This window comes from Sminthopsis crassicaudata, chromosome 3 (assembly GCF_048593235.1).
Source record: "Sminthopsis crassicaudata isolate SCR6 chromosome 3, ASM4859323v1, whole genome shotgun sequence".
NCBI lineage: Eukaryota > Metazoa > Chordata > Mammalia > Dasyuromorphia > Dasyuridae > Sminthopsis > Sminthopsis crassicaudata.
In genome coordinates, this window is record NC_133619.1 from 59012907 (window position 1) to 59157085 (window position 144179).

At 35.7% G+C, this 144179-nt stretch overlaps 2 protein-coding genes across 3 annotated transcripts in view; one reads left to right on the plus strand and one right to left on the minus strand.

The window, feature by feature from the left end:
* Positions 1 to 65308: 65308 nt before the first annotated feature.
* MOGAT1 (monoacylglycerol O-acyltransferase 1) lies at positions 65309 to 109528 on the minus strand. 2 transcript variants are annotated; one of them, XM_074298621.1, is made up of 6 exons: positions 109277 to 109528; positions 89898 to 90076; positions 88170 to 88374; positions 85184 to 85358; positions 83769 to 83968; positions 65309 to 70373 (listed from the first exon to the last, which is right to left on the minus strand). In XM_074298621.1, the coding sequence occupies exons 1-6, from the start codon at positions 109368 to 109370 to the stop codon at positions 70219 to 70221; spliced, it is 1008 nt and encodes a 335-aa protein (XP_074154722.1). In that variant the 5' UTR covers positions 109371 to 109528; the 3' UTR covers positions 65309 to 70218. The 2 variants fall into 2 exon arrangements, with proteins under 2 accessions (XP_074154722.1, XP_074154720.1); XM_074298619.1 differs by lacking the exon at positions 109277 to 109528 and adding an exon at positions 108337 to 108451.
* Positions 109529 to 121027: 11499 nt separating this feature from the next.
* FARSB (phenylalanyl-tRNA synthetase subunit beta) overlaps positions 121028 to 144179 on the plus strand; it is a 67009-nt gene continuing 43857 nt past the window's right edge. The window contains exons 1-8 of the mRNA XM_074298622.1: positions 121028 to 121175; positions 122193 to 122248; positions 122840 to 122994; positions 125170 to 125242; positions 125819 to 125934; positions 130106 to 130256; positions 133018 to 133126; positions 143776 to 143846. Coding sequence (XP_074154723.1) covers positions 121118 to 121175; positions 122193 to 122248; positions 122840 to 122994; positions 125170 to 125242; positions 125819 to 125934; positions 130106 to 130256; positions 133018 to 133126; positions 143776 to 143846 — 789 coding nt within the window. The 5' untranslated portion in view covers positions 121028 to 121117. The remainder of the gene's footprint in view (positions 121176 to 122192; positions 122249 to 122839; positions 122995 to 125169; positions 125243 to 125818; positions 125935 to 130105; positions 130257 to 133017; positions 133127 to 143775; positions 143847 to 144179) is intronic.

Here is a 144179-nt window from a genome sequence, read left to right on the forward strand (position 1 = left end):
AATCACATACATGCAATCAATATCTGCTGAGGAAAAAACTATTATTATTTTCATAACTATCAAGATAACATATATATAATGAATATACTGATAATTTAGATTTCTCAGAGTTGCCTTTTCCGGCTTAGGAGTCAGTCTGACAATGAAGCTTGAAATAATCAATCAGTTCTTAACAACACTCTCCTGTGTATGTTAGCTAAGTGAGTCAAAGATTGTAGAACCTGTTGACATCACAGAACTCTGGTCCTGCCCACCCCTATCCCCCAAGTAACAGTCCCGTGATTTGAAACAATCACTTACAAACTGTTCCCACAGGACTGGGAAACACCCATATTGTCCTCCTTTGTGGGCTTGTCATGGGAAACTTCTCAGGCCCTGAAAATGATTGTAAGCCATCTTCCCCCTTCCTCCCCATTTATGATTTGTGTATAAAATCTCTACCTTTCCTGCAACAGGAAGGAGAACTTCCAGTTTGTAAAATATATTATTCACTCTGAAAGTGATTAATTCAACTGCTACTTGATCTCTAAAACTTGTCTCTAGGCCTGCTTTGTGCAACTCCAGGTATTCACAGTTTAGAGACCAAGACTATAAAACTTGATGATTTTATATATATATGTATATATATACATATATATATATATATATATATTATATTATATGATAACATATATAATATTATAAAGATAATATTATATATTATACATATATATAGCTATATTAATAACCAAGATCTTTCCCTGTTATTAAGACTAGGGGATATCTAGGGGATGCTTATTTCCCTTCTCCTGTGGAATCTGGATTAGTATTTCACACTTAAATCCTAGGGGGAATAAGGGGAAAAAAATCAGAGCTTCTATAAGACCTTTAATTTTCACTTGAGAAAATGACCCCAAACCAATAATATTTGCCAGATAATCATATCCTGAAAGTGTTGATTGTTGCTTGCTTTTATCCCTAAAACCAGTCTTTTTCCAAGAAGAAATTTCCATCTGAGTCCAGTTAGCTCTTTAACCCTTAGAATCATACCTTCCATATTTTCTTTTGGTAAACTGGAAAAGTCTACTCTTATATTGTTCCCCCCTCCCTCAACTAATTACTGCATTCAAAAGATTCCAAAGTGAAGGTCTGGAAACGGGAAATCTAGAAGACCTTTCTCCTTGCCAATTACTATTCTAGAATCCCAGAAAAGGAGGGAGAATCTAAAAAGGGTCTTTTCCTATATAGAAAGAAACAGCAAGGGAGCCATCTTTAGTATTATCATTCAACCCCACTTTGGGGAATTATCCCAGTTGGTAGCAGACCCACATCCTCCCACTCCCATGACCATATAGCTCGAAAGAATATGTATTAATACAACTCTTTTGGGCATGTAAGTTTTATGTATAAATTTCCTATACCTTTCCTTAGCGAGGACACTGGATTATTACATATTTATCTATATGCAGAGACAGTGGGTGACCCTAATTTGTCTTATATTGTCTTAAATCTGTTTATTTACAACTTCACACTTGGGCTCTAGTTCTTCCAAAGAGCCCCATCCTTTTGTCTTCTTTTTCTCCAGGGTCAATATTTCCCATAGTTCTTTCAACTGTTACCCATGTGGAATGAGAATAGCAAAGGCTACACAATCTTGGTTTTTCTCTTCTGGATGATCTCTAGTTTGTTGACATCCTTCCTAAAATATGGTGCCCAGAATTAAATAAGACCTGCAGATATGAATTGGCTAGAGTGGAGTTCAAAGGAATTATCATCTCACTAGACTTGGATATTAAGTCTTTTTAGATATGACCCAAAACAGCATTAGCTTGTTTGGCCACGATGCTAATTCATGATGAGCCTTCTTCTTGCTATTGTTTGTGGTTATTTTTCTGAGCCTATTTATAAGATTTTACACAGGTCTCTATTCAATTTTAGATTCTATCCATTAATATAATCATTTGAAAATAATTTTTAGATGATGAGAATCAACATAGCAGAGTAGACAGAATACTAGTGCAGAAGTCAGTAGTATTTGGGTTCATAATCTGTCTGTGTGACTCTAGGCAAGTCATTGAACCTCTCAGTTGTCTAAGACAGTAGTGTCAAACTCAGATAGAACCAGGGAACCCTAAACCATACATATTAATCTCTGAGGTCTGCATACTGACTTAGTTTAACAATGTCATGTTATCTATCTTTAATTGTATTTTTATTTGATTTATTGAATATTTCCCAGTTATATCTAATTCAGGCTAATGGAGTGTTGCAGGACAGGTTTAACACTTCTGCTCTAGGCAAGTCTCTAAGATTATAAGATGCTAGCCTATAATGTTAAAGGAAGTGTCCTCATCCGGCAAATCATTTTATATCAATGAAATCATGTCCAGTCCCAATTTCTATTACTTCTAAATGTTTGAATAATTATATTTCTTTAACTTTAGTAAAGTAAGACCTGGAATCAGTTTAATGACCAATGTCTGTAGGATACAGTTAACTGTGTAGGTACTTTCTTGAGCAATCTAGAAGTAATATGCTTTTATTGTTATTCTTCTATATATTTTTCTATATAATTGCATATGTCACTGAAGCTTTCTATTGAACCATAAGCCTAATCCTTTTTCAATTTTTATTTTTTCCAATAAATAGTATTTTATTCTTTTCCAATTACATGTAAAGATAATTTTCAACATTCATTTTTGTAATATTTTAAGTTCTATTTTTTCCTTCATTTCTTACCTTCTTCCTGCACAAGCAATCTCATATAGGTTATACATATCCAATCATTTTAAAGATATTCTATATTAGTCATGTTGTGAAAAAAAAATCAGAACAAAAAGAAAAAACACATGAGAAAGAAAAAACAAACAACCATAACAAAAAAGTGAAAAAAGTATTCTTCAATCCACATTCACTTTCCATAGTTCTTTCCCTGAATGAGGATGGCATTTTCCATCCCCAGTCCATTGAAATTGTCTTGGATCATTGTAGTTCTGAGACAATTAAGTCTATCATGATTGATGATGCCTAATCCTTAACCCCTTAATAGTCTCTAGATATCTTTTGAACTAATTTATAATAACCATTTTAATAGTACATACTATAAATAAAAAGTAATGACAATTTGATTTACTTTTTATTTTTATTCACTTCTGCTATTGGTTGAGCTAAGGAACTCCACATAAGCAAATTCCTTCTACCAATGCATATTATAGTCAATGTTCTGCTCCTTATGATCTCAATGACTTGGACCGGCTGGCTATATAAGAAATCATTTGCAGATTTGACTGCAGCTGATATGACCTGAAAGCGAGGTAGAACAACCTCCCACTGCTTGAGCTCTATAAATTAATAATTTTGTACGGCCATTGAATGATGTTAAAAATATCCAAGTGGTCCTCAGCAGAAAAAGAGCTTCCCTACCCCTCATTTGGAGCAAGCATAGAAATGAAAATTATCCAAAAAGCAATGCCTCTTAAAAGAGTAATATTTTGCTGTAAAGTGAATCTCTTAAGTGAGTAACATTTTCCCACTGATTCAAAATTAAATTAGAGGTGTGTTCCCATTGAAATTACACTCTGTTTCCAAATGGTAAGAGAAGGGAGAAACCATTCTTTCTAAGTAAAAATTAATAGAAAACAGCATGCTGTTAAACTTAAACTTGGGCTTTACTCTTGGCTTTTTCATTAACTGCTTGTATCACCTTGAACAACTTGTTTAATCTTTATAGACCTCTAAGTTGTTTTATTTATAAAATGATTGGTATATGTCAGCTGTGAAATATACTTCTCTTTAAAAGCATGGTCCTGTGGAAGATCTATGTTTTCTTTAACAGCATGACTCATGGAAAAAAAGCCCCTTTCTGTACTTTTCCTTCAGTTTAAGACACAAATATCAAAACAAAGCTCTAAGATCTGGCTTCTCAAGTGAGGCATCTCTTTTTGTAACTGAAGACAAAAATAAAACGGCTTTCTTCCTAATCTGCGGGTGCCCTAACCACTGGAGGCAGAGTGTAACAAAGCACACAAAAGAAGTGGGCTTGGCTAATAGGCCCTTTGTCCCACATTTCCCGGGATTCTCTTTCAGAATCATAAACCTGGAGACAGAAAGAGGAAGCTGCTTTTCCAAAGGCCAAGAGGTGCTAAATTGTTTATCTCCTTTAATGAATAATGATTATCTCAGCTGATGTTGTTGGGTATCTCCCAGAACACCCAGATGTGTATAGAATAGACAGTTCTATAGACATAGCGTAGGGTCCATGTAAAATTATGGAAGTGTAATCTTCCTACCAACATTCCCATGATTACCTACTCTCATCCCAACCAATTCACAAATCATTCATTCATTCGGGGTTTTGGTTGTGTTGTTTATTTTCAATTCATAAATTCTTAGTTCAGTCTTTGATGTTAGCTAGATGGCTATGTTTCATAGGGAAATCACCTCACCCTAGGCCATTTTAGAGCAATACCTAAGTGCTGTAATTTATTAAATGACTGGAGGTGAGAGGGAGGACAGTCCCTGTTATCAAATTCACAGAAGCAAAGCCAATGATTGGAATGTCCTTGTGATTGTAGGGACCTTTTAGGAATGTCCCTTGTTATCAGGAACATTCCAAATCTTATTCTACCTTAGGAACCTCTAGAGCTGTGGAAATGGAGGTTGCCTTCACCTTTGTGAGAGTGTGTGCTTTTTTAAAAAAAGCAAGGAAGGAAGGGAGGAAAAAAGAAAAAAAGGGAGGAAGGAAAGAAGGAAGGAAGGAAGGAAGGAAGGAAGGAAGGAAGGAAGGAAGGAAGGAAGGAAGGAAGGAAGGAAGGAAGGAAGGAAGGAAGGAAGAAAAGAAGAAAGGAAGGAAGGAAGGAAGGAAGGAAGGAAGGAAGGAAGGAAGGAAGGAAGGAAGGAAGGAAGGAAGGAAGGAAAAGAGGAAGGAAGGAAGGAAGGAAAGGAGGAAGGAAGGAACAAAGGGAGTGGGAGGAGGGAAGGAAGAAAAAAAGGAGAGGCATCTTTTAAAGGAAGCCCAGAAAGAAGCACAAACAGGATAGCTTTGAAAGCTGCAGGTTAAATTTATTATGCATTTAAAAAGAAACACAAGCTCTACATTTATAGATTAAACATCTAGATAATGGATTAAGTACTTACTATGTGACACATATTGTATCATATAATAGAGATCTGCAGTTTCATGTACAATCCTTTTCTGTTCAAATTTTTATATGTTCATTTTATCTGGTGTTTGTTAAGTTCAGAATTTTTTTTTTTAAATTTTAATCAGTGTGCTTTTATCAGCCTTCAGAAGAACACTTTACATTCACCCAGTTTTCCCAGTTTCCTTTCTGTGCAGAAGCAAAAGAGTTTTCATTCCTTTGGAGATAGTTCAGAGCTAAAGAAAATATTCATAGATGGAATGACGGTAACCAGTAGAATAAACACAGTTGCCCCATGTTTAAACTGTACAAAGATGCTCAAAATGTGTCACAAGAAATTCCTCCTTCCAAAGCCCTTTTTCACAGTAGAGAATTTCTTGAGCATTCCAGCTAACTTAACTGGAAGTTGATATTAATTCTACAAACTCAGATTAGATGATTTTGAAATCACAGACTAATTATTATAAAGGGAGTCCTGGTTATTTCCAAATCAGCACCCTCAAGCTAGTCAGAAAATCTAGCTCTTGATTTATTTTGTCTTTTAAAAATATGGGGAGCAACTATATGGCATAGTGGATAGAGCACCGGCCCTGAAGTCAAAAGGACCTGAGTTCAAATGTGACCTCAGACACTTAATATTTCCTAGCTGTGTGACCCTGGGCAACTGTGCCAACGACCTTTCTCTGCTTTTGAGAGTACCAGTACAAGCGCTGGTTTTCATTCAGATAAGTCAATAAACATTTATTAAACACCAACTGTGTGTCATAAACTGTGCTAAATGTGGAGCATATAAAGAAACAAACAGAAACATACACACACACACACACACACACACACACACACACACACACACACACACACATGGTCCTGTCATTCAAGGAACTCACAATCTAATGGGAAAGAAGTTTTGCAAACTTCATGCAGAAAAGATGTAGGCAATATAAAATGGAGATTATTACAGAAGGAAAGCACTAGAATGAAGGGGAATGGGGAAAGATTTTTTTGTAAAACGTGAATTTTAGCTGGAATTAAAGAAAGTCAAGGAAGCCAGGAAATGGGGAGGAAGAGAGAGAAAATTCCAGATATGGCAGCCAGCCAGTAAAAATAAACAATCAGGAGTTAAAATGTCTTGGAAGAGGAAATAGCAAGGAGGCCAGAGTCACTGGATCATAAGGTACATAAAGGAGAGTAAGATATAAGAAGTAAGAAAGGTAGGAAAGGGACAGATAATAAAGGACTAGTATCTGACTGATCTGCCATGTTTTCTAATCATACAAATCCTTGCTACTATCTTATATGCTGCTTCCCAGGGACAAGTCATCATCACATGCTGGGGTCTACCAAAGTCCACCATACTTTACCTTGCCCTTTCAGTGGTTTACAACTTTGATTCTTCCAAGATTGGGGCATTTCTATTATTTGCAATGATATAGTATCACAGGGAGAAAATTGATGAGAAATTTGGAATTGTGGAAGGTATGATGTAATCTCCTCAAATCCAGCCTACTCTCTTCCTCCTACTCATTTCTGGGCCCAGCTCATTATTTATCTACAGCTCATATCCAAGATACATATGTCAGTTGGCTAACTGCCTGTCCACATAATCCGAGCAATATGTATCCTGCATCCACTGTGTTTTTTTATTGTGGACTATTAAATTGTATTACTTGCATTCCTGTGGGTTTCATTGAAGGGAACTCAGTGTCATTCCATAATTTGGTACAATTCAAACCATGTCATCTATGAAGAGAATACAACAATTGGAAAATGCTTTGTGTATGTTATCTCATTTGAAATTTCTAGATTTGAAAAGCCTCATTATCAGTAAAGAATTTTGGGGGGGGTTTTGGGGGGAGGGGGATTCTGATCAGGCTGTCTTCCAGGTCACTGGACTTACATGACCTTAGAGCTGCAAATGTTTCCCTACAATTTACTTGATGTCAATCAATAATACTCAGAGGGCCCTGATAAAACTTAACTCTATAATCACATCTGGCACAGATGGAGTAGTATCCAAGCATAAATATGGAAGACATCATTTGTTTAAAAAGAACTTTCATTAAAGCCATTTCTAGTCATATGAAAAAAATTCTAAATCACTATTGTTTAGAGGAATGCAAATTAAGACAATTTTGAGGTATCATTCCACACCTCTCAGATTGGCTAAGATGACAGGAAAAGCTAGTGATAAATGTGGAAGGGATGTTGAAAAACTGGAACACTAATACATTGTTGGTGGAGTTGTGAAGTGATCCAATCATTCTGGAAAGTAATTTGGAATGCCCAAAGGGCTATTAAAATATGCATATCCTGCATTACTGGGTCTGTATCCCAAAGAGATCATTAAAAAAAGGGAAAGGCACCCACATGTACAAAAATATTTTTGTGGTGGCAAGGAACTGGAAATTGAGTAAATGTCCCTCAGTTGGGGAATGGCTAAATAAGTTATGATATATGAATGTTTTGGAATATTATTGTTCTATAAGTGTTAAGGACCATGCCTAAGTGAAGAAGCAGGTCAATTCTCCAAAAGCCTCCACAGATGTGAATCATAACACTTGAAGGAGTTGCAAAGCAGCTTTTGCAAATGTTCCTTGTGGATTGGGAATGAAATAAATTGGAAGCAAGAGAGAAAAGGAGAGAGGTCAGAGAACAGCAACTGCCTCTCAGTTTCCTTGTATTATCACCATCCTCTCACATGAGGAGATCCATTCTACAGTCTGAGTTAGACTTTCAGCAGCCACTGGCAGGTGGTTCCCATATGGCAACATATAAGGTTGATTTCAGAAAAGCTTGGAAAAACTTACATGAACTGATAAGTGAATTGAGTAGAACCAAGCAAACATTGTACACAGCAATGAGAAGATTATGTAATGATCAACTGTGATGGACTTGGCTCTTTTCAACAATGAAGTAATTCAAGACAATTCTCATAGACTTGTGATGGAAAGAACCATCTACATTAAGAGAGAGAACCATGGAAACTGAATATGTATCAAAGCATGGTATTTTCACCTTTTTGTTGTTTATTTGTTTTTTTCTTCATGTTTTCCTCCCACCTTTTGATTTAATTTTTCTTGTGTAGCATGACAAATATAGAAATATGTTTAGAAAAATTGTACATATTTAACCTATATTGGATGACTTGCTGTTTATGGAAGAGATATTGAGGAGGGAGGGAAAAACATTTGGAACCAAGGTTTTGCAAAGATGAACACTGAAAACTATCTTTGCATGTATTTGGAAAAATAAAAAAAAACTACTTTTTAAAAAGAAAAGAAGATTACTTTTAACATTTTGATCCACTAAGTCAGATCATTTTTTTAAAAGTTAATAAAAAATAAGGTTCTGATAAAGGCCTCATCTCCAAAATATACAGAGAATTGACTTTAATTTATAAGAAATCAAATCATTCTCCAATTGATAAATGGTCAAAGGATATGAACAGACAATTTTCAGATGATGAAATTAAAACTATTTCCACTCATATAAAAGAGTGTTCCAAATCACTATTGATCAGAGAAATGCAAATTAAGACAACTCTGAGATACCACTACACACCTGTCAGATTGGCTAAGATGACAGGAACAAATAACGATGAATGTTGGAGGGGATGTGGGAAAACTGGGACACTGCTGCATTGTTGGTGGAGTTGTGAAAGAATCCAACCATTCTGGAGAGCAATCTGGAATTATGCCCAAAAAGTTATCAAAATGTGCATACCCTTTGACCCAGCATTGCTACTACTAGGCTTATATCCCAAGGAAATACTAAAGAAGGGAAGGGACCTGTATGTGCCAAAATGTTTGTGGCAGCCCTTTTTTTAGTGGCCAGAAACTGGAAGATGAATGGATGTCCATCAATTGGAGAATGGTTTGGTAAATTATGGTATATGAAGGTTATGGAATATTATTGTTCTGTTAGAAATGACCAACAGGAGGAATACAGAGAGGTTTGGAGAGATTTACATCAACTGATGCTGAGTGAAACGAGCAGAACCAGGAGATCATTATACACATTATAACAATACTGTATGAGGATGTATTCTGATGGAAGTGGATATCTACAACACAGAGAAGATCTAATTCAGTTCCAGTTGATCAATGATGGACAGAATCAGCCAAACCCAGAGAAGGAACACTGGGAAATGAGTGTAAACTGTTAGCATTTTTTGTTTTTCTTCCCAGGTTATTTTTACCTTCCGAATCCAATTCTTCCTTTGCAACAACACCAAAAAAAATTCGGTTCTGCACATATATATTGTATCTAGGATATACTATAACATATTTAATATGTATGGGAATGCCTGCCATCTAGGGGAGGGGTGGAGGGAAGGAGGGGAAAATTTGGAACAGAAGGGAGTACAAGGGATAATGTTGTAAAAAAATTACCTATGCATATGTACTGTCAAAAAATGTTATAATTATAAAATTAATTTAAAAATTAAAAAAAAATAAAAAAGAATTATAGGAACATTTATGAAAAAAATTTAAAAAATAAAAAGTTAATAAAAAATAGACACAGTCAGACTCTCCTTATATTCCCAATGCCTACTTTTCAGTCAATTGTGTGATTGTACAGCTTTAAAAAGTCACTTTCAAAAGGCTATTTATTTCCTCCTTATTTTTTAGAAAATCAAAGTATCCTTGATGTGTGCATAGGCAGCTCATAAATAATAATAGCTAATGTTTGTTCAAGGTTTTATAGTTTACAAAGCGCTTGACATACATCAAGTCACTTAATCCTCATTATAGCTTTGTAAGGTAGATGTTGCAGGCATATTATAGATGAAAAAACTGAGGATTAGAGAAATTAAGTCTAAGATTGAAATTTGGGTTTCTTCTGACTCAATTCATGCTTTTCTACTCTTTCTACAATGCAATATTCTCTAAAAAATTTAGCTTCCTCACTTTTCCTTTATTTATTTATTCATTCATTCAACTAGTTGTTTATTCATTATTCATTCATTCCTCTATTAATTTGCTTTTTTATTAATTTATTTATTCATTCATTTACCCAGTTATTCATTTATTCATTCGCCTATTTATTTATTTGGCATTTTGGGTCTCTTTGATAGTTAATCTGTTAGCCCTATGACAGTTACTCTTTTCAAAATAATGTTTTTAGATTCATAGAATAAAATATAAGATTGCAAAAGTAATAAATTACATTAAAATGAAGTTACCAAAAATTTTAACTTTTTTTCCAGTTACATATAAAAATCATTTTTAACATTCATTTTTAAAATTTTGAGGAAGAACTGATAGATATGTATATAGAATAATTTAAAATACATATGCCTATTAAATACATATGAATACATAGTCATCTCTAGAGTGGGGGCTGGGGGAAAGAAGAAAAATAAATCTACATGATAATTTTGTTGTATATTTGGAAGAAACTACATAATTGAGTTGCAGTTTCATGTTCAATCATCTTTCTTATTGTGTTATATTATGGAAAGGTTTGTTTTATTCCATAAATTAAAAGTTAAATAAAAAAAGAAAAGGGATTATTAATCTAAAAAAAAAAACTTGAATTCCAAATTTTCTTTTTCCCTACCTCTCTTCTCTTCTGATTGAAAAGGCACGCAATTTGATATAGGTTATGTATAATCATACAAAGCTTAATTCCATATTAGTCATGTTGTGAAAGAAAACAGAACCTTCCTCTTCTCCCAAAAAAACAAGAAAAATAAAAATTTTAAAAGTATGCTTTGATCTTTCAAAATATATATTTTTTAAAATTATGGATCCTAAGTTAAGAAACCCTTCTCTGAAACAAAGATTTTAATGGAGATGAGAAAGCAAGAATATTAGAGAACAATTACTTCTCCATTAACTTTACAAACTAACAAACAAAAGTGACTCTGTGATTCCCTTCTCCTTCCCCTTCTTCCCAAACCAATGTGATTCTTAAGGACTCTTCCGTTTGAGAAATCTTGAAAATGTACCCCCATTACCATAAAGATTGTGTTATCTCCAGTACAGATTTTATCTGTGCACATTTCTTTTAGATTCAGTTACTTATCTTCATTTTATTTTCTTAAGTATCATTATCCCTTCTTTAATTAACATTAATTTGGGTACTGAGAGAACATAGTTCAAATATTGAAATTCAACTATTGTCACAGATATATGCAAAACCTATTTTTCTTTCTCTGAAGATTGATAACATCTTCCTTCATAGGTCCTTTTTTGTTGATTTGAGTATTTATGATATTCAAATAGCTTAGTCATTCAGTTTTCCTTCAAACAATATAGCTGTTATTGTATACAAGGTTCTCTTGGTTCTGCTCATTTCACTTTTCACTATTTCATACAAATCTTTCCATGTTTTTTTCCTAAAATCAACCTGTTTATCATTTCTTATAGCACAGTAGTTTTCAATTACAATCCTATGTTACAACTTGTTCAGACATTCAATTAAGTTAATTATTTTGGTTACATTTTAAGTTTCAAGCTCTTTCCCTTCCTCTCTCTTAATCCAATAATAGAAATAGAGAAGGCACAGAAATATAGGTGAAACTGTACAACATATCAGTTCTTTGTTTGGAATGAATACCATCTTCCTTTAAAGGTACTTTGTAGTGGTATATAATTCAGAATAGTTTAGTCATTCCCATTTATTCTTCAGACAATATTGCTATTACTATATACAATGTTCTATTCATTCTGTTCACTTCATTCTTATTATTTCATTCAATTCTTTCCATATATTCCTAACATCAACCAGCTCATTATTTCTTACAGCACAATAGTATTCCATCATAATCATATCCCACAACTTGGTATATGATTGAGCCATTCCTCAATTGATCAGCAGCTCCTCAATTTCCAGGTCCTTGTCACCACAAAGAGAGCTGCTATTAATATTTTAGAAATATGGGTTCTTTTCCTTTTTCCTCTGATCATGTGGGGATGACAGGTGGTATTTCTGGATCAAAGGGTATATACAGTTTTATCAGGCTTTGGGCTAATTGTAGATTGCTTTCCAAAATCCAGTTCATAGCTTCCATCAACAATGTATTAGTGTCTCACTTTTCCTATATCCCCTTCAACATCTGTCATTTTTCTCTTCTAAAATTTTGGTCAATCTGATAAGTATGAGATGACATTTCAAAGTTGTTTTAATTTGCATTTCTAATCAGTAATAATTTAGAATATTTTCCCCATATGACTATATATAGCTTTGATTTCTTCCTCCAAAAACCTGTTCATATCCTTTGAACATTAATCAATTGGGGAATGGCTCATATTCTTTTTTCCCCCTGAGGCAATTGGGGGAAAATTGACTTGCCCAGGGTACATAGCTAGGAAGTATCTGAGGACAGATTTGAACTCAGGTCATCCTGACTTCAGGGCTGGTGCTCTATCTACTAATGTCCTATCTGCCCCTGACTCATATTCTTATAAATTTGACAAAGTTCTCTATATATTTGAGATATGAGGCCTTTATCTAAGAAATTGTCTATTAAACTTTCCTCCCAATTCTCTGCTTTCTTTCTAATTTTGGCCATATTAGTTTTATTTGTATAAAACCTTTAAATTTTAATATAACTAAAATTATCCATTTTACATCTCGCAATGCTCTCTAGATTTTGTTTTTTTCTCTTTCTCTTTTTTTAATTAATTTTATAGTTATAATTTTTTTGACAGTACATAAGCATGGGTATTTTTTTTTTTTTTACAATATTATCCCTTGTACTCACTTCTGTTCTGAATTTTCCCCTCCTTCCTTCCACTTTCTCCCCTAGATGGCAAGTATTCCCATACATGTTAAATATGTTATAGTATATCCTAGATGCAATATATGTGTGCAGAACTGAATTTCTTATTGCACAGGAAGAAGTGGATTCAAAAAGTAAAAATAACCTGGGAAGAAAGACAAAAGTGCAAACAGTTTACACTCATTTCCCAGTGTTCCTTCTCTGGGTTTGGCTGATTCTGTCCATCATTGATCAACTGGAAGTGAATTGGATCTTCTTTATGTTGAAGATATCCACTTCCATCAGAATACATCTTCATACAACATTGAAGTGTACAGAAATCTTCTGGTTCTATTCATTTCACTCAGCATCAGTTGATGTAAGTCTTTCCAAGCCTCTCTGTATTCATCCTGCTGGTCATTTCTTACAGAAAAATAATATTCCATAACCTTCATATACCATAATTTACCCAACCATTCTCAATTGATGAGCATGCATTCATCTTCCAGTTTCTAGCCACTACAAAAAGAGCTGCCACAAACATTTTAGCACATACAGGTCCCTTTCCCCTCTTTAGTATTTCTTTGGGACATAAGCCCAATAGCAGCAATGCTGGATCAAAGGGTATGCATAGTTTGATAACTTTTTGGGCATAGTTCCAGATTGCTCTCCAGAATGGCTGTATTCTTTCACAGCTTCACCAACAATGTATTAGTGTCCCAGTTTTCCCACATCCCCTCCAACATTCATCATTATTTGTTCCTGTCATCTTAGCCAATCTGACAGGTGTGTAGTGATATCTCAGAGTTGTCTTAATTTGCATTTCTCTGATCAATAGTGATTTGGAACACTCTTTCATATGAGTGGAAATAGTTTTAATTTCATCATCTGAAAATTGTCTGTTCATATCCTTTGACCATTTATCAATTGGAGAATGACTTGATTTCTTATAAATTAAAGTCAATTCTCTGTATATTTTGGAGATGAGGCCTTTATCAGAACCTTTACCTATAAAAATGTTTTCCCAATTTGTTACTTCCCTTCTAATCTTGTTTGCATTAGTTTTGTTTGTGCAGAAACTTTTTAATTTGGTGTAATCAAAATTTTCTATTTTGTGATCAATAATGGTCTCTAGTTCTCCTTTGGACACAAATTCCTTCCTCCTCCACAAGTCTGAGAGGTAAACTATTCTATGTTCCTCTAATTTATTTATGATTTCATTCTTTATGCCTAAATCTTGGATCCATTTTGATCTTATCTTAGTATGTGGTGTTAAATGTGGGTCCATGCCTAGTTTCTGCCACAATCAAGTGTTTTTCATAAAGTGTTCTCCTATCTATAAGTCTGATAAATATAACATTATCCATGCTCTTCTAATTTACATATTATATTTTCTGTATCATGTACCACTTTGAACCTGGAAATGGTATAAGATATCTAGTTTCCGAGTCTGTTTTCCAGTTTTCCCAAAACATTTTTTTAACACACCAGTGAATTCTTACCCACTGTATGTTTACTCTGTTGCACTGATTCATCTTTCATTTCTTAGTTCATACCAGAAAGTTTTGATGATTACTGTATTATCATATATTTTAAGATATGTTACTGCTAAACCTACTTTTTTTACTTCCCGCCATTAATTCCTTTGATAATCTTGACCTTTTGTTCTTCCAAATGAAAGACAAGTGAATAATCTTATTTTGTTATTGTTGTTAATTTATTATTATATTTTCTAGGTCAATAAAGTAATTTTTGTTATTCATATTTTCAAAACAGTAATTAGGATCTCAACATTTAGATTTGGCAAGGACTTTGGAGATCTAATCCTACCTCTTAGTTTGAAGATAGGAAAGTGAGGCCCAGAGGGGTTCAGTCAATTACCTAAGATGGCACAGGTAAGAAATAACAAAGCTGTGGTTAAAACTCAAGTCCTATGACTTTAAATCTGTTGGTTCTACTACCCCAAACTGCCTATTTTCTACATGATCTCTCCAGGGTTAATTTGGCATTCTTTATATACCCATGGACATCTCCAAAGCCTGAATCTTAGACTCAGAAATTGAAAATTTAGATTCTGATCATAATAACTGCCAAGCTTTACCTCTACTTTTTCCCCCCAAAATTTGCACTTACTCTAGACTGATACTGCTTTTGGCAGCTATATCTCCTTAGAAAGAAAATTAAATACTTGCTGTTTGAAATTCTTTTGGCTATCTTCTATTTCCCATGGTTAAAACTTCTCTAAGAAATAATTGAAGCAGGTACTGCTAATGCTTTTCCCTTGCCAGAAACTGGAGACCTTAACCAGAAAATAATGCATTTCCTATTTCTCTTCTTCTAGAAACTATTATTCAGTCCTTTCTGTCATGTCCAACTCTTCATGTCCCAATTTGGGGTTTTCTTAGCATAGATATTGATTATTTGCCATTTCCTTTTCTAGCTCATTTTACAGATGAGGAACTGAAGCTAACAGTATTAAGTGACTTCTCCAGAGTCACACAGCTAGAAAATGTATGAGGCAGTATTTGAAGTCAGGAACATGAATCTTTCTGACTCCAATTCATCATTCTATCCATTGTACTCTTGACCTGCTCCCTAGACAATTTGAGGAATCCTTCTGCCTGGGGGAATATGAGGGATAAAGAGTGGGAAAGATTAAAAGCTAATCATTCAAATTCTATAACCCAGTGACAGAGTGCAGACCAGAGCCAATGTCTATGGTATGAGATTTACAATATACATACAAAAGAAGCCTTAAAAATAATAGAGTTGTAGGATCAGTGTAGCTGAAAAACACCATCAAAAGCTTGTCCAAAAATACACCATAAGAAGCTTGTCTGATATGGTCTAAGTCAAAGAGATGGTCTCCTAGGAGAAGATATGAATATCATTTGCAAGAGAATCTCTGAAACCAAAAGATAGCAGGGACAACAGCTTTAGGCAGTTGGATGATGATCACCACTCTGGAGAGGAGCAAAATTGTCAAGCAGTGAAGCAAAATGAGAGTTGAATTGTCGGCAGAAAGCTGTATACCATGAGAGGAATATCACAGTTTGGGAACAGAGGCAAACTACAGTTGCATAGTAAAGACAGGGAGAAAAATAACCAGTGACTTCTAATGAGAGAAGAAGAGAATTTCAGGAAGCAATATATGATTCAGGCAGTGGAGTCATGGAGAAAAGCATCAATTCAGGAGAACAAATCCAAATTGCCCTCATTTGGAGCATTTCTCATATTAGTACTGTCAGTGATTTAAATGTTGAGGTGAAAGTGATAAGGGCTCACCTTCTGAGATTTCAGATGGGAGTCCTATCTGTTTCCATTAATTTATAAATTAAACCTTGTGAGCTCATGTGGTTTTAAGTGGCTCTGGTGACCACCATTGGGAATTCCAGATACTCAAGTTTCTTAGATCATCTTTGTGGAGACAATGACTCTTAAAGTCCTTCATAACCTGGTGAAACCTACATTTCTAGTTTACTTATACCTCACTGCCCTCCATTTACTTTCTGCTCCAGTGACAATGGCCTCTTTGTTGTTGCTTACACAAGATACTCTAGTTCCTGATTTTAAGTATTTTCACTAACCGCTCATGCCTAAAACGCTCTCCTTCATTTCCACCTTGTAGTTTTGTTGGCCACCATCACATCTCAGCTAGAGTCCTACCTTCTTCACGAAGTCTTTTCTGGGCTTCCTTAATTTCAGTGCTCTCCCTCTGAAGTTATCCCCACAATTTATTCTGCTTAAATTTTGTTTATATACAATGGTTTGCACATTATCTCCCTTATTAGACTGTGAGATTCTTGAGTGCTTTCTTTGAATCACCAGCACTTCACACAATACCAGCACATAGTGTTTAATAAATGTTATTGACTGAAGCAAAGAGATGAGAAATATCCAAACCATATTCAGGTGTTGTGTTTCAGGAAGGAGTCTCTGATATAAAGGTTGCATAGTGATAGAGACATTATCTATATTCTTTATTTTCATTTTTTGGAGTCACTTTTCCCAGGTAACAAACAAAAATAGTCCTTAGTGTTTCTGTTTCTGCAGTGATAGAAGCAGATTAATGCAAAAATGAGTGTAGATTACTAAGAATTACTCCATTTAAAAAAAAATCTACAAACATCACATTAAAGACTGACATTCAATATGCAATCTCTGTTCTACAAACAAGTTAATGACACACTAATGGAGGAAGAAGACAATATTCAGATCGACATTATTATAAATAAAATTGGAAGATATTTTAAAAGCTTCAGCTATCATATGAGATATTTCAGTCTATCCTGAGAGAGGCAAATAAAGCAGGTGGAGGAAGAAGTTTTATTGTGAATCGATTCTATGATTCTATAAATCTAAATGATCTACTTTGCCCTTGATGCCAATATTAGCATTGTTCCTTAGACTTTTGCCTTCAATGACTTCTCAGGGCTTGCAGTTTTTAAATATGTCGATTTTGATGCCTGACTGGGATCTAAAAACACACAATACAAAAAGTCAGGTCTAAAATAATAAATATGCTCTAACCCACTTTTTCCTCATCTCACTTGTTAGGGAATGATAGTAATAGCTCCCATTTATATGTTGTTTTACAGTTTACAAAGTTCTTTTCTCACAAAACTTCTGTGAGTTCAGTGGGGTAAATATGATGATTATTCCCAATGTACAAATGGCAGAAAGAAAACTATGAGCCCCAGTAATGATACATCCAATTTAGTTCACCCACTACACTAGACTTTCTTCTCTAATATCCTAAAACTCCAACCTTACAAAGTCTTTTTGTCTCTGGATTTCCCAGCCTAGGTCGAATATCAAAAGATGAATTACTCGCTTTCTATCCTTTCCTTTCTAGCTTCTATCTCATTCCAGTTGGTACTTTTGGTTTAAATCTCAAACCTTTCCTTCTTTTTAAAAATTTTATTTTTTTCAATGAACAAAAAATTTCATTTTCTTTCCTTTTTTCTCCCCCTGCCCTGGGGTGGAGGGGAAGGAGAGAGAGAAAATCAAATAAATATGCATGGTTAAACAAAATAAATTCCCTCAGTGACCATGTTTAACAAATATATGTCTCATTCTATATACTATATACTGAGTCTATTACCTGACATGAAGTGGATAACATGTTTTATCATAGGTTCACTGGAACCTATGTCACAGTTTTGATGAAACTTCTTGAGTCTTTCAAAACTTAATTTACAATGATTTTGTTATTGTCCTCCTGGTTCTTCTCAATTGATTCTAAATTAGTTCATTTCAAATCACTCCTTTAATGCAAAAATTCTTTGCATTAAAAGTTGGTACATAAGTAGTAGTTGACTTTTAGGTAATTTGCTTGCTTACACACTTGAAGATAATAGAACCAAAGTATTTCAAGAAATTATCTCTTCCTTGTTGATTTTAGGTGCATGACAAAACAGCCTATCTGTTTGTGATATAGACCTAGTAATAGTATATGTGGGTCCAAGTGTATAATTCCAATTTCCTTATAGTTCCAAATGGTTTCCCAAAAAGACTATACTAATTTACAGCTTCACTGACAGTATATTAATGTTTCTGTTTTCCAATAGCTTTTCCAACATTTGCTCTTTTTCTTTTTGGGGGAGATATGTAAGGGACATAAAGTAGAATCTCAGTTTCCTTAATTTGCATGTCTATCATTATTTGTGATTTAGAGGTTTTAAAAAATATGACTAATATTTCTCCCTTTAAAGATTCCCATTTACATCCTCAAACTTTCATTGCCCTTAGATCCTCACCTCTTCTCTTGGAGCCCATTTTCATCTCGTTCAAAGTTTGTTCCCCACTGTCCTGTCTCTGCCAATCAGTGTCTAGTTCATCATAACATTAATAGCTATCAAGATATACATGATAACTTTTTTCCAGTTAAAATGAGAAGCAACTCCAGTTATTCCCTGATTTATGAACAACTTATGTTCTGAAAATTCTCTCCTAAGTCAGTTGCTTGGAACTAACTGCATTTTCCCATAGAAATCAGGTTATAAATAGTAGTTAAGTTCCTAGGACAGCTTTCAAGGAGTCATAACATCACTGATGTTATTCTGATACCTATTCAGAGAGCAGAGCTGACCCTGGGTTCAGGAATGCTATGCTATCAGAGGCCAAGTTCAGACAGGTCCAGACAAGCTGGAAAGACTTTGAATAATGGCCCAGCAATGGACATTAGGTACGTTGTTCAAGCAAACTAGAGTTGGAAAGATGCCTGGCCAGAGGGCTAGCTACCATCATAAATGTCATGCTTATTCCAGTTTATGAAATCACCAACTAAGACTTAGGAAGGATCAAAATCTGCATTAACAGAGAGAGTATTCACATTGACAAAATTGCAGATCCCTAAAGTAAGGAAATAGAAAAATACAAATTAATAGAAGTAAATCATATTTGCAGAGCACTCTATGAGTTACAAAATGCTTTTTCACTTACAACTTGTAACACAGACAGAGACAGCTAGAAAGACAGAAAAATTATTATTTCCATTTTATATGGAGAGTACATGAAAGATGCAAAGAATGACCCTACCCCAACCTCAAGTCTCCCAACTGTGCTCTTATTACACCATTTTGGAGAGGGAACATGAAAAGATCAAAGAGATTAAATCACTTTCCCAAAGCCACATAGCTAATAAGTATAAGAACCAAGATTGAAGTGCATGTTATGTCTTCTCCTTCCAAGTCTGATGATCTTTGCATAACACCATGATGCTTCTATATATAATAAAGCATAGTACATAGAGACTTTTAAAAATGAGAGCTTTTTATGTTCAAAATACAAGCAAAGATAGTTTTTTTACCCATTCACAAGAAAAATCAGATCAAAAAGGAAAAAAATAACAAAGAAAAAAAAATCAGGCAAACAACAAAAAGGTGAAAATACTATGTTCTGTTCCACATTCAGTCCCCACAGTCCTCTCTCTGGATGTAGATGGCTCTCTCCATCATAATTAATGGATTGTTTTTTAAAATGATTTTTTTGATATTTATTTGTGTTGCCTAAATTTACTTCTAGATCCCTCCAACTCTCTTCCCAGCGAGCTGTCCCATAAAACAAAGATTTTTTAAAAGAAAAAAAAGAAAAGATTAATACTAAAAGTAACCAATTCACTGAAAAAAATTAATCTATATATTTGATGTTATACTCTTGAAGACCTTTCACTCCTGCAAAAGGAAGGAAAGGAGTCTTCTCATCTCTCTTCTTTTGTTTCATGATTGTTCTTTGTAATTTCAGTTGCTTTTTGGTTGATCTTTGTATTTATGTTGTCATATTCACTTTGTATGTTGTTTTCTTGGTTCTTCTTACTTCACTCTTCATTAGTTCATATAAGGCTTTCTGTTCTTTCCATACTTCTCCATTGTATTCACTTATAGTCTCTTAATTATATTTATGACATTTCCTAGGAGCCTATTTCCCTTCCAAGGAAACCTTCTAGGAGTAGGTTCAAGGAATCTCTCCTTTAGCCTCACTGCCACTGGCTCAGCAACTGGCTTTAAGAAACAATAGAATCATATCTTTCTTGAGATTCTAGGTAATAGGTGAACATAGTTACTTTTTATAAAAGTATAAGCTTTTTTTAATCAACTTTCTAGAATCCTACTTAATAAGAGTGATAAAATAATGTTAATTTTCAAGCATCTCTTACATATAGATGCATATGCTACTTTTTAATAGCTGATCTTTGGCACAGTTCTCAGATCATTTAGTGATAGTAATAATAGTTAATATTTATATAGTGTTTTAAGTTTTGGCAAAATGCTTTACAAATTTTTATCTCATTTGATCTTTACAACAGCCTTAGGAGATAAGTACTATTATTATCCCTATTTTATAGATGAGAAAACTGAGGCAGTCAAATGACTTGCCCAGGGTCACATATAGTAAGTATTTGAGATAGAACTCAAGCTCAAGTCTTCTTTACTCCAAGTCTAACTTCAATCCATTGCATCCCATAAAAAAATAAATGTAATCAAACGATGGTATGGAGCCCCTAATTTTTAATTGTACCTTTCAACTTAATCAGTTCTCATTTAAGTTGACATCTTAAGGATGTCAATTATTCAGAATATATATCTACAATTCTAAGTTTCCTATTTATTCTAACATAACAACTCTTATTTATGTGGCACACTGCAAACTACTTACTTCCCTCACAACAACTCGATGTAGTACAAATATTATCTCCATTAGATGAAAGATTGATAAATAGAATACATAAATAAAATATGCAGAGAGATAGATAAACAGATGGATGGATAGATGAATGATTGATAAGATAGATAATAAATAAAAAAGGCAGATAAATAAGGTAGATAGATAAGGACAGATAACAGATAATTTAGATATGGAAAGATGTTAGAAAACAGGTGGATAGATAGATGGATGAATGGATGAATGGACGGATGGATAAGGAAACAGAGAGACAGTAGCTTAATACTTATACAGTTAGTGTGTAAATCAGAATTGGTTTTTTAAGCTTTTTATTTTCAAAACATATGCATAGATAGTTTTCAACATTTGCCCTTGCAGAATGTTTGTGGCAGCCCTTTTTGTAGTGGTCAGAAACTGGAAACTATGTGGATGCCCATCAACTGGAGATTGGCTGAATAAATTGTGGTATATGAACATTATGACATATTATTGTTCTGTTAAGAAATGACCAGCAGGATGATTTCAGAAAGGCCTGAAGAGACTTACATGAACTGATGCTGGGTGAAATGAGCAGGACCAGGAGATCGTTGTATACTTCAACAACGATACTATATGATGATCAATTTTGATGGATGTGGCCATTTTCAATAATGAGATGAACCAAATCAGTTCCAATAGAGCAGTAATGAACTGAACCAGCTACACCCAGCGAAAGAACTCTGGGAGATGATTATGAACCACTACATAGAATTCCCCATCTCTCTAATTTTGTCGGCCTGCATTTTGGATTTCCTTCACAGACTAATTGTACACTATTTCAAAGTCTGATTCTTTTTGTACAGCAAAACAACTGCTTGGACATGTATACATATATTCTATTTAATTTATACTTTAACATATTTAACATGTATTGGTCAACCTGCCATCTGGGGGGGGAAGGAGGGGAAAATTAGAACAAAAGGTTTGGCAATTGCCAATGTTGTAAAATTACCCATGCATATATCTGGTAAATGAAAACTATTAAAATATTTTTAAAAATTTACACTTGCAAAACCTTGTGTTCCAATTTTTTTCTCCCTTCTTTCCCTCCACATTTCCCCTAGATACCAAGTAATCCAATATATGTTAAACATGTGCAATTCTTTTACACATATTTCCACAATTATCATGCTACACAAGAAAAATCAGATCAAAAAGGAAAACAAATGAGAAAGAAAACAAAATGCAAGCAAACAACAACAAAGGTAAAAATGCTATGTTGTGGTCCATATTCAGTTCCCACAGTCTTCTCTCTGCGTGCAGATGGCTCTCTCCATCACAAGAACATTGGAACTGGCCTGAATCACTTCACTGTTGGAAAGAGCTAAGTCCATCAGAATTGATCATTGTATAATCTTGCTGTTGCTGTGTACAGTGATCTCCTGGTTCCACTCAGTTCATTCAGCATCAGTTCTTGTAAGTCTCTCCAAGCCTCTCTGAAATCATTCTACTGACCATTTCTTATAGCACAATAATATTACATAACATTCATATACCATAACTTATTTAGCCATTCTCCAACTGATAGACATCCACTCAGTTTCCAGTTCTTTGCCACTAGAAAAAGGGCTGTGATAAACATTTTTGTACATGTGGATCATTTTCCTTTTTTTTAATGTTCTTTTTGGGATATAGACCCAATAGAGACACTGCTGGATCAAAGAGTATGTACAGTTTGATAGTCCTTTGGACATAGTTCCATATGGTTGAATCAATTAACAACTCCACCAACAATGGATTATGGTCCCAGTTTTCCCACATCCCCTCTAACATTCATCTAAAACAGAATTTGTATCTATGCCTACTGACTTGGTTGGAGGAAATGGAGAAAACAAGACTTGAGGGAGACATGATTCAACTGAAGAGTCATGTCTATGAAAGCAACAGTAGAGAGAACCGTGGCTGTGGAGTCAGAGGATGAGTTAAAGCCATACTTCTCACATTATTTGTGTAACTCTACAGAGGTCATATAAGCTCCTCCAGAGCTTCTGTTTCCTCATCTATAAAAGGGAGAGCTTGCACCAGGTGGTTTCTAAGATCTCTTCCAGCTCTCCCTCTGGAATTTAGTGACTTGTGTTTTGCCCCAGGGGCATAAGTAGCCCCATGAGTGAAAGCTTGACCTTAGGGGAAACATCCTAACAATTGTTGCTCTCCAAAAGTGAAAGAGATTGCCCTAAAAGAGAAAAAATTCTGGTCTTTAAAGGTTAGTTGTTGTTTTCAGGCATGGGTTGGGCCAGAGCAAGGTCCCTTTTTCCTAGGGTCTATGACCTTTTTTGAAAATTCCAATATAATTGGCTTCTTTTGTCAACTTTTGTACTTTTTTTTTTAACTTTATGCATTTAATAATGTTATTCGGGGAAGAGGCCCTTAAGTTTATCCAGACAACCAGAGAGTTCTATGACACAATTCAGTTACTTGTATTCAACAAGAATACTTAAACTATTATGATGGGAAAAAAAGATGGCTAAGAATTCCTCAACTAGATGGCCACACTGAGACCCTTTCCAACTCAGATTTTGTATTCCTATCATTCCAAATCCAGCCTTTTTTTTTTTTTTTTGCCATGACATCCTAAATCTCTCAACCCAAATCAATCACCAGCAGCCTTATTAATCCCAAATACTTCCACAACGACCAAGCCTATGAATACCATGGGTCTAAATGGGGGAGGAGAAGGCTGCAAATAAAGAGGAAGTAAGGAAACAGAAAAATAAAAAGTCATTTATTTCAGAGAACAGGAACTTTTGAGCTGATCTAGTTTGCCTTTCTCATTTTACATGGAAAAGATGGGAAAACCAATGACTTTACCGTGAAAAAGTAACAGAGCTGGAACCAGAGCCCAGTTTATCTGGCTTCAAGCCTTATACTCTGTACTCCAATAAGGGGAAAAGGAAGAAGCATATATATCAACAATTGTCAGGGTAGATTATCTATCTGTATCTTGCTAAGCTAAATCTACTTTATTCTAATATCTCACCTCTTTTGATAAGTGAGGGCTGGCTCAGCTTTCCCAAATAAAGATGGATTATGTCTTTGATGGCTGTGGGTAGGCTGCACACAAAAATGTTGATTCTAGAGAATCTAACTTAATCTTTGAAGTCAGTAAAAAGATTGTAGGTTAAATGCTGAAAGACATGTGGTAGATAGTAGAGTCAGGTCTCCCATTCATCCAGCAGACTGGACAGCATTGTTACCTTACACCCCTAACTCTGAAGCTATCTCTTCCCAATGCTTCTCTTGTTTGTCTGCTATTCTCCCAAAAGACAAACTAGAAATCAGTCACAAAAATGCCTCATGATATGAGTCAGGTACTAAAATAAATGTGAATCATCCAGGAATCAGGAAAGTTTCCATATCTTCCTTCTGTTCTTTGAAATAAACAAAGATTTTGTGATGTGACACCAAAAATCTAGAATCATGGAACCCAGCATTTCTCTGTTTTCTTTCTCTTACCTGTCTGTTTCTTAACATCGCTTAAGTCTAGAGGTATTCTGGTAAATGCTTTAACGGACTCTCTGGGGTGGGTGGGGGAGTGGAATGCTCCCAGGACAGATTTTCAAGTTTTATATGCATTAGGAACATTTTTCTCCTTTCTCAATTCTAGATAATCAACAAAATGGTTAGTTGAGCCCTAATTATAGTGTTTTCTAATTTCCAAATAAACACTTACATTGAAATGTTAACAATTCACTCTCAAAAGCCAGTTTGAGGGGCAGCTAGTTGGCTTGGTGGATAGAATCTTGGACTCTATCTCTATCCCCTCCTCAAGTTTCTAAATTCAAATCTGGATACTTGTTATTTGTGTGACCTTAGGTGAACCACTTAATTTTGTTTGCCTCAGTTTCCTTATCTGTACTGAATTGGAGAAGGAAATGTCAAACTACTCCAATATCTTTGCCCAGAAAATCCCAGATGAGATCATGAAAAGTTGAACATGAGTGCAACAATAACAACAATAGCAACAAAGCCACTTTCAATTGGCTCCAAAACATCACAGCCTGAGTCTATGTCTATAAAATAAAAATTATATCTGTTATTTAACTAAGACAAATATTACCCAAATTAAAGGTGGAATCCTTGGAAGAAAGATATTAGGACTTCAAATTTCCTTAAAGGTTCTTTGATGTAGATATTGCTTAGCCTGTTTTCCATTTTGTCTAATTCTTAATGACCCTATTTTTGGGTTTTGTTTTGTTTTGTTTTATTTTTTTAAGCAGAGACACCGGGATGGTTTGACATTTTCTTCTCCAGCTCATTTTACAGATGAGGAACTGAATCAAATAGGGTTAAGTGACTTTCCTAGGGTCATACAGCTAGTGAGTCCAAATTTCAACTCAGGAAGATGAATCTTTTGATTTTAAGACTTGTGTGTTATCCACTAGTTCCCCAAAGATTCTTCAGGGATCATCTAATTGTCTTTCATTTGAGAAATGAGGATAATGAGCTAAAGTATTAATATTATTGTGTGAAAGAAAAAGCACTGAACAAATCACATGAACTTTGGATTCATACAATAGAATCTAAATTAATGGATTGTCAAAGTTAAAAAAGGCATCAGAGACCAGGCAGTAAATTTTACAGAGAGAAAATGAAAGCCTTTTGAGGAGGAGTGACTTACCCAAGAGCATACAACTAATAAATAACAGACTCATCATGGTATAATGAAAAGTGTGTTCCATCTAGACTGAAAGGACATAGTTATTATTTTAGTATTCCTTTGTTGTATAAGTGAAAAACTAAGGCTTGGAGGGATTAAGAGATTATCCAAAGTCAAAAAAGGAACAGATCTTAGTATCAGATTTCCCCCAATCCAGCAGTTTTCTACTATATTACATGAAAATTTTGTTTTAAAGCTACTCTCAAAAGTGGTTAAGGAAAGGGGAGTAGTTGAGAAGTTTCACAATTTAAAACTCTGTTCATTAGGTCAATAAGAAGAAATGTGACTGCAGAAAATTGTCAGAAATGAGAGAAATATGATACCACCTAGAAGAGATATGATCTAACAATGCTTATTTTTTTTTCAGTATATGTGACAGAAAGAAAACATTTTTTACATTATTTATGTCATTTTTGAAATAGATTCATTGGATCCTACTGACTACATGCTACTCCATAATTTAATTCTTCACTCTTTTAGTCAAATACCAAGTTTTCTTGGATCAAGAAAAATGACAGCTTCCTCTACATTCTTCACCTACCATATTAACTGCCTCCAAATCAGGAACTGATCTAAGCAAAGTCAGGGTCAGACCCAGGCAAAATTGTGAAATTTGAGTTTGATTACAGTAACCTTCCACATATGCCTCATTTTCATGCTATATTTTGTGTCCCTTAAATACCCAAAGAATAACTAGATGGTATAATGGATAAAGCACTTACTCTGGAGTCAGGAGGATCTGAATTCAAATCTGACTTAAGATATTTACTAGTTATGTGACCCTGAGCAAGTCATTTAGTAGTGTTTGCCTCAATTCCCCATGTACAAAATGAGCTAGAAAGGGAAATGGCAAGCCATTCCAGTATCTTTGCCAAGAAAACCCCAAATGGCATCAAGAAGAGCTACACACAACTCAACAACAACAACAACAACAACAACAACAACAACAACAACAACAACAACAACAACAACAACAACAAAGCGACTGAGCCCCTTCTGGCTATTCCATGGATCAGTGATACCACGAAAAGAGCCTTAGATTTGGAATCAGAAAACCTTTAGCAAATCACTAATCCTATCTTGAATGCAATTCCCCTTTTGTAAAACAAGAGGGCTCAACTGAATGGACGCTAATCTTCCTTCCAGCTTTCAAACTGGAATATTAGAGATATTAGGGCCCCATCATTTCACCATTCCCACCTGCTCCTCCAGCAAGACAAACCTAAGCCCACATTCCATCTTCTCTCAACTCCAGACCCATATCTTATTCACTCAATAAAAATGGTTGCTCTTCAGTTGATGTTGATATATATATATATATATATATACTTAAAAGTCTCTATGGCCAGATTTAAATTCATGAGTCTTCTCAGGGGAACAAAAAGACTATGGATAACTGACATACTAGAAGTTTATTGCACTAAATCAGCACCTTGCCTAAAACACAAGTTAGTAGTAACAATACATTAATGAGTTATTAAACCCAAGGTTATTTGCCATTTATACAGGAATTCTTAGAGGCACAAGCCTGTAATTCAGAGTGAATTACAGAGTGTTTAATAGTATAATTTCAGGCACTATGGGGAGGTAGTGAGGGAAATAAATTTGAACCAAAGGACTTTTTGGTACCACACTTCCTTACAACAGAGAGGTTAGCACCTATTTCACCCATGCATTGGGTTTCCCTTGAGGATAAAGATTCATTTCAGGGACCCTATTTCTAGAGCTATAATGGCTTGAATTATCCTCAAGAAATGAAAAAAAAAATCCAGCAAAGAATAGATTATAATATGAGATGAAAAGTACCTTTACTCTATTAAAAAAAATTTTTTTTGCCTAAGTAAACTAACAATGAACAGCTAACAGACTACTTTGGAGAACAAATTGTTCCTCAATCAACTAATCAACATTTATCTAGTGTAAACTTTATACAAGAATGCTGTAGGAGATACAAAGAAATATTTCACTTACAAAAATTAATAAGTTAATTACATATAATTCTTATGTATTCATCAAAACAAGTATCCTAAAACTCTCTATTCATCAACATTTTTTCTATAAGTTTTGGAAAATAATGATTACATTTCATTCATTAAACATTGATTAAGGCCCTGCTATGAAAAAGAGCTGACATTTACTTCTCTGCTCTATTATTTACAAATATTTATCTACACTATTTCGTTTGATCTCATAATAACCAGAAGATCACAGAACCATAGAACTAGTACAAACTCCTCATTTTATAAATTAGGAAACTAATCACAGATAAATGACTTGCCCAAAGCCATACAGAGATATCTCAACTCAGCTTGTAACTCCAAGTTCAGCATTGTGTCAAAAGTATCATCCTGTCTCATCTCATTTTACAGATGAAAGAAAATGAGAACAAGGAAAATTAAATAACTTGCCAATGATCACAGAGAGATTTGTCATATCAGAGGCAAGACAGAAATCCAGTTCTCTTCTGATTTCAAGTCTAGCATTCTTTTATATCATGCTATGCTATTATGTTCAAGGCATTCATTTAACATTTATTCAGGATCTGTATATGCAAAGTACCATGGCAAATGGGTTGGGAGATCCCAAGATGGCCAAGGCACAGTCCTATAAGAACTTATAGTAAAGCATAAGAAGGATTGGCCAGTTGGAGGTGCAGTGGATAGAACATTGGGCCCGGAGTCAGGAAGATCTGAGTTTAAATTTGGGCTCAGACACATACTAGCTGTATGATCCTGAGCAAGTCACTTAACCCTTATTTGCCTCAGTTCCTCATCTGTAAAATGGAGACCCACTGGAAAAGGAAATAGTAAACTACTCTAATATCTTTGTGAGAATGCAACTGAACAACAACATAAGCAAAATTGAGAGCTTAGTAAGAATGGCACATATATACTTCTAACATAGTATATAATTTGTCAAAAATAATGAGAAATATACAAAATTTCAAAGTGTTCCAGGGGTTCAGAGAAGGAAGCTATCACATTCAGTTGAGAAGGGGGAAATTTCCTTAATCCAGAATTGTCACAGTAGTTCAAATAAATCTCTATTAAGGCTAATGGGTAATTGCTTATGTCTTTGGAGTATAATAATATACATATATATATTTGCATGTATATATATACATACATACATAGAAACATAAATATTATGTTATATACACATAATGTATATATGTGTATAGATGATATTTATGTATATGTATTTATTGTTGAATCATTTCAGCTGTGTCGAACTCTTAAAGACCCCATTTGGGGTTTTCTTGACAAAGACACTAGAGTGGCTTGACATTTCTTTCTCTAGTTCATTTTATAGCTGAGGAACACGAGAACAAGGTTAAGTGACTTGTCCAGAGTTATACAATAAGTAAGTGTCTGAGGCCAAATTTGAACTCATGAAGATGAGACTTCCTGATTCCATGCACTGGAGAGAGAGAGAGAGAGAGAGAGAGAGAGAGAGAGAGAGAGAGAGAGAGAGAGAGAGAGAGAGAGAGAGAGAGAGAGAAGAGAGAGAAATTTCATATATCTATACACATATATGCATATTATACATATACTATGTCTATATTTATACAAATATATGCATATATATGCATATTACACACACACACACACACACACACACACACACACACACGCGCGCACGCGCACGCAGAGTTTGTCCTTATTTTGGAAGAGGACCAATAATGTCACCAGGTGGCGTCTTCATTTGCAAATGAATTTAAATAATGGATTTAAGGGAAGCTTAGTTGCACAAAGTTGTCAGTTTTCCTCTTTAAGAGCTGTCAATAGATGAAAATCAAAATAACTGTGGATGGCTCAGGATGCAGTGGATGACCTTGACATCTTCAATATTTGACCAAGCTCTAAGTACTCTACAATGTCTATTTCAGCCACCTTCCCTGGCCATTGGAATAAATTGTTCTCAGTTGTCCATCCTGTCCATATTCACATGCTTAGGGTGGATATGCCCCTAACTCACTGACAGGTTTGAGACCTTTTAGTCACTAGATAGATATTTAACATGTACTATGTAGTATATATACATGTATATTTTAAAAATATATATATACATACATGTTACTATATAGAATATAGTATATTATGTATACATATAATAATATATAGCATGTTACTATATAAATGTATATGTATGTGTATGTATATTTGTATTTTATGTATATATAATATAAATTGCAGGGGTCCAGCCTCTGCAGAGGGTTAAGCAGGAGGAATAGGGTCGGCGTCAAAGGAAGACAGGAGTCATGGGGTAGTTTGAGTGAGGAACTGATGGAAGTGATACTCCCACTTCTCTCAGGGTCCTTCACGATCATAACATTTCTTTAGGTCAACATAGTCTTCAGACATGTGTCTGACTTACTGACCTTTATATGTGACTACATTTGACATTTAATATTTGAGTAAGTTTTTTATGGTTAAGTGTTAATTATTGATTATATTACATGAAGCCAATAATGAAAGGTAAATATTATGCAATTTTAAATGTCAGTGAATTTTGTTAATTTACTTATGTCTTCTTTGTCAATTCTATGGATTGTTTGATTCCTCTATTTCCCTATTGGAATGGTGTACGTAGGTATTTAGGGTAATTGCTAGTTATACTTTAACCATCTTTTGGTTCCTACATATACTGATCTTTTCTGAGTCTATATAGGTTTTTTGGATTCTCTCCCATAGTGACAATGCTTTCCATGATGTTCTCTCCTTTATCATTTGTCTCAGTGAGAGATTAATTTTATTAGGACAGAATATGCATGTGGAATCATTTCTAGTTAACTTGCCCAAATTCCCCTTGTCACCAGATTTTTTAAGATAATGTTTTAGTGCTGTAATCAAGCCAGTTATAAATAATATAGGAAATAGTCTACTAATGAGAATCATAGAAGGAAATGTTGTTCCTATAGCAGTGCTGTGCACATTTGATCTCAGTGCTGGGCTTTGCCAATCAGCTTAGAAATTGAGGCTCTCAACAATAAATGACATGTGTCTGTTTATGTAAGTGTATTGTATATCTCTTTGTGTATATATTTATTGAAATTAAGATACCACTACTTACCCAAAGCAATTTCTTAAGTTAAAACAAGGTTAAAGTGCTCTAGAAGATCAAGCCCTCGATATAATAATCTGACAGCTCAAAGTGGCTATTTTTCAGTGGACTATAGATAATTATACTCAACATTGTTATGGTCACTTTATAGTCATTTTACTCTTCTAGACTTCCATTTTTTTACTTGTCAGTAAAGGGAATGATATTAATTATAGCCCCTGAAGGAGTTGTTGTAAGAACTGAATAAGCAAATGTGGGTAAAAAGTTATCATAATGTAAAGTGTCATGACTATTTCTAACATGAAAGCATGGGACTAAGTGAGCCCTATGGTCCCTTCTAGTTCTTGGAAACTTGAAATTCTATACCAGTTAGTTAGGAGGTTATGGATCAATGGCTGGCATCCCAGTGGCCTCCAGCACTGGAGGCTTATGAAAACAGTCCTGAAGTTAAGGAAACAAGTGGCAGTGCCACATAAACTTGGCTGTGCTCCAGCCCTCCCTTCTTCCTCTTTCCCACGATGTGGAGCTGGCAGTCGGGGACATGAATGATGCCATCTAGTGGGACTAAAGGGCCAAGAAGAGAGAAAACGAAAAGACTTAACTGAGCTGCGTCAAGCAAGTCTCAGGGAAGAATGCAGCCACTGTGTTCGATGTCGAAATCTGTGTGTCTGGACAAATGTTCAGAGCCCATAAACTGAGGCCTGAGAATACTGCAGGGCCCTCATTCTATCAAGCATCCAGTTCTGCTGGATTCTAAGGCACACTTTCTACAAATCCGGCCAGTTGTTGCCTCCCCACCCTCTCTGTGTGACACAAGTGTAATATTGCTGGGCAAGCTCCCGATGAAATGCAAAAGAGAATAATGGAGAGCTAAATATAACCAGTGCTACACTGTGTCCCTGAGCAGCTTCCTCGCTGGTTACATGAACCAGAGCTTTCTAACTCTGTTTCACTGACTAGAAATACAAGATAGTTCTTCCCTTTAACTTCCTTGATTCTTGGACGAAAAGTAACACAAAAAACATTTCTTGTAACTAGTTTTCACATTTGCTTTTAAGAAATCGTGCAATGCTTCCAATGACCCCAGAGCTTCTCTGTGAAACAAAAGTCTTTTAAGTTTTACGTCAATAGCCTTTCAGTGATGTCGTATAGCTGAGTAATGGAATAACAACATTCCTGGTAAGCTGCAACATATCAATGTATTATACAGAAAAAAAACATTGCAAAGGATGTCGGAGGAGAGATATATGAACCAGTTAGGTATTAAAATCTGGGGGGAATAGATAGCCCATTTAAAAAATATTGTCATCCATAAAACTTTGACATTTATAAAAATGTTCCAGTGTACTGGAGGATTTCCAGAAGGAAGAAGATAAAAAAGCATGGACATATTGCTATCTGCACTCACCTGAGACCAGAGAACCATCAAAATTTTCATGTAAATCTCTTTTAAACTAAGAGAAAAATCACTGTTATACTAAGCATTTAAACAAATTGACTTCCTTTTAGCAAACCAAAACAAACACACACACAAAATAGAAAGATAATGCATCTGTGTATAGTTTATAGATCACTCGCCAATCCACTATGCAAATATTTGGGCAACTTGGCTTCCAATGTATTCCTCACAGTTCCTAAAATTAATTATGTTCTTTGCTAAACTCGGAAGTTCAAATGTTCTTTTAAGTTTACCAGACTGAAAGCTTCACGAGGTCAGGGACTAAGTCTTACACTTCTTGACATTCCTTTACTCACGCTACTTTTTCATAATATGTACCCTCAAATACTTGTTGCAGAATAATCCAATGAATTGGTATCATGCTTGCCTTTTAAGGCTTGAGATTGGTTTTTATTTTTCAGACAAAAACAAACTTTGAATTGATTGCTATCAAAATTCCCCATTTCTCTATGGAATATTTGCTACTTTTACTGCTATATCTGCTTGTTCGTTGAGTTGGTTAAGTGGTCCCCTGAGAGTTAAATTTAATCTTTAAAAGCTTTTTATTTTTAAAACACGTACATTGATAGTTTTCAGCATTCACCCTTGCAAAACCTTATATTCCTATTTTTTTCTTCCCTCTCCTCCTCCACTCCCTTCCCTAATATATGTTAAACATGTGCAAATCTTCTATACATATTTCCACAATTATCATGCACAAGAAAAATCAGATCAAAAAGAAAAAAATGAGAAAGAAAATGAAACTCAAGCAAATAACAACAAAAAGAGCAAAAATGTGTTGTGATTCAAACTCAATCCCCACAGTCTTTCTCTGGGTGCAGATGGCTCTCTCCATCACAAGACCATTGGAACTGACCTGAATCATCTTGCTGTTGAAAAGAGCTCCGTCCATCAGAAATGATCATCATATAATCTTCTTGTTGCTGTGTATAATATTCTTTTGGTTCTATTCACTTCACTTGGCATCAATTCATGTAAGTCTTTCCAGGCCTTTATGAAATCGTGCTGATCATTTCTTATAGAATAATAATATTCCATAACATTCATATGTCATTCTCCAACTTATTCAACCATTCTCCAACTGATGGGCATCCACTGAGTTTCTAGTTCTTTGCCACTACAAAAAGGGCTGCTACAAACATTTTTGTACAAAACATGTTATTTTTTAAGTTTACAAACTATTAAGAAAAATATGTAAATGTATTTAAACTTCACAATGTGTTTATAAATTAGAACATAAGTCTCTATAAAACTGTAAGCTCTCACAGAGCAGGAAATGTTTTTGTTTTTTCATTTTATCCACAGTGCTTAGCATATCACCCAGCACATACTAAGTGCTTAGTAAATGTATGTTGATTAGTTGAAATTAAAACACATTAAAGGAGATGATGAATAGTTTGGGATTGTTTTTTGTTTGTTTTTTAGGTTCTTCTTAAAACCAAAGAATCTCTGTGTTGGACTAGGAACTCAGACCACCTAACCTAATCTCAACTTGAAGGGGAATTCCCTCTTTGAATATCCTTGACAAATGGTCATTCAGGCTTTACTTCAGGGATGTTAAAGTTATATCTGCAGATTCCTCCATGGATAGATATTAATAGATCCATAAAATTACATGTGTGTATATGTGTGGAAAGGAAATTATATCTTTATTTCAAATGTAATTGGTTTTCTTTGTAATCCTATGTATCATGTATTTCATAATATCTTCAGTTTCATAAACTGTACAAAAAGAGTTGTTTTTCAGTCATTTTTCAATTGTGTCTGACTCTTTGTGACCCCATTTGGGGTTTTTTTGGCAAAGATACTGAAATGGTTTACCATTTCCTTCTCTAGCTCATTTGACTGATGAGGAAACTAAAAACAAACAGGATTAAGTGACTTGCTCAAGGTTTAGAACCCTGCTTGCTCTCTTTGAAGATCTCTAGTGAGTAGTCTACTTCCCAAAGCAGCCCATTCCATTTTTGGATAGCTCTAATTGTTAGATTGTTCTATAACTTCTATCCCCTGCTCTTCATTTTGTCTTCTAAGGTTATGCTGAAGAAGTCTGATATCTCTTCCATAAAGCAATCACTCAAATATTTGATAACCCCTACCATTGTGGGGTAATAGATAGAGTGTTGAACTTAGAATCAGAAGTTTTGAGTTTAATCATGCCTTAAATACTTACTAGATCTGTGATGTTAAACAAGGCACTTTATCTTTTTATTTTTGTTTTCCATCTGCAAAATGGAAATAATAGTAGCACCTACTTCCCAAGGTCATTGTGAGAATTAAATGAGAAAATTTATATAAACTGCTTTTGAAAACCTTAAAACACTCTACAAATGTTAGCTATCACCACCATCATTATCTCTTCACCACTCCAATCACTCTTAAACTCATTCCAGTTTATCAATGTTCTTCCTTAAAAAAGTGTGCCAGAAATGAATTCTATATTTCCAGATGGAGCTGAATCAGGTCTTTCTCAAACATTTTTCATCACCAACATAACACTCTCTTATATTTGTTATTTAAGCTTCTCAGATTCATTCATATATTCATGCTAAGAGTAAAATTTAAATTCTGTTAGGATGAAGCTGAATAAAATTAGTTAGGGCAGTTCAGAATTTTATTGCTTTTGGACTAAGGCCATTTTTCAGATTTCTAGAGCAATGAGTAGAAATGTGGATCTTTAAAGAAATTAAAAAAAAGGTTAAAATGAGCTTCTAAGTGTATAAAAGGAGCAACATTTTTAAGTTATTTTCATAGAAGAAATACCTGTGAAAATTTGTACAAGTTACTTAATCTTTCTAATTTCCTCAACTATTTGTAATGAGAAAGTTAGATTGAATGGAAACCCCTTACCCTCTAATCTATGATTTTAAGAATATTGGACTGATATAATACCAGCCTTTTCTTTTTAAACTACAGTGATGAAAGTGACTTCAAGTTCTGACTAACTGAAGTGATTAGAATGAACTGAGAGGCTAATGTTAATAGGGATCTAGGGCATCTTCTTCCTATACATCTCAATCTCAAAAGAAGAGGTATCCTTCCTTTCTTCCAAGTCTGATTCTTCTCTTACTAGTTTTTTTCCTATTCCAGTATGATTAAAAAAAGAAAAGAAAAAAAAACCTCATGCTCCATTGATCTTATTCCTGTCTACTTTTTCTTCTTCCTTTTGTCACAAAACTCCTCAAAATAGTAGTTTATATTCACTGAATCTTCTTACTCATCTCTCATTTGGCATTGTTGGTCCTTCATTTTGATGAGGACCAATATTCCATTTATTTATCACTTGTTATAACCTATCTTTTTTTTTTTTTTTGGCGGAGGCAATAGGGGTTAAGTGACTTGCCCAGGGTCACATAGTTAGGACCTGTTAAGCTTTTGAGGTCAAATTTGAACTCAGATCCTCCTGACTTCAGGGCTAATGCTTTATCCATTGTGCCACCTAGCTGCCCCTTTACCAATCATTCTTGTGAAACTTCTCAAAGTTATTATTGACATCCTAATCACCAAAGCCTTTTTTCAGTCTTAACTCTCCTTAACTTTTTTTAATATCATATGACACTATTTCTGCCACCTCTCTGAACATCTCTCTTCCTTGTACTAATTCACTCTCATTTTTTTCAATCTCTGATAAATTTTCATTTCTCCTGACTCTTTTTTTCCCTCCCATCCTGCCTTGCATTACACCATCTTTTTCTCTCTTCTTTGATGGTATCCTCTTCATCTCGCTTTTAACCATCTTTCTTCAAAGGATACTGCCAAATCTAAATCTCTAGACTCAACATCTCTTCCAGATTTGACAGCAGAACTTCCCATATTCTGTTGATTGTGTCCACTTGGATGTCCAAAGAAACAAGTACCAAACCAAACTAATCGCCCTCCCTGGTAATTAATATATTCTTCCTTATTACTCTTAAGGACATTGTATCACACATACATTTTTTTTGTTAAAATTCCTATAAGAAACCTGAGTCATCCTTGATTTCCCCATCTTGCCTGTTATTTCATTATTCCTTATCCAATCATTTGGGAAGTCTTGTCCATTCTATGGTCCTTGAATCCATTTCCTTATTTCCATTCTCACTGAAACTTAGTTTGGACCCTGTCCTCTGAACTATTCCAATAGCTATTTTGAGTTCCTCTGCCTATGATCTTTCCCCATTTCAAAGTATCTTCTACTTTGCACCTTCAAAAGAAAAACCCAATCATTTCATTATTCTGCCCAAAAGTTATTGATGACTTACTCTAAGATCATAGATTTCAAGTTGGAAGGAATCACAAGTAAAAAAAAAAAAAAGAGTCATTTAGTTCCAGTTTTTCATTTTAAAGAAGAGAAAACAGATTCATTCATGACTTATTCAGGGTCATATAGTTATTAAATGTCAGAGACAGAATTTGCACCCAGGACTCCTTTATTTTAAGTCCATCATGCTACATGCCAATGCTGCTGTTCTTAGGCTAGAGTAAAGTCCAACCTCCATTCCTTATTCTTTATGTTTCATCCTGATTTTCCACTTCTTTCCATCAACTCCCCTATTCTGTGAACAAATCCCATTATTCCCCGTTCTTCTTAACACACCATATATCTATGAAGCCCTTTGCCTTTGCTTATGCTATTTCCTCTGTCTCAGGTCCCCTTCTCTTTATCCATCTCTTCCTCTTGAAATCCCATCATTTAAATCCCAGTTCAAAAGCTGTTTTTTTCAGAGAAGTCTTCCATTATCCCCCAAGCCAGAAAATACCTGTTCTTCTATGTTTCTGATTCAAAGAGTTTCTTCTTGCTTCAACTCTTGTCCTAATACTAGGGAGCTTTAATATACACATGTACATGTATATGTGCATACATGCATACATTAATATGTGTATATGTATATAGTATGTATATGCATACACATATAGCAAAACCACATTCTTTGAATAATCTTAAAGCTAGAATTACAAATGCAATGCTTTTAGTCACAGAGCTAAGCTGTCATTTTTACAAAGTTTGAAAATTGCCTAACGTTTAGCAAAATAATAGTTATAGTGAATTTTATTATTATTATTATTTGCTGAGATAATTGGAGTTAAGTGACTTTCCTAAGGTCACACAGCTAGGATGTGTCTGAGGCCAGATTTAAACTTAGATTCTTCTGATTTCAGGGCTGCTACTCTATCTACTGTACCATCTAGTTGCTCTTTTCCTCAACACTTCATACTTTTTCTCAAAGTTTCTTTTAGTTATTTTTTTTGAAAGGCAAGAGGTTAAGTGACTTGCTCAGGACCATACAGCTAGCAAAGTGTTAAATGTCTGAGACCAGATTTGAACTCAAATCTTCCTGACTTCAGGGCTGGTGCTTTATCCAGTACACCATATAGCTGCCCTATATTGAATTTTTAAAAAGAACCAAATCAATATTTTAACATTTCAAATAATTAGACTTTTTTTTAGATTTTGGGAGAAAAAACTTTTGGGACATTATATAATATACATACATACATGGACATATACATATACATACAGACATATGTCTCCCTAGTCTCTCTCCTGAGTTCCAGTCCTTCACTTGTTGAACATTTAGAACTGGATGTCTCATAGGCATTTCAACATGTTCCCTCCAAAATTCATCCCCCCCACAACCCACTTTGAACTTTATATTAATATCTATGATATCACTATCATCCCCTTCACCCAAATTCCTAACTTCATACAATATGTCCAGCCAGTTTACAAATCTTGTCATTTCACAACATCTCTTATATAATTCTTCTCTACACTCACACAGCTATCACTTGATTCAGGACCTGATCACCTCTCACCTGATAATCTGCTAATTAGATTCCTTCCCTCAAGTTTTTTTCTACTCTGATCCATTCTCCATACACTTGTCAAAACAATTTTTAAAAAGCATACCTCTGACTGTATCACCCCACTCAATATATGCTAGTTGTTCCATATTACGTCTAGGATGAAATATAAACTCCTTATTTTGACATTTCCTCTTATGACCTCGTCCCTTCCCATATTTCCAGTTTTCTTATGCTTTATTTTCCTCAATATACTTTAAGGTATATTCGCTTCCTTGTGGTTCTTCAATAGATCATGCCATTTCCTAACTCTGTGCAGTTACACTGGCTCTATCACTCATCTGGGATTCTTTCTCTCCTCACCTTTACTTCTCAAAATCCTTGACTGCCTTCAAAACTCTGATCAAATATGACTTTCTGCAGAAAGTCCTTCGCAGTTCAGTCCCTTACCATTCCCCATTTGCTAGTGCCTTCTCCTCTAAGGTTACTTTCCATCTACTTGGCATGTATCATATATGTACCCATTTCTATGTATATGATCTCCTCCATTAAAATATAAGCTTCTTGAAAGCAGGAATAGCTTTTTCTTTTTTCCTTTCCTTTGTATCTCCAGTACTTAATAGGGAATATTTAATAAATATATATTGGTGGTTGAATATTGAATTTTCTCAATTGATAGATATTTCAAAGCAATGATGGTGATGATAGCTAAAGTTTATATAGTTCTTTAAAATTGGCAAAACTCTTTACATTCATATAATTCATTCATAATACATTATGAATACATTCATAATATATTAGGAGAGGGTCCAGGGGTCCTGAAACCAGAAAAGATTGAGGACTACTGATACAAAATACTAAATGTCTCAGAAGAATAGTTTCTTACCAGTCAAATTTTTAAAGGAGAGAATGAATAAAAAGATTACCATTCAAAAATATCCCTTCATTTTTTAATAATTGGTCCCTTAGATTTTTGTACATAACATTTTTTTTGTTTCTGGAGACCAATTTATCTCTAAGGGCAGGGGTTAACCTTTAGATAGCTCTTGTGTTATGTGTCAAGAGAATGTGAGGAAGCATATGTCCTGTAGGCACCTTGTGGCAAACTGATAGAACAGGGATGGAAATTATACAGGATAGGCAGATGCGGATGCATTGAAATCTATGACTGAAGAAAATCAGTAAGATCATAGATTCATCTGAGTCTTTGAATATAGTAATTTCATGCTCTTACTGGGAACTGTATTCTAGGTTTGAAATGTTTAAAATATAAAATGTCCTGAAAGAGTGTAAACAAAGGACCTACTTAAAAAAAAAAAACTTCTAGAAGCCACACAGAAATAGATTTAGAGCTGAAATAAATTAGATTCCAAGCCCCTAGTTTTGTACAAAAGGAAACTGAGACACAGAAAAATTAAGTGATTTAGTCACAGGTAGAGATAGTAATAGAAACAAGATATTTGACGTAGTTCCATGACTCAAAATTGAGCATATGCCTTACTTAGTCATGAATCCTCTTCCCTTCTGTATTGCAAAGACTTTTATAGATAATTTGTATTAATTCCAGTTTATTGGTGAAAAGTTCTAATTATTCTCACTCTTACCTAGGATCAGGGATTTGAGGTGCTACTTCAGGGAAAAATGCTGGCTCAGGAGTCAAAGTTTCTTGCTTTAAGGTCTACCTCTGAGTCTTAATATCAGTGGAATCTTGCACAAATCACTTAATCTCCAAGGGCCAATTCACTAAACTGCAAACTGAAAGATTTGGACTAGAGCAGAGGTAACAAAAACACTGGCAGCATTGCTCCTGCAATGCCTTAGAGTGCAGTCCAGACCAGATTAAAATATAATTAGAAAATAGTTAACAAAATGATTAAAATTTACAATAGAGCATAGACAATGTTACTCTGTGGTTTTCTAAATCAACATATGGTCAGCAGAAATCCTTAGAGACTCTTTTGGGACCCTCATTTCTATTTGAGTTTGATACCACTGAACTACATGATCTTGGATTTTACTACTCTATGTCAATGATTTTATGATCTTACTGTTACCATTCTAGTAAAGGTCCTCATTAACATCCAGAAGAACTTTTGCCAACATTAGTCTCCTTTCCAATCCATCTTTCACCAGGATTATCAGAGATTGCATTCTCAAATCCACTGAGAGTGATTTCTCATTTTTGATTATGACATTTTATTTCTTCATCCTATTTTTCTGCACTCTAAATTCTTTTTTTATGGACCTTCTGACAGCATCCTGGATGTCGCTGAGGCTACTGACTCCCATATCTGAATTTTTGGATCAGACTTTCTAACTCTCTTGTTACTGGTCTAACCTTATGCTCCCAATTTCCCCATCAGAACAGAATTCCTGGTATGGTCCCTTAAATGAAAAATACCTCTACTTCTTCTAAGTGGTATAGGTGAAGAAGGAGAGCCTTTTAGGGACAAATTTCAGATAAAAAGTATACATGAATGGAGATGGAAGGTAGAGGTTCAGTTCCTATGTGAGGATCTGCATTTTCACTAGCAGCTCCCTATGTCTGGAATGTTTTCCCTGGTCACCTCTGCCTCCTGGATTCCCTAGCTTCCTCCATGTCCTAGTTTCTGTAATTTCCCAATGACCCTTAATGCTAGCACCTTCCTACTGAGACTATCTTGTTCATGCATAATAGTTTGATCCCTATTAGATTATAAACTCTTTGAGGGTAGGGACTCCTTCTGCCTTCCTTTGTGCCCTTAGAACTTCGCATAGAACTTGGCATATAATAGGCACTTAGTAAATGCTTATTGACTTGATTTGACTTATTAAATGCCCAACTGCCAGATTAACTTTTCTTGTGCAGCAATCTAATCAGTTTTATAGGATTTAGAGTTGGAAAAAACATTTAAAAATCATACAAATTAAATATCCTCATTTTACAAATAGGAAAATATGGTACATCTGAGTGACTGGCTCAAGATCACACAGGGAGTAAACAACAGAGCCATGATTTGAAACCAGATCTCCTGACTTTAATTCCAGTGATATTTCCATGACAGAACAAGCTCGCATCTCCCTAAATGCTTAGCACAGTGTCCTATACATAACAGGCATTCAACAAGCCTTTGTTCAAATGAATTGACACTGAAGCCTAGAAAAGATATTTCAAGTAACATGGTGAATTACTAACAATAGGATCTTGAATCTGAGGCAGTATTTTATATTCTAGAATAGATTACAAAGTCCCTTAAATGAAACAGTCCATTAAGATTTTAAAGAATATTTTTCATGTTATTAGTTCCACCAACAATGAGGTGGAACTTTCAGGATTTTATATGTGTTTGCATAACCAACTTTGTACCTCAAATTATTAAATTTCAGAGGAATATTTTTTAAATCATTTCCCAGAAAGACAAGAGATGCTTTTGAAAAGTGCGATACATTGCTCCACAAAGAAAGGGCACAGTTATGTTGAGTCATCACTAGAAAAACTCGTACCAGAAGAGAGCTCAGGGAAATTAGGTCAAGAGATTCTCCTTTTTTGATTTCCTCCTTGTATCTATCAGCAGAAATACATAATGCACAGCTGGCCTTGGTCTCGCCCTGAAACCACTGCAGCTCTTAGGTTGATTTTCATTCTTCATATTTTTTTACCAGGGACATGCAGGAAATTCCAATTGAATCAAGTAACCACAAAGAAAGCTGAAAGTAATTCTCTGATGGGGCCTTGCCAGGGAATTCTGGCAGCCAAATATTCCTGATGGAACTTGGTGAATTAGCAGAAAACTTATTGCATACCCCAGATAGGGAGATCAGACTCAAGCTACTTTATTTCCTATGGTTTACAAAAGCTAGAGCCCAAAGCAAAGGGAAAATTACGGGCAGCATGGAAGAGAAAATTCTCCTTTGAAAACCTAGCCCCAGGATAGCATCTAAGTTTATCAAGATGTGGAGAGTGAAATGTGTGAGCAAAGAAGATTGGTCATAGGATGTGGTGAGGAAGTACCTTCAGAGCAATTTCAAAGCCAAATACCATGACAGTTCCCTTTGCAAACCTTTTCTCCAGGCAAAAGGAACAAGGAGGCATCAGTAAACAATGTGAAACCTTTGGCAAAGAGAGGACTGGGTGATCTCAGAAGCACACAGGAGCACATCAATGATTGGGGCCAGGGAAGGGTTGTTTCCTTCTATCCTGTTCTTTATCTAACATCAACAATCCTTTAAGAAATATTACAAAGGCTTATTTTGTCTACATAAAATGCTATTTAACATTGCTCTAGTCTCTTAATTACTTTGTGTCTGAACAAAATACAATAGTATAATTTGTTAGTGCAGGATTGGGAATTAGGAAAGGAACCTCTCAGAAAATCGATTTTCTCATCTGTAAAATGGGAATTATAATTCTTGCACTACTTACTTCAAAGGTTTGCTGTGAGAATCCTTTGCAAACCTTAAAGCATCATATAAATGTAGATGATTATTATTGTAATATTCCTAATGATACCCCTAATGTCAAAAAAATGTAAAATGTAAATTTTACTTAAATAATAGCAACACATAACTGATGTCTTTAGAGAACCAGGCAGTTGGTTGTACACATTCAAAGTATCTTTGGGAAAGTGTAAAAATATAATTTTTTATTTTTTAAATTTTTTTTTAATTTTTTTTTTTTTTGCTGAGGCAATTTGGATTAAGTGACTTGCTCAGGGTCACAGAGCTAGGAAGTGTTAAGTGTCTGAGGTCAAATTTGAACTCAGGTCCTCCTGACTTCAGGGCTGATGCTTTATCCACTGCACCACCTAATTGCCTCCAATGTAATCTTTTTTTTATTATTATTTTCATTTTTAATTTTATTTTTATTTTTAAATTAATTTTATAATTATAACTTTTTCTTGACAGTACATATACATGGGTAATTTTTTTTACAACATTATCCCTTGCACTCACTTCTGTTCCAAAATTTTCCCTCCTTCCCTCCACACCCTCCCTTAGATGGCAGGCAGTCATGTTAAATATGTTATAGTATATCCTAGGTACAATATATGTGTGCAGAACCGAATTTCTTGTTGCACAGGAAGAATTGGATTCAGAAGGTAAAGATAACCTGGGAAGAAAAACAAAAATGCAAACAGTTTATATTCACAAAAATGTAATCTTGTAGTTGTTATTGTTACTAACTTTATTAACAATTATTTTTTACTTTATTAACAATTTTAATGTAAATTTTGCCAATAGTTTTTACCTAAACTTGGTCAGGTAAAATTGGAAAAAAAATCAGGTTAAAAAATGTCCTACTAGATAGAAAGCTGGTCTCAAAGCCAGGAAGATCTCAGTTCAATCCTCAAATACTGAGTGGGTGATTATGGACAAGTCATTAAACTTTTCATCTCTGGGCATATCTCTAAGACAATAAGTTAAAGTGCCAGCTTACATTCATAAATGGAGTTTCCTTATCTAGGAATTCCTAGTATTAATAAAGTCATAGAATAGTTCTAATACTTATTCTTATTACACAAAGAGTATTTTGACATAAAGTTTGAGGGGATTGATATTCAAGAATTTCTAAAAAGGATAGTAAATAAAACTAAAAAATTTTGGGGAAAATATTAAACCTTATAACAGTTGCTAATATTTTCCTTTTAATCTTTTTAGTACATCCTTACTATCTCTAAAAATGTTCATGAAACTAATCTCTATGAGAATTGAGAGAATCCTTGATAGAATTATGAGACAAAAGTCATCAATCTTTCACAAATGAGATTCTACAGCAAATGTCTTCATTGGCACCCAATTAAATGACAGGGATGTCTGATAAGAGATCCCATTGTGCATATTATTTTTTGACTTTTAAAAAGCATTTGACTCAGTAGAGCCAAGAATTGCCACAAAGTTTTCTTCCAACAAGGAGTCTCCCACACATGTGTCAAAATCATATGAGATTGCTTGAAAGAATATAACAACAGAGATAACTTTATTCAATAATCATCTAACTATAAATCAAGTAAAGCATAAAACAAGGAGGCATGTCCTCCCCAGAGGTATTTTTTTCAGTTACTGAAAATGTCTAGAACAAAGCTCGAATAGAATTGGGATTTCTTATAGACAGTGAGGTCCTCCAGCTAACCCTATTTGCAAATGACACTGTACCCAGTGAAGCTTTTCAAGCAAAGGAATGACCTGGGTTTTAATATTACTTAAGAAGCTACATGAATTATGGATTGGCAGAAGCCAAAAGACCAATAAGGAGACAAAATACTTCAAGTATCCTTGTTTCTCATCAGGGTAGCTTGTTCATTCACACAGATTATATTCATTCTATGCTTTGAGAGTTGCTGTTATTAAAAAAAAATGCTTAGTAACAAACCTTTCATCATGAGTTCCCACAGAAATGGTTTTTGAACCACAAGTGATTCATCATCGGGTTCTTACTCAAAGCTTTTCTAAATATTAGGACCCTCCAAAGCCTTTACTTTACCAGTCTCCTTTGAGAATCCAGGCTTACCTCCATTCCCTGAAGAGGCATCTAAGAAAGAATTCATTGGAATCCATGTATTCAAACTGTTTCTTATTATTTGCATTTAATTTCTTTATATTTTAAAAATAATTTTTACTTTAGTAAAGGTTATTAATAATAATTATATTTCATATGTCAGATCTCATGTTGTTCAAAGTGCATAACATCAAATGACATATTGGGGAATTCTAGTTAGATTCCATATGAATGAAGCATAACTCCTTTTATTCCAGCTGAATTAAAATTTCCTCTCCACTGCGATGAGATCAGCTGAGGTCAGATTTAGCTTCCCTATGGAATACTGGCTCAGCCCTTTCTATCTAATTTCTACAAATCATGTGCTATGAGGACAAATCTTTCCTCTGAAGTTTCTGTTTCCCCTTGCCCTTTAAGAAACTGCAGGAAAGGACTGGGAGGGTTACAGGATCATAGACTTAGTACTGGAAGCAGAGGCTGCTGCTAAATGTTTAATCCTGACTCTGAAAAGTCATGACACAATTCTAAGTTTTATTTGCATGAATAACATTTGCTCCATGACATTCTTAGATGCAGACAATCAGCAAAAGAATAAATCCAGCCTATATTTGTAGCATTTGTCAATTTCCATGATGCAAATGCTCACACTAAAAATTTAACCATCTGCTTTCTGGAGCAAGGTTCAAGCAGTCTGCAACAGTCCATTGGCTGAAAGAGACCTTAGAAATCTTCTAATCTAAACCCCTCAATTTACAGACAAAGTCCAGGCCCAAGAAAATCGAGGGATTTGACCAAGAACACATAGGGGATCTGAACCCGGTGCTCTGATTACAAACTGAGGGTGCTTCTCATTGAACCATGGAATTCAAAGTGATAACTGTGATATGGAGAATGAATGTTTTAATAGTATTTTTCAAAATACATGCAAAGATAGTCTCAACATTTGCCTTCACAAACCTTGTCTTCCAAATTTTTCTCCATCTCCTCTCTCTCCTCCCCAGACAGCAAACAATCCGCTATAGATTAAACACTCAATTCTTCTAAACATAATTCCATATTCATTATGATGTGCAAAAAAGGGCAAATTAAAAGGGGAAAAAACACAAGAAAGGAAAAAAGCAAGCAAATAACAACAAAAGATGAAAATACTATGCCTTGATCCATATTCAATCTCCAAGTTTCTTCTCTGGATGCAAATGGTGCTTTCCATCCCAAAACTATTGGAATTGCCTTGAATCACCTCCTTGTTGAAAAGAACCAAGTCCATCACAATTAATCATCACATAATTTTGTGATTAAGTACAATATTCTCCTGATTCTGCTTATTTCACTCAGCATCAGTTCATGCAAGTCTAGGCCTTTCTGAAATCAGCCTCAAACAAGAATATTTAAAAAGACAGGATGGTAGTCCAGTTCCAATAGTCTTATGATGAGAGAGCTATCCATACCCAGAGAGAGGACTGTGGAGACTGTTGAGTGTGGATCACAACATAAAATTTTCACTTTTGTTATTATTGTTTGCTTGCATTTTGTTTCCTTTCTCATTTTTCCTTTTTTATCTGATTTTTTTTGTGCAGCATGATAAATGTGGAAACATGTATAGAAGAATTGCACATGCTTAACATATATTGGATTACTTGCTATCTAGGAGAGAGAGTGGGGGAAAGGGAAGGAGATAAAAATCTGGAATACAAGGTTTTGCAAGAGTGAATGTTGAAACCTATGCTTGTGTTTTGAAAATAAAAAGCTTTATAAAATTTTTTAAAGAAGAAAAAGAAAAAAGACAATGGGAAACAGAAATGGGAAATACACAAATACTAATAGAAGCTCTTTTCGTGGTGACAAAGAATTGGAAATCAAGGCTATACTCATTCAATGGGGAATGGCTGAATAAATTGGGGTCTAATGGAATATTATTGTGCTGTAAGAAATGATGAGCAGGCAGATTTCAGAAAAACCTGGAAAGATTTACATGAACTGATAATGGATGAAATGGGCCAAACTGGAGAATATTATTCACAGTAACAGCAACATTGTGTGATGATCAACTTTTAGCTCTTCTCAGCAATATAAATGATCCAAGACAATTCCAAAATACCCAAAGACAGTTTGAGACAAAATATTTTCACTTTTTTTTCTCATGGTTTTCCCCTTTTTTTCTGAATCTTTTTATATAACGTGGTTAATATGGAAATACGTTTAATATGATTGAACATGTATAACATATCAGATTGCTTTCCATCTAGGGGAGAGGGGAGAAGAATGATGGGCAGGAAATTTGGAATTCAAAATCTGATAAAAATGAAGGTTGAAAACTATCTTTACATATAATTGGAAAAAATAAAATATTAAATGGAAAAAGAGAGAAACAGAGAAAAAGAAAAAAGAAGAAAGAAAGAAGAAAGGAAGGAAGAAAAAAGAAGGAAGGAAGGAAGAAAAAAGAAGGAAGGAAGGAAGGAAGAAAAGAAGGAAAGAACAAAGGAAGTGATGCTGAGAGACTAAGCAATTTATCAATAGTTAAACTGAGGTTTTAAGTCCATTTCTGGTTCACATCAACTTTTGTTGTATTATCATAGTATTGGGAAAGATGTTCTTTATCTGCCTATTTCATGTTTATACTCCTACCTTCTCTGGCAAATCATTAAATATTTGTATCCCTCAATCTTCTCATTTATAAAACGAAGATATTGGACTACCTTACTCTAGATTTATGATCCTATTAACTTTTCCAAAAAAATCTGAGGCAGCTTTTAAGTCAAATATAATATTAATCAGAGTCTATCTAAAGGAATCATTGAGTTAATTTGCAACAGGTACCTGAGAAAAGGTAACAATTGTTATTGGGTGCTTAATCTGGAGCTCTTTCCTTGTAGTGGGCAGCTAGGTGGTACCATAGTGCACAGAATACTGGGCTTGAATAAGGAAGACTCATCGTGAGTTCAAATCTGGTCTTCAACCTTTACTAGTCCTATGACCACGGGCAAATTATAATCTTGTTTGCCTCAGTTTCTTCATTTGTCAAATGCACTGGAGAAGGAAATGGCAAACTACTCCAATGGCTTTGCCAAGAAAACTCCAAAAGGGGTCGGGAAGAATTGGACAGGATAGCAAAACAACTCAACAGCTCCTTATAGTTAAGGAGAAAAGAAAATTTGTTACCTTGTAAAGTTTTCTTTTTCTAATAAAAGAATCATACACCTTTGTCTGGAGAGACAAACATTTTTCCTGGATATTAATTAGGTGAATTAGTCTTTAAAGGACATTGGGTAACATTGCAGATAATATTTTCAACTACAGTTTTGGGAAACATATAGAAATTCCGTGGGAAAAATTCTCTTTTCCTGAATATTTAGCTAACCTGAGGGGCTATTTTGGTAGGGGGTTGAAAGAGTAAGGTGCAACTATGTAGGTTTTTCTCCCTGCTTAAAAGTAACACTTGGGAGCAAATCTCTGGCCAGTCAACTTGTCCCAGGCAGAAGGATACTAGTTATTGCCATTCTTGCTTGCTTGATTGGTCCAAACCAAGTCTATTAACAATGCATTAGTCTTTTTTCACCATTCACCTAGTGTCAATTCCTACATAAAACTCTTTTCACTCAGGCCAATTTGCTTTCTCTAGTAATAAGTTTTTGCCTCTATTCCCATTTATATCTTGCTCTGACCAAGTGATGTAATCCAGAGGTAGCTAATTGGTACAGTGGCTAGCATGCTAGCTTTGGAGTCATGAAAACTTGAGTTTAAATCCAGATTAAGATGTTAACTCTGTAAACCTGGGCAAGTCAAACACTTAGCCTGTTTCCTTATCTGTAAAATAAGAATAAGAGTGCCTCTTTCCCAGTGTAGTTTTGAGGATCAAGTAAAATAATCCATGCAAAAAAATTTTGTAAACCTTAAGATACAACCAATATAAAGCCACTAATTTTTGTTCCACTTGTGCTTCAGATTTATTAGAATTAACCATTTCAGCTTGCCTAACCAAGATCTTATCCAGCTCTCATTTGCACTTACTAAAGGCAGTTAGGTAAGGTAGTTTAGTGGCTAAAAGGCCAGGCTTGAAGTCAGGAAGGACCTAAGAAGTTCAGATCTTACCTGAGACACCTTCTGGCTGTGAGATCATGAGGTAGTAATTTAGTCTCTCTTAGCCTTAGTTTCCCCATCTGTAAAATGACTGAATTAGACTCAATGACTTTCAAGAGGCCTTCCAATCCTAAATCTATGATATATGAAATACTCTTCTTTGCATCTCTGCCTCCTTCTTTCATGTAAGTCCCAGGTAAAATCCCACTTTAACAAGGGGCTTTTCTTGAAACTCATTAATACTAGTGCCTTACCTCTCTTAATTACCTCCAATTTGTCCTGTATGTATTGCTTTTGTATTTTCATATGATTCTCTCCATTAAATTGTGAGCACTTTCTAAATCACAATTGATAAGAGAAATGCAATTTAAGACAACTCTGAAGTACCACTATCCAGGTGGCTTTCAGGGTGGCTAAGATTACAGAAAAAGTAATGATGAATGTTGGAGGGGCTGTGGGAAAATTGTGAAACTAATACATTGTTGGTGGAGTTGTGAACTGATTCTACCATTCTGGAGAACAATTTGAAACTATGCCCAGAGGGCTATCAAAGTGTGCATACCATTTGATCCAGAAGTGTCTTTACTGGGTCTGTATCCCAAAGAGATCATAAAAAAGGGGAAAGGACCTAAGTGTGCAAAAATGTAGCAAGAAACTAGAAACTGAGTGGATACCCATCAGTTGGGGAATGATTGAATAAGTTACAGTATATGAATGTTACCGAATACTATTATTCTATAAGAAACGATCAGAAGGATGATTGCAGAGAAGCCTGAAGAGACTTATATGAACTGATGCTGAGTAGAGTAGAACCAGGAGAACATTGTACAAGGCAACAAGAAAATTACATGATGATCAATCCTGATGGATGTGGCTCTTTTCAACAGCAAAATGATTCAGCCACTTCCAATGGTCTTGTAATAGAGAAAGCCACCTGCACCTAGAGAGAGGACTGTGGGAACTGAGTGTGGATCACAAGATAGTATTTTCATTCTTTTTGTTGTTGTTTCCTTACATTACTAGGTGCTAACTCAGGTTGTCTGAACAACAAACAAAAATAATAAAACAATAAAACAAAATAAAATAAATTGTAAGCACTTTGAGACTAAGGATACAAAGCCTGACATACAGTAGGTGCTTAGTATATGTTTATTGACTGACTGGTGAGTCTGTTCTGAGTCTATTTATTAATTTTATTTGAGCACATCTATCTACAACACCTACTGTTTCAGCTTGCAAATATCTATTTTAACACCAAGATGGTATTAACTCAAGGACTACCAATAAAACAAGAAGAAATAAAGAGGAAAAAAAAAGGTTGAGTCTAATTAGAAACAGAAGTTTCTGTTATCGGGATGGAACAGAATGGTTTGTCTCTTTGTTTTATCAGGAGGACATGTTTACAATAGGTATATATATACATATATATATATATATATATATATATATATATATATATATATATAGGTGTATAAGAAATTTTTTAAAAAGTTATGAAGGTACCATTCTATTTAGCCCAATTTAAGATTAGGATTGCATCTCTCATGAGAACATTCCTACCTGTTTTGATTTTAGCAGGAATATTTCAATATAGGCTCCAAAGAAGCCTAGGATCTATATATAGAGATTGTAGAATTTGGCCCATCAACAATTTCTGTCCATTTAATAGGCAAGCTGAAATATAAGCCTATTGATGAAAGCTGCAATCATCTTTAAGCTGCTTTTCTGTTTTGTCAAAGAAGTAAATTGGAAATCAGAGAGAAATCAGCATGCCTTTATACTTTAAGTGTGAGTATTCTTCCTCAGGGAAGAATGCAACTTATGCTCATCCCTTTATGATTTTTGTCCATGGAGAATATATCTAACATCCCCAAGCTCTTTGTCTCATTCTTTGAATATTTCTTCATAGCCAGAATAGAAGCCAAGTGGTCTAGTTGATTTCTTTTTCCCCCCTGTGGCAATTGAAGTTAAGTGACTTGCCCAGGGTTACACAGTTAGGAAGTGTTAAGTGTCTGAGATTAAATTTGAACTCAAGTCCTCCTGATTTTAGGGCTGGTGCTCTATCCACTGCACCCCCCATTTAGTTGATTTCTTACTCTTGCCAAGTCACTAGTTTTCTTCTTTTTTCAAGTCTATAATGAGCCTTGGTTTCCTCATCTGAAAAATGGAGATGATATCTATTTTGTGTTATCATCATCTCATCTACAATGAGCAGCAGACACACACACACACATACATATACATACATCCTTTGGTCCTTCTTCTATTTAACATGACAAAAAACAAAGTCTAATCATCATTTCACTCTTTATTAATCTCGACTCATCTGAATTTTAAGGACTTCTAATATTCTCTTCTAAAACCATATTGTGTGGTTTTAAATTTCACCAAAGAAATTTAAGTTCTAGAAACCAGGGACTATTTAATTTTTTCCTTGGTACTCCCATCACCTAGTATAGTTTCCAGCATTGAATAGGTGCTTAATAAATGCTTCTAGATCACATATTTTCCAAGCAATACAAATTTAATTTTTAAAATTTTGATTTTAAATTTAAAAAATAAAATTTCATATTTGGGACGAGATTGTCAATTCATTTTGTCATTATAGACTGGTGGCTCTCCCTATTCAGCTTGCTCATTTTTGTCAAAGAAATGTCTATTCCCTTAGTCTCTCAGGCATGCTATTTTTTAAAATTAAAGCTTTTTTATTGACAAACCATATGCATGGTTAATTTTTCTTTTTTTTTATAACTTTTTATTGACAGAACATATGCTTGGGTAATTTTTTACAACATTATCCCTTGCACTCACTTCTGTTCCTACTTTTCCCTTCCTTCCCTCCACCCCCTCCCCTAAATGGCAAGCAGTCTTATACATGTTAAATATGTTATAGTATATGACAGATACAATATATGTGTGGAGGACCAAACAGTTCTCTTGTTGCACAGGGAGAATTGGATTCAGAAGGTAAAAATAACCTGGGGAGAAAAACGAACATGCAAACAGTTTACCTCATTTCCCAGTGACCCTTGCAAAACCTTCTGTTCCAAATTTTCCCCTCTTTCCTCCCACCCCCTCCCCTAGATGGCAGGTAATCCAATACATGTTAAATATGTTAAAGTATATGTTAAATTGAACATTCAATTTAACATATATTTTAACATATTTAACATGTATTGGATATCCACTTGCATCAGAATACATCCTCATACAGTATTGTTGTTGAAGTGTATAATGATCTCCTGGTTCTGCTCATTTCACTCAGCATCAGTTGATGTAAGTCTCTCCAAGCCTCTCTCTATTCCTCCTGTTGGTCATTTCTTACAGAACAATAATATTCCATAACATTCATATACCACAATTTACCCAACCATTCTCCAATTGATGGACATCCATTCATCTTCCAGTTTCTGGCCACTACAAAAAGGGCTGCCACAAACATTTTGGCACATACAGGTCCCTTTTCCTTCTTTAATATTTCTTTAGAATATAAGCATGGGTAATTTTTCAACACTGACCCTTGCAAAACCTTCTGTTCCAAATATGTTCCAAATACATATTATACAGTTTATCTAGATATGCCATTTTATGGTTGCTTTTTGTTGCCTTCAAACTCCAAATTGTCACCAATTTTTGTCAGTTTCTCCTTCATGATATTCCTGAAATTCTTCTCTTTCATATGTATGTATATGTGCAAGGTAGTGATAGTAGTGGTGAAAGTTGTGATTTTTAAAACTGACATCTGCTTCTGTTTTGTTTTACTTCACAGTCAATTCCTGATATATGCCTCCACTACCACTAAACCCTCCCTTGTGACAGAGATAAAAGTCAGAAAATTTTTTTTTGAAAAAAGCAACAAGTTAATAGTATGTTCAATATTCCATTCTTTTAATACCCTACATTTCTCTATTGAGGGGAGAGATTGTGTTTCTTCCGTTTTTTGGAACCAAGATTGCTCATTATAATTAATGTACTGTAAATAACTGGTCTTAACCTGATGTCTGCAAAACTGCTCTTGTGCCAGCCTCTGATATGAGTTACAACAATATTTTGCCAGGCAGGAAATAAAGAGTTTTTTGAGACTCTCCTATTTAAGGGGGGCATCCAATGCTGCCGTGTCATCATTTCCCATAGACCATATTTCTGGATTTCTCCATGGTCTATGGAATGTCATCATTCTGCAAGATCACACCAGCCTTGAAATTCATAACCATTAATGCCTCTTGCCCCTAGAACGCTTTCCCTTCTCTAAAGGGAGAGAGTAGAGGAAGACAGTGGAGAGTCCTTCCAAATCCTCCATTTAAATCAGGCCCATTAGTTCCCTGCTCCTTCCTTTATTTACCCTGCTTTCCAGCTTCTTTTTTCTGTGCTGTTTTCTTCCATTAGGTTGTAAATTCCATTGTCTTTCTTAATATCCTCAGCATTTAGCACAGGGTCTGTCACATAGTAGGTACTTAATAAATACCACGTAACTGACTTATTGGTCATGGACAGGACATTCATTTCAGAATGAGATGTCCATTAATGATCAACAGTTAACACAAAAAATCAAAATTAATAACAAATTAGAAGAAAGAATGAAGATGAGAAAACACTGTGCAATTATAGCAACTCTAAACTAACCTGATGGAAAAAGCAGCTGGTGAGAGCAGATGAGAGTACACAAAAGCTGTTCCACCCTTATTTACTCTCATTTGATTGTTTTCTCAGCAAAGTGATCTTTGGACTGAAAAGAGTAGAAGAAAAATGGCTAATGGGAAGCTAATGCCCAACATAAGTAGGAACATGCTAAGAGAGCACCTAGGTACCCTTGAAGAGTCACAGCATGACTCTTAAATGCTAATGGCTAATAAATGCTTGTTGAATTGAATCTAATGGCTTTTTCCTGGAGTACTTAAAAAAACTAGCAGAAGTGACTCCTGAACCAGTCAGGGCTCTCAAAAGCTCTGAGAGGATGGGCAAAGAAGGCTAGTTTTGTGAAAAGGCAAATATAACAATTTTCAAAATGCTGAAGAAATTCAATTCTGCAGACTTAAAGCCAGAGATCTTGATTTCAATTCTTGCCATAATTCTGAATCATTGCCATGAGTAAGAGGTGGAATATGGATGACAATTTAGCCATGAAGAGAGGAAAAAGTGGCCAAACATTTAGTAGGAGAACTAGGAGAAAACAGGGTCATGATGAGAATTTCTAGCAGCTGGGATGCTGCATAGCCCAATAAAGATCCACATGCTCTTCTCTGTCATTTTTATCTATTCATTTATCAGTTTCCTCCAATTTCTAAGCAGATGAAGGTAACAATAGACATCTAGGCCAGATTTAGCTCATGAAATACATTATTATATAGTGATCAACTTTAGGAACAGATTTCCAGAAATCCATGAAATTTAAAAGTAGGGAAGTCAAGATAATAGGACAGGTAGTTGGCTCAATGGATAGGGCCTGAATCCATTTAAAAATGTGCTAAATGTAGTTAACAATTGCAATATAAGCCTACAAGAAGACCTGAATTCAATCTCACCTTAGACACTTACTAGCTATATGACTCCTGGCAAATCACTTAACCCTGTTTTCCTCAGTTTCCTCATCTGAAAAATGAATTGGAGGAAGAAATGGCAAATCACTCTAGTATCTTTGCCAAGAAAACCTCAAATGGGGTACGAAGAATTGGATGCAAAACAAAAACTCTACATAGTCTTTTTCTGCTAACAGAATTAACTGCTAACATGGTTATTTTCCTGGTAAACACTGACTGCTTTCATTAAATATGCTCCCATCACCAGAGCTGTAGACAGCCTGAGACAAACAGGGTTTTGATATAGGTGGGGGTTACACTTAGATGCCCCAGGAGTTGGAGAAGACCTCCAGCATTCTGCAAAGAAGGGTGACATGGAAGGGGAGGGCTTGAAAACTAAACCAAGAAAGGTTTATTAAGCATATTAAGTTGTAATAATAATATTTATGTGCAGCTCAAAAGTTACAATTTCTTTCATGGTTACATTATCAAAGGTGGTGGTAGTAGTGTGGTACCATGTTGAGCTGTTGAGCAAGGTCACTGGGGAGTTATCAGTCCTTTTCACTTACCCCCAGTCTTGCGTGGTTTGACTTATTTCTTCCAGCCACTCCCTTGACTCCTCCTTTCAAACATGACTTTCTCTCCAGTCTACTACTCCCCCATAAAGAAATGATTTTTTTTTCCAAGATGTCCACTGGAAAACAATGGGAAGAGGTAGTAGTCAAGACTCCACCTCCCATCTCAGTCCCAACTCACTACAGCCTCCTCCAGCAAACAATGCTGACTTGTTTGCCCAGAAAATCTGAATCAAAGCTTCTATTTTTCTTCTGGTAAATTATAGAAAAATATATTACTCAATAATTCTCTTTCTACAGTTCTATCCCTGATCCAAAGAATTTCTCTGACAAAACATATACTCTAGTTGTAAAATCTCATTCCCCCCATTCCTAACATTCTACTTTATTGTTTCTTCATGCAGCATTTACATATGATACATGTAGGCTTATATTGCAATTGTTTACTACATTTATCACATTTTAAAACAAAGCAAACAGGGAAACTAACTTTTTTTTTTTTTTTTTTTTGCTGAGGCAATTGGGGTTAAGTGACTTGCCCAAGGTCACATAGAAACTAACTCTTAAGAAATGGAGATTCGGGGAAGCAGAGCAGTCAGGAGCCAGTGCTATGCTGAAACAAACTCCAAACTGTACCAGACTTGATTGCTATTTCCAGAAGCTGCAGAACAAGTTTCAAACAGATAATTGGCAGAATTGATGCTATGAGTAGTCACATTGATGATAAAAAACATCGTGACTTTATGACCCAAACAGGGGTAGAAGAAATAGAAGGGGAAAACAAAGCACCTGCCCTATGTAATAATTAAAGGTTTTGTTAATTATTTTAAAAGAATTCTGGAAAATGTTTTGCTTTGTTTTGTTTTTGCAAGCCAAGAGGTAAATGAACAGCTTTTCTCAACTAACTACTTTGTATAAATATTTTTTAAAATTATAAAGCTTGTATTTCTAGAATAGGCAGTTTGGTTAAATTTTTTAGTTTCTTGTATGTGGTAACTTCACAATATATGACATAAACTGTGTAAAAATTAGTAAACTAAAATTCTGACTCCTCATAGCTAAAATTTTAAAAATTAGCAACTTTTTGTTGTCATTTGTTGTTTCTTTTGTAGTAGTTTCAGTTTAATAACTTATTGCTGAGTTTTTTTAAAAAGAAATATATTCACTCTTTGCAGATGATATGATGGTATACTTAGAGAACCCCAGATATTCTAATAAAAAGTTATTAGAAATAATTCACAACTTTAGCAAAGTTGCTGGATACAAAATAAATCCACATAAATCCTCAGCATTTTTATACATCACCAACAAAATGCAAGAGCAAGAGATACAAAGAGAAATTCCATTCAAAACAAATGTCTAGAGTATAAAATATTTGGGAATCCATCTATCAAAGAAAAGTCAGGAATTATATGAGCAAAATTACAAAACACTTGCCACAAAAATAAAGTCAGATTTAAATAATTGGAAAGACATTCAGTGCTCGTGGATAGGCCGTGCGAATATAATCAAGATGACAATACTCCCTAAACTAATCTATTTATTTAGTGCTATACCAATCAGACTCCCAAGAAACTATTTTAATGACCTAAAAAAAATAACAACAAAATTAATATGGAAGAATAAAAGGTTGAGAATTTCAAGGAAATTAATGAAAAAAAAGTCAGATGAAGGTGGTCTAAGTGTACCTGATCTAAAGCTATATTATATAGCCGCAGTCACCAAAACCATTTGGTATTGGCTAAGAAATAGACTAGTCGATCAGTGGAACAGATTAGGTACAAAGGACATAAAACGGTACAACTATAGCAATCTAGTGTTTGACAAACCCCAAAATACCAACATTTGGGATAAGAATTCATTATTTGAAAAAAAAACTGTTGGGAAAACTGGAAATTAGTATGGCAGAAATTAGATATGGACCCATGCTTAACACCATATGCCAAGATAAGATCAAAATGGGTCCATAATTTAGGCATAAAGAACGAGATCATAAATAAATTAGAGGAACAGAGGATAGTTTACCTCTCAGACTTGTGGAGGAGGAAGGAATTTATGACCAAAGAAGAACTAGAGATCATTATTGATCACAAAATAGAAGATTTTGACTACATCAAATTTAAAAGCTTTTGTACAAACAAAACTAATGCAAACAAGATTAGAAGGGAAGTAACAAATTGGGAAAATATTTTTAAAGTTAAAGGTTCTGACAAAGGTCTCATTTCCAAAATCTATAGAAAACTGACCCTAATTTATAAGAAATCAAATCATTCTCCATTTGATAAATGGTCAAAGGATATGAACAGACAGTTCTCAGATGATGAAATTGAAACTATATCCACTCATATGAAAGAGTGTTCCAAATCACTACTGATCAGAGAAATGCAAATTAAGACAACTCTGAGATATCACTACACACCTGTCAGATTGGCTAAGATGACAGGAACAAATAATGATGAATGTTGGAGGGGATGTGGGAAAACTGGGACACTAATACATTGTTGGTGAAGCTGTGAAAGAATCCAGCCATTCTGGAGAGCAATCTAGAACTATGCCCAAAAAGTTATTAAACTGTGCATACCCTTTGATCCAGCATTGCTGCTATTGGGCTTATGTCCCAAAGAAATACTAAAGAGGGGAAAGGGACCTGTATGTGCCAAAATGTTTGTGGCAGCTCTTTTTGTAGTGGCTGGAAACTGGAAGATGAATGCATGCTCATCAATTGGAGAATGGTTGGGTAAATTATGGTATATGAAGGTTATGGAATATTATTGCTCTGTAAGAAATGACCAGCAGGAGGAATACAGAGAGGTTTGGAAAGACTTACATCAACTGATGCTGAGTGAAATGAATAGAACCAGAAGATCGCTGTACACTTCAATGCTGTATGAAGATGTATTCTGATGGAAGCGGATATCTTCAACATAAAGAAGATCCAATTCACTTCCAGTTGATCAAAGATGGAGAGAATCAGCTACACCCAGAGAAGGAACACTGGGAAGTGAATGTAAACTGTTAGCACTACTGTCTTTCTACCCAGGTTACTTATACCTTCGGAATCCAATTCTTAACGTGCAACAAGAAAATTGGATTTATACACATATATTGTATCTAGGATATTCTATAACACATTTAATATGTATAGGATTGCCTGTCATCTAGGGGACGGAGTAGAGGGAAGGAGGGGAAAATTTAGAAAAATGAATACAAGGGATAATGTTATAAAAAATTTCTCATGCATAAGTACTGTCAAAAAATTTTATAATTATAAAATTAATTTAAAAAAAGATAAAAAAGAATAAACAGACTCCATGTTTGACTATTAAAAAAAAGAAAGAAATATATTAATTTAAAAAAAACTGCTATCAGATTCTCTTTGGGAAGTAAAACACTTAGAGTCTATGGTTTGTAATTCTCGGCACAAAATTACTGTTGTACTAAAAACCAATAAATAGTATATTTTAAAAACAGTCAAAAATATAGGAGCATTTTGCATTTAGATGTCTGCATCTGACATTGCTACTTTTCTATGACTGAGAACTATATCTAAGAATCTATTATACAAAGCAGCTGAAATTGTTTGACAATAATTACTGCTACTTTTTAATACATTAGAGGACTTGGATAGTGACAATATCTCAATTCTTCACAAATACTAGGGGCAGAAAATAACTCTCTGTAAAGATGAATCGCATTCACTGGTTAGAATTTTGTGTGTCATAACACTTCAGCAATTAGTTGTAACATCAAAAGTGTTTATTGTAAGAACCTCAAGGGGATTTTAAAATCCACTTATTTCATATTCACATATGCTACTGTTTTTTAAAAAAGCATTTGTCAAAATAGAAGAAAAAGCAAGTGGCCATTGTGAATCCTTGTTTATTTATTGTTTACTGACTGATAAATGTCCTTATTATAAGTTTAGAGTTTTAAAAGAAAAATTGTGGCTTCTGTTGTTTACTTTTTTCCTTACCTAAATATATGCAAAAATAACACTTTTATAATAAGTTATAGGTGGAATGGAAAATAGCAAACATTTTCATTATAACACATTCTCTCTGTTTTAATTAAGTCGTGAGGGACACAGATTGAACACCCAGATGACTAATTGATCAAATTGTTCCTGCATTTAAAAAAAATTTAGGATCAAGATAAAGCTGAAGGATGATATAGAACAGAGGACCATTTTTTCTGAGGATATTTTTTAAAGTGCATATTTGGTGATTGTAGGAGAAACCTTCTGTTCCATCAGTTTATTGTATTGTTATAAATATGGAATAAAGCTATGAAATAACAGCAATCACAACAAAGAAATGGAGATTCAGGGAACAGGCATGCCTTTCTGGGAAGGGAGAGAAAGGATTTAATTAATGAGACTTTACCAAACCTGCACTCAACAGTTGATATAGTTCCAAGAACCCCAGCATTTGCTCTGTAGCCTCTGTGCCACTGTCCTGCAGTCCAACAACAAGGTCTCCTCGCACCTAGCAATGCAGCGGCAGAACAGCATTGGGCCTGAAATCAGGAAGATTTGAGTTCAAATGTGGCCTCCAGCATTGTGACCTTGGGACTCAGTCTCCTATCCTCTGATTACCTTTATCTTCACCTGTAAAATGAAAAATAATATCTTGTCACTGGACCTACATGGCTCTTGAGGGGAGAGTGAGACAGGTAACCTTGCACAGCCCTCCCTCACTTAAATCTGATTCACTTGCATGTCATGGCACCTTCTCCCGGATGTCATAATTCTCTTCAAGAATAAAGGACAAACAACCTGTAAAATGGAGATAATAATGGTATGGAGATAACATTAATATTTGCTTCATGGGTTATTATGAGAATCAATGAGATGATGTTTGTAAGAAGCACTTAGCATAAGTCTATCACATAGTGGGTATTACATAAATGCTTATTCCCTTTCCCCTCCTCTTAGATAACACTCTCCCTCCAGAGTTCTCCAAGGTCCTACTCTTGACTTTCTAGTCACCCATAGTAGAACATCTGAGAGGTTGCCTGGGTATTTACAGGTCCACTTTCAGTACTAGGGATGGGAAGGTTAATTTGTTACAGTCATATAAATCCAGGGTCATAGCAAACTTCTTGGCAGTTAGGATTTCCATTCTGCCCAGAAGACATCGAATTTTATAGCATCCATCATGATAGGGTGGAGTACTCAGAGGAGAGAGATGGATATTTGAAAGTGCTGCTCCAGCCAAGGCAGATAGAAGTTTTGGCTCAGTGTTTAACCATTCTGAGAGTACAATATGATGCACTAAGTAGATACCAAACCAAATATTGAACAGCAATTTTGGCCCCTTTAATGATAATATAGCCTAGCCAGACTATTCTTCCTACCCATAGGGAAGGGAAGGGAAGTAGGTTAAAAACAACTAAAGACATTTATATATCCACGAGTGTATTCCCTTCTTGGCGCCAAAAGAACTCTAACTAATCCTTTTGTACCTTTATGTTTTTATCTAGTTTACTGAATGGTGCAATGGGCTATTTTGACTTTTGCCTTGCCACTGGATTTTGATGACTGCAGGAGACAGTGAGATGGATGACTTTGTACAGCTCTGTCTCACTTAAATCCAATTCACATGCAAGTCAAGACCCCCCATTGTGATGTCATTAGTCTTCTTCTAAAACAAAGGACAAAGAGTAATAACAGTGAATAGTGCATTCTAAAGATACTTGGGGTCCATTGCTACATTTGAAAAAGTTCCTAACTTCAACATCTTAAACAGTGTTGACACATTCCTGTGGTACTTGGTTTTTCCTTAAACTATCTGATGGATTCTGCTTTGCTTTTCAGGGACCAGGATAAAATATGAAAAACTGATTGGTATAGCTAATTGACATATATTCCCTGTGTGCTTTTTGTGTGTTACTACCAATGTTTGCATATAATCAACAAATCTTATAGAGCCAGATTATTTAAATCATATGTGATTGTACCTTTAATCTTTGATGTCTAGACTAACATATCTGTTCGAATATCTGGTCAATAAATTGCTCTAAGATGAAGACAATCATGATTTCAGTCCTATATCCTAAACTTGATAGCTGTTTGATGCTAGCCAAATGCCTTCCTAAGCCTCAATTTGTCCTATAACTTGGTGACCAGTCTCTCCTTAGTAATAGTCTTTCTAGTTTGCTTCCATGAATTTTTCTGGTTCTCCTTAAGATCTCTAATTAATCTTATTTAGTCTTCTTTGTTGTTCCTCTTCCATCGCTACCACATAAGCATCCCCCAAGAACCTGTATGTCCATGACCAAATTCTCCACATTTTCTTATTTGATGACCTTCTCTACTTATCTATATTGTCTTAAAATTCATAGTTGTTTTTGACTCCTCCTTTCTTTCTTACACTTTCCATCCAAGTTTATTGATTCTTTCTCCATAGTTTCTCTGGCATTGCCACATGCCCTTTCTATTCCATATATACCAGCCTAGTTCAGTTTCAAATCACCCCTCACTTGGACTGATTTCTAACTGGTCCCTTTCCTTCCAGCATCTCCCTTTATGTCCCTGCTAAAATATTTTTAATATTTGCATCTGCTCAAATCACTTCTCCCCTCAAAAACCATTGCTGGCACCTCATTGTTCACTCAATAATATACAAACTCAAAAAGTGCAGAATCTTGAGTGTTGAAAGAGACTTCTTTCCATAATTGAAAGGAATCTTCTGTATAACATCTCTGACAAGTAACCATCTATCCTTTTCTTAAAGACCTTAATTCAACATTGGCCATAGTCTGACTCCAGTCTATCTTACAAGCATATCAAGTTTCTCTGGTAAGCATTTTTAGTTAAACCAAACAATTCACAATTCCCCAATTTTGAATTTATCTTTCATACTTTGGTACCTTCATAAACTGGAAAAGTCTCCTCCTCCCCCTTTCAGATTTATCTATAGAAATCCCTCCTTTTTTTGTTTTTGTTTTCCTTCTCAGATGCCATCTTCTTGATGAAGCTTCTCTTAATTACTCCAACCATAAGTAATCTCATTCTTCTTCAATAACTCATATCATGATCTGTCTGCACTTCTGTACTTTTCATATAATTTGTACTATAATTATCTGTATATTTGCCTTTTTGTTCACTCCTTTCAGTAATGTCCAACTCTTTTTAACCCTATATTGGGTTTTCTTGGCAAAGTTACTGGAATGATTTGCCAGTTCCTTCTCCAGCTCACTTGATAGATGAAGAAACTGAGACAAACAGGGTTAAGTGAGTTGCCCAGGCTCACATAACTAATAAATGTTAAAGGTTAGATTTGAACTTAGGAAGATCAGTCTTTCTGACTCCAGGCCCAGCACTCTATCCACTGTATCATCTAGGTGCCCTTGTGTCTTATCCCTACGTTAATCTCAAAGTTTTTTTTTTTTTTGAGGAGAAGCATTATTTTTCCTATATCCCCAATATTTAAAAATGTCTTGCACATTTTTTACAGAATTCATGATCTATTAGTCCTACTTTTGCTTTTTTATTTTATATTATATTCCCTAAATAGAATTGGAAATATTCAATATTTCTAACCTTTGGCATGAGAAGGTCCAAGTTTGCAATTTCATTAGTGAGGAAAATTTTTTCATCAAGGATACAGTGCCTGACACATAGTAAGCATTACATGAAGGCTTCCTTTCTCCTTTCAAATGCTAATCAACTTGCCTGTAACTTACAGTCTGCTTGGGGCACTAAGAGGGTTGGGGCCACAAAGTCAATATTTGTCAAAAGCAGGACATAAATCAAGGTTTTCCTGACTCCAAGGCCAGCCAAGACATCATCCTGCTTTATTGGGTAAGCCACTCATTGGGCACTTAGTAACCATTTCACTTATTGTAATTAAACCTACAAAAGTATGTCATCAAATTCTTTTCAATTTAGGATAATTCAATTTAAGATAAAAAGACATGTGTTTATAATTTGAGTATGAAAACATGTTTATTGTTCAAAGATTCCAATCTGGGCCATAGAACTAGAAAAGAGAACAAAAACATCACACATGCTCACAAAACACAAAAATTTTCTATTTGCTATCCCCAAAAATTATTGTTTAGCAAAAACAAATATATATGTATATATATATATATATATATATATATATATATATATATATATATATATATATATATATATACCATTACACAATTTAAAGAGAAAGGAAACTGAATTGTGATTCTGAAAAAAAAAATCTTATCTATCACCTAGTTCAACCCCTTATTTTAGAAATAAGGCCCACAGGGGAAATGATTTTCCCAGGACAGTAAATACTGGTGGTAGTATCTGAACCCAGTACCTATAATTCCAAGCTCAGCTCTGTGAAACACTAAGCTTGTTACAATATGAACCCCTCAGGTATATGTTTTCTTCTTTTACTTAGGGAAGATTTTTTTCTTCTATGATTTCTTTAGAACCAATTAGCAATTTTCCCCAATGACTCTGGGGGAAAAAGAAGTAGTAAGTCTTCTCTCAAACAGAGTTGGTAAGAAATGATTTCTTTAGATTCTGGATGGCCCAGTGAATAGAGCACCAAATTAGAGCAGGAAGACTTGAGTTCAAGTGCAGATGGTCTCAGACACTTGCTAGCTATAGAACCCTAGACAAGTCACTAATCCTGTTTGCCTCGGTTTCCTCATCTGGAAAATGATCTGGGAAAGAAAATGGTAAATGACTCCAGCATCTTTGCTAAGAAAAAGTCATGGAGGGTCAGACAGGACTGAACAACAAATACTAGAGAAAGAAAATCAAGCAAGGATAGGATGAGATAGGGAAAAGATGGTATCAAATACATATGGCTTCCTACTCTGGTTATGTGATCATTATGGATAAAAGTGAAAGGACTCTTCAAAAATGGAAACCTAAAAAATAAAAAGACATTGGTAAGGCAAAGAGGCCCCTGTGTCCTCTCTGTTCTGCTTACATCCCAAACAATATGCCATGGATGTGGAAACAGACTACTGAGAAACAAGGGGCTTTGTCCTAGAATGCAACAGGAATAGGTAAGTTTTATGTTGGCCCCAGAAAGCACAAACAACTTCTCAACCATTCTATGGTACATTATGGGCAGCTAGGTGGCAAGTAGATAGAGCACAGGTCTGGAATCAGAAGGCTCTGAGTTCAAATTTGATCTCAAACACTTAGAGTTGTGTGACTCTGAGCAAGTCACTTAATTTGTCTCAGTTTTGTAAAATGGGGACTCCCTGGAAATGGAAATGGCAAACCACTCAAATATCTTTGCCAAGAAAACCCGGGGAAGAGGTCACAAAAAATCCAGACACAACTGAACAACAATAATAAAATAGTACATGGATTTGTGCCCAGGAACACGAAGAATGGTTCCAGAATCAGACCCAAAGCCGTGCCCCAGAACAAAGTCCATGCTGTGCTAAGTTGGGTCTGTGCCGAACCCAGGGGTCAATGGGACATTAGCAAGACTGGGAGAATTAGCCTTGTTCTTCCTTTCTACTTCTCATTCTATATCCCAAATTCAGCTGGAGAACACAAAAAAGGAAATCAACAGTCAGTAAAAGTGTGTTCATGCTACATTCCCTGGGTATCAATTGTATGTGGTCTTTTATTTCAAAGCAGTAAGAGATATGGATCTTGCGTCTCTTAAACTGTTGCTCTCCAGAAATCAAATGTGCTCAACCATAATATATAAAGAAGAGATGTGTTTTAGTGTCATTTATTGTCTACCTTCTCTCATATGTTTCTGTTATATGAACATCATATCATCTCCTGGGTCTGTGAATTAGGACAGAAAATGAAAAATTTGTATAAGAGGATAGTGGAAAGAAGACAGGATTCAGAGAATTTATTAGATATATAATTTTAGCCAAGGCATTTGATCTTTTTTGTATCTCAATTTCATCTATAAAATGAGTTTATGATCATCTACCCTTATAAGGTTACTCTTATAAGTTTGCTGTGAGAATCATGCAAAATAATATATGTGCAAGTACTCTGAAAATTGTTCAGTAGTATAAAGTATTTGTGGATCCGTATCATCAACCTAGGGAAAAATAGTGCTTTTGTGTATTTTAAATAAAAGCATATAACTCAGCCTAATCTCAGCAGAAGACATGGAAATTCAAATTATGCATTATATTTGTGTTATGACAAACACTGAAATATAAAAATAAGTTTTTAAATGCTAAAATACAAGCCAAAGTGCCCAATGAGTGGCTTACCCAATAAACCCAAAAAAATAACATTCATGTGAGCTTCTTGGGACTATTTCCCTACAAATGAGGTTGATTCCAATTATTAGTCATGTTAACTTTTCAATGAACTAATGTATTGGATTATTTGAGATTCTAGAAAATCTAAACAGCAAAAGACTAGTAGTCTGGTTACCTAATTACCACACTTCTAGTGTAGCCCAGAGGGACAAGTAGAGGAAACAGGATAAGAATTTTTTTAAAAGTCTAATTATTTCCAAATAATTTAGAGGTGGATCTTTAAAAAAAACAGATTTTTTTTTCAGAATGAAACATTTTTTGGAAGAAATTTGATTTGCTTGAGTATACAGATTTACTATAAGGGCTACTAGTCCCATGGTGGTAGATTAGGGTTAAACCAGTGGTAGAGAGAAAAAATCAATTTGTTTATTCAAAAACATAAATTTTCTTCTTATTTCAAAATTTTTTTTAATTTTATAATTATAATTTTTGACAGTATATATAAGTAATTTTTTTATAACATTATCCCTTGTATTCATTTTTCCAAATTTTCCCCTCCCTCCCTCTACTCCCTCCCCTAGATGACAGGCAATCCCATACATTTTACATGTGTTACAGTATAACCTAGATACAATATATGTGTGTAAATCCAATTTTCTTGTTGCACGTTAAGAATTGGATTCCGAAGGTATAAGTAACCTGGGTAGATAGACAGTAGTGCAAACAGTTTACATTCAATTCCCAGTGTTCCTTCTCTGGGTGTAGTTATTTCTGTCCATCATTGATCAACTGGAAGTGAGTTGGATCTTCTTTATGTTGAAGATATACACTTCCATCAGAATACATCCTCATACAGTATTGTTGTTGAAGTGTACAGCGATCTTCTGGTTCTATTCATTTCACTCAGCATCAGTTGATGTAAGTCTCTCCAGGCCTCTCTGTATTCCTCCTGCTGGTCATTTCTTACAGAGCAATAATATTCCATAACCTTCATATACCACAATTTACCCAACCATTCTCCAATTGATGAGCATGCATTCATCTTCCAGTTTCTAGCCACTACGAAAAGAGCTGCCACAAACATTTTGGCACATACAGGTCCCTTTCCCCTCTTTAAGATCTCTTTGGGATATAAGCCCAGGAGTAGCACTGCTGGATCAAAGGGTATGCACAGTTTGATAACTTTTGGTGCATAGTTCTAGATTGCTCTCCAGAATGGCTGGATTCTTTCACAGCTTCACCAACAATGTATTAGTGTCCCAGTTTTCTCACATCCCCTCCAACATTCATCATTGAAAAACATAAAATTTAATTTAAATAAAATGAAGATGTTTTAAAGGAAATCTAGAAAGTGAAGTCATATCCAGTGGAAAGGGAACAATTTTAAATAGAGCTTTGGCAGGAGAGGAATGAGGAAATGGGAAATGTACTATAGAAAATAAAGGAAGCATTATGGCAAACTTCTTGAGGATGGGAGTGAATTCTAGAGAATTAAAGTATTACTTTGAAATCTGAATTCAAACTAAACTTATTTTTAAGAGGAATTATATGTGGATATTACCAAAAATGGATGAAGGCTTGGCCTATTTTTGTTTTGTGTGACTGTTAGTAGATTATAACCCCAAAGGGTAAAAATACAGTAGCACCTTATTTATTTGGCATTATCAAATAATGATATCTACATAAGAGAATTTTGTAAAGCTTATCTCTTTAAGCACTCACAACTTTTTTTTTTGGCAGTATTTTCCAAAATTGCACCATATAGTTCCATGCTTTTTAAAACAGAGTATAGGTCATTACTTAACCTTTTCTTGATGACTATGAACATTGAGGTAATGCCTAGAGACAGGGGCTTAGATAAACTAGATAAAATAGGTTAGAAAATAGATCAGAAAATAGATATAGCATTTATTAAGTGCTTACTATGTGTCTGTCAGCACTGTACCAAAGGTTAGGTATATAAATACAACAGAGCAGTCTCTGTCTTCAAGGAGTTTACATTCTAATAGTCAGAAGAAAATACATAAGGGAAAGCTTAGAAAAGATTCTCATGGTTTGAAAATGATGGCCTAAATTCCACACTAAGAATACGACAAAGGCTCTCTTATCAGAGCCTAAGATGGTTCTAGAGACCAAGGTTCTAGGGGAGGGAGGGAAAGGGAAGATGAGGATAATAGATGGAGTGTAGGTGGCTTGGTTTGGGAACATGGTACAGGATTTAACTTTCTCCATAACAGATGATGAACTCAATCCCAAGGTCCAACTACAAACTTTTTAGCTTCGATAATTTTAATATATTCTATTTTTTTAAAAGCTGGAAGTATCACAGTTGCTGGTGTTTGACTTGCCTACCAATGAATTTAGAGTATACTCATTCTGATCATGGAACCTTAAAAGAGTCCTATATTGTTATGGTGTAGTGGATAGAGAGCCTTGGAATCAGAAGGACCTGAGTTCAAGAACAGCTTCTGATACATACTAGCTCAGTGACCCTAGATATAGCACTCACTGCTTAGTCCATCCTCATTCCTCCCACGTCCCCATCTCCTGCTCACCACTGTATTATGCAGTTGTGGACAAGCTGTTGATCTGCATCAATACAGAGTATTTCTAATTTGGGAATTTTCTGCTCAGCAGAATCATAGATAAAAGACCCATTTGTTTTTAAAGTTATGACCTTGAAAGTCATCATAAACATAAAATACTTTATTGCAATAAAGTGATGCTCTCAGGGTCTAATGAAGTGACCAAATATGAACGATCTTAAACTGATATAGCAGGCTCTCATCATCTCTCCTGTGGCTTCCTACTTATTTTTCTGGCATCCAGTCTTTCTTCTCTCCAATCTAGTCTCCACACATAACCAGGTCTCCCTGTAATTCCCCTGTGTAAGAAAACTTCACTAAAACTCCCTAATATTTTTAGGGAGAAAAATATAAATTCCCATCTGACACTGAATGCCCAGTAAAAACTAGATCTAGCTTACCTTCCCAGGCTGGTTACATATTACTATTCCTTTCCATGCACTCCATACTCCAGTCAAAATGACTTAGTCGCCATTTTCCATCCAAAACAATCCATTTCTCATGACTGGGCCTTTGTATAGGTATACTGTATACTTGTAGCATTCACTTCATCTCCGTCTCTTGAAATCTTTAGCTCACTTCAAGGATCAAATGGAGTTTCTTCCTTCAAAAAACCTGTGTAGATTCCCAGTTATTAGTCTCTTTATCTCTATTCCATCACAGTGATATTGTATTCCCTATTCCCCCAAGTAGACTAAAGTCTCCTTGAGGACAGAACTAGCTGACTTGTATTTATCCTCAGCACCTAGGACAGTACTAGGCACTTAAAAGTAATGAATGCTTAATTGATGATGTGCTTAGAAATAAGAGAACAGATGACTCTATTTCCAGTTCCCTTTGCTTCTCACTTTCCTTTCCCTGTTATGATTATCCTGTTGCAAAAGTATATTTTCTTACCTTATACTTTTAAGATTTCAAATAATAGGTTGGATAATTACTTGTTAGCTAATGTAGTAGGGATTCCTTTTGTATTTGGATTAGACTAAATGACTGCTGAAGGCCCTCCAAAATCTCAAATTCTGAGCCTCATTCTTGGGGTAGTTTATCCCTATGTCCATTGTGGAAAATGTGTTGCCATCCTCTGGAAGTGAAGAAAGAAATGAAAGCCAGTAGGTTTGCCAAGAAAATCCTTCAAAGGGGTCATGAAGAGTCAATCATGATTGAAATCACTAAACAAATCCTTGGGGAAGAGGGCCTTCTTTCTGCAGGAGTTATTTTTGTTGTTTTGTTTTGTTTTTAGGGAGGAGGAGACAATAGGGGTTAAGTAACTTGCCCAGGATCACACAGCTTCTAACTATCTGAGGCCTTATTTGAACTCAGGTCCTCCTAATTTCAGGGTTGGTGCTCTATCCATCGCACCACCTAGCTGCCCCAAGTACGGGGTCTTTTGCAAGGCAAGAATCACTTGGACCATTTTCAATACTTATTTACATCACTGTAAAAATCTCTCATAATAATAACCCATGCAAAATGTGTGGGCCTTCTCTAGTTAGACTCAATGACAGATGAGTACATTTGTCTATGTTCAAATATGAATTCAAATAGGGAAGTGTGGAGAGATTGATGACTGCTATCATCAGCTTTGGCTTTCATATGGCAGATTCAACAATTGCACACAAATACGAGAGTTCTCAATGAAGTTAGCTAGTATACCCAAAAGACTCAAATGGTCTATGTATTAAGTAGTAGCATCAGCTAATGGTCCATTGGTTCAGGAATAACATTGCACCTCTGATTCCTTTTGTCAAGTGATGATATACATTAGCAACTCAATAGTCCACCTGTGCAGGACCGCAGCTGTACTACTTAACAATAGCAGTACCAAACAGTGAAAATATTTCCAAGCTTTTTGAAAATCAAGGCCCCCAGGTACATAGATTTAGAGTGGGATGGAATTTCAAAAGGATATCTTACCTAACACCTTCATTTAAAAGATAAGGAAAACCAGGATTCAGAGAGCATAAGAAAGTTGTCTAAATTGGACAGTCTAAATTAAAAGTCTAAAATTTATCTCACATTTTAAAAACCCACAATTTTAATATTTGGGGATTATATATATGCATGAAATGTTCTTCCTTTTCATCTCTGCCTCCTGAATTCCTTCAAGACCCAGTTAAAATCCCACCTTCTTTTCCTGAATCCTCTTAATTCTAGCATCTTCCCATTGTTGATTATTTCCAATTTATCCTGTATATGTGTGTATGTATACATGTAATATATATAGCATGTTACACATATATATGTATACACATATGTATATATAGTTTATACATGTGGTCTCTTCATTAGAGTATAAGTTCCTTAAGGACAGAAATTGTCTGCCTTTTATCTTTCTTTGTATTTCCAGAACTTAGCACAGAGCCCAGCATTTTGTAAAGGGATTGTCTGTATTTTACATTTTTTGTATCCCCAGAGCTTAACACATTGTCTGGTGCTTAATAAATATTAATTAATTGAAAAAAATAAATCTAGCCCTTTCCCATCACCTTAGAACTTGTGGCCTGCAAAAAATGGAATTTGAAGATTATCTCTGGATAATTCTTAACTTTAAGGATCTTTACATAGGTACTTTCAATAGCTCTCTCCTCTTGTTGGATTTTTGATTATTAATATCACTGCGGCTGAAGGCAATGTGTGATAATTTGACACAGTATTTGAAAGAAAAAAAAATCCAGGCCCTCTTATAACTCTTAAACATTCATTAAATGCACAACATAGTCTTTGACAGGCACCAGTTGTAATGGATGCAGAGACAGTTCTTTCAATGCCAGAAAGTTCTTGTGACGTCTTTGACACTTTCCACAGCCGTGTTTATTTAAAAATGAGAGTTTCCTGTTCTGAGATTCCATACTTTCTTTTGTGGTTCTCAAATAATTTTCTTAATTCCTCCAGGTAGGTCTGATGCAATTCATCAATCTGTTCTGGTGTGGGGTGCAGATTCTGTTGAACAGGGATAGGGTGGCCCACTGCAAGAATACAGAATGGAAGAATGCTACAAGTTATATAGCCATATCTTTACATACATTTTCCCATCCATAAAAGGAGACTGGAATAGAGGCATCCAATTTCTCTGCCTGCAGCCTAACTCCAAATTTAGTTTTTCTCTCGTCTTGCCCGAATGCATACCATCCCATTAGATATGAAACAGAAACACTTGCCTCCTTTGCCAACACTGTACTGTCAGTACCCTGGTGGTTTTGACTTTGTCAAATGAGCTACTGTCTGAAATGCAGCTGTGGGTTTATGCGAACACTGCCCTCCACCAAGGTCACTGACTTTCTCTGTCTGGCACAGCTGGCAGCCAGACCACAGGGCCTTACTATTGATTAATGACCCCGAGCTCACTAAATACTTTGGGGCACCCCCTCATTGTCCTCATTCCTTATTGTGCCTCTAGACTGATTCTCAGCGATTTTAGATTTTGAAACATAATTCAGTTCCAGCTAAAAGCCAGGCCCACTGAGGATTAAAAGAGACTTTTCTGTGAAAGGAACAAGTATTTCCTAATAGCAGAATTACAGACACTAATGCAAGACTAAAGATCACAATCCAGCAGTGGATTACAAGGGTAAGGGGTATGTGTGTGTGTTTAGCATGAGCTCCCTTGATTAACATCTACTAAAAATCAGTACAACTCACTATTTCAAAATCCGATTCTTTTTTTTACAGCAAAACAACTGTTTGGACATTAATACATATATTGTATTCAATTTATACTTTAACATATTTAACATGTAGTGGTCAACCTGCCATCTGGGGGGGGGAGGAGGGAAAAAATTAGGACAAAAGGTTTGGCAATTGTCAATGTAAAATTACCCATGCACATATCTGGTAAATAAAAACTATTTAAAAAAAATCAGTACAACTTCTAGAAGTGTTTAAAGTATGATAGCTTTTCCATTTATCTCATGGACCCAGCATGCTTATTTGGATTTTACCTAAATTAAAGAAATTAGGTAGGGGGACAGGAGAGAGGAATTGTTTGTTTTTTCCTCTCTTAAGAAGAAATGCATCATTTCAGAAACTTACTCATGGTGAGGTTACTTACATTACTCATGATGCCCCCTGCTGGTTTGATTCAATCCTGCTTCTCAGCTCCACAAAATAAAAATTACTACACTGTATGTGATAGCCAAGCAACAGTTAGACCTTATTCAACTCCAAGTGGCCTGGACTTGAAGACAAGTTAGGTCTAGAGCAAAGCTTTAATCTGGGTACTGTGATCTTTAAATATACATAGTTATTTATGTTTATATAAATATATATTATATTATATATATAATATAACATATGTAATAGTATATATATATATATATAATTATTTTCTTCCAACAAAATGGATTTCCTAATGTAATGCTCTATACTTTACCTCAGGCATTTAAAAACATAATCTGAAAGGGGTCCCTAGATTTCACCCAACTGCCAAGGGAATCTACAATAAAAGAAAAGGTTACACTGGCTTACTGACAATGGAGAAGGGTTCTCTGTCTAAGAAATGATTTCTTCCACCAGATCTCTGAGAATCCCTAGTGCCATATAGCCTGGATCAATGAATCAATCAACAAACATTTATTATGTACTTTTTGTGCTAGGCAGTGTGCTTTGGGAGTATAAACCTTGGGAATATTAAAAAAAAAAAAAAAAAGCAAAAGATAATGCCTGTCTTCAAGGAGTTTACAATAGAAAATGGTCATTAGAAAACCTAACAGAAGTAGATTGATAGGAGATGAGATTAATAATAATTATTATTCAAAATAGGAATTTTTATTAAAGCATAATTATTATACCATAATCCTCAGATTAACATTATTATTATTTCTAGAGAGATAGAATGTAAAAAAGAAGTAAAAATGACATCAGTTTAGATAATGCATCAGAGATTACATGTCCAAATTGCAGAATTGATTTTTCTCAATTTGTCTTTTTTCTTTTGTCTAAATAGATAGAATTTCAGATGCTTAAACTCAGTTTTCTTTGACAGCTCAGAAGCAAAAGTAACACTCAGTTATACTAACTATACACAAGCAGTAAGGGAGCGGAATAGATCTCATTAAAACCCAATCATAATTAAAGTTTCCATTCTTCATTAGGGATGGGTATCAAATATGGTGAGAGAAAAACAGTATGGTACAGTAGAGAGAAGACTGGCTTGGACATCAGGATACTTGTGTTTTAGTTCAACTCTTCCATTAACCAGTGAGACAAATTATCACCTTCCTGGGTTTCAGCTTCTTTATCTACATGTATCCATAAGATGTCAAAAGAAAGCAAGGAAGGCTTAGAAGGTGGATCCCCTATGTTAATTTTATGAGTCACACAAACAGGATAGGTGTGGATGGGCTGTTTTCTTCACTATTAAGGTGAAATTAACATTGAACCATTTTCAAGATCCAAGGTGCCTTTCCGTTCTAATAGTCTTTAATTTTCACTGCATTTTTTCCCCTTCTTATTAAGCAGAGAGTAATTTCTGGGATGGTGAGCTAATTCTAATTATTGGGAGCTTTATACAAATGTCTATTTCTCCCTCCCTCTTTAAAATACAGATTTGTGATTTTACTGGCATAGGGAACTCCAAGTGAGGAAACTCCTTCCACTAAGACAGATAGTAGCAACTATTCCGTAACTTAGAATTACAAAAATCTGTCTGGAGTATGTAGAGATTAAGTGGCTTTTCTAAGGTCATAAACTTAGCACTAGATACCACTGGACTTCTCCAGTCTAAGGCCAGCTCTCTATCCATATATAATATTGCCTCTTTCTTTGTTGCCCAATTTTACATCCTTGCAAAAGTCAGTGAGTTAGCATTATTTTTATCTTTTTATGTTGCAATATATTTGTTGAACAAAGTTATCCAAGAAATGTATGACTAGTAAAGATGGCAAGTCAATCATGTAGCAAGAACAAATGAACAACTTTTGTGCTTCTCTGGTGCCAAGAAACATTTTTTAAAAAAAATCTCAAGACATCTAGAACATTAGTTTTTTTTTTTTCTTTACTAAAGGTTCATGGAAGGACAAGAATATTAGCACATGAAAGAACATGGAGATCTGCAGCTTTGGAGGGAATACCCTCATTAATGAAATCACAAATTCATTAAGAGTTGCATAATTAGGCAAACTTTTTGGGCCAATTTTTGGACTTTAAGAGTTCAGTTCTGGATTACTAATCTAATGTGCTTTTTCATTAGACATCTCATATTTAATTTTTGTCTCTATGATTCTCTTTCGCTCCTTGTATTTTCTTTTGCTGATTTTATAAATGATAATTTATGTAGACAGTTTCCTCATAAGAGTGTAAATTGCTCCTACCTATATGTTAATTTTATCTTTATTTGGTTTAATTTGCTTCTTTACCCAATACAAAAAGGAAGTGGGCAGAAAGGCTCTAAAAGATACTATCAAAAGGAAGTATGAGTAGGAGGGAAAATGGGCTAACTGATGGGCAGGTCTCATGTTCTAATGTATCCATGTCAAAAGAAAACAAGGAAGGCTTAGGTAGTGGATCCCCATGTTAATTTTTTGAGAGTCACATAAACTGTATAGGTATGGATTGGCTGTTTTCTTCACTATTAAGGGGATATCAACATTGATCCATGTGAGTTATATAGTACTTATAACTATTTGATGTTCTTGATGTACATTTTTCAGCCTATAAAACTGACTCCAACCTACCTTATTTGAATTATTCCTTTTCATGTTCTCCACATTCCAGTCAAACTGCTCTATTATTAACAGTCCTTCATTTTTAAAAATTTCTTTCCCCCATATCTATTTTCACTCACATTGTCTCCCAGTGCCTACATTAAATTGTTCTTGACCTTTCCTTGCAATTTCTGCCTTTAGATAGATAAATGGGCTGCATAAATTAATGATGCCAGCAAAATGAATAAGACAAAAAGAAAAGCAGAGGGCCAAATTAAGTATGGTGCTTCTAATGAAAAAGAATATTGGATTGGTAATTCAGAACTGAACTATGAAAGACTGATTTCATTTCATCTTCAACAGACCTGTGGAAGTAAGTACTGCCTCCAGTTTATAAAGGAGGAGACAGACTCAGAGGGATCAAGTAACTTGCCCATAGTCTCATAGAGTGAGTTCTAAGGAAAAAATTTGAAACCAAATCTCTCTTGGTTCTTAGTCCAGTATATTTTGGACAACATGTAATCTATCCCATTTCATAATTGGAAAGGATCCAATACATATAGTCAGCATTAGGAATTGGAATTTGAACCCAAGATTCTTGATTCTAAGTCTAGTTATCAATTTATTTACCAGAAATGTATTTTTGAAACTGAGATGAAGACTGTTAAATTTTTATACAATGTACTGAATATCCCAGAAATCCTATCATCATGTTGAGGAAGAACCTCGAAATTCAAGGTAAAAATCTGACATGGTCATATTTTTTAATGTTGAGAAATAATTCGTGGAACTCAACTTATAATGACATTGTGGTTTTTAAGTTCATCATCATTTTCCCAAATGGATTCCTACTTTTAGGCTCCCATCTCTAGTTCTTGGTTTAAACCCAGAAGAGACATCTACTAAGAAGGTCATCATTTCTAGCAAAGGCTGATAAAACTTGAACTGCATTTTCAAAAATACAATGCTATATTTGGAATCAATAGAGGCCATACAGGAATGTCAAACACATTTGGATTGGTCTCTGTGTTCAAAAAACATAAAGATGAAGCAGCCACTTTATTCCATACAAAATAGATTATTTTTAAATTTAAAAATTAGTGTCAGATGAAGCATAGGAATCATTAGCAGGACAGACTTGAGAAAAGTCAATTAGGAAGATATCACAATGTGATCTAGATGAATAGTGACCTGAATTCTAGTCATCTAAGGTTATCAGAATCATTTTCTATAACTGAATTTTATAAATATTAACAGAGGAACAAATCAACAAAGATTCGTTAATTTTTGTTATGATGTGCAAGGAATTGTAGCCATGTGCTGAGGTTACATACAGGTAAAACAGATCTAGCTGCTTTTAAACAATTGATAATCTAGAAAGGGGTGCAATGGAAAGAGACATAAACCCACACATGACTATGATACAAGGGAGAAGTGTTAAGCACCAAGTCCCCAAGCAAAATACTCTTAAGAACTTGTGGGAGACATCACTTTTGTCCAGAAGGGAAGTCTTCATGGAGAATGGAGCATCTTAGTAGGGCTATAAAAGCAAAAACCCCTAAAGGCAGACCTTGGAGCAAGGGGGGTAAAGTTTATTCCTATGCATAGGAATAATAGCATGGGAAAAAAGTGATGAGGGCAGAAATAGGAGACACAAGGAGAAATCATAATAATTTCTAGTTGAGCAGGGAAGCAGAATACATGAAAGGCAAGTGACAAGAGACAAGAGTAGAAAGATAGATTAGGGTCAGATTGCAGAGTGCCTTGAATGTTGGGGTCATAAGATTATATTCTTATTTGGAAAGGGAGGAAAGGAAGGAAGGAAGGAAGAGAGGAAATAAGGAAGAAAGGAAGGAGTGGGGGAAGGAAGAAAGGAAGGAAAGAAAGGAGAATGAAAGAAAAAGAAAGGAGAGAAAGAAAGGAAAGAGAGAGAAAGAAAGGATGAAAGGAAGGGAGAGAGACAGAAAGAAAGAGAGAAAAAAGAAAGAGAAAAAGGAAGGAAGAAAACAACTGAAGAAATCATAGTAATATGTTAGGGAAGTTATGCAAGCAGTGATGTGATTAGGGATTGAGAAAGATTTACTGAAAGCAATTTCACTGTTACTCTTAAGTTTACTCCGGTTTCAAAATTTAAAAATCACAACATATTTTTACCAAGAAATGGTTTTGTAGCACCAGTAAGGTGGAACAAAGTGGCAAAATCTCCCAAAGTCGTATCTTGTTGAAAGGTCCTTAGTCTGTTTATATTATGCAAGGAATGAAATAGCTTTCTGGCATTCTTTACCATTTATCTCCTTGAATTCTTTCCAACTTTTTATTTAAATATAACCCTATTAAAAAGTCTTTTTAAAACACTGCAGTTAAAATTGTGTAAGAGTGTACATCAATTTCTTCTTTAAAAAATTGGAAGCTGAATAATACATTTCTTTGACTTTATCATGAATATATGTGTATATTATCTGTGGATGACCTGAGCTGTTGTCAAGTCATAGATTGAAGTTTCTGCATACCTATGATTCATTATTTTCCTTAAAGCTAACATTAACACATTTCAAAATTTGCTTTTAAAATGTGAAAATTATACTTACTCCATGAATTACTACTGACTAACAACTTAATCATCTCTCTGAGATTTAGTCAGCATTTTTTTTAAAGCAAGGTACATATTTTATAGCAATAAGGATATCTCCAATAACTGGGCCAAATAATAATGGCCAAACAAATTGTGGTAACATGAATATAAGGCAATACAAGAAGCACAAGAAGATGAATATTTGGAATACTGAAAAGTACAAGAAGACTTCTATGAACTGATACAAATCAAAGTACATGAAACTGGAAAACCAAAATACATAATGAAAATGATGTAAATAGAAAGAAACTTTGTAACCCAAACTCAAAACCAAATGCTCTATTATTACAGTGATTGAAGTTGATCTAGAAGAAAATAAGAAAAAAAATTTCCCTTCTTTGAAAAGAGTAAAGGGGTTAAAAAAAGGGGAAACTACATATTTTGTATATGCCTCCAGACTTGAGTTTTGCTGGTTAGTTTTGATGAATTGATTTCTCTCTTTCTACCCCCAATTATCCTTCTTCCTTTTTTATTCTTTACTATATGATATGACTCATTGGCTGGGTAAGAGAGAGGGTGGGAAGAATGTATTAGTAAATGGAGGTAGTGGAAAACCAAAGATATAGAAAATGTGAAGTATCATCTATCATGGCATGATATTTCTTGAGTAGATAAACAGAGACAGCAGAAAGGCTGGGGGCTCTTTCTAAAGCTGGAGAGGATGATAAGAGTTATTTTACTGTCTAGAAAGGATTACAATGGAAACCAGAACAAATAGGTCTTGCTTGGCAATGAGATACTTTATACCCGAGTTTATTACTTTTAGGAGGTGAAAATCAGACCTCCTTTAATACCCTGAGACAAAAAAAATTTAATTATATGATAGTTTAAAGGTCTGAAATAATGACAGTGTAAATAAAAAATCTCAAACTTTCTTTTGGAGAAGAAAAGGCTTCTCCAACTCTCTGGCCCAAGGAAGAGTGATGGCCATCTTGGAGGTTGCTAAATGGTGCACTGGATAGAATAGTGGGTTTGGGGTTGAGAAGACCAAAACTCAAATTCATTTTCATACACTTTCTAGTTGTGTGATACCGAGCAAGTCACAACTTCTGTTTGTCTCAATTTTGTCAATAGTAAAAATGGAGATCATAATAGTACATCATTCCCATAGTTATTATGAAGATCAAATGAGATAATTATAAAACATTTAGCACAGTATCTAGAATATGCAAGGTACTTAATAAATGTTTGTTTCCTTCTTTTGTTTTAGAAGAGAACTAATGACATTATGGGGTAATGTCTTGACTCGGCCATGAATTAAATGAGACAAGAGTTGTACAATGTCATCAGCCTCATTCTCTCTGAATCATCAAAGTTCAGTGGCAGGAAAAAAATAAAGATGACTGGCAATGGCCCAGGATGCAGAGCTAGGAAGACTACATATTGTCTGCAGAATATTGTCTGCATTGTCAGATAAAGCATTGTATGGGTTGTTTTAATTTAGCTATTCTTTGTTGTATGGGAGGAATCAAAATCCAAGGAGAGGAAATATCCAGAAAAAGGTGGGATATAAAAATCAAAGATAAAAAGTTCTTTTAAAATAAACAACAACAATAGAAATTAAAACCACTGTATTCCAAATTATTTCTTCCAAAGATAAATAAAAAGTGTCTTTGATCTCCTCTTTTCAAAACATGGCATTGCTCTCCCGCCAAAATGAAACAGATTTCCTACTTATGCTAAACATGAATCCATTTCTAAGGTTTAAAAGGATGAGATGTGTATGTTTTGTCCTTGAAAATTGCTGGCAAGCGAGACAGTAAATTACAAATGGGGTATGAAAAAATTATGTACAGAACAGCAACCCTCCAATATATGCTGTAGAGGGAAGGCATACTGCCCCTGCAAGGGAATTCTGTCACAAAGCTAAAGTGAGTCAGTTTCTTTCTTTATGCCTCAGTTTCCTGATTTGTACAAAGGTATTAATAATGCTTGAGTAATTGTAAGAAAAGTACTTTGTAAACCTTATAGTGCCATGCAATTGTGAATTACTTCTCTCTGCTTCTTACTATAATGAGAGTTTGATGATATTTTAAGATGTTGTTTTTGTTTTGCTTTTTTTAATAGGGGGCAGCTAGGTGAATTTCATCTGGAAGAAAGAACTAAATTTGTAAATAGATAATTTGCCCTGGAGTCAGGAGGAACCCAGTTCAAATCCAGCTACAGACTAGCTGTGTGACACTGGGCAAGTCACCAACTGCCTCCAAAAAAGAGAATCTTTAAAAAAGAAATTGACCAAAAAAAAAATCCAACTTTTGAACATTTGGCTAATTTGAAGAACACCAGTAGCATTATTTAGTGCTATGAAGCATACAAAAAAAATGCAGGAGATTCTTTTAGGGATATGTCAACTGAAAACACAATTCCCAGGATGGAACAGAGGAAAGGATATTGGATTTGGAGTGGTTTTGGTCCTTCCTATGTGACCTTGGGGAGGGCACTTCTCAATTTCCTCAACTGTAAAATTAGGGAGTTAAACAAAGTGATCTCTGAGATTACATCCCACTCAAAATCAATGATCCATTGTGTAAGGGATCAAGTCAAATTAGAGTAAGAGAACATTATCAGAGATTATAAGAAGAAAGAAAGATTCTATTTGAGATGCCACAGAAGGAAGGACTGGATTATAGATTTTGAGTGAGAGAGATCAATAAAGGCAAAGGGAAGAGATGCCAAACTGAATGCATCTCTTTTAAATTTAGCGGGATTAAAGGAATTCCATTGATGGGATTTGAAATGGAGGGGTTTTTTTTGTGGGTTTTTTTGTTTTGTTTTGTTTTGTTTTTTTAGCATTAGTTAATTCATCTCACACCAAAGAAGCCATTCTGAGTTTGCTGAGAGAACATTCAGAAGAGATTTATGAGGGAAAATGAGGCAATATTTGATATGTGGAAAATTTCTGGATTACAGAATGATAGCCATTGAAATGAATATTCACTAAAAATTTGACCATCTATTATATCAAAGATCCCAGTAGTTTTGCCATGGCTTATGTCAGAAACCCATACATGACTCAAGAGAAAACAAAACAGTCACAGTGAATCAAGGTCAATCCAGAAACAATCAGAAATGTGAGAAAAAGCCTTCTTGACAAGAATCTTCAGAAAGAATGGCACAGGCCATTGAGTGATAGGACTCACATTGTAAAAGCAAAACATCCACTGAGGGCAGGCACTTTATTTTTGCTTAAAGCATAATGTTGGGCCCATTTTTCAATTATATCTGACTATGATCCCATTTGGGATTTTCTTGGCAAAGATACTGCAGTGATTTGCCATTTCCTTCTCTGGCTAATTTTACCTTTTATAGGATTGTTGCTTGTCCAGGGTGACACAGCTAAGTGTCTGAGGTCCAAGTGAACTCATGAAATTAAATCTTTCTGCCTCCAGGGTGAGTGCTGTATTTACTTGGCCACCTGACCCATTATAAACACTTAATAAGTATCTGTTGGATACCTACCAAGCCAACAACCAACTCTCTGGAATGTCCATCCTTGCTCCTAGATTTCTCTCCTGAGGCCGACAGAACAAATTTAGTTCCTTCTTCCAGATGACAGTCCTTCTACATGGCTATCAATTTCCCCTCATCCTATAATACCTTGCACTTCAAGCCTTTTCTTTTCCAGGCTAAATATCCCCAACTTCATTGATCTTTATATGTCACAATCTCAATCACATCAACATTCTGTTCTCCTTCCTCTTGATATGATCCAAAAGATCATTCCTAAAAAATATTTCCCAGATCTAATCAGGGCAAACTGCAACAGTATAATCACCTCTCTCATTTGGGATTCCATCCTCTCTCAGTGAATACAGGACTAACATTTGCTTGTTTCTTTTTCTTTTTCTTTAAATGCTGCATTATGTTGTTGATGCACAGTGAACCTCATTTCAGTAACCCCCCTCATCTTTTACTCTCTAGCCTTATTCCCCCAGCATATATACATGGCAAAGAATTGATACCCAAGTGCAATTTTTATTATATGGAACATATGTGTACATGAGCAGGATTAATGACATCATTTGTCACATGAAACTTTTCACTTAATATATTTCACTATGATTGGATTAGCAAAGACCTAGGAATCCATAAAAGCATGGGAAAAGCCTCTTTATACAGAACAGGTATAGACTAAAGCTAATATGGTGCAATGGAAAAAAATGCTGGGCTTGGAGTCAGGAAAACACTAGTTATAATGGAGAAACTTTAAAATGTAGAAGCAGAGTGAGGTCAGGTAAATGAAAAAGTTTCCATATCCGGAGCACCTTATATTTATGAAACATCATATCTCTTTTGCATTAGCACCAGAACTTATTCGTTATTCATTAAATAACCCCTAACACAGTATGAGAACACTAGAACTCAATTCAATGAACATCTGTTAAGTGCATTCTGTGTAGCAGACATTGTGTTAAATACTAGTGATTCAAAGACAAAAATGAAATCATCCCTACCCTCAAGAAGTTAGTATTCCATTGGAGGTAGAGATAATGACAAGTATTAGATAAGTAAATGCAAAATATTATTTTGCGGGACGAGAAGGGAACTAACACCTGAGAAGATTGGAAGAGGTTTTATTAATTATATCTTATAGCTAACATTTATGTATATAGCATGTACTGTTACATTTATGTAGCATTTACTATGCTAAGTACATTATAATTATTATCTTATTTGATCCTTACAACCATCTAAGGAGTTGCCTGCTGTTATTTTTTTTTAAGTAAAACTGAGACAGATGGAGGTTACATGACTTCCTCAGAGTCAGACAGCTAAAAAGTACCTAAGGCTGTATTTGAAATCAGGTGTTTTTTACTCCAGGCTCAGCACTCTATCTCCTGGGTCACTTAACTTTGTGAAGACAATGACAAGAAGTAATCTTGAAAGGGAGCTAAGAATCCCATGAGATGAAAGTGAGAAGGGAAAGCATTTGAGGTAAAGGGAAGAGATGGGAGGTAGAATATTAAATACCTGGATTATCAAGTAGACCATTTTGGCCAGAATGTAAAACATGAAGAGTATGATATAAAATTAGCCTGGAAAGAGAGATGGGAGCCCAATAGGGAGGAATTTTAGCCATCAAATCAAAAGCCTCTATTTTCTGATGATAGGAAATCACTGATGATGCTAAAATAGGACATTGGAAATTCACAGGTCAGGCTTGTGCTTTAGGAATATGATTTTGTCAGCTCTGTGAAAAATGCATTGGAGTGGAGAAACCCAGGCAGAAAGACAAATTAGGACACTAATGATGAAGTTTAAACCTGAGGGAATGAGGGCCCATTTGGTGGTTATGGGAGAGGAAAAAAGAGTGTAAATGCAAGAGAGTTTATGGAGGCAGAATAAATGAGACTTAGCAACTGATTAGAAATGAGGAGTTTGGGAGAATGTAAAATCAAAGATTACCGCATAGTGATAAGCCTGGATCACTGAGGAAGGTGATGCTCTTAAAAGACATAGTGAATTCAGGCAGAAGAGGAGAAAAATGAGGTATTATCATTTTGAAAATATTGTATTTGGGGGCAGCTAGGTGGCATAGTGGATAGAGCACCAGCCTTGAATTCAAGAGGACTCAAGTTCAAATCTGATCTCAGACACTTAACACTTCCTAGCTATGTGACCCCAAGTCACTTAACCCCAGCCTCAGAAAAAAAAAAAAGGAAAAAAGAAAATCTTGTATTTGACACATTTATAGGATGTCAAGGTAAAAATGTCTATCAGGAAGTTGTTGTTGCAGGAACAGAAACAGATGGGGGCCAGAGACATAGATATGGGAGTCACACACAAAAGGAAAATTGAATACTGTAGCTGCAGCTAGGTGGCTCAGTGGATAGAATAAAGGACCTGAAGTCAGAAAGATTTCTCTTCCTATGTTAAAATGTGGTCTCAGATACTTACTACTTATGTGACTCTGGGTAAGTCACTTAAGCCTGTTTGCCTCAGTTTCCTCATCTATAAAATGAGCTTGAGAAGGAAATGACAAAGCCACTTCAGTATCTTTGTTAGGAAAACCCTAAATGGGATTACAAAGAGCCAGGCATGACTGAAACAACTGAACAACCACAACAAGATCACCAAAAATGTCAAGAGAGGAAAAAAGAAGCCCCAGGAAAGAGTCCTACCATATATGCTCATTCACAGAGGAAGAAAATGAATTATATTCCAGCAAAAGAGAATGAGAAAAAACAGTCAAGACAGATAGGAAAAAAACCAAGAGAGAATAATGTCACCAAAACCCAAACTAGGAGAAATTATGCAGAGGAGGTGATGGTAAATAATGTTAAACACTATAAAGAATCGAGAACAATGAGAATTGATGAATATTGATTTGATTTATCAATTAAAGCATCCTTGATAACCTTGGAGAAAACAGTTTCAATTGAATGGTGGGCTCAGAAATCAAAATGTATGGGTCTCAGAAATGAACTAGAGGTGAGGACATGGATGTAACAAGTGTAGCTATGTAGATGTCTTCTTCTAGGATCACAAAGGCACACAGAAATTAAGTGAATGGTTCAAAATCACATAGTAAGTATCTAGGGAAGAATTCAAATTTAGGTGTTCCTGACTCTAAGGTTAGTATCTATCCATCATGTCATTTAGCTGCTCCAGGAGTCTGATGATGGAAATGGAAAACAGACATAAGAGAAAAGTTTGAGAGAAAAGAAGAACTTAATTATTATTATTAGTTATTATTTTATCATCATTATTTAAATAATCATTTATTTATTTAATAATTAATTAGTATCTTATTATTTTAACAAATAGGAGACGTGTTATTATGCTTATAAGCCATTAAGAAAGAATTCTGTAGACATAGAAGAGTTTGAAGGCTCTCAGATTAAAAAATTTGTTAAATGCCACTGAAATGGAAACTAGAGTCATTTCAGAAATATAATGCATGTCACAAATTGAAAATATTTAGAAATTCCTGCTCCAATTCTATGTTGCCAATATCCCTTATTTTTCTTGTTACATTAAAATGACTTTTCTAATATTTGCACCTCTTTATTCAAAACAATCAACATTAACCATGGAAAATTTTTATTGATTTTTAACATCCCCAAAATCATCTTCAAGATACCTACCAACGGTAAAAATAGGTTTTCTGTAGGGCATCAGACCAAAATTGTACTGAAAAATTCCTCTGGCATGAAATAATGGCAATGTAAATCCTATTTTCTTGTACAGTTTCTCTTGGACAGCTCTAAGCCATGAGCCTTCAGGATTGTTGACTTGTTTAAACAATTCATTCTCACCAAAAGAAAACACAGGAACCAAATAAGCCCTGTAAAACAAACATAAGAATTCAGAGGAGAGCTGAAATAAAATAAATAAAATAAAGGAAAAGGATATAAAAATCTTAGCCCATCCAGTTACCTTGAAATAAAAACCACTACATCTAAATCTCACCATAATATTGTCCTTGTGGTTCATTTGTGGGCAAAATCTAAAGTTCTTTGGGGATTTTGCTCACTAGCCTACTCTGAATGGGGTGCACAGCAGCCCAGCTTTGTATTTAAATGCCACCCTGGGCAGACCTAGATCATATCAAAGTCCCGATGTTTTTTCATAAAAGAGCGGGCTAGCTGACATTTATAGAGTACTTTACAGACATCACCCAATCTGAATCTCAAAAACAAACAAACAAAAAAACCCAACAAAAAAAAAAAACCACAAAAACAAAAACAAACAAATAAACAAACAAAAACCCAACCTCCTGTGAAACAGGTACTGGAAATAGCATTATCCTTATTGTATAACAAGGAAAATTAAGCCTTAGAAAAGTAAAATCATATGTCTATAGTCACATAGCTATTTTGTTGTTTGCCTTCTTTCTTAAAGTAGTCTAATGACATCAGGAAGGTTTTGTCTTGACTTACAAATGAATTGGTTTTTAAGTGAGGGAGATCTGTGCAAAGTCATCAGCCTCACTCTGTCCTGGGGAATCTTTGGAACTTAATGGCAAGACGTGGCTTAGGACAACTGGCAATGGCCCTGGATGCAGTGGGAGACCTTGACCTTTTAAGGTAAAGTCTTTCCAGGTCTCGGTTTGTCTGAGCCAAAGCTCATTCAGGGATTAAAGGCTAGGTAAAAATTGAAGCAAAAGATAGTCTGGTTAGATAGCCTAGTTTTCCTTCACAGAATAATCAATCTGACCCTTAAAAATAACTATTATGGACTAGATATTAAGATTCAGACCCACGTCTTGTTGCCCGAATCCAGGCTTCTGTCTACCTTACCAATCCTGCTTCTGTCTTCAAACTTATAATCATTAGTATATCTACCTATACAGACAACCTCTGCACATGTGATTTCAAATTACATAGTATATTTCTGCCCCAACAGAAAGGGACAAAGCTCTATTCATCAAACAAATTGTCCATTGCAAACAGAACAGACTGGATCAGTGAGATTTAAGGGTATCCTCTCCTCTCCCCTAATCAGACTATCAGACTGACATGTGGCAGAACAAAGGCAACAGAATGGATAAACTACCTACCCATGTGTCAAAGCCATTTTAATAAACCCCTTTCTTTGTCTAATAAACAGAGTAAAACTTCCAGGATGTGCAACCAGTGACTCTTCTGCTCCTCCAAGCACAATGACTGAAATGTTTCCACCTTCCTCCTTGCTTAGCACGTGAGATACACACTGTTTGGAAACCGAGACTGCTCCTTGGTGAATAAAATAAAATGAAATTATTTTATTGTATATTTATATATATGTTATATATACATACATATATATATATATATATATTAAGTTACTATTGTGATACTAGTATGCCTTAAACCCATTGCCCCTTTTAAGGAATTCCTTATTATTTTTCCATTTAAAATATTTGCAGAAAAACATTTTATGGAATAAAATTTGCTGTATCTAATTACATAAAAATATTAAAAAACAATTTTCATTAGATTAGTGAATACCATGTTTATGTTATCAAATGTAGGTATCTGTACACTTTTGATGGCTCTTCACTTAGATAAAGTATTATCTCAAATAAAAATGAAGTACTGTATCAATGGGAGATATTGTAATATCACTGGCTATACAATACATTGCGGTTCCACAAGAAAGGGACTGTAATAGAAATGGGAACAAGGAATTTTCTGGTATATGAATTTTAGCAATTCAAGCAGTACAAAAAAGTGGGGGCATTGTTAGTTTTTACTCATGACATCCATTTTCATAATTCTATGGCCAAATTGTTTTTTGTTTTGTTTTGTTTTGTTTTTCTTCCCAGATTATTTTTACCTTCCGAATACAATCCTTCCTTTGCAACAACAACAACAACAAAATTCGGTTCTGCACATATATATTGTACCTAGGATATACTATAAGATATTTAATATATATGGGAATGCCTGCCATCTAGGGGAGGGGGTGGAGAGGAGGGAAAAAATTTGGAACAGAAGGGAGTGCAAGGGATAATGTAAAAAAAAAAATTACCTATGCATATGTACTGTCAAAGAAAATATTATAATTATAAAAATTAATTTTAAAAAAGGAAACTGAGCCTAATAATAATAATAATAATAATAATAATAATAATTCTATGGCCAAAAAATAAACAAGTGCAAGTCAGAAGCTCTAACCCAGGGAGAACATACAGTTCTAGTGAATTAGGTCCACACTGTGGCTTCTCCATCATGTGGTCTTGGTGCTAAAAGCCTGAAGATCTTATCTGTAGGGCACTAGTACTTAAATGGCCAGTGGTGACCTAACTTTCAAGGCTCAATTAGGTTGTATAGGATCATAAATTTGGAATTGAAAAAGATCTTATAGGTCTTGTAGTCTGCTCCATAATTTAATAGATGAGAGGTGGATAGGACCTGACAAAGGATATAGACACAAGTCTCAAATACCAAATCTAGTGTGAAATATTCCCATCCCTTCAAGGCATACCCAAGTCAGCAACAAGGGCCTTGTTAATCATTTAACTCCTGTGAAATAGGTACTGGAAGTATCATTATCTTTATTGTATAAAAAGGGAAATTGAGCCTCAGAAAAGAGAAATTATATAGTAACATGGCTATTTTGTTGTTTGTCCTTCGTTCTTACAGAGATCTAATGCTATCAGGAGGGTGATATCTTCTTCTCTTGCAAGTGAATTGGATTTAATTGAGGCAGGGCCATGCCTCATCATAAGATTTGACATAACTTAAATAACTTAAGATATCTTATTTGTCTTTTTAAAGCCTCTCCATAATCTAGCACTATGCTCTGTACACAATGAAAGTTTAACACCTATTGATCTATAGTATGAATGTACCAAAATCATTCTGATGGCTAACAAAGGATATAGATTCTTTAGGTGTGATATTTCTGATTGTCTGCAAGACTGTTCCCTTCTGTATTGTTTCCTTGTGAAAAATCATGTGCATTGGGCTGTGTACCACAAGTAACTGAGGTCCAGTTGCACTGCATACCAAAGAATCAGCAACAACTTCACCCTTGACACTTTTGAGCCTTTGTCTCTTCTCCTAGATATACCTGTGTTGGAATTCTGGCAAAGGTCATGGGACTTTTATATATGTCCTTTCATATCAGCACAGTGGCTTGCATTTTTCAAGGAAAATTAATTTTTACACAAGACTCAGGTAAACTAAAGCATATTTTAAATGGCACTAAAACATCGTCTGAATTTAGTTGACTTAGATGTGTGGGTTGACTAAAATTTAGACTGTTATTAAGGAGGCCTTTTTTTTTTTAATTGGAGGATTTGTAGAACAAGCTACTATAAAAGAAATTACTTTCCTTTGGTATAAACTAGATCTGTTGTGATTATTGTATTTTTGAGGTATTTTAATACTGTTTAATTATAAAGTTAATTTTCTGGTAGATTATTCCGTTAGATTATAACTGTGTGATTTCAGTGGAGTCAAGCTGGGTAAGGCTTGACCATTCAGTTACTTATCAATCATCTGTGATCTGTAAATAATTTAAAAATTAGCCAAGTGGCTGCTTGGGTAGCCGCAGAAAGCCTTTGAAATAAAAAGAAATAAGAAATCTTCTAGCTATCAGAGGAAACATATATGATGCTGACAGACTCTGGAGAAAGTCAGGATCTTCCATTAAGGAAATACTTATGAGGCTCCTGGCATTAAATTAGAATGATATTAAAAACAATGATGGATAGAATTAGCTTTAACTATTGGCTAGTGGAATGCTTCAGATGCATCAAATTGAACAAGGAAAAATGGTTTCTGCTGGGGTAGGTCTTACAGTGATTCGGAGTTCCAGGTTCATATGTGAGGGAAGTCACTGAAGACTTAATCAGTAAAGGAAGTCAGTGAAGGACCCAAGAAGTCTCTTCCCAAGGGAATGTAAATCAAACTAACTGAAAAATGTCTTTAATTGTGGATGTGGTTTCCATGAAGGCAGTGGCTGTTTCGGTCTCGTAGGCACTGAATAAATATTTGCTGACTGATGGATCGGTTGCCCAACACCAATATAGGGAAAATGTTCCCACCTTCACTTACCACTGCTCATGAGGTATTCTCTGAAGAAAGGACATCGGAACCAATAGGGAAGTGTGTGAAGATATGCAGTAAAACCTGGAAACAGTTCCTTGAAATTCGAATGGTTTGTACAAAAGTTTCCAAATGCCCCGGCAACAAGCACTCCATGGGGATGAAATCCAAATATATAGTTGTGACTTGGATCCAAATCCACTGTTTTGATGAGCTATAGAGCATTCAAATGGAAGCAAAGATACCGTAGCCCCCAGAGCCCACACCACCTTATTAGTCACCAGTCACAAATAGGAGGAAGAATTTAATTCTTAAAGGATGAAGACTACCAGGAGAACAAGAAAAGGGAGAGTCTGATTGGGAATCAGAGAATCTGAATGTGCATGCTGGCTCTGCTGGTCACTTCCTGTATGACTTTAGGCCAGTAATTTCCCTTTCTCTAGACCTTACTTTCTTTGCAAAATGAGGAGATTGGACTACATGACCTCTTATGTCCCTTTCAGCTCTAAATTATTATGAAACCTGAGAAGAGACTTCAAATTGACTTCAAAAATAAAAAATTAAAGAGCTTTATATAAATATGTATTAGCTGAGTTGGTTTTTTTAGTTGTGTCCAACTTCATGACCCCATTTGGGGTTTTCTTGGCAGAAATACTGAAATAGTTTGCTACTTCCTTCTCCAGATCATTTTACAGATAAGGAAACTGAGGCAAACAGGGTTAAGTGACTTGCCCAACATCACACAACTAATAAGTGTCTGAGGCTGGATTTGAACTCAGGAAGATGAGTTTTCCTGATTGCAGGCTTGGCATTCTATCTTTTGCATCACCCAGCCACCTTATAAATGTGTGTCTATTGATATATTTATTTATTCCAAAAGTGAGGGGAATTCTGTGATTTCATTTGCTCAGAGAATCACTGGAAATCATGGAAATTTCCTCCTAAGAGATGTGTCGCTTCTAGGACACTGAGAGTTAAGCATGAAATCAGAAGCTTGAACCCAAGTCTCAGAATCCCTGATTTAGAGCCATGAGAGAGGGACCTCAGAGGTGACCAAAACCAATCCTTAATTTTACAGATAAGGAAACTTAAGTTTAGAGAGGTTTAGTGCCTTGCACAAGGTCCCACAGACAGTAAGCAACTAAGGCAGAATTTGAACCCTGGACTTTCTGACTTCCAATCCAGCACTTTTTTCATCATAACATGCTTGACCATTCATCCTCTACAGCACAGATATCAACCACAAGGCCCCTTGTCATGGCCCAAAACAGTAACATTTAGCAAAATAAGGAAAAACAATATAATATATGCAATGTTACATTTAAAAACTAAGCCAATGAGCAGTCGGTGGGGATCCTTCTATTCAGATAAATGGGCTCTATCTCTGAGTTTGATGTATCTGCAAAATTGACCATATTGCCTCTTCATTATTCATATTTAGCCTTTTAAATTTTGTCACCAGCAGATTCAGTTTAGTGATAAGCTCACCAAATTATGTGCTTCAGGAACATGAGAATACAGCTGCTTTTATCTGATAGGGACTTTAAAAGGTCAAATTCAACTTTTTTTTTTTAATAGATAAGGAAATCAGAGATTAAGTGACTTTCCTGGGGATATCCAAATGAAAAGATTACGAATTGTCTCAAAATGGAAAAGTTCAAAGGACAAGTTGAAAAATCTGTAACCTAATATTCATTCCCATCTGAAGTCCTCTGTTAAACAATATATTTTACTCACATGCATTGGAAAATATTCCCTAAAGTACTTCCAAACAGTCCAACTTCTGACCCAGTTGAACCTCCTGCCTCCTGAGTCTGGAGTCTTCCAGTCAAAGTAGAGCCATGTTAAATAAGGGACATAGATAAACCAGTAGTTTTTAAAAAGCAGTATTACCAAGAGTCCACAACACAGCTGCCCTACAAGGTAAAAGAGAACCAGAATCAACATTAGTCAGTATTTATGATAGCACCTGGCAAGATAAAGAGGAACTCAAAATTTGAGCAATTGAATTTAATTAACTATGATTTTTCCTATTCCACTTAAGATGTGCATGGAAGGTGAAGAAAAAATAGGTTGGTTTTTATTAGGTTTTGTTTGAGAGAAGGGTGAGGAGAAAGCATAATTTGCCTCAGTGATCTAAGCCATCTCCCCTGAAAGAATTTTTCCTGACTATTTTTCCCAAGTGAATATAAGTAAAGCAAAATATCTATTCTTTTCTTTCAATTTTAGTATTTTATTTTCCCCAAATTATATGTAAAAACAATTTTTAACATTTGTTTTTAAAACTTTTGAGTCTCATATTCTTTTCCTTCCTCTTTTCCTATCTTAGTGAAAATGCAGGCAATTCAATATAGATTATGTGTAGTCGTGCAAACCATTTCCATAACAGTCATATTGTGAAAGGAAACATAAATCAAAAAAAAAACAAACCCAACACAACAAAGGCAAAAACAAAACCCCAAAATAGTCAAGAAAAACAAAGTTAAAAACAAAACAAAATAAAACAGTGTGCTTCAATCTATACTCACACACCATCAGTTCCTTCTCTGGGCATGAATAGCATTTTTCACCATTTTAAATCATTGTATTGCTTAGAATAGTTATATTATTCATAGTTGATCATTGTACAAAATTGTTGTTACTTTGACCACAGTATATTTCATTTTGTGGCAGCTCATGGAAGTCTCCAGATTTTTCTAAAAGCATCCTGCTCCCTATTTCCTATAGCACATTTCCTAACATACAACAATTTATCCAACCATTCCTCAACTGATGGGCATTCCTTCAGTTTCCAATTCTTTGCCTCCAAGAAAGAGCTGCCATAAACATTTTTGTACACAATAGTCTTTTTCCTTTTCCTTTTTGTTTTGTTTTGGTTTTTTTTTTAATCTCTTTTTAGATGTAGATCGGGTAGTAGTACGAAAGGTCTATTCTTGCACATAATTACTATCCTATCATTTTGGTGTGGAAGTGAATTTGACTTCTCTAATACTAATAGAAGAAACTCTGACAAGTGCTACTATCTTTTTTTTGGTATTTTTTTAAATTAAAGCTTTTTTATTTTTCAAAACATATGCATGGATAATTCTTCGGCATTAACTCTTGCAAAAACTTGTATTCCAATTTCCCCCCTTCCTTCACCCCCTCCCCTAGATGGCAAGTAGTGTAATATATGTTAAACATGATAGAAAATATGTTAAATACTTTTAAACATATTTAACATGTATTGGATTACCTGCCATCTAGGGCAGGGGGTGAGGGGAAGGAGGGAAAAATTTGGAACAGAAGGCTTTGTAAGGGCCAATGTTCAAAAATTATCCATGCATATGTTTTGTAAATAAAAAGATATAATACAATAAAAAAGAAATATATATTAAATCCAATATATGCATACATATAATATACAATTATCTTGCTGCACAAGAAAAATCAAATCAAACCAGAAAAAAAGGAAAAGGAAAACAAAATGGAAGCAAATAACAACAAAAAGATTGAGAATGCTATGTTGTGAACTACATTCAGTTCCCACAGTTCTCTCTGGATGTAGATGACTCTCTTCATCACTGAACAATTAGAACTGGTTTGAATCATCTCATTGTTGAAAAGAGCCACGTCCATCAGAATTGATCATCGTATAGTCTTGTTGCCATGTACAGTGATCTCCTGGTTCTGCTCATTTCTCTTAACTTCAGTTCACGTAAGTCTCTTCAGGCCTTTCTGAAATCATCCTGCTGATCATTTCTTTTTTCTTTTTTTTTTTTTAATTTTATTTTATTTATTTTATTCATTTTTCCAAATTATCCCCTCCCTCCCTCCACTCCCTCCCCCCGATGGCAGGCAATCCCATACATTTTACATGTGTTACAATATAACCTAGATACAATATATGTGTGTAAATACCATTTTCTTGTTGCACATTAATTATTAGCTTCCGAAGTATAAGTAACCTGGGTAGATAGACAGTAGTGCTAACAATTTACATTCGCCTCCCAGTGTTCCTTCTCTGGGTATAGTTATTTCTGTCCATCAATGATCAACTGGAAGTGAGTTGGCTCTTCTTTATGTTGAAGATTTCCACTTCCATCAGCATACATCCTCATACAGTATTGTTGTTGACGTGTATAGCGATCTTCTGGTTCTGCTCATTTCACTCAGCATCAGTTGATGTAAGTCTTTCCAAGCCTCTCTGTATTCCTCCTGCTGGTCATTTCTTACAGAGCAATAATATTCCATAACCTTCATATACCACAATTTACCCAATCATTCTCCAATTGATGGACATCCATTCATCTTCCAGTTTCTAGCTACAACAAAAAGAGCTGCCACAAACATTTTGGCACATACAGGTCCCTTTCCCCTCTTTAGTATTTCTTTGGAATATAATCCCAATAACAGCAATGCTGGGTCAAAGGGTATGCACAGTTTGACAACTTTTGGGGCATAGTTCCAAATTGCTCTCCAGAATGGCCGGATTCTTTCACAACTCCACCAGCAATGCATCAGTGTCCCAGTTTTCCCACATCCCCTCCAACTTTCAGCATTATTTGTTCCTGTCATCTTAGCCAATCTGACAGGTGTGTAGTGGTATCTCAGAGTTGTCTTAATTTGCATTTCTCTAATCAGTAGTGATTTGGAACACTCTTTCATATGAGTGGAAATAGTTTCAATTTCATCATCTGAGAATTGTCTGTTTATATCCTTTGACCATTTATCAATTGGAGAATGGTTTGGTTTCCTATAAATCAGGGTCAGTTCTCTATATATTTTGGAAATGAGACCTTTGTCAGAACCTTTACTTTTAAAAATATTTTCCCAATTTGTTACTTCCCTTCTAATCTTATTTGCATTAGTATTGTTTGTACAGGAACTTTTTAGTTTGATGTAATCAAAATCTTCTATTTTGTGATCTATAATGATCTCTAATTCTCCTCTGGTCATAAATTCCTTCCTCCTCCACAGGTCTGATAGGTAGACTATTCTCTGTTCCTCTAATCTATTTATGATCTCATTCTTTATACCTAAATCATGGACCCATTTTGATCTTATCTTGGTATATGGTGTTAAGTGTGGATCCATATCTAATTTCTGCCATATTAATTTCCAGTTTTCCAAACAGTTTCTTCCGAATAATGAATTTTTGTCCCTAATGTTGGTATCTTTGGGTTTGTCAAAGATTAGATTGCTATATATGTACCCTTTTTTTGTCCTTTGTATCTAATCTGTTCCACTGATCTACCGTTCTATTTCTTAGCCAATACCAAATGGTTTTGGTGACTGCTGCTATATAATATAGCTTTAGATCAGGTACACTTAGACCACCTTCCTCTGACTTTTTTTTCATTAGTTCCCTTGCAATTCTCGACCTTTTATTCTTCTATATGAATTTTGTTGTTATTTTTTCTAGGTCATTAAAATAATTTCTTGGGAGTCTGATTGGTATAGCACTAAATAGATAGATTAGTTTAGGGAGTATTGTCATCTTTATTATATTCGCTCGGCCTATCCAAGAGCACTGAATGTCTTTCCAATTATTTAAATCTGACTTTATTTTTGTGGCAAGTGTTTTGTAATTTTGCTCATATAATTCCTGACTATTCTTTGGTAGATGGATTCCCAAATACTTTATACTCTCAACATTTGTTTGGAATGGAATTTCTCTTTGTATCTCTTGCTGTTGCATTTTGTTGGTGATATATAAGAATGCTGAGGATTTATGTGGATTTATTTTGTATCCTGCCACTTTGCTAAAATTCTGAATTATTTCTAATAGCTTTTTAGCAGAGTCTTTGGGGTTCTCTAAGTATACCATCATGTCATCTGCAAAGAGTGATAGTTTGATTTCCTCATTTCCTACTCTAATTCTTTGAATCTCTTTCTCGGCTCTTATTGCCGAGGCTCTGCTGATCATTTCTTACAGAACAATAACATTCCATAGCATTCATATACCATAATTTATTCAGCCATTCTCCATCTGATGGGCATCCACTCAGTTTCCAGTTTCTTGGCAAGTACAATTATCAAGACAGAATAGCTTCAAGTGTAGATGGAGAGTCTATTAGCTGTGCTCAAGGAGAAAGTTTGAACCAACTGAGTCATGCAACAGATTCTAATATCAAATAGTATTCAGTTCTATACAGTCCCTTTTATCATACAGAGTGATCTTTATTTCATAACCAATGAGCTGATACACAACTGCTGAAATCAAACTATATCCTTTTGACATTCTCACTACAAATGATGCAACTAGTTTGCAATTTCCTTCTCCAGTATGTCCCCATTGTACAGATGAGGAACTAAGGCAAATAGAGATTAAGTGATTTGCCCAGAGTTATACAACCTAATAAGTATATGAAGTTATATTTGAATTTAGATCTTCCTGATCTCAGGACTGGCACTTTATCCACTGTGTCACCTAGCATACAGAAGGGGAGATAAATGGAAAGATGGCTGAGACTTTCTATCTTCTCTCTAGATATCTTGCCTTATCCTACCCAGGTATGTAAGGAACTGTTCAATATTTTAAGACAAATTAGGGAGAAATTAGGGTGCTTCATCAGCTCCTAAATAAGTTAGGAATGAGTATTTCTTCGAATAAGGGATGTTCCCCTCTGATTGAGGTATATGGGACATTCAGGAGAGCTAGTTTTACCGGATTGCCAAAGAGATCCATGAAACAGAAAAGGTTAAAAATCCTAAGGTAAAACTTTAGGAATGGATGTCATTCTGTTTTCTACAGCTCTTTAAGGTTCTATTTTGCTGCTTCATTATTTCAATTTTTTCATTCCTTGACTTTGTGATAGAAAGAGCATAGAATTGGAACCAGAAACAATCTTAGAAGCTTTCATTTTATAGATGAAAAGATTGAAGCCCAGAGAGACTAGTTTGCCCAAGGTGATTATTAAGTGGCTATGGTAATATGTGAACCAAGGTACTCTGATTCCAAGTCCAGTGCTCTGTTCACCACACCAGACCTGTGCCTGCCAGCAGGGACACAAAAACCTGACTTGGTACAGCTTGAAGCAGATTAAAATGTAATTGGTAAATATTTAACAAAATAAATAAAAGTACAATCCAACATGTTAATCTGTGGTTTTCTAAGTCAATTTGAAGTTGGAGGATTCCATTTCTATTTGAATTGGATATTACTGTACTATACTGTAATATTCTCTGTACTACACTGCAATATTCTTTCTCTGTTGAGGTTTTCTTGGGGTCTCTGGGGGTCTTGGGAGCAGCCTTCATTTCAGTTCAGTAATCACCACAAATGCAGCCAGATGCTAAAGTCCAAATCCTTTATTGTCTCCTTCAAAGTCTTGTCTCCTTTTCTGGGGCCTGGTTAGCTTTCTTAGAGGCCTATCTTTCCCCTTGGTTCCATGGGCTTGAGCTCCTGCCTCCTTCTCTGCCCTCTGAATCTCTCCAAATGTCTCTGAATCCAAAGGTTTGTGTTTTAGCCTCCAGAAACCACAAAGATGGAAGATGGAATGAATCTGTCTCAGCCTCCCAGAGCTTCTAGTGCGCCTGTCTTTTTTGGCCCTGAGAGCTCCTAGCTTATATGCTCTACACTGAGTACAAACAAATCATTATAGCACTAGAAACCATTATTTGTTGTAGGATTAAATCAATGCTAAACTAGAGTTAACCATTGACCCCTCAATTCCACTTAGTACCTTGTTTCAAGTTCTGGCCCATAGTATTCCTTGTAGGATTAAATCAATCATACTGAACCATGCTAAATTAGATAAATATTGTCTCTATCAATTCCACTGACTTAGTACCTTGTAAGAATCCTTTGTTTCAAGTTCAGAATTCTGGCCCATAACACTACACCATGAAGTTTCTCAGTGCTGTAATGATTTTAAGAGGAACATATATCAAGATAGAGGGTGCTAGAAGGTAGTGAGTAACTATAAAGCAGAGAACTGAGAACACCCCAAAGTATACCTGGACCCTTTCTGTTGCAACAGCTTCTGACACAGGAATTACAATTATATTTTAACAGGGAAGAAGTGACTGGCTTCTGGTGACATAGTCATTGCACAATCAGCTGTCTTTTTGTGGTCAGACATTAGCTAGTTAGAGTAAAATATTAAAACACCAAATGAAAAGAAAGGATAAGTATAGGACGATGTGATTTGTGATTACAGCAGCTCCCAATAAACCATATGGCTCTAAAAAACAACAGGAAACAAAAAAAAAAAAAAAGACTTCCTAAACCACCATTTCTTAGAGAAGATTAACCATTGAGAAACAGTCACCAGAACAAAGAGGCTGAAAGAACCTTTAAGCCACCAACAACATTCAGTCTTCTTGGCAAGTGGGAGATAAGGTGGCCAAAGGTAGCACTAGTTTAAAGGACAAACTCACATACAAAACTTGACAGAGGAATGTGCATACCATAGACAAATTCTCTTTTTACAAAGCCATGAAAAGCAACTGAGAGGAAAATGAGTTTGCAGGAAGTATGGCCTAAGATCCAGTTGAAGTAAGATCACACTAAGAAAATTTGCAGATGAAGTTGGAAGGGTACCACAAAATAAACATGCAATGGAAAATATTTGTTGCTGTTTCTATAGTGATCTACATTCATTTCCAAATTCCAGCAACTGTGGGGTGCCCTCTCTCTAATGCTACCTTCCATTTGACTACTCCTCAATGTCCCTGCTCTATTTCTCAGCCATCTTCTTAAAAGTGCTGTAAATATTCATCTTTACTTTTTATTCTGTCACATAATCCTCAATCCTTTGCAATCTAGCTTTCAATTAAATAATTTTACTGCTTCTTCTTCAAAGTTTCCAACAATCCCTTAAATGTCAACTCTGATCATATTTTCTCAGTCCTCATCTTTCTCAATCTTCTTGCTCACTCTCTCCTCCTGGATACTTTCTACTCTTTGAACTTTTAGGATGTGATTATTTCCTGTGTCTCCCTTTTGCTTAATGGACCCTTCTTAATTCTCTGTACCAGTTCCTTTCTATGTGTGTGTGTCTGTCTGTCTGTCTTTCTGTGTCTCTGTATGTGTCTGTCTGTATCTCTTTGTCTCTCTCTCTCTGTCTTTGTCTCTCTCTGTGTCTCTCTCCATCACACACACACACACACACACACACACACACACACACACACACTCTCTCATTGTCACAAGTTTCCTCTAAAATGTGCCCAATTGCCAAATGGGGAATGGGGAAAACACATGGGACTAACATGTTTTCATGTAGAAGTAAGAAAGCTATCTCTTATCCATCCTCCACAAAGATCTAGGAAACTCACCAGACAAAATCTTGATCTAGAAATCAATGATCTATTTTTCTACTAGCCCAGAAAAGCATAAGGAGACAGAGAGGTCTGTGAATACTGAGGATGTGGTCTGACTAGGTCCTGGATCCAGCAAAAAGAGTATTAAACTTGTGTAGGGTGAAAGAATAAATGCTACCTGGCATCTCTGTTGCTTTCTACCCAGTTCTGGATCATAGATGAGAGGGAGTCTGAAAGGAGTCTAAAGAGAGACTTCTTACCAGAGAAGCTGTGGTGGATTTTAGCCTGTATACAAAGAATAAAGCAAGTTCAGAAGCAAGGAGAAGCTGTGGGAATCGAATTTAGGAGGAGAATAAGGTCTCAGTTCCATCTTATAGCCCGGTCTGAATCCTGAAAACGAAAAACCAAGGCATGAATCTTAGACCAAAGGAAAGCTATAATTCTGTCACTCTGAACCAGTGAGCTTTCCATTTGGATAACTGTGTAAATTTACTGAACCCTTTAAAAGAGCAAATCCAGAGCTTTTGCTCAAATCCAAACCTGGGTCAGGCACTTGCAGAATAAAACTAACTGGCAGTGATCAAATTTTTCTCTGGATTAGATAACTTTAGGAACACTGAAAGCTTGTGGGTCCCCAGGCTGAGCTGATCCTGAGACTCCATAGCAACAAGATAATCAATATCCTTAAAAAAAGTACCAGCAGAAGCAGCCCAGACATTCTTCTCAGAAATGCAGACAGCACAACCTTAATGTATAATCTAAAGTCAGAAAATAGACTAGAAGAATAATCAAACAAATACAACAAACAAAAGTCTCACCAAAAAGCTATTAAGGTGACAGTGACACCCAAAAAATACCCAGAAGAAGAGAATGACCACAAAATATCTACAAGCAATGCATCAGAAACATAGTTTGGGAACAAATTTTTCTAGAATTCCTAGAAGAGACACATCATGAGTTAGGGGAAAAGTTTTAAAATGATTGTGTTAATTAAATGAGGACTAGAAAATAAATTGGAAAAGAAATGAGAATTATGAAAGAAAGAATTGTAAAGAGAAATTAATATCTTGGCACAAGTGACACAGAAATTTCCCAAATGACAAAATTTCCCAAAATTAGAATGAACTAAATAAAGGCCAATGATTGCACAAGATAATAAGAAATATTAAAACAAAGTCAAAAAATGGAGACAGGGAAAATAGAACAAAATGTAAGCTATCTCATAGCAAAAAATTACTGATCTGAGAAGCAGATTAAAGAGAGAGATCATTTAAAAATCATTTAGTACTATCTTAAAACAGAGAGAGAAGGGAGGAGGGAAGGAGGGAAGGAGAAGGAGAGGGGGAGGGAGAAGGAGAGCCTGAAATTATAAAAGAAAACTGCTCAGATCTCTTACAATAGAAATTTGCTGAAAGGACATATAAAAGGGAAAAAAATCCAGAAATATTGTAACTAAAATCCAAAACTTTTAGGCCAAAGAAATACAAGCAGTCAGAATGAAAGAATTCAAAGTTTGAGGAGCCACAGTCAGAATCATACATGATTTAGAAGTCACTAATATCAAAGAATGTTGAGTTTGAAATATGATATTCTAAAAGGCAAAGAATATAAACTTAGAAACAAGAATAAATTATCCAGCAAGATTTGAGTTTAATATTATAAGGGGAAAATGGACCTTTAATAAAGTGAAGGACCTCCAAACTTTCCTAATAAAAAGTTCAGAACTATGTAGAAACTTAGAAATACAAACATGGGCGTTAAGAGAAACATAAAAGTAAGCATGAACAAACAATAATAAGAAACTAAATGAGGACAAGTTGTCTACATGACAATGTAGATGATAAATGTGCTCCCTCTGAAATTTATAATCATCAGGAATTATTGAGGGTGTACAACTAGATAGAAGGCCTGTGAGTAATGATGTCTTTATCTTAAAAGAATAATGAAAAGATAGAGGAAGAGTAATACGTGCGAGTTGGGGAATTGGACTGTTAAGTAAATATCTCATATAATTGGGGTAGTCAGGTCTATATAAACTTGGATGAAGAAGTGGAGGCAGTGGCTGATACCTGAAGCTTATTCTCATCTAACTGATCAAAAGGAGAATATATATGTGTGTGCATACATGTATGTATATATACATATGTAAACAGAATTAGGTAAAGAAATACATTTCACTTTACAGAAAAAATAGGTGGTAAAGGGAAGAAGGGAAAAAAAATAAGAGGAGGGGGAAACATGAGGAATTAATGGCATGATTTCAGATATGCCTGGGAATTAATGGCATGATTTCAGATATGCCTGGGAAGACTTGCATGAATAGATACAGAAAGAAGGTAAATTGAGAAAAAACAGGAGAACATAGTATACAATGACAACAATATTATAAAGACAAACAACTTTGAAAAACTGAGGAACTCTTACAAGTGTAATGACCAATGAAAATTCTAGAGGACTCATAATGAAACATGCTCCTAATAAGACACTTGAAGACATTGGGGGTAAAAGGGGCAGGGCAGAGCATGGCTTTAACTCTATATATTTGTTTCAGAGGGTTTTTTTTTCTTCCCTTTTGAGAGGGGTGAGGATAGGAGGAAGAGAAGATAGAGTTTTGCTCGATGAAAAAAAAAAAAATTTGACTGTCATTCCATAACTCAAATTTAGATAGCTTCCTCTTGCCTCTACTATAAACTCCTTTGTTTAGTTTTTTAAATTCCTTACAACCTGACCTCAAATTATCTTTTCAGTCTCACTATATAGTATTCCCCTTCCCCTACACACCATGATTCTGCCAAACAACACTCCCATCTCCCTTCTTGGAGCCTTTACATTGTTTAACTCAATACCTTTAATATACTCCCTTCTTTCTATCTCATAGAAAATCTCCTTTCTTCCAAAACTTGGTCCAAGAAACCTTTTCCAATATACAGACTAGTTGCTAGTGTTCTTCCCCTGAAAACATTATTAAATAAATATTGATTGACTTCATAGAGAGTATTTTGACTAGTGTCTAAACAGAAGGGTTTCTGGGATCGAAAAAAAGTTTTCTGGAAACGCCCACTACTAGATGATCTTGTTCTAATCCTTGTTCTAAATCCTTGTTCCTTGATCTTGTTCTAAAGCTTCCTGATGAGAAGAAACCCCTATACCCTAGAGTAAGGAACGGTAGCATAGAAAAAAACAGACAGCATAGAATATCAATGAACAATTGGCCGGAAGTCAAAGGAATTTTACCAGTTCCTCCCTTTGTCCTTATCTCCTTTACTTCTGCTTGGTACAATCCCAGGTGCCTAAGGTCTGCTTCTTCTAGATAGGTTCATTTGGAGAAGCCTCAAGCTTCCCTAATTATTTGGTTCCAGCATCTTGAGCACTTCAGATCACTAATAACCTCAAGCTACTCACATCTAGCTTGAAGTTCTTGGCACGAATGGTCTCTCCCAGATATTTGTAGTTGGTTTTTCCAGAACCAAAAATAACCTTTTGACTTTCGAGCCTTTGATGCCTCCTAAATTTGGCATTTAATGCCCTTCTCAATGTAATTCCAGATCAAGTTCCCAGGCTTCTCCATTCCCACCTCTCTGATCCGCCTCCCATGCTTTTATTTTTGCCTTTCATTTACACTATGTGTAATCATTCAGTAATCAAGCATTTATTAAGCATATACTACATGGCAGGTACTGTGCTAGGTGCTGGGGATAAAAACAAAAGATTTTTTTGAAGGTCTCTATACTTTTTTATTATTTTTTAAAAGTTTTTATTTTCAAAACATATGCACTCATAATTTTTCAACATTGATACTTGCATAGCCTTGAAAACAAAAGATTTTTTTTTAATTCCTGCCCTCCAAGAAACAGGAACCTGAGTAGATGTCCCACAGTTGAAGAATGGATGAATAAATTTTGGTATATAAATGTTATGGAATACAAGAAGTGATTAGCAGGATGATTACAGAGAGGTCTGGAATTGATGTGAAGTGAAATGATCAGAACCAGGAGATCATTGTACATGGCAATAACACGACTATACAATGATCAATTCTGATGGACATGGCTCTTTTCAACAATGAGATGATTCAAACCAGTTCCAATGATCTTGTGATGAGGAGAGCCATCTATACCTAGAGAGAGGACTGTGGGAAATGAGTGTAGATCACAATATAACATTCTCACTCTTTTTATTGTGGTTTATTTGTGTTTTGTTTTCTCACTTTTTTCTTTTTGATCTGATTTTTCTTGTGCAGCAAGGTAATTGTATAAAGATGTATACATATATTGGATTTAACATATATTTTTTAACATGTTTAACATATATTGGATTACTTGCCATCTAGGGGAGGAAGTGCGGGAAAGGGGAGAAATTTGAAACAGAAGGTTTTGCAAGGGTCAATGTTGAAAAATTATCCATGCAAATGTTTTGAAAATAAAAAGCTTTAGTAAAAAAATTTTTAAAATAAAATAAAAATTCCTGCCCTCACTAAGGAATTAAAATATATGTCTATAAAGAAACATAAAGGTTCCAAGTGAACCGTCTACTTAAGTACACTTTAGGGGGTAGAGATTCTTTGTCATATATAAGCTTATCCTCTATAACATATATGAAATTCTTTTTTATTTGGTTCTGAATTTTTAAAAAATTAATAAGCCAATTAGCTCAATGACTCTTCCCCAATATCCACATTTCATCTTCCATTCCCTTGGTTTTTTAATTTATGGAATAAAACAAATATTTCAGTAACATTGTATAATGAAAATGATTGCACAAGAAACTAAATCTATTACATACAATTTGCCTTTCTGTCATAGTCTGATCCAGTCTCAGTCTGAGCCAGTCTCCTTCAGCAGTCCAACAGTCTGACAGTCTCAACCAGTCTCAGTCTGAGTCTCACCTTGTCCCCAGTTCTTAAAAACTCTATTACAATTACATCATTACAGTATACGGAGTATAAACCAAAGTGATTATATCATTATATCAAACTAGAGTGATTATATCATTATATCATACTAGATATATCATACTAGATATATGTGAACTAGATAACCATTATCTCATTAATTCCACTGAGTTAACACCTTGTTTCAAGCATACTTTTACAGAGTTTCGGCTCTCTACATCTTTCTTTTTAAATCTATAATAAAGTTATCCTATAAATTTCTTTTTTTCCTCCATGTTTTTAGACAATCTGCTCCACCAGGGAATGCCTTGATCCTTTCTGATCCTCTGCTTTTTAGAATCCTTGGCTTCCTTCAAGGGTCTGCTCATATGCCATGTCCTATAGGAAGCCCTTCCTAAGCTTGTTAAGTAATTGGTAGTGCTCACTCCTGCCTTAAATAGTCACACATTTATATGCTCCATCCCCCAAATGTAAGTCATTCAGGGTGGGGAGGAGGAAAAGGGGGAGAAAAATCCTGTTTTTTTCTTTTTTTCCTATTCTTTTCGTTATTTTTTGGGTAATAGGAATTAAGTTATTTGCTAGGAATTAAGTGATATATCTAGGAAGTGTTAAGTGTCTGAGGTCACATTTGAACTCTGGACGGTCCTCCCGACTTCAGAGCTAGTGCACTATCCAGTACACCATCTCACCGACCTCTTTTTTCTCTTCTTTTCAAAACACTTCTATTGATGACAAGGATGCTCATCTTAAATGGTACCTTTTTCTTCCTTTTCATTTGGATAGTACATAGGGTGAGGGAAAAGGAAGTAGATTTTGCTTTTATTCTATATGCTTCTGCATTCATCATCTGTGATAGATTATTTCAGTAGAATGTAAATTCCTTGAAATGAATGATTGCCTTACTTAAATGACAGAGTGAATAAACTGCTTGTCCTGATCACAAGACAACTTACCTTCAAAGGCAGCCTCAGACATTTCCTAGCTATGTAACTCTGAATGAGTCATTTAATCTTTATCTGCCTCAACTTCCTCAACTTTAAAATGCACCTATCTCAAAGGGTTGTCAAGAAGATCACAACAAAAGAGATATTTTTAAAATAGTTCCTAACACACAATAAAGTGCTTAATAAATGCATATCCCATTCCTCATTTCCTTTTGTATGTGTTTCTCTGGAACCTACTACAGTGCTTGCTTATAGCAGGAGCTTAATAATTATTTTTTCATTGATTAACGGCACTTTATGAGGCATATCTTCACATTAAGATGGGGCAACTGAAAACTGATCCGAGCTTAAAACCTTAAGTCTTCTAGCTATAGAATTTCAGCATTCACTAGTTTTAAATTTACTTTTCACAAGATCTCTCTCTCAAGACCTGTTAAAATGTCCCATACTTTGTTCTATATCCTCGGTTTCCAAATTAGACATATCAAAATGTTATTTAATTCCTTGGGTCTCAATAGGCATGAAAGAAAATATTCTCAAAGCTAGGAGAGCAATTTATATTTATTTCCTATCTTTATCTCATCCAGCATTCTCTAGTAATTTGATTCTTCTAAGTTGTGGACCAAAGGTGAAGGGATATAAAAATCTGCTGCATCATCAGTACATTTTCCAAAACTAACCTTGATGGTCTTCACTCAAAGGATTATATTTGGTCCCTTGCAAACAAAGGTCAGAAAACACTTGTGTTTGCCTAAGGTAACATCCTGGGTCAAAGGCCATATGTCAATTCTGTTTTATTTCCATTCCTACCAATGTACCAAACTCTCCCAGACTTCCACTTTCTCTGCCAAGTAGTAGAAGGAATTTATCTTCACTCAGATTTTAAGAAAAATAAAATTCATAAAATAAACTCAGATTAATTTTTGTATACTAATGAACTAGAAACCTCAAGAACAATTTTTTTCCTAACTGTGCAACAAAATCACCAACATATCAGAATCTCCTCATTCAAATATTTCTGACTGTAATTTCATTCTAAGGAAAGGCTGCTCCTTAATCACTTATACATTCTTCTCAGTACATCTTTTACAAATATTTTCTTATTTTGCATTTTATCAATGTTTATAAAGGAAATGCTATTTTTGTGTTGATTTCCATTATAAAATTGGAGATACATTCTAACTTGGGAAAGAAGGAAAGTTCTCAGTAAACTAAGTTGAAGACTTTCAGCAAAGAAAGGGATAAAATTGTGAATCTCACAGCATAGAAGAGTTTTAAGCATCTCAGGGTTTTTGAAAATCTTTTTGAATTCTGCCCTTTTTCTTTTTTATATAATAATTTTAAATTAATTTTTATAATTATAACTTGTTTTGACAGTACATATGCATGGGTAATTTTTTATAACATTATCCCTTGCACTCACTTCTGTTCTGAATTTCCCCTCCTTCCCTCCACCCCCTCCCCTGGATGGCAGGCAGTCTTATACATGTTATAGTATATCCTAGATACAATATATGTGTGCAGAACTGAATTTCTTGTTGCACAGGAAGAATTGGATTCAGAAGGTAAAAATAATCTGGGAAGAAAAACAAAAATGCAAACAGTTTACACTCATTTCCCAGTGTTCCTTCCCTGGGGGTAATCTGCTCTTTTTTCTTGACTGCCCAACAGTTATATAGGTCATGGATATTCCCTACTAGGATCTTTCCCCCAACACTAACTGGAAAAAATGAATAGAGCTATAGCATCTCTCCCATGACTGATTAGGAGTCCTTTGCTCCCATATCCATAGTTCTCATATATTGCTTTTCTTCCTTTGCTGGCTTAATGTATTTTCCCCCTTCCCACTTTCTGGTCCTCTTTCATATGTATATATCTTTTATATATTTAGAATGCAAGGTCCCTGAAAACAGAGACCATTTAGCTTGCTTGTATGTTTATTCCTAGCACTTAACATTACCTGACATAATAAATGCTTAATAAATGCTGTTCTCTATATGTATTTCAAAGGAATCACAATTAGGTGGAGGCTTTAGATTCTGTATAAATTTTCTTTTATTAAAAATACATTGTAGCTACTATTCATTTCATTTTCACTGGCCAAAAAGAAAAGTATAAATGAAATCATTTCAATGTATCAGTAAAGCAGAGCTGATACAGTTATTCAATAAAAATGATTTCCCTAGAATTTTCTTTAAGACAGCTCTTTGAAAAGGCAACTAAGTGGTACAGTGAATAGACTATCAGTTCTGGAATTTGGGGGAAGTTCAAATTTTACCTTAGATACCTACAGTCACCTAAATATGTGACCCCAGGCAAGTCACTTAATGCTGATTGCCTGTAAAAACTTTTTTAAAAAAATTAAAAAACAATCTGAAAAGTAAATAATAGAGGTTCATTATAATTTTTAGGGATGAGAAATCAGAACCTGAAATTAAGTGAATTTTTAGGACTGGCAATTAAAGGAGTATTTAGTCCAAAGAAGATTTTTTTTTGGTGGTGGGGGAGAACATGATAAACTAGAGAACAATCAGAGAAGAAAACTAAGATGTTGAAGGGGTCCTAATCTATGCTCTAAAGAGCAGTTGAAGGAACTGGAGGCATTTACCTAAAGAAGACTCACAAATGGTCATAACAGGTTTTTATTTATTTATTTTTTATAAGCTCCTCACGTGGGTACAAGAATTAATCTGGAAGCCAGAAAGGTCTGGATATAAATCTTGTCTCTGATACATTAATGTCTGTATAACCCTGGCATATCATTTAACTGCTCAACACTAGGTAATTCTTTAAGACTATATGGGTATGAGGTGGGGATGGAAAATGGGGACAAATAAATATTTATTGAGTACCACTATGTGCCAGCCACTGTTCTGAGAAGCTTTCCAGTTGTCTCCTGTATAACCCTATAAGATAGGTATTATAATTCCCATTTTATAGTTAAGGAAATTGAGATAGATAGCAATTATGTTATTTGCTGTGGTCACACAGTTAGTGTCTGAAGCTAGATTTGAACTCAGGTTTCCTGATTCTGGGACCAGTGCATTATCCATGTGACAATGAACTGTTTCTAGCAGAGAAAGTGCTGCCCTGCCTTGGTAGGGGAAGCTTATTTATTGGGATCCTTATAATTCAATAAATCATTGGTCTGGTTCCTATTTCTCTACTCTGTGTGGAAAAGGGTTTATTAGACTTATTCTCTATGATCTCAGAGGGCAAAACTAGGAACAGTGGTTCAGATTTCAAAAAAGCAAATTTAGATTTCATATAAGGGGGGGGGATCTAGCTGTCCAAAATAAAATGGGACTCCACAGGGAATTAGTGGGGTTTCCCTTTCTGTACATATTCAAGTGAAGAAGGTGAAGAGGTGTTGTTCCTTATGACTTAGATTTGGACATGATGGCCTCTGAGGTCCTTTTTCACTCTGATATTCTGGGATTCTCTCATGATCCTGCAGCTAGTGTTAAAATCATGATTCAAGACAGGATGATTTCAGAAAAACCTATAAAGACTTATAAGAATTGATACAGAGTGAAGTGAACAGAACCAAGAGAATATTGTACATAGTAATAGCAATATCATAAAGATGATCAACTGTGGAAGACATAGGTATTCTCAGCAATATAAAAATCCAAAACAATATCAAAGATCTCATGATGGAAAAACACTGTCTCTGGAGAAAGAAATGATAGTATCTGAACACAGAATGAAGCATAGTCTGTCTGCCTGTCTCTATTTCTCTCTCTCTCTTTCCCCTGTCTTCTCTCTATATTCCAGAAAATGACCAATATGAGAATATTTTACATGATTGCACATGTATGGCCTATATCTGATTGCTACCCACTCAGGACAGGGAGGGGAGTGGAGAAGAGGGAGGGATAGAATTTGTAATTCAAAACTTAAAAGAAAACATGTTACAAATTACTTTTACATGTTATTGGGGGGATATTTTATAAATAGAATCATGTCTCAAAGTCTGGTCTGAATCTAAGTTAAAGTATTAAATTAATATTTTTGGCTGATTAAATTATATGAAAGGGGAGATAGTCCTTCTGCAGGAATAAGCCTTTTGGAAAGTAGAAAGTGCCAGGTAAATGATAACTATATCCACTCTTGGCCTTCTAATTTATTACGATTCTAGCTTGCTGCCAGGGTCACCTCTATCATGTAAGTATCACTCCTCCACAAATCTTCATGGGGTTACCCTGCTATCATTGAAAGCACAAATTCCTGTCTAGCATCATATTGTAAAATGGAAAGATAACGGATCAACAGTCAAAGGACAGAAGGTCGATTACAATTTCAACTCTGCCTCTTAGTACCTATACAACATTGAAAAATATTGATAGCTAACTTTAAATAGAGCTTGTTATGTATCAGGTATTATGCTAAGTGAATTACATTTATTCTTTCACCTAAACCTCAATAACTCCCAGAAGATAGGAGTTATTATTATCCATCATCATCCCCATTTTACAATTGAGGAAATTGAGAAAGGGAAATTAAATGACTTTTCTAGAGTCACAAGCTAGTTTCTCAAACTACTCAAACCACATTCATCAATAATCTAATCACAATGAGATTTGTCCTTAAGGAAAATAGCAAGTGATGAAATGGAGTAGAAAGGAGCTCAAGGGTGGGGAAATCAAACAAGGATGGAGGGTTTAACTTCTACCCATCTTACAAAACCCAATTCAAAAAACTATTTCCAAATTTGAATTCAGGATTTCCTGACTCCATGCTCTATCCACTGTACCATCTTAACCACTCTGGATACCACTCAGTTTCTTCTTCTGTAAACTGAAATTTTTTTCTTCTGTAAAATGAGAGAGCTGGTTTAGATGAACTCTCTGGTCCCTTCTAGATCTATGAACTAACTAATGAATCTTCCATAACCTAGTGCCTTCCTATCTTTCAAGCCTAATTTTTCTTCCCCTATCTTTGTCTATTCCAACTACATCAATTGCTTACAAAGTGCTAGCCATTTCTAAGTCTTGGGGATATAAAGACACAGGTGAAACTTAGTTTTAGACTTCTCTAAAGCAGTTATCTTGAATATTGTGGCTTTGTTTGTATTTCCTCTATCACTTACACCTTAAGCTTTTTGAGGATAAGGTCCTAGTCTTATTTAAACTTTGTATCTCTCCAGTTTCCAGGACAGGACTTTGTAAACTGCAGGCAAACAACACCATTGCTTGTATTTGCACTTCAGGCCCCAGGAGGCATATAAGATCAGAGATAACAGAACACAAAATTATTTCCACAAAAGTAAACATGTGAAATGGGCACTCACAATTAAAAACATAATCCTCTTCTTGTATTCTGCTCTCTATATGGAAATGCACATTAAAAAATTCAAAAAAAAAAAATAAAAAGATTTCCAAAGACAGCTTTGGTGCAGAGAATCCAGACCTCCGCAGCCCAACAAAATAAAGCTAGCAGTAGAAAGCACCTTTTAACTCATCAGGCAAGCTTCCATCAAGAAGCCTGTCTTTGCCCTAGTTGGGTCTGATTTAGTACGTAAGCAGTGGACTGGACTTAAAACATTCCTGGAAAATGCTCCTGGGTCCAATGATTTCAAGAAATCCAATTCCCTGACATATACGGATCCAGCGTTCCCCGCTTTCTGCACCACAAATCAAGGGGGGAAAAAAATCAAAGCAGTTATTTGTCTTGGCTGCGGGCAGCAAGGAAAGCCCTGGTGTATTTTTTTTTTTTTTAATACCTGACCCAAAGAAAGAGGGGCGCCTATATTTCCATTTAAATGATTGTCAACAGTCCTGCCCTGGGCGAGTTGGATGGGTGAAACTTAGCTCTCTCCATAATTTGTTAAGCTACGAGTTAGATTCTGGGTAGAAGGGGAAGAGAGGCGGGGTGGTGGGAGCAGAGTGGGGAGAGGCAGCTAGTCAGACTCTGGGCCCGAGATTGCAGACCTGAAGGGGATTGCCGAGGACTGGACAGCGCCGAGGGCCGGACGGGAGCTCAAGGCTGGGGGCATCCCCATCCCACCAGCCAACCGGCGAGGCTCTTACCCAGTAGGAGGAAGGAGAAAACCCATTGGAGCACCGCAGCGGTCTGCAGCCTCCTCTCCAGGGGGAGGTTTAGTGGGGCAAACTGAACCTTCATGGCCTGCGCGGGACACGTGTATCCGTCGGTCCTTCAGTCGGCTGGATGCAAACCTGATGTCACCGGACCGTGGCCGCCGCCGGGGCAGGTGGGAGTGCGGCGGAGCCAGCACGATCTCGGGTGCTGCCTGCGGGTGCTCCTCTCTCTCTCCTATACCTTCAGGAAGTCGGAAAGCCGGCGCCTCCGCCCTCGCCCCCGCCCCCAGACCCGGTGCGCCCGCGCTGCTCCCACTCCGCGCACTTGGGGAGCCTGTCCGAGAGCCCGCGGCCACTAGCCAGACTGCTGCCGAGGGCACCTTGAGCTGGCCATTGCCCAGGGGATGGGAGGAGCCGCGGCCTTGACCCTGCCTTGGCTTTGGGGGCTGCCCAATCATTCCCGGGCAGGCGTCCAGAGGTTCTCGCCTGGGGCCAGGGCGGCAGCTGCCATGGGAGGGTCCGTCGTCCAGTTAGACTGATCCGGTCAGACCGAGGAAAGTCAAGATTGTAGTGAGAGTAGAGGGGGTAATCTGCCCCGCGGAGACGAACCAGAATGAACGAGCAGCGGAATCGTTTATTACCAGCTAATGTGGTTTATCACCTAACAGGTGGCCTTTGCTTCTTTAACCATTCCATTCCCCAGTCCTTTTTCGGTCCCTCATTTCATCTCTTATTCAAAGAACTCCAACCAATTATTGGAAGAGAGAAATGACTCCTTGGAGAAGCGGTGGGCATGAGAATCAAGAGGGAAAAGTGGAGCGGAATTACTTCCTACAGACGCTGCTCGGCTAGGTTTTGTGGTTTACACAGCTTCGGAAGCCAAACATTTTGAGGGGGAAAAAAAATCGATCTCAGGACTCTTCCACTAAGAAGACCTGAAGAGTGGATCAGGCAGTAGAGGCCCCCTAGGCATTTATAGTGATGTGGGAACGGAAAGGAAAATATAGGAAACCTACCTCATTCACCCCGCCGCCACTTGTGAAGGAAGAAAATGACAAGTGTATGATTAATCTGATTTTCAGATCCTCAAGAGCAGGGTGCCTCTGAAAGATGCCTGATATCTTGTAGACAATGAAAAGAAAGTGCAAAGCGGTAGAATAAGTTATGCTATATGGATGGAATGGAATATTATTGTTCTGTAAGAAATGATGAGCAGAGTGATTTTAGAGAAGCCTGGAGAGACTTATGTGAACTGATTCTGAGTGGAGGGAGCAGAATCAAGAGAACATTGTACACAGTAATAGCAAGATTATGTGATGATCAACTATGATGGAATTAGCTCTTCTCAGCAATACAGAGATCCAACACCATTCCAATAGACTTGGGATAGTAAATGCCATCTGTACCCAGAGAGAGAACTGAATGCAGATGGAAGCATACTAGTTTCACTTTTTTTTTTTGCTTTTTCTTTCTCATGGTTTTTCCTTTTTGTTCTGATTTTTCTTCCATAACATGACTAATATGGAAATATATTTTAAATGATTATACATTTATAACCTATATCAGATTGCTTTCTTTCTTGGGGAGGGGAAAATAAGCGAGGAGGGGAGAAAAAAAATTTGAAACTCAAAATCTTACAAAAATAAATGTTGAAAACTATTTTTAAGTGTAATTAATTGGGAAAAAATACTATTGAAAGAAAAAACAAAGTTTAGCAATAGCTCAGGGCTATTCCTAAAAGCCAGTGGAGCTGAGGGACAACTCCCAATTTGTTGGGGGGGGGTTTAAGTGGCAAATCATGGGCCAATTTTCACCTTCCTGTTTCCAAAAGACAAAATAAAAAGAAGATTCTAATACTTGATGCTGTTAAAAACTGATAATGTCCTTTAGTGGAAAATGTCACCCTTGGAGCCATGTCTCCATTTATTCTTCAACTAAAAGATACAATAAGGTTTTATATGTGCTAGTAACTGAGGACTTGATTAAGTCTCTTTACCTTTGAGCTCATAGATTTAGAGTTGGAAGGGATGCTTGCATTGTGTAAATATGTAAATAAATATTATGTAAATCAAAGTATTATTTTATCTGCTCATTATAGCAACCTGGATAAAGTATGGGAAGGTGAAGTCTGAAAGATTAATTTTCCTGAATTTGAATCCAGCCGTAGACTCTTTGTAGCTATGTGACCCTGGAAAAGTCACTTACTCTTATTTGCAGGTTTCTTATCTACATAATAAACTGGAGAAGGAAATGGCAAATCACCCCAATATTTCTGTCAAGAAAACCCCAAGTAGCATCATAGTTAAATGAAACTTAACAGCAATCCTTAATTTCTTTTAAAAATTCTAGACTTGGAATCGTTATCATTCCCTTTTTACAGATAAGAGAATTTAAGTCTTTAAGAGTTAAAGTCACTTGGCCAGAGTCCTAGCTCTGCCCTGACTATGGTGTAACTTTGCCCCAGTCACTTCAACTCCACAATTCAGCTTCCTCATCTATAATATGAGGTTATCATTTGCTCTATTTGCTGCCCTGTGTTGTGGTGAAGATCAAATAAGATATTAAGAACATTGTAACCTCGAGTGGTCTTATAAATCTGACTAACATTTTATCTACACTACAACCACTGAACTCTTGGCTTTTGTTTCAATATGATTATTTCATGATACCAATTGGTGATAAATTAATAGGTTTATTCTGATTTTACTGTTATATATTGACTAATTTAACTAATTGAACAATTTGCAGAATTGAGCAGCAAGTGCATTCAGGGGAGAAGCACCATAATGAAATAAAGAGAATGCTATGTGTGGTATGATTAACAGAGTCCTGGACTTGGATTCAAGAAGATCCCAGTTCAAATATTTTGCCTTTGATATTTGCTACTAGGATATTCACAAGCAGGATTCACAATCTCTCTAGACCTTTGACCACCCTCTAAGACTTATCTACCAAGTTATGTATGGAGTGTGACCTAAATTAGCAGAGGGATTTCTCACATCCATGTGTGAGATCCATATCATCCCCATCAAAAAGAACACTTTTTAAAAATCCCCTATCGGCTTTGCTAGTACTAGACTCTGCAGTCAGAAAGATGAAATACCGTCCTTGTTCATTAGTGCAACTCACCTACAAAGGACTTTTCCTGAATTCCCTATTTGCTAGTACTTCCCCCAGTTACTTTGCAAGAAGGTTCCCCAGTGAGAGTTGTATTAATTATGTATCTATTTAAATTGATTTCCCATGATAGGTTTCATTTTCTCCCAGCAGAATTGTAATTTCTTGAAGGTAGTTATTTCTTTTTTTGTTTTTGTTTTTGTATGCATAATGCCTAGAACATAGTAGGCTTTTTGAATCAAATTAAAGGCTAACTTTTTTTCACAACGTTGTCAATGATCATTCTTTCCCAGAGGCCCCAAGATGCTGGGAGACCTATTTGATCCTGCATTCTCTTACAATTAAGGGTAAAGGAAAGTAACTATTAATATTTCTTCATGGATTACAAAAAAATTGCTTTTAGGAACAAGTAATTAAAAATCACTTTCTTTAATTAAGAGAACATTACTTTTCCTATCAAGGAACCATAATTGCCTTCAGCAACAAGAAAGTAGCATTGTGATTTTGCCAATAGACACTGATTGTTTTGCCACATAAAACATTAGTGGATCATCTAAGTTAGCATGTTCCTGCGAACAAATTGATAAGGAAAATGTAGGCATAATGAGATATCTTTTAGTTAGTCTTAAAACATATGTGTTGCAGAGAAAAAGAAGTATTTATTATATACTGAATTAAAACTTGAAGGGGTATATGCTCAATGTGCATATCATTCCCCCCAAAAGTATGCAAACTTCTTAAAGCCAAGCTTTATTTTAGTCTTTGTTTCTCTGGTACTACATACAGGGTCTTGTACCTAATATGTGCTTTTAAAATGCTTGTTGAATTGAACTCAATTGTCTTTCCAGAAGATGCAACATACAGGAAGTAGGTGCATAATATTTTCATTCAAAAGGCTAAAGTTAATGCCTTTACCTTTTTTATTTATTGATTTTATTAAAGTTGTCTTAATATATGACTACAAAAAGTTCTTAATTCACCATTCTTTGTACTTACCAGGACACATAAAAAAATAAATATTAAATAAAGGCAAAATTTATCTTTTTACTTTCATTGGGGCAGTTAAACTTATAATAATGTCAATATTCCATATAAAGTCTCTATATAAACATCAGCTATATAACCTTTCCATAGAATAGACATAATGCAAGACAAATATCAATTCTGCAAATCACCTAGAAATCATCATTAAGCAAAAAAACAGATTTTGATTAACTAATATCAGTAACAAATTTCTTTCTCTGATTAAACCATGAATGTGTTTTTGTTTTTTTTTGCTACAATTAAGACTTCTTTCATAGTATATAAATCATTTCCTGACTATCTAGGTGCAAAATGCTCATACTGGAGATAAGCTATGTGCCTCAGTAGTTATTTTTCACCATATTGCAGACATACTGTTTTGAAGGCCCATTATAAAATTTTTCATTGTGAACACTCACACTGAAATTGGCAATTGCTAAAAACTGGGTTTAATTATCTTGTTGATTGGATCTAAAAAAGTGTTGATTGACCAGCTCTCTCTTATAATTGCTCTATAAACATTGCTTGAGTTCTGTAATACAGTAGAAGGCTCAATCATTTCTCATCTAGAGATCATAGGAAATAGTAATAAAATAACAATAACTGTCATTTATATAGCAAAATGGTATATCTGTTTTAATGTTTGCAAAGTGCTTTATATCCATTATCACTTTTTATAATATTCTTCAATATTCACAATATTCTTGAGCAAACTACCAGATCCCCTTTATATTTAGCTGGCAAGTGGTTATGTTTTCATTCTGGGTGATAAGGCAAAGTTCCACAGGGAGTGAGGCCATACTCTTGGTGGAATGGTGTGCAACCACATCAGAGATCCTGATGGGGAGAATAAATAGTTTCTTTCCTTCCTGATGGATCAGTACATTTTGAGTGAATGGAATGAATGAATAAATGCCTTGTGCTCAGCTAAGTATGTTACCTTCATAGAGTTGTGTGCAAACCTTAATGATAGAAATGATATTATTAAATACACATACATGTTAATGATAATAAGAGCTTGGTATTTAAAGAGCCCCTACTATTCTGGCACCTACTAAACCAGAATCTTTTCTGGGGTCATTAGCCTCTATGACCTTCTGGTAAAGTCATTGGATGCTCCAAAGAATGTTTTTAAATACATAAAATAAAATCCATAGGATTACAAGGAAATCAATTATATTGAAAATAATTATCGTATATATATGTATATGTATATATATATACATATATATATATATATATATTTAAAGTTCATGGAATCTTAAGAAATTCTACTCTAGGATGAAAAAAAAAAGATATGAGTGGAGAATGAAGAAAAAATGTGAAGGGCTTGTGATGAAAGTGGTGGTGGTCAGGGGCCTGAGACAATGGAAACAGAGGCCCAGCCCATATCAATATCTGTCTGGTGAAGTACATTGTATGGCTGTCCCTGAATACCTTCTGCAGGTGTGTGACATTCTCAATTACCTACTCAATCAGGGCTATTTATAATGGGATTGATTACTGCCTCCACTGGATCATACAAAAGCCTGGAACCTCCCAACAGGAAAGTTGCTATGGTCATTATTCTTCTCTTGTCTTGGTCCTAATACTTTTCCTCATTTCTGGCTGTCTATTTGAATTTTATCTGCTATTCTGATTACTGGTTTTGGATTCTGATGAAGTCTGGCTAAAATGTTAGCCTGAATTGAATATGATAAAATTTAATAGGTATGAATGGGAAATTTCGCAAGAGGATTAAAAAATTAACTTCTTTGGTACAAGATGAGTGAGCCCTGGATGGATAGCAAATGTCTGAAGAGGACCATATCAAAAAAGAATCTGAGGATTTCATCATAGAATGGCACTTGCCTAATTCCTGGTTTTACAGACAAAGCAACTGAAACTCAGGAAGCGGAAGATTCCACTGGTGGTAAATAGCAAATACAGAATTCAAATCCAGGTCTTCTGATTCCATGTTGTGTTCTTCTCATTAACTCAACTTGCCTTCCTTGTAAGGATTTTTAAAATCTTATACATGTCACTCTTATTATTGTTGTTGTCATTTTATGGCTTCTGACTGTTGCCTTCCTGTATGCCTTGCCTCGAAGTTTGTGTCCATCACTAAAACCGATAAATCTTAGATTCATCATCTTGCTTAGAGTTTTGTTTTCTGGCTATTTTCAGTAATCTCCTACTCACTTTAGACTCTTTCCTAAGTTCCAACTTTGAATTTTGACTTGACTACTAGCTTCTAGTTCTCTCCAAATGTGCTTCTTTCTCTGTCACTTATTCCATTTCAGTGATTTTTACAGTGATGCATTTTTAAAAGTTTAGGAACAGAGTAAGAAAGCAAAGATTTCATTCTACCTAATTCTACTTAGTAGAGTTCTGGATTCAGGGTGTGTTCTATCTTGCTTCTGATAGGTACTCTTCTATTTGTATCTCCAGCATTTAGCTCAGTGCTTTTCATATAGCAAACACTTAGTAAATGCTTTTGCATTCATTCATTCCATATGCCTTGCTTTGTCACGGTTTTTCTAGTATTCCTTGTTTGTCCTTTCCCCCCATTTCATTCAGAGAATGATCCTTCAATGGTGACAAACTGGTCTGGGTTCTAACTAATTTTTGTTGAGGTAACATACTTCATAACTTAGGACCTCAGGTAATAATACTCTAAGACTAAATATAAAGTTATAGAGGTATTGACATTCTATATTGGAGAAGTTTCACACTCAGAATTTTTTATGCTAATAATATCAGAGAGGTCCAGGCTTTTAGACCCAGAAAAATGAATCAACATTTCTGCCTTTCTTGAGGTCTTTAATCTGTGGGCAAACCCTTTTGAAGTTATATTACAATATGATAAATTAATGGTCTTGACTGACTGAATCACTCATTTAAATTGTAATTTCATGTCCCATGTCCATATATCAGTAAGAGAAATGAATACAAAGCAGAAATTTAGGCAAAACACTATGAAAATTTGGGAAAGGAGAGCTTATTAGTATTCTGTAGAGAGTGAGGTGGAGGGATCAAAGAGGGTTTTTAAGAAGATGGGCCTTGAATAGAATAAGTGGGAAAATCCATTCCAATCATGAAGGCAATATCATAAAGAAAATGTGTTTGTTCCTTAAATGGAAACAATCACCATTTCTATCCTACCTTCTGTTGAAGTGCTTTTGCTCATATATTGTACTTCATTCTGGATTGGATTTTCCTCCTCATGGCAGTCTTTGTACAAGGCCCATCTCCCATAGTTCTTCCCTTCCGCAAACTTCTTTGATCCCTCCACCCCACTCTTTAACAAAGTACAAATAAGTTTTCCTTCTCCAAATTCTCACAGCATTATGTATAGACTTCTGCTTTATACTCATCTCTTATATATGGAGATGGGATATAAAATTACAGTTTAAATGAGTAACACAGTCTGTCATGAGTTTTTATTTATTATATTGAAATATAACTTCAAGAGAGTTTGACCCCTAAGAATAGGGACCCTAATTAGGGCATTTTCTGGGTCTATTAGTCTAGACCTCTGATTTTATTGGCACAGAAAATTCTGAGTATGAAACTCCATCAATAGAGAATGTCAAGATCTCTATAATTTTATATTGAGTCTTAGAATATTATTACCTGAGGCCCTAAGATATGAAGTATGTTACCCATGATCACATGGTATATATTAAAGATGGGGCTGGCCCTGAATCCATGATACTCCATTGTCTTTTGTTTGTACATTAGTGAAATATTTGATAACATCTTTTACAAAGCATTTTCTTCACAACAATCCTATGAGTAAGTGGTAAAATATCATTATCCCAATTTTATCAATTAGGAATCTGAGATCCAGAGAGACTTGTTCATGAATGTGAATTATTTCTCATTCTGTGTATCTATGTCTCTGGATCTTACATCCAGCATAATATTTATGCAGGTTGGTTATACCAGCTTCTTTCAGCTAGAGAAGCTAATGAATATCCATGACTGTGACCCATCACTCTAAAGGAATTCTACCAATCCCATGTCTGGCCTCGTCTGACCTATTCATGACAAAGGATCAAACATACTTGAAGTTGGTCATCTAAGAATGATGCAGTAGTAGAAGTGTTTAGCTGCCTGCATCTATATAAAAACCACACAAGCTCTAACAGCTTTAATAACAGCATTATTGCTTGGACGGAGCCAAATGCCTCATCTCAAATTATACCATCACTTATCATGAACCTAGAATAAGCAATGAGGAACCTAGAATAAACCTAGAATGCATATCTGGTACCCATCTTCTATTCATGACTATAGCAACTAAATTGGTTTATAAATTATCAGGAAACCTTGTAGTTAGATCAGCTGAGTAGGATACCTTATCTGTCTTCCTTAAAATCCTGGACTTGACTTGTACAATCATGATAGCTTGAAGCTGCTCTGTGGAACCTCTTAAAGTATTCAATAGGTTCAGGAGTTTAATTGATCACAGACAATTTTGGCCAGTAGAGATAGATTTTCTTTTCTGCTATGAGTTCATGATGTTGTACAGTAAGATAAGATGCTCCAAGATTTGGTTTCTTTTTTTTTTCCACCAAAGAGACACTTTAAACTTGAATCAGATATAGACTAGCTTTTGACATATATATATATATATATATATATATATATATATATATATATATATATATATATATATATATATCAAATAAAAACACTGCAACCAATAAATATTGTCCTTCTGTCATCTTCTTTTCATAGAATCACTTACCTTCCAGTCACTGGCAGATAACATACCATGAATAACTTCTGAATTTATATTTTCAGACTGCGAAAGGCATTATCACTTAGAAGACAGTATAGAATTTCTTAGTTCACTATTTTAAATTCATTCTTCCTTTGATCTCAAATTAGATTGATGCAGTGCTATATTTTTAAAGTTAGTCCAAGAAGTCACATCAAAGATTATCCAGAGAATCCACTGAAGATCAGGTCATATTAAAAAACAGACCTGACTTCAAATATCCCTCATATTTACTAGCAAAGGGAACGTGGACAAATTACAACCTCTGTTTGTTTCAGTTCTTCATCTATGAAACAGGGGGTAATATCATCTACCTTCTAGAGTTGTGAGAATAAAATGAGTTAATAGTTATAAAGTACTTTACAGACCTTAAAGCACACATAAAAGGAATTGTCTTTATTTGTTCTTATTATTATTGTTAGTCACTGTGCTACATAGTCAGGATACAAACAAAGGCAAAAACAACAACAACAACAACAAAAATGCCAAAGATAAATCAGTGCCTTATCTAAAACTGCCCACAATACAAAGGGGAAAAGGAATTTAGAAATGTCATTTGCCTCTTTTTCAACCATTTCTGAACCCAAAAGTATTACAGGAAATTGGAAAAATCATTTAGTTAACTTATTCTTTTCCTTTCAGATTTTGTCTGCCATTTTGTGACTTGGACAAGTAAATTAATTTTTCGTGAATTATGAAAGAGATGATGTATTCTCGCAGAATCTTTTTAATCCAAATATTCTGTAATTCTACTATATATAGTGATTGTCAAAAAAAAAAAAAAAAAGAGGGTAAGCTATAAGCACTTGAGTTCAGAGGAGAGGGGAAAAAAAGTGGTCTTGAGTAGTTGTTAAACAAATGAGAATTAAGCTCAGATTTGAAGGCTGGAGTTTGGAAAAGCCAGGGAAATGCCTTTCAAATAGGGAGAAATTATAGCATCAATAAAGGGGCCAGAAGGAATTTGAAATTGAGTGGATGCCCACCAATTGGGGAATGACTGAATAAGTTATGATAATTAATGTAATGGAATATTATTGTTCTACAATAAAGAGATGAGTAGACTGATTTCAGGAAAGTCTAGAAAGATGCTAAACTGGGAGAACACTGTGCACAGTAAAAAGAAGATTATGTAATGTTAATTATGATAGGCTTACTCTTCTCATTAATTCGGTGATCCAAGACAATTCCAATAAACTTGGAATGGAAAATGCCATCTGCATCTAGAGAGAAAATTATGAAGACTGAATGCAGATGGAAGCATACTATTTTCACTTTTTTTTCCTTTTTGCTCTGTTTTCTTAACTTCTTTTACAACATAAATAATATGAAATGTGTTTTAAATGAATGCATATGTATAACCTATATCAGATTGCTTGCTATCTAAGGGAGGGAGGCATAAAAAATTGCAATTCAAAATCTTACAAAAATGAAACTATCTTTACATGTAATTGGAAAAATAACATTGAGAAAAAAGCTGCCCCAGAACCTTGCAAAACCACAAAAAACAAAGGAGTCAAACTAGGATCCTCATATTGTGGTTAGAAGACAGGAGATTCAGGATATATGATGTCATGGTTTTGTGAAAAAGTGTACTGGGAGATAAAGGTGGAAAGATAATTTGGGAACAGATTGTGGACAATGATAAGGCACAAGGGCCAGGAAATCCAGAAACCTTACCCTAATAAATAGAAAAACTGACAACAAAGGAGGAAGAGAACAATAATTGGATCATTTGATCCAGTTTTAACAACTCCTATTTCTATGACACATTAAAGAACATAAGCTGCTTTCTGAGCAGCTCTGCAAACCAGAGAGTGGTACTATCGTCCTATTATTATCATCTACATCCAATAGAACACAGAAGAGATTTTTTCTTCTTTTAATTTAATATTAATTTACTTTTTTCTTTTTTAAATTTAATATTAATTTACTTTTTTCTTCTTTTAATTTAATATTAGCTTTTTTCTTTTAATTTAATATTAATTTAATTTTTTTCTTCTTTTAATTTAATATTAATTTATTTTTTTTCTTTTAATTTAACATTAATTTAATTTTTTCTTCTTTTAATTTAATATTAATTTACTTTTTTCTTCTTTAATTTAATATTAATTTAATTTTTTTCTTCTTTTAATTTCCTTTTCATAGACTAGTTGAGTCAGAAAAACCTGAGTGCATCAATCTTCACTACTTGTCGACACTGGGGAAATTAGTTACCCTTTAGGCAATTTTCTCGGTTTCATACATTTGTGTTTGTTGATTGATTATTGATCAATTAAAGTTTGTTGAACTGGGACCCTCATTTTATGGATTTGTGACTGAACTCCAGATCTAGTGCTCAGTACGTCAAGATGTCACTGACATTGAGCTCTTTCTTCCCAGCAGACTGCACACTTTTCCTTCTCCTAGACCTAGTTCTAATTACGTTACCCAGCACAGTCCCATTTGGGTATTCAACCCGTTCCTTTTAACCCCGCCCATCTGTTTGTACCTACCGATTTCTCTTCCAGGTCCCTCCCACTACGGCCCCGCCTTCGCTTTTTGCCCATCCCCTTGCTCCGCCTCCCACTCTGTCCCTCTCCTCCTAAACTCCGCCCTCATCCTGCTTCTGGTCCTTCATTCCGGGCTGATGAAATCGATTTGCAATCTGGGCTGTCTACATTACTGCCTGTTCTATTGTGTTTCAGGATCTTATCTCCTTTTCCCTTTGGCCTTCTCCCCTTCAGATTCTTTGCCCCAGATATCAAGGTCTGTTCATACCATAAGCCACAGCTTTCAGGATACTTGTAGAATCAAAACAGAGCAGGAAGAGCGAGAACGAATCAGGAGCTACTTCGGACGACCTCATCCCAAGAGGCAAGGTCCTTGCTCTCAGGACCTCGGGCCGGCGAGGTCGAGCGCGCAGGCGCAGTATACCCGGAGGAGCCATGCCGACAGTCAGTGTTAACCGGGATTTGCTCTTCCGAGCCTTGGGCCGAACTTACAGTGAGTGCGGCCGTGACTTGGCAACAACTGGGGAGCCCACTCCAAGGGGGGTAGTTTCTAAGCCCCCGCCCCTCCTTGGGTTGGAGAGAGGAGTAATCTTTGACTGGCCCCAGGGAGGAGGAGGGAGCGACGGGGGTCACGTGTGCAATTTATGCCGCATAGTTTCCTAAAAATTCCCTTTGGAAGATGTAATGAATGCTCTGGAAAGATCTCCTCCTCTTGTTCTTTCTGGGGAACGGGATGACAACTAGGTACCATGTGACCTGTCCATTTCCCTTTATTCCTTCCTTCTGGGTCATTCATGCCTCTGATAACGTGTAATAGAACATCCCTGGAGGACCTCCTCCTGATAGCTGTCGGATGCCCCTCCCCCTCCTCTCCCTTTTGGCTTCCTGGGACTTTAATTCTGTTGTGATGATAGTTTCATAATTCACAGCCGTTCTCACTAGGAGAACATACTATTCAATCGCATCTTCACGGAGAGAACATTGATATTAATGGTGGACAATTTAGAATTCAGACCCAGGACGTTATCCGACTTTAGGTCTTGATGTATCTATTTTATATTATCTATTTTTTCGAGTGAAATTTATAAATTTTTTTTTAAAAAGTTTGTTTTAAGGCTTAATGCTGTGAGAACGTTATCTGTAAATTGAACTTTCACCCGGAAATCCTTTTTTTGTTTGGAGCTGATTTGCTAGACACCTTCCTTAGCAAGTGATGGATATCCTCCAAAAGAAAAAAACTGATGAATGTCTTTGGTGCGTCTGTTTCTCCCACCATCTCCCTTGACTAAAGCACTCAGTGAATTGCTGAACAATAGGCTTGTGAGGAAGGTTTTAATCATTTTAATTTGATTTACATGACTCTCACTTTAACAGGTGTGCTTACATGCATTGAATGTGTATATATGGTATATGTATAATGTTTTCATCGATTCAAGGCAATGAAAACATTTGTTAATATTTTGATTTGTTTTAAACTGGTCGAAATTGACCGATTCTCTTTCTTTTTTAGCTGATGAAGAATTTGACGAATTGTGCTTCGAATTTGGTCTGGAGCTTGATGAAATTGTATGTATTAGCAATTTTTGAAAAATCTTCTATTTTATGTCCTTAAAACGACACTTATTTTGAGTGACATGGTGTATTTCCTTTTTATCACCTTGGGGTTAGTTTATAGACTTAGTTTATTGACTCACTCAGATGATACATGTGTCCTCAGTAATGTCCTCAGTAATTAACTTAATATTAAGTCCTAATCCATATACACTGCGGCCTGCAGTAGGGCATATTTGTGTAATTCACTAATGTTATTTAGATACTATATTTGCCTGTGTAGGTATCTGGCACAATTTACTGTACTGTAAGCTTCACAAGGCAGAGATAATTTTTTTTAAACTTTTAACTTTGTATTCACCCCTCCCCCTCACCTACCAAGATCCACGCACAACATGTTGACCTGGATAAGGAAGTGTGTATGTGCTGCTTTAGCTGGGAATAATGTTTAATATATGAGTGCTCATGCAATATTTGGTGCTGTATAGAACAGAGACTGACATAATTCCTTTTTCTGGGAGACTTGCCATCGTGTTCTGTAAAGCATCTTAGGTATTTGTTCAGTCGCATTATAATGAATGCAATTTTTGTGTTTCGTGCTTTTAGACTTCCGAAAAGGAAATTATAAGTAAAGAACAAGGAGGTGAACGAGCAGAAGGTGCCTCTGATGTCCTTATCTACAAAATTGACGTCCCTGCCAATAGATATGATCTCCTTTGCCTGGAAGGATTGGTTCGAGGGCTTCAGGTTTTTAAAGAGAGGTAACATTTTTATCACTAAATGTTCTAAAATGTTTACCCTCCTTGCTGGTGTTGCTTTGTCATTATTAGCTCCTGGATTTATGTTTTAGGAAAAATCACAGAGATTTCAAAATCTTCATTTTTTGTATATTTAAAAGTCTTTGGTGAGTGGAATTGAGATTAATATACATATATATTTTCTCTGTTATAAAGACTTTTATAGCCTTTTGAAAATTTGTTCTACTGATGTCATAAATGTTTTGAGTATTTTTTAAAAATGACTATGCTTAATGAAAATGTAGTTTGAAAACATAATTTTTCTTTAAAAATACATGGGTATACATTATAATCCAAATGGAATATTTCTTATTTAAGAAAAATATTTTTAGTTTGGGGATTTTTCTGCTTAGTATGTGGGGCAGAGCATTATTTCTTATGAAGACATGTATACTCCTTGCACAATTTTTCTACTATATAAATACATCTTTTTCATTCATCATATTCTCGCAGGGTTTGGCCTATGCCTTGATTTATTTATTTATCAATTATTATCTTCATGCAAATGATGGTATAGCTGTATATTCCACCCTAATCTCCTGAATTCCCATTGCCAGTTGCCTGTGGGTGCTCACTAATGGTTGCAGAGTTGTATTGAATTGTTGAATACCTCCATTTCAGTGTGCCAACATCTGAGATTCATCTTGTCTAAAGTGGAGCTTGTTCCCTTCTCTCCCAAGCCTGCTCTGCCCCCAACCTGCCTCTTCTGTTACAGGGATCACTATGCCTCTAGTCACAGCCTAGAATCATCTTTGGCCCTTCTCTCCTTTCCCTCACCTGCCATAGCCAGCCATTGGCGAGTCTCACTGAGATTCCCCCCCACCCCCGTCTCTTGACTCTATCCCCTTCCTTCTGCTTGTGGCAGTTGCATGATGGTGTATTGCAGGAGCTTCCTGATTGTGAGCTCTCTCCTTCCCAACCTGTTGTCCATGTATAGCCAAATTAATATTGCTAAGTCACAGACAGGGATGACCTGGTCTGACCCTATTTTTTTTTTTAAATCAGAAAATGTCATTGGCTCCCTACTGTGCCTGGGATGAAATATGAACTCCTCAACTTGTCATTCAGCCTTCCCAATCTGGTTCTCACTTACAGGATTTATTTCCTAGTACTTCCTTTTACCTACTCTACTCCAACCAAACTGGTCTGTTCTTCCCTGGCATCAGCTTCATATTTCTTGGCCCCGTGCCAAGGGGGTCTCTCGCATCTTCAGGGGGTAGTCTTTCCTTTGTCTTTTAGAAGTCTTCGTTTCCTTCAAGTATCACACAGGTCTTCTAATCAAAGTCTTTCCTATTCTGTCTATTTGATAATGTTCTCTCATATCAAATTAGCTTATATTTATGTTACATACAGAATCTCCAGTACATTATGGGGTCCCCACGGGCAAGGACATTTTTTATTGTCTTCTAGCCCTAATTTATCCTCATAATACTGCAGTAAGACATGCTTTTGGGCAAACATTACCAGACTCAGTTAATAGGAGACTAGCTTTAGCACATGGAGAAATTAAGACACAGAGATATGAAGAGGTTTGACAAAGTCAGATCCTAAGTGAGAACAAGTTCACACTGCAATCTAAAACTATTTGACATCCATTGTCCTTTCTTTGGTAGGGTATAGCCTGATAAAAAATGAAATAGGTTTTATCCATAGCCTAGCTTAGTAATAAGTTAGGGAGATTTTTAGTAGGTTATTTAGATTATGTATTTATCTATGATATAATCTCGCTTAATAATAAATAAAACTTGGCTGTTTTATAAGATACTTAGATTATGTATGTGGCATGCATACACATACACACACAGACACACACACACATATATATATCTATATAGATATAGATGTATATATATCTATATCTATCTATCTATCTATCTATATATATCTATAGATATATACTATATCTATAGATATATATATATATAATAACAGAGCACATAAATACAAGTGTAAAATTAAGAGAATAAGTAAAAGTGGTAAAAATAATCACCTAAGGAAACTTAGAAATGTTGCTGAGATTCATATTCATATCTAAAGCCACTTCTAATTCTAAAGAACTTCCACATTTGGTGTAATATATTCTTAGGTACTGACATGTTTGGATCTATTGTAAATGAGTTTGCTTCTTTTTTATTTTAGGATTAAAGCTCCAAGATATAAACGGATAAAACCGAATAATGGACAGATCCAGAGATTGATTATCACCGAAGAGGTATCAAGGGTGGCTTCCTGTGTCTCAGTACCTCAAGTTCCTTTCTTTCCTGTTTCTTATACCAGATGGAAAGAAGAAAGGATTAAGAATCTACCTTTTTTGCTCTATCAAATGTGGATGTTTCTAATCATTCACTATAATTGCTATGTTTAAAGTTAATACATTGCCATAACCATAAACAAAGTGTAAGTAATGAGACCTTCCTCCAAAATTGACTGTAGAAATATAGTATTTCAGAAAAAAATTTGAGGTGCAGTGCCCCAGATGTGAACCCTATATTAAACTGAGAAGAACTGAAACATGAGTATTTTCTATTAACATTGTTGTTTTTTTTAAACCATTAACTATTGGCAAAATGCCTTATCTTTCCAGATCTTGGGTCATGAAAACACTTGTATTTTTAATCTAGAAAAATTTATTTTATTTCAGTATCATTTAATGGACATTTTTGGTTAGTTGCTTGATTTGACTGAAATGTGAATTTTTAAGGCTTAAGAATAATACAGTGAGAAGTCTAATATGAATTTTTACCACAAAACATTCTGTTTTATTCTCTTCTAATTTCATAAATTTCAGACTGCCCAAGTCCGTCCTTATGCTGTAGCAGCAGTTCTTCGAAACATAAAATTTTCCAAAGCTCGTTATGACAGCTTCATTGAACTTCAGGAGAAATTACATCAGAACATCTGCAGGTTTGTTTTCAAAAGCAAACTTTAGAATAGATGGTAATGATTACTTGAGTGCTCTAAGGATTTGTGATTTTTTTTCTGTCTTAGTTCTTGCTCTACAGATACAAATTTAAATCCCTTTTTCTCTTTGTTGCTGTCCTATTGAATTGTTGAAGCTGAAAGAAACCCCCTATTTAGTGGTCAGCCTTCTGCTAATGAACATTTCCAATTTAGATGGGACAGTCATTGGATTATATAAACACAGGTGATTGCCAGGCTTGGCTATAATGTTTTTCCAACTTTGTCAGATCTTCTAGAGCTCATTTGTGCTTTGCTGGCAGGGTCTTTTAGAAGCAGACTTAACTATACATTGATCAGGAGGATGTGGCAATAACCAAGCTTTAATTTCTGTTGTGTCCACTAGGTACAAATACTGTTATGTATAGCACAGGCATGAAGAAATTAAGAAAAGTGTCTTTGAACATTAGAGATTACTATTTTTAAAATTTTATTACTAACATTACTAACATCTGATACTTAGAATCTGTATATGAACTATTTTAGGATTGAGTTGTACATAGCAAAAGAAATTTAAGTTAGTCTATCTTTTTATTTATTTATTTATCCCTTAAATCCAGTATCTATAATCATATTAAATATTGTGCTCTATGAGTCCCTTTCCAAGTTTACTCCCTTGCCTACACTGTAGCCACATCGGACTTCTGTTCTTCCTTATACATGGCACATGAAATTTTAATTAATGATTTCACTTGGATAATTTTAATTATTTGGGGGAACCATTCCAAACAGTGACCTAGTGCTCTTAGGTTATTTTCACTGTCATTCTCCCTAATTTGTTCTGTCTTCAGCAATATATTTTTTATACCACCAAAGAATAATACAATTATATCTTTTGTGTGCAAAACACTTTTGAGATTCCAGATAATAGTTAACTTTACACAAAAATAGAAGCTTTTAATTAATTTTCCAGAATGCATGTTAGGCAAGACAATGAGAACTTAAAGTTAATTTTAAAGCATAAAAAGGAATGTAATCTCTTACTATGTATGTAATACAATACTTTGTACAGGTTAATCTCTGCCATAGTTTTATTTTCTGATTATCTAATAATAGTAATAGTACATTTACACAGTATTTTTAGATCTTTCATAATGCATTACAAGTTTTATCCTCTAAAAGCCTGAGAGATACTGTTACAATTCCTGTTTTACAGTTGAGCAAACAGAGGCAGGTACTAGTGAAGTATTTGCTCAAGGTCACATCTGAGGCTGGATTTGGATTCGGACCTTTCTTTTGGCAGGCCAATGTACTGATCATTATGCCACCTTGCCATCCTCATTTATTAGGCATTCTTTGTGTCAATCAAAAAAGCATTTATTAAGTGCATATTTATGTTCGAGGTATTTGTATAAAAGTGAAACAGTTTGCACTCTTAGGGAGCTTATATTTGCTTGCATACATGTTCATTTATATATTTATATTTACATATACTGATATTTACAGATACATATACCACATTTTCATATATAATTTAATATATATGCACATTTAAATAAGTACAAGGTTATTAGGAAGGAAGAGTGCTAGAGATTCTCTGGGGCAGAGGCGAGGAGGAAATTGCATTCCATGTTTGGTCAATGAGCAGTTTGGAGTCATAAAGATGAGGAGCAGCAGGAAGCTGTAGGGTATGGGAAGGGAAGTAAGTTGGGATTGGATAATGGGGTTGGAAAGGAAGGTTAGAGCCATGTTGGAAGGATTTTAAATCCAAACAGGAGTTTATAGTTTAGCATGGAGGCAATAGGGAGTCATTGGGGTTTATTGAGTAGGAGAGTGTATATTTGTACACAACTCTCCTCACATCTGTTTATATGTATGTATGTATATATGTACATAACTTTCCCCACATATCTACATATATATATATGTATGCATATACAGATATATGTATAAATTACATGTATATATGCATATCTATACTTAAAGTCATTTCAGCAGCTGTGTGCAGAACAGGTTAGAATTAGGAAGTGACTTGAAGCAGGGAAACCATTAGGAGGCCCTTGGGAAGTGACTTGGGCCTGCATGGAGATGGTGACTGTGACTAATAAGAAAGGCCCAGAAGTCAAGGACGGCGTCTCAGAAAAGTTTAGCATCTGATTGTTCTGTGGGCAAGGAGAACACTGAGATTACAAACCAGGAGACTAGAAGGACAGTGGAGCCCAGGGTCAACATGCATAAGTCTGGGAATGGGTGAGTTGGGGAGAAGAAGATGTGTTTTCTTTCAGATAGGTTGAGTCTGGGTTATTTAAGAGACACCCATTTTGGAAAGTCCAATGGGCTGTTGATGATGGGGGACTAGAGCCAAGGAAAGAGACGGGCTTGTTCATTTAGATCTAAGAATCATCTCCTTAGAGGTAACTAAAGCTATTGGAGCCAGTGAAATTACCTGGGGAGAGAGTGTGGGTAGATGTATGGCTAGGGAGTCTGATAATGGATGCTGAGATAGCCGAGAGGCTTGGACAGCTGAGAAAAGAAGCTGAAAAGAGGAATGGGAAGAAAGCCCCGAGAAGAGATGGTATCACTGACCTCCTCCCTTCCAGATTTGTTATTGTGTTACTGTGGAAGTGCCGCCATATTTCTAGGCCTCCAGACTCCAGCTAAGGGGTCGCCCTCACTTACCATATCCAGGCCATTGCCAAGTGTTGTCTTTCCCTCCTCTGCCATCCCCCGGCCACAGGTCCTGCATCACCTTTTCCCTGGTCTGCCGCATCCTCCACTCAGCGTATCAGGTTAATCTTCCTAAGGCGCATTTCTTTCTCCCTTTCATCTCCAGGATCAGATACAAAATCTATTGTTTAGTATTCAAAGCCCTTTATAGACTGGCCCAGCCTATCTTTCCAGTTTTGTTTCACCTTGTGCAATCTCCCCAAATCCCCTCCGCGTGCTCCTCAATTCAGTCCGAGGCATCTTTGTTCCATGCCCAAGTTATTGCATCCCTCAGTGTAGCGAGCTATCGTCTCTAGAAGCTGCCGGATCGCTCTCTGGGAAGAGATCTGCTGTGTCTACTCAAATCTCTCAGACAGATTCTTCTTCCTGTAGTGAACCGTTGTCTCCAGGCAGTTGCTGTTAACTCTTGTCCAAAGAAGTGACTTCCCTTCCTGCAGAGAGCCCCGTCAGGCCTGATGCAATGCAGAGTCTTTCTTCTTGAATCCTGGCTCTGAATCTCCTCCAGTTCTTATCCTTCTCCAGGCCGATCTGCTCTCTGCGCCCATTGCTGTCTCTTTTTATCCTCCCAGAGAATGGGCGTGGGATAATGCAAGGGCTTCTGGGAAGAACCACCCCAGCCAATGAGCTTGCCCCCTCTATCAAGTCAACCTGAGTTCTCACCTTGTAATTATCCAGAAAACCTGAGTTCTCACTTAGTAATCCTAACACCTCAGCTCCAGGTATTCTCTCAGGCCTGGAAGGGCACTCCTCCTCCACATACCCCCCCATTTCTTTCTCTGGGCTTTCCTGATTTTCTTCAAATCTTAACTTAATCTATAGGAAGCTTTTTGCAGTTCCTCTTAATTCTAGTGCCTTTCCTCCATCAATTAATTCCTTTTTATTCCATATATCCTTATTTGTACATATATGCTTATCTCCCCAACTAGATTGTAAGAATATATGGCTTTCCTGAGAGCAAGGGCTACTTTTTGCTTTCTTGCTTCCCTAGTCCTTATTGCAGTCCCTGGTACATAATTATGTGCTTTTGCTTGTTCACTGACTGACTGACCAGGAGGGGAGATAAAACATTCAAGTGTATGGAAATGAAAAAACAGAATATGTCATATATTAATATTGCATTTTAGAAGTTACGATAGAAAAGAAAAGTACCACAATTTCACAATAAAATAGAAAATCTGTGGTAATTTGCCTTGGGAGCAGATCTGTTATGTGTACCATTACATATAGAAGTCTTGAGGTGTTAGATTTATACTTTATCCCAGCAAGCCAAAAGTACCAAGTTATTACAGGCAGTTGTTTCTAGTATTGCCTTTTTTTTCATTTTTGTATTCTTTTCCTAGCTTTGGAATACTCTTTTGTGAACTGTAACTTCATTAGAAATATAACTACAGAATAACTTGAGTTAGAGTGGCGCCATCTCTAATTATCTTATTTAATTTGTGATTTTTAGGAAAAGAGCTTTGGTCGCTATTGGTACTCATGATCTGGATACTCTTTCAGGACCATTTACTTACACAGCTAGGCCTCCTTCAGATATTAAATTCAAGGCACTAAATCAGACAAAGGAGCACACAGCTTGTGAACTGATGGAGTTATATAAAGTAAGTGTTATCTTTCTGACTATTAGAACCTCCACAAAAAACATGATGAAATCCTGGCCAAAGAAAATAGGTTTCCAGGAAAGTAATGAAATATAATGTTTTTCTTTCCTTAAAATACAAAACTAAAGTGCACAACCTAATTTTGTTTTTCACTCAACAGATTTTATAAGCAGGGGCTGGTACTTGGGATAGAGTGCTGGATTTGGAGTCAGGAAAACCTGAGTTCAAATCCAGTTTCAGACATATAGTAGCTGTGTGACTCTGGCAAAGCCTCTTAACCTGTTTGCCTTAGTTTCCTCAACTCTAAAATGGAGATAATAATAGCATCCTAGTGCCGTTGTGAGAACCAAATGAGATATTTGGAAAGTACCTGGCACATAATAAGCACTGTATAAATCCTTGCGTCTTTCCTTCCTTTGTTCCTTCTCAAAATACACTCCTGCAAAATACAATCCCTGAAGAAGAATAGAAGAATGAGGAAAGTCTCCTTTGACTTTGACATGATCCTATCATGCACTATTGTATTTGACCAGAATTTTGTTAGGGCTTCACTGAATTGATTTTTCCATCATTGTGGATATCATTCTCTTGGCTTTCTTCTTTACTTTTTTTTTTTTTTTAATAGCTTTTTATTAAAAGATATATGCATGGATAATTGGTTTTCTTTACTTTGAATCATTCCTTTTGGGGCTTCTCATATTCCTTGTAATTCTTCATGCTTGTTATTTCAAATGATTAATTGCCATATATCATAATTTGATAAGCTATTCCCCCATATGTTTTTCAGCTTTTTGTTTTCACAAATAGTGCTATAAACTTTTCTGTGTATTTGAATCTTTTCTTGCTGTCATTAACCTCTTTAGCATATACTCAATTAACAAGAATTTTTTAATCACTATGTGCAACGTATTATGATAAGTATAATGCTAGTAGTGGAATCTCTTTTATGCTATTCCACATTGTTTTCCAGAATGATTAAACCAATTTGTGTTTCTATTATGAGTGAATTAATGTTTTTGCAATAAAGAGCTTTCCCATATTTTAACAACTTTGCTGAGATCAAATCTCAAGGTTATTTTAATTTGTGTATTTTGAACATTAAAAAAAATTAGTTTTTTTTTTCATTAATTTTAAAAGCTGTTAATTTCCTTTGACTTAAAAAAAAGCTTTTCCTTTCTAAATTGTTGGTTTAAATAAAATCTGTTTTATTAGTCCTCATTTATTTTTCAGCACAATTACTATCTTAACTGCTTTTAATTTTCAGGATCAGCCCCAAATAAATTTATATTATAACATTCACTTTTGGGTATGATAAAGTTGGGCAGGTATAGAGGCAGCTTTAGTTTGAAAATACCATTAGGAATACCCTCCTGGCCATTTATTGGTATCAGAGAGTTTAGCATTAATTATAAATGGATAAAAATCTATTTAGGTGGATGTAAAAGTTGTGATCTTTATTCTGCCAGTCATATCAAAATATATTAAGTATTTTTATCATGTCATACATTGTACTAAGCACTTGGGATCCACAGAATGGTTAATACTAGCCTCTAGTCTTAAGGAGCACACATAGTGTTCTTCTGCATTTTCGACTTCATCATCTGTAAAATGAAAGATGTGAATTGATCATTCCATTTAATCTGAGAAGAGCTTTCAACTGTGCATCATCCACGTTTCTTGCTTCAAGTTTTAAGTGGGTAGATATTGTTTCTTCTACCCTCTCTCTCCCCAGAAAGATTTCTGTTCTTCAGTTCAATTAAAAATTCCTTAACTTTAGCAAGTTAAATTTTTCAGATCAATTTTTTTCCCTTTGAAATGATTGTTTCAAAAGCCTTAAGTTCATGAAAAATAACGTTTGACATTCATTACACTAAACTCTTTCCCCCACCCTCATCCCCCTTAATTATTAGACCTCTGGTTTCTACCCAATGTCCATTCAAATCAGTACCTGCTCTTTCACTTAGATAGTTTGCCTATGACATTAAAACATTTGTCCTAGGTCACACAGTCAGTATTTGAAACCACATCTTTTTGTCTTTGGGGCCAGGTTCTATCTACTTTTCTCACCATTCATTCACTATGAGAGGAAGTGTGGCAACTGAAAGTTTCACAAATTAAAAAATCCACCTATGAACCATTGAGCTACCTTTGTCCAATAGTGGCTATAGTAGTTTGAAAAATGTTGAGTGACATAAAAAAAGTTTATCTGATAATTCCTTTAATGTTAATTTTGGCTGGTCAACCCAGTTAATTAAAATACAGGCAAATTAGGCTAAGGTCTGAAGTTAAATGTTTTTATTATTTAGCATCATTCTATTTTACAGCTGCAGAATTAGGAGCTAAGAGCCTGAGTCTAATCCTGGTACCACCAGGAAATAGATCTCTGACCTTTGGCACAATATTAAATCTCTCTGGGCTTGCTCCTCATCTGCAGAATGGAGGAGTTGGGAAAGTTGGTTTCTGCCTCCTTTCTCCTGGCACCTATGTGGAAAATTTATGTTTGAATTATGAAAAAGATCAGGGAAAAGAATATTGTTGAATTAATACAAATTTATTTTTCTTACTGGAAAAGCATTCTCAAAACTTCTTGATGGAGGAACTATGTATAAAAAATATAACACATTAGGATTTTCTGTAATTTATGGCTTTTATAGTTGCTTTTTCTACTTCTTCTCTTCCAGATTCCCAGATAACTAGACTAGTGAACTTTTTAAAGTAATGTAAATAATGGGCAAATGACATCGTACTTTTATTTCTTTAGACTGATAACCACCTGAAGCATTTCTTGCACATTATTGAAAATAAGCCCCTGTACCCAGTTATCTATGACAGCAATGGTGTGGTCCTTTCAATGCCTCCAATCATTAATGGTAAGCTTATTTTGTTTCTTTTCCTTTTCTCTCCTAGCTTCTCATCAATGTTAGTGAATCATTTCAGCCTTCCTTTTCTTTAGTCACTTGGTTCCTTGGTGATCCAAAGGCAGCTTTTTGTCCTGATGTTAATCTTTATTTTTCTTCTCTTCGAGACATCTGGATAATATTTTTCCTCCATGGTAACTAGATGTTTACTTCCCTTTGTTCTGATATTTGATTATGAGATTATGACCTATTATCATGAAAAGTGCTTCTTGGCAGTACTGGGTTTAACAATATTATTCAGTCTAACAGGGCCATTTCAGTTTATGGTAAATAAAACCGTAATTAAGGTGGGTATCACTGCAGTAACAGAAATTGTTGTGATTAAATTATCATGGAGTATGTCATTTGCTGTTATCTCAAAGGTTGTTCATTTTGTTGTTTTCCAAAAGCCACATTCACTCTTATTCGACAAAATAGTTTAATTCGAGCCAGCTAATTCTGGAGGCTTTTACTGATACAGTGAGTTCTCATTCATCCTGATAATCCCTGATCAAAGTACATAACATGTACCTGATTCTGGGAATTAACAGGAGTACTAGTGACACTACTAGAAAGAACCTAAACTGTATTGCCAATTAACTGAAGTCTTGGGCAACAAACTCAAGACCATAGGGATAAAAGTTGTCCCCCAGTGGTGGCAAGGAATGCTAGAGAGGACAAGTTAATTTGCAAATGGAACAATTGCCTAAGAAAATGGTGTCTGAGAAGGGGATTTGTATTTTGGACAGGAGCTTAAAATAGAAGGATGGAGGATTTCTGGCCAGAAATGGTAGAAAGATTAGTAAGACTATATTTGCAAATCTAATCAAAAGGGCTTTAAACTGAAGAAGAAAGGGAGGGAGCAGACTGCTGATGTGTATCTATCTCCTAAGTGAGAGCCATTGGAGAGGAGTAGGGTGTGGGAAGAGGAGGAGCATTTGGGACACCCAGAAATTTATAAGCAACAAAACCCAAGGAAGGAAGGAAGCAGTAAAAGCCTGTGGCCCAGAGTAGCCCAGATTTGGGCAACAAATGAGAACCAGAGGTTCTAGTTCAAGGACACAAAATTGGCCACTTAGGGATCACTGAGGCTTTGTGGGAGGAAGCCAGAACTGGATTGTGGCTCTAGACGGGTATATCTTAGTCAGAAAATTTCATGTTAGATGAAATATAGAATAGCATTGGATAGAATAGCATAGGAGATCAACAGACCAGAGCAGGAAAGCATTGCAGGTGGAGACTATTTGAGAAGATATAATATGGATAGACTATGCCAGAGACCACCTAGACAGAAGAGGACAGATAGAGGGAATTTGAGAAATCAGTCATAATCCCAGCATAGAAATATTATGGAGTAGTGGTGGAAGACTTCACTAATTCAGTTATTTACTAAAATACTTTGTCTGCCAAAAGCAGATTAGCTGTTAACTATGTGACTTGCCTTAGGGATAATTTCATCCCTCAAAAAGTAAAGGAAACAACAAGGGGAATTTCCTTTCTGGATCTGATTCTCCCTAACAGGAAATGGTTTGGGAGGTAGAATCATCATCATCTAAATTTGTGTAGTGCTTTCAGATTTGCAAAGTGGTTTACAAATATTTCTCATTTTATCCTCACAACAACCTTGGGAGGTAGGTGCTATTATTATTATTTCCATTTTTCAGTTGAGGAAACTAAGTCAGACAGTGATTTAGTGACTTGGCCAGAATCACATAGCTGGTAAGTGTCTGGGGTCAAATTTTAATTCAGGTTTTCCTGATTTCAGATTCAGCACTTTATGCAATATGGGATGGGAATCTTGGGGAGAAGTCATCAATGTCTCCTAGTGTTTCTAATGGACACTGAAGAAATCTATGATCTTATATTCATCCTAGATAATGCAAAAACAGATTTTTAAAAGTTTGGAGCAGAAAAGTAGAATCCATGGGCTAAAATGTAATGGGGAACTAAGCTTGGGAGAGTTGGGAAATACTGGAGGATAAAATTCTGAAGATTCAAAGAGAAACCATTTCAGGGAAGAGGAAATGTGAGTTTGTCAAAAGAGACCAAGATGAACACACCAAAATTTCTGCATTCAGATCAAAGACATGTAAAAATGGAAATAAGAGGATAAACAAAAGAGGGGGAATTGTCCTATAAGATTAGGGATAAAGCTGGGAATGAGTTGAGACTGGCCAGGGAATCTTTGGACCACAAAAATGAGGTTTTAGAAATGCTTGGGTTTTTGCTTTGTTTTTGCCACCTTGGGATAAAAAGGATAATTGAGGACTGACTGGCATTGCCTCTGCTTTGGATGGATGGGTGGTGACTGATAATAGAAAGTAGAACCGTTCAGTTCCAATTTTGCTTTTGTTTTCTCTGCTGATGAGAATGACCTATATAATGGAAATGACAGAACAAAAATGACCAAGAGTTATTATACCTAACTGCCTTTGATGCATTTGAGACTTTTCCCACTTCCTTGGGCTCTGAAGAAACTGGCAGATGAGATTGCTTAGCCCTTGACTAAAATATTCAAAAGATCATGTGAAATGGGAGCAGTACCACCAAGATTCAGGAGAAAGACATGTCTGAGCTCTAAAAAGGCAAAGAATGGAGAGAACAACTGATGAGCCAGTCAGTGAGCCTAACTTCAATTCCTGGGAGTGTTGTAGAATGGTCACCATGCTAGTAGATGAGGGGAATACTGTGGATGTAGTTTTCCTAGCATTGAGCACAGCTTATCACATTGTACACGTGGGGATGGTGAGGAGACTGCCCTAGAGGGTAAGAGGGTTTGTCTGGATGGATTCAGAACTTGGGGCGGGGGTCCTCAGCTTGTATGGCAGAAGTGGGGCGGTCCAAGTGGGCTTAGCGGACACCTGCTTAATGTCATGGTTATTGCTTTGGATAGCGATGTAACTGGTGGGCTCGCCCAGCTTGCAGATGGCACAACCAGAGGAGAACCTAGACACACTGGGCTGAAGTAGTAAGAGGAAGTTCCAAAGGGATTAAAAGTCTTTCCTTAGGGTACAATTTGGGTTCCTCAGGGGAAGCTCATATAGAGAACAGTTGTTGCTGAATACAAAGTTCTTTCATGACCAACAATGCAATTGCTTAAACTATATAAATCATACTTAGTAGTCCTACAGGTTCTTACTGACTGCTTATTATTTCATTTTTCCATTACTTAATTTGCTACAGTTGTTTTCACTAAAACCCTCTGATGTACCATCATGATATGGAATAGACAAGGGGCAACAGAGTAGGGTTTGGTGGGGTCTTCCAGAAAGTCTGCTAATAGATAGTTGCCCATAGGCCATCCTAGCTGAATGTCATTGGTTAGCAGGTGGTCAGGTTTTCAATCCTGAGTTCTTATGACAAGTGAAGGCAGAAGGGATGTTTACAATGAGAGAAGAATTCTGTCAATGTGCCGAGCTGCCATATTTGTCAGGCATCTAGATTGGAATTAGAAAGAGTTTTGGAGATTAGCCAGATCAATGGTAAGGAACTTTTTCCGTAGAAGATCAGATTGGAGAAAATATATGCACTAAAAAAGTGAATATACTTTCCCCATAATGCATGTAGACAGAAGCAAACCAAAATTTCTTTTTGACATTTCTTTTTTAAAAGATGTAAACTGCAAGGAAATACAGTTTAATGATATTGAAAGGGAATTCTCTTATATTTATTTTATATATACATATATATATATAATATGTTTATTAAAGTTTTAAGAATTTAATTACTTAAGGGAGTTTTCTAAACAAGCAAAGTAAGAGTTCAGTTGTGAACTATTTTTACAATTACTTGGTACTTGCTTAGAAAACCTCATTAAAATAGTGGATAGGTTTGCTGAGTTTTATGTAGTTTGTCTTCCTTGACCCAGTTTCTAATCCTTGAGCCTAGAAGAACTTATCCATTGAATTCCCAGAACATCCAGTCTCTGGGTGGGGTACTCTTGTTCCTCCTGGAGGCTAAGGAAGGGGTTACTTAACTCTTGCCAGGTCCCTTCCCCATCTTCACTTAACTCTTCCTTACCTCTGGCTGTCTCCGTTTGATCCTTTTAGACCAAGGGAGGTGGAGGTGGGGGATTATAGGGAGCCAGATATACCAACTACTGGCTGCTAAAGCAGTGATGACAATAAAATAGCAGTGGGTTACAATGCCCACAGTATTTTCTGCCCTTTGGATTTGTGCAGTTTAACAGGAACAAAACATGGGGTAACTCATGAGACACCTCCCGTTACACCAAAGGCCTCTCTACTTGTCACAGTAGTTTGGCAGACTTTGTGTTACGGTTCACAATGATCATATTGCCATTTTGCTACTTAAACCATCTTTTTGAAGAACAGTAGAAGAATGCATACAAAGCCCTCTTGAACTGGAAAATAGTTGGACATTTTAGGATAGTCTTTTTTAAAAATAGGTTTATTATATTTATATACTCCTTTTTTTTTTTTAATACTTTTTTGCATTTTACCTAAGGGACCTTCAGTTCTGAAGAGAACATGTATGCTGAGTATTCTGCAGTATGAATTAGGAAAGATTGTACTGTAGAGATGGCTCATTGGGCGTAAATTGTTTAGAGCTAGAATGGATATTAGAGGCCATCAAGTTCAACATATTTATTTTACTCATGGGAAAACAGGCCCAGAGAGATGAAGGGACCCAAGTACCTAACAAGGGAATGGTCAAGCTGGGTCTGGGACAGACATTTAAGCCCCAGTGTTGAGGTTTTGTCAATTTAAAGAAAAAAAATTTAAGAGTTCTTAATGCAAATCTTTGAACTGTGTTCTCCTCATTGTAGTTTGGAGTTTTTTAATAGTTATGGGATGCTAGAAATAACAAAGGAGGCAGAGAAAAGGCGATGTTAGAATAAAGGAAATGATAGTTATCTCTACTTGCACCATGGGCTTCTGCAAATATTAGTCAGTCTTAGCTTTGAAAAACAAGTTGATCAACTTCCAGGCATGTCACTGGGTCTGCAGGAGAAAACTTACACTTGCATTTCAGGCTCCTCCTTCCTTTCTTCCTCTTCCTCTATTTCCTCTCCTCCCTCTCCTTCTCTTATCCCTCATTTTCCTCCTCTACTTTCTCTCTCCCTACTCTAACTCTAAGCCCCTGTGGCTTCTCCGGGCCACCCTCTTCTCTCCCTCTCCTTTCTGTTTGGCTCCATGAGGGCAGGGGCTATCTTGCCCAGTCTACATAAAGGATGCTTTTTCTTCGTTCATTCCATTGGCCAGGGAGGCATCAATGCAGGACCAGAGAATGGATCCACAAGACTCCTCTCCTTCCCTGTGTCTTTTATGTTCCTGTCAAGACTGTATAGTGCACTAGAGCTGGGAGAAGCGGAAAAGCTCAGGGCTGAAAGATGGACCTGACCACGTGTTCATGGCTGAAAATATTCTGGGGTGGAAAGGGAACTAGCTTGGGCATGGAGGGCAGGCTCGAGAGCTATTGACAAATGTCCTCATTTCAGACTTGTCTCATTCTCAGAACATGTGGCTTGGATCTACAGGCCGCGCAGAGCTGGGCTTCTAAATAATGAAATGGTCACTCTTTAAATGTGGAGAAAGAACTGTGGGAGGGAAAGCCTTCCAAAATGGCTTAAATTATTTATTCTTTTACTGTTTTCACAAGAATTCTGGTATTATCTTCCCGTTTTGGTTGTTGATTGTTTTTGTTTAAATCCTTTGCAAATGTTATAAATTTATTTGATATTTTTGTTACTAAAGGTTCTTGTAATCTTTTATTTTTTACTAAAGTTTTTCAGTTTAACAAGATTTGTCCGGTCAGTGGATGGGTGCTGCATGTCAGGTGTGGGCAAGACTGGGAGACCCAGGAATTAGGGTCGGGGGCCAGGGACAGTTCTAGCTCTGATGGAGAAGCTGCCCTTTGGGCATTGTATAAATGGGACCAGCTAACTTGTGAGGTCTTTTACTGATCAGTGAATTGTGTGGCTGTTAAGAATAGGGAGTCACAGAGATGACCAGCTCTCCTCCAAGTGACGGTAACTGGAAGAGGGATCTGTTAGGATTACAACTTATCAGCAAACGTCCTCACTCACCATGAAAAATAGTTTCTAGTGATACTACACACACACACACACGCACGCACGCACGCACACACACACACACACACACACATACACGCACGCACACACACACATGCTCATTCACTCACACTCCCTCTGCCCCACAATGCATTTGCATTAGGGCCTGGAGCTGCCATGTCTCTGATATATAGGGAACTCCTGGGTGAGGAAAGAGCCCCTATCCACTTGGGCCAGCACCTTTTCTGCAGAGACCTTGTTCTCTTGCCAGAGATGGGACCTGAATCTGGGTCTTCCTGGCTTGAAGATAGCTCTCATTGCTGCTAGGTGGCTGAGGGTTGGGGGGGGGGGAGGGAGGGGAGAGAGAGAGAGTACTGCCAGGCCTGGAGTCAGGAGGTTGAATAGCCTTGGGCACTTCCTAGAGCTGTAACCCTGAGCAAGTCTAACCTCTGGTCACCCCAATTTCCTCACCTATGAAGGATAATAAGAGTGCTTACCTCCCAGGGTTGCTGTGAGGACCAAATGACATAATTGCAAAGCAAGCAGCATGGTCAGCACCTGTCACATAGTAGGTGTTATCTAAATCTTAGATGTTGTTGCTCCTGCAATTATTGTTACTGAACTACATTGTTTTCTCCACTTCAAAAAATGTTTATTGAAGTTTTTACATTGTTTTTATATCATTTTCAGATAATATTCCCCCATCATATCCAATAAGCCCTTTTTTCTGTAACAAAGAAAAACAGAATTTAAACCAAACCAACTAAGACAATGCATTTGACCATCTGAAAGTGTAGGCACCGTTCCGCATCCGCGGTGCCCCACTTCTCCGGCTAAGAAAGGGAGGTGCGTTTCTTCAATAGTAAAAAAATAAAAATCAGTTGCATTGCATAGTCATGAAATCTGAGCTTAGTTTGACTCTCACTAACACCGAGTGATCAGGCTCTGGCTCAGAGGAGATTGTAGTGTAATATGAAATGACTGTGAGCTTGGCCGGATTCTTCTTTTTCCTTCTTTCTAATGTTAAACAGCTGAACTGAATTTCACTAAGCATTCTATGTATTTTAATTTTCTTTCCTGATGTTCAGCACCTGTTCTAAATTTGAGGGTGATGTCAGTTGTTATCTCCTATTCTTCTGGTGATGTACTTAGTTCGGATTGTTCTTTTGGTAAATATTTGGGTTGTTTGCAGTTTGAATAGAATTCAAAAGTCTAAAAAGAAATTTCTTCTCCTTGACAAACTGAACCACATTCCAAGACAGAATTAAACTTCACACAGTTCTTGAAGCAAACTCCCAACTCTCCCTTCTGAATCGCTCCAGGAAAGATTTTTATTGTCTTGAATTTTATAGTATGATGTGATTTATTCAGATTGAAGACTGCTTTTTGCCTTGTTTTATGTATATTCCATCTTTTAATTTCAAATAGGAGGATCTGCACAGACTTAAAGAGAATGGTTAGAAAATTGCAGCACAGCAGGTTTTAGGACAGAGGAAATGGAGATGCATCCTGCATGTCAGTTGCAGAAAAGGAGGTGCCAAACACTCCAGCCCCTGCTGGCTCTGGGTGGAAAGGGCATCACACACACCCCCCCTCCGGGGAATGGGCAGCATGAGGAGTAGCCAGAGTGAGTCTGGCTGGGCTCATTGGTCATCTCCTCCATGCTTTGCCCCACTCCCTGTGCCCTCTGTGTGCTCTCCAGAGCTTATTCGGTGGTAGTGATTGGGCATCTCCGTCTGTTACATCTGGCTTTGTGTCAGATGACTAATGCCTACCTGTGGCAATAAATGTCCTTGATCCATGTCCTTGGTGTGGAATGTGAGCAATCAGGACAGCCATCGTACAAAGTGAGAGCTGGCGCAGATGTCTTCCAAAGGCTCTTATGGCTCTCACATTCAGTGATGCTGTAGCTGATGGCTTAATTAAGATTTTTCATGTAGAGAGATAGCTTGCCTACTCTCTAGTGAGCCTTTCTCGGATTTTAAATTAGATCCTTCAACCTCTTTAATCCGTCTTTATAAGATTTGTTTAGAAAGTAATTCAGCCTAACTGTTATTTGTTGGTTCCCTTAAAAACTTTTTGTCTCGATTTGTTCTATACTTTGTCCCATTTTCTCCCATTTTTAAATTCTCCTTCCTAGCTTAAGGCTTTTAAGGACTCAAATACCACAATGGGTGAGGACCTTGAAGTTTCTGAGTATCATCCCTTCGAATGAGCATATTGGAACATCTTGTATTCCTTTTAAGGAGAAACTTTTTTCTTCATTGACATAGTCTTAGAGAAGTCAGAGAGAAGTGGAGTCAGAGACCATGGCACCTGGTGGCTCTGGATTGAAAGGACAGGAGGTCCTATCATGTCTATTCTGAGAGCATCGTGGCTCCCAGGGGATGAACTTCAGATCAATCAGGCAGGTCAGGCAGGGAGCACCTACTGTGCATAGTGAGAAGACTAAGAGGGTGGGTTTGGGTAGGGCTCCCCATCTGCAACCCAACTTCCCTATCTCCTCCCCCCAAAAAACAATATCATCCTTTGGCAACTAAAAAGCACTGAGTGAGGGAGCCCTCATGAAGAGCTAGATTCAGAGCCTTCTCCTTGTCCAGCATAAGGAGAAGCAGCCTTGGTGCTGGTGATTACTCTAAAGTGTCAGCTGTTAAATGCAAAAAGGAATAATCCTGAGGGCAAACTATATGACAGAAAGGAAAAACCAGAAGGAGAAATTAGTAATAGAGTGGCTGTAGGATTTGGAAGGCACCAATAGGTAAAAATCTATGAAGTCTTAGGAGGGATGGGAAAAAACAGTTTGGTTAATTCCGTCCTTCCCGCTGACACAAATATGTCTACATATTAAAAGATCTTAGATTTCTTCCCTAAAGAATGAAATAACTTCAAGCTTTAGCTTTTCACAACACTCCATTTGGGTATCAGGAGCTTTTTAGCCCCCCCTTAATAGAGCACCTCAGCCACAGGATGGTTTTTTATTGCTAGGCTATTACAGAGTCACTGAAGAAGGATTAGTGCCTGGAAATGTTTTCAGCATCTTCTTGTTTGTGTTTAACTCCATGATTTCAGCTATGAAGTCATTTGTCTATTTGAGATATGACATTCACACAGATTTTTTTTTTTTTTTTTTTTTTTTTTTTTTTTTTTTTGGAAAAAACCTGTATATCAGGGATAGCTAGGTGGCTCAGTGGATAGAGCACTAGCCCTAAAGTTAGGAGGACCAGCATTCAAATTCGGCCTCAGACACTTAATCCTTCCTCGCTGGGCAAATCACTTAATCCCAATTGTCTCAGCAAAAAAAAAAAAAAAAAAGAAAAAGAAAAAGAAAAATCCTGTATATCACACAGGCTCCATCAGGTCTTTCAAGTTCATAAAAAACTAAAGGTGCAATGTATGCTCCTCCTTATGTCTACACTTCTGTTCATTCCTAGGTTAAAGAGAATGTGAAGACAACTGTTACCTGGTTATTAATAGATTGTAAATGTCTTGAATGTAAATATGGATCCCTGCACTGCCAGTTTGGTGCTTTTTCCACTGTCCCTTACTGCCTCTCCTCTCACTCAGGTGGAAGCACAAACCTCTGAGGGTAGCATCCATCAGCAACCATTGTACTCAGCACACGTAGCCACGTAGTCTTTTGAAGTGAATAAAATAAATAAAAGGCTTAACAAATTCAGTTTTAGAAAGCAGGAAAGTATATATAATACATTTTAGTAGGATTTTTCATTAAGATTGTTACAATTTTAATGACCTATCACTTAAAGGATCACACCTCAACTAACTGGAAAACTGTTGAGGCATTCCAATTAGCTGAAGTTTGTTGTATTTGGAAATATTAATCAGATAGGTTCTTTTTTTTTTTTCCTGAGGCTGTTGGCTTTAAGTGACTTGCCCAGGGTCACACAGCCAGGAAGTGTTAAGTGTCTGAGATTTGAACTCAGGTCCTCTTGACTTCAGGGCTGGTGCTCTATCCACTGGGCCACTTAACTGCTCCAGATAGCTTTTTTTTTTTTTTTTTTTTTTTATAATGGGTTAGGTTGTTTCTGAAAGAAATTGACTTCTCCCCTTAAAGACCTCTTTATTTTGCCACTAGCAAAGACCTTAGAATTTAACTGTATGATCAATGATGGACAGAAATAATTATACCCAGAGAAGGAACACTGGGAAGCGAATGTAAATTGTTAGCACTACTGTCTATCTACCCAGGTTACTTATACCTTCGGAAGCTAATAATTAATGTGCAACAAGAAAATGGTATTTATACACATGTATTGTATCTAGGTTATATTGTAACACATGTAAAATGTATGGGATTACCTGCCATTGGGGGGAGGGAGGGGATAATTTGGAAAAACGAATTTAAATAAATAAATAAATAATTAATTAATTTAATGCATGAATAAATAAAAAGAATTTAACTGTAGGCTTTGTCTCTGAGCCAAAAGATTGATTCTAGGCTCAAATGACTTTTAATTTCTCTTTTGTTTGACTATTCGTGCAATGAAAAGATACTCATGTTGTAATATGATGAAAATCCTTTATCTTTCTAAAATCAATCTTTTGGAATTTTGTTTTGTTTTTATTGTAGGTGATCATTCGAAAATCACATTAAAAACCAGGAATGTGTTTATTGAATGCACAGGAACTGATCTCACTAAGGTAATGGAGCTTTATCTGTGTTTTATGTGCTATAAGACCTTTATGTTTTTACTTATATTCTTGGACCAAATATCTAAATTTTAATTAGCATTCAGGAGAGGCACCATTTAGAATAGGGAAGGAAATCTGTACTTCGGTTGTGGTGTTTCTTTCAAATAACCCATATCAAGTGCTTACTAGAAAAGGGGGGTGCCTTCTTAAGTATTATATATTCTTATGTGCCTAATTTAAGTATCATTATAGATGCAAAGATAGTTTCTGTAGAAAAATCTGTGATACCCTCATTCTTGCCTGTGATCCCTATTTTACTTGCTTTCCATCTTTACAGTTCTT

Excerpts from the sequence above, each read along its gene's own strand:
- MOGAT1 (XM_074298619.1), bottom strand. The coding sequence starts at position 108,436 with ATGGTGTTGTTTGCCTGCAGTTTACAAAGTCCTGTCCTGGAAACTGGA. Across the intron at positions 88,375-89,897 it reads GGGAATATTTTCCAATGCAT|CTCATCAAAACAGTGGATTT; the intron begins GTGAGTAAAATA and ends AATGCTCTATAG. Across the intron at positions 70,374-83,768 it reads AAAACCTATTTTTACCGTTG|TGGGCCACCCTATCCCTGTT; the intron begins GTAGGTATCTTG and ends GTATTCTTGCAG.